Genomic DNA, 144,179 nt, shown 5'->3' with positions numbered 1-144,179 from the left:
AGCCAAGACTTCTCTTGCCACTCTGTCAATGGCACATTTATAGCCTTCACTCAGTTGTGCTCCACTGGGACAGAAAGGCAGGTGGAAGACAGGCACCAAATAAATGCATGATGTTGATTATCTTATGGTGTTAACTACGTTGATGAATTCCAATATGAAAGCATTGGGCTCATTTTTTTTTTTTTAAATTAAATTTTATTTTTTTAATCTTTAATTTTTTAAAGCATATGTACAAATAATAATAAACGACAAACTGGTTATAGAATTCTTACATAGCTTCAATTTTTAAATTTTTAAAGAAAAAATAAATAAGCATTGGGCTCATTGATGGATCTCATGGTCTGCCTGCTGTACCTGGTTCTAGGGAACATGACCAAGTCATTAAACATTTTATGCAGCAAATTTCCCTCAGCGCGTCGGTTCAGAGCAAAGTGGCTGGAATCAAATTTCAAAAGTGCAGAGCAACTTGGTGTTAGATATTATCATGAATCATTTGGTGAAAAAAAGCTTGAGAGCCAGTTCAATTTATCAGTGTAACACAACTAAAACAAAGCAGAGTCTGATCAAATGGCTTGCAGCTTTGTATCCATTAATCTTCCCAAACGTCTGATTGCCCCAATCCTTCAAAAAACAGTTCTGTACTCGGAAAGTCCGCCACATTAAACAAAGTCACAATCTTAGTGTGAAATATTTATATCTTTGATGCTACAGTTCTTTAGTACATAGTACTTCGGATATATTGGTTTCTTGCCTTTTAATTTTGCAACTACACTATTCAATATTTAAAAATGTATACATGGGTGAATTTAAAGTTGTTATCAATTCTTCCTGCCTTTCGCACCTACTTTCTTTTTATTACAACTTGTATTGTAATATTGCTTGACACTCGTCTTGTGAACAGAATGTCTTGAGAATAAGTAAACAAAGCCTTCTCATGTTTTTTTTAACAGTCTCCTCTTTATAAACTCTTAATTTTTCTTATGGGTCACATATTCCATATTTGGTTCAACTTCCTGTCTCTTATAATTCTCTTCCATTGGTTTCCAGTGGATTTATTTACCCTTTCAATTCTGCATGCATAATTACGTTATGGAAGGGGAAAAACGTACAACTTTTACATTTTACTTTCTTCTATGAATAACACATTGTTTTCCTTCTCTCCCTGGGTTGTGATGAAATGTAAAAACCTCTTGGAAATAGCTTAAAAGCCTGTAGCTGTGTGTTCGGTATTTAAAAAGCAATTTTGAATATCGTCATCATCATTTCAATCATTGTTGTTTTGGCATTTGCTTTCATAATGTGACCTAAATTCATATTCACACTTTGTGTTTTACCACACTACTTTGCAAGCAATCTATTGCTACCTTTACTCAGTTAAGCATTCTCCAACAATATAGTGCCAGGTGTTGATCAAATGAATTAAATATAAACTTAATCCCTAATTAACCAACCTGTGGCTGGTATTTTATTACCAATAAGGTTATCCAAAAAAGGTGCATCCTAATGTTGTAACCACTATTATATTTTACAGTTAGTGCAAGTGCTAAGGACAAACATTAAAAGATCTAGATTTTAAACCAGAATGGCTTTTCCTCTCATTTCTCATTCCTCATTCCTCTCATACCAAGATGTTTTGTGACTTGGAAAATAACACTAAGGTGATGGTATTTCATTGTATCTGCTTCCCTTGTCATTGTAGTTTAGTTTAGAGATTCAGCACGGAAACAGGCCCTTCGACCCACCAAGTATGCGCTGACCAGCCATCCCCACACACTAACACTATCCTACACACTAGGGACAATTTACAATTTTACCAAGCCAATTACCTTACAAACCTGCACGTCTTTGGAGTGTGGGAGGAAATCAGAGCAGGTCATGGGGAGAATGTACAAACTCCACACAGACATCATCCACAGTCAGTCTCGAACCAGGTCTCTAGCCCTGTAAGGCAGCAACTCTACTGCTACATCACTGTGCTGCCCATGTTAGAGTTGGTGGAGATCTTGAGTTTGGGAGATGATGTTTAAATGTCCTTGGCAAGTTGCTGCCATGCACCTGCGATTGAGTACACATTGAAAGGAAGGAGACTTTTAGCAGAGAGAGTGATGTTTATAATGTTGGTTGCGATACCAGCCAAGCAACCTGCTTTGTTATGAATGACATTGAGTGTCTCCAGTTATGTGGAAACTGCAGTCATTCAAGCACATCTAATAATTAAGCATAAGAAATACAGCCAAGATATATATTGCTCTCAATTATTTTTATCTGTATTGCATTCATCTGTTAAGAATAGGTGATGCATGCAGCAGTTTTTCTTTTAAAAAACATTTTTCCCATCTGGTTTTCATGTGTTACAAATTGTTGTTAAACATCATAACATTTGATTCAAATGAGGAAAGTAACTTGATGCATATGTGCAGGATGCTTGGCAGCCAAATATTTACCAGTATTTGGCAACAAGACGACTGGATTTATTTCCTTAGCTTGCTCATAGATGAGTAAAAAGTATCTCAATATTTTTATCAGGGTGTTGCTCAGTGCCTGGAAGAGTAGTGCAATCTTTTGATGCCACATCTCACTAATCTGCCTCATGACAGCACAGAACATTATTAATCTTCTTCAGCACAGGAGGAGAAACCCCCGATTAGAACCTGGGAGACTCGTGGAAGAGAGGGAAAATTATAATTCAAGCTGTTTCATGTTGCTCATGTTACACATTTTGCTGAATTACATTGTCAAAGTGCTTAGAATACATTTTATTCTCTTGTTTATGATGAGCATATTGGCAGATGAACATGGCTTTACTGTATATTCATACAAATAACATCAGAATAACATTATATAAACTTCAGTAAATCACATGCAGCTGTAGTTTTGATCCTTTATTTAAAGACTGCATGGTGAAACAGATGCTTAGAAGAATCCTCTGGCATAAAAACTGATGACCCTGATTAAATTTGTTCTCTTTGGCACAGCAGTACAGCTTCTTGTCTTTGTGAACCAAGCTTCATTATGCATCATGCACTGTACATGGGTATTATGTGTACTCAATGGTTTACACATTTTTGTGAGTCATTCACCAGCTTCCCTTTCTACTGTTGCACAGAAAAACCAATAATGACTTGTACTGTCATGCTGGAGAATTGCAAATTGCTCTTCCATTATTAATTTCTATCAGACAGTTGTGTCGATATTTCAAATAGTTCTTTGGACACAAATGCCTCAGGGAACCTTTTCTTTGCATACCTTTTATTGCCCCTCAAGATTTCTCATGACTAGCCTTTAACAAACAAGATCATAACTTTAATGAATTACCTGTGACCTTAGGAGTGAAGATTAATAAAAGCCAGTGACAGTTGATATTTCAGTTTGACTTGGAGTACATGTTTTAAGACTAACTTTTCATTATAATTGGCCAGAAAGTTTAGTGCTGCAAAAAAACACCTGAAAATTATACTGCAAGTGTTTGATTAAGGCTGCCAAATCACTATTCTTATGAATTCACTTAGTGCAAGGCTTTGTACAGTTCCAAATATTAATAGCGCATAACATTGGGACCTGCTCATGAATTGCAAATGACAAATTAAGACACAGAGTGCTGGAGTAACTCAGCAGGTCAGGGAGCATTGCTGGATAACATGGATATGTGATGTTTCGGATCAGGACTCTTGATTGATTGAGGGAAAAGTGGAATAGAAGAGGGGCAGGGAAAAGCCTGGCAGGTAATAGTTAAACACACAAGAAGGTTTTTTTAATGGTTTTTTGATATACCTGCTACGTTTTGTCCTGCCTCTCCTCTTTTCCAGGTTTGTTCCCCCTCCCCCTTACAATCAGTCTGAAGTAGGGTCCCAACTCAGAAAGTCACTTATCTATGTTCTCATGGCATGCTAACTGACCCGGTGAGTTACTCCAGCACTTTGTGTCTTTTTTTCGTAAACAAGCGTCTGCAGTTCCTTGTTTTGCATGTTAATTTTCAGTGATTTGTTTGCAAAGCCACCCAGATCAACACCTTTCAGTCTCTCAGCATTTTAAAGTACTCTGTTTTTTAGTTCTTTTGTTGTATCCCTGGATGCTTTTGGATTAAGAATCACTAAAAGTTTGATCAAAGAGACGTTTCAACAAAAGTCTTAATATGAAATACCCGTTCTGAATGGGCTTCAGGAGAGAATTTGAACTTGGTGAACTGTAAAGTAGTATGCAAATATTGGAGCAATGTTGAGGGGCAGAGTTCGAGGAGCAGATGAGCAAGGGTAAGGAAGTGTGCAAAGTGTGCACGGAACTTACGCAGAGGCCAGAGGAAGCGGCGTGGGAAGCAATAGGTTTGGAGGATGGTACTGGGATAGAGAAAGTGGAAAGCCTGTAATGGAATTTTTACTTTAAGGCATTAGGAATCAGCTAGATGCCCAAGCATTTATTGTGTATTCTTGCAGCTGTAGTATCATTGATAAGCAGTAGCTTAAGAACCAAAAGAATCATCCTATTGATGACTATTTTTTGTTTGCACTACTTCAGATTGCACCACAATAGACAATAGACAATAGACTATTGTTTATAGGAGGAGGACATTCGGCCCTTCGAGCCAGCACCGCCATTCAATGTGATCATGGCTGATTATTCTCAATCAGTACCCCGTTCCTGCCTTCTCCCCATACCCCCTGACTCCGCTATCCTTACGAGCTCTATCTAGCTCTCTCTTGAATGCATTCAGAGAATTGGCCTCCACTGCCTTCTGAGGCAGAGAATTCCACAGGTTCACAACTCTCTGACTGAAAAAGGTTTTCCTCATCTCAGTTCTAAATGGCCTACCCCTTATTCTTAAACTGTGGCCTATTTTTGCACCTATTTCTCAGACAGATAATACAATTTGTTAAGGAGAAAAACTGCAGATGCTGGTTTAAATCGAAGGTAGACACAAAATGCTGGAGTAACTCAACGGGTCAGAAAGCACATCAGGAGAGAAGGAATGCATGACTTTTCAGGTTGAGACCCTTCTTCAGACTGAATTTGTTAATATGGATTGATCTTTTTGGGGGAGAGTTTTTTTTAATACCATTTGTGTTTCTCTGGCATCCAGCCTGCTCAAATAAGTGCAATGCCCAAACTTTGCCTGTATATAGCGATCTGGAAATGAATGAATGAATGAATGAATGAATGAATGAATGAATGAATGAATGAATGAATGTTTATTGGCCAAGTATGCAGATACAAGGAATGTGCTGTGGTGCTCCGCTCACAAATGACAACACAAACATACAGTTAACAATTAAGAATAAAGCATAAACACATCAAAACAATAAGGATACACCATTACGGTCTAAACATGTGGGTGAAAATAAACCAGAGCAAAAAAGAGACTACAGACTTTGGTTATTGAGTAGAACTATCACTCGTGGAAAAAAAGCTGTTTTTATGTCTGGCTGTGGCTGCTTTGACAGTCCGGAGTCGCCTTCCAGAGGGAAGTGTTTTGAAGAGTTTGTGGCCAGGGTGAGAGGGGTCAGAGATGATCTTGCCCGCTCGCTTCCTGGCTCTTGCAGTATACAGGTCGTCAATGGGGGGAAGGTTGCAGCCAACAACCTTCTCAGCTGTGCGAGCGATCCATTGGAGTAAAGGAGAGAGAAATTATTTTTGCCTCCAATGCAATCCAATGCATTGAGCCAAACCAGACCATGATGGAGAAGGTGAGGACGGACTCAATGATAGCAGTATAGAATTGGACCATCATTGCCTGTGGCAGATTGTGTTTCTTCAGTTGCCGCAGGAAGTACATCCTCAGTTGGGCCTTTTTGACTGTGGAGTCGATAGTGGCCCCCCATTTAAGGTCCCTGGAGATGATGGTTCCAAGGAACTTAAATGACTTCACAGATGTGACTATGGTGTTGTTGATGGTGAGTGGGGGGAGGGGAGGGGGATCACTTCGAAAGTCTACAATTAGTTCCACTGTCTTGAGAGCATTGAGCTCCAGGTTGTTACAATGGCACCAGGACGCCAGCTGTGTCACTTCCCATCTGTAGGCAGATTCCTCCCCATACTGGATCAGCCCAATCAGGGTAATGTTATCCGCAAACTTGAGGAGCTTGACAGAGGAGTCTGTGGAGGTGCAGTCATTGGTGTAGAGAGAGTAAAGGAGAGAGAAATGATTTTTGCCTCCAATGCAATCCAATGCCACGTTGGCCTTGATAATGACTCACAGAGAAGTATTTTTCACTAATGCTGCAAGTTCCTCGATTGAGTTATTTAAAGGGTCAGATACATTTGAGCTACATTCTTGGGCACAATTCTCTGAAAACTAACTTCTTGTAAAGTGTTTACAAACTGAAGTCTTGTCACCATGTCAGCATGTGATTTTAGCAGGAGTCCCCTCAACGTTTAAAGGCTAGAAACACCAAGAGTAAAGAGAAGATAAGTGATTACCTGTTCATAGGATGAAAAATTATGGTTGTCTTACCACATTGAGGTTCCTGGCCAGGCACTTGAATTGCCCAGGCTTAGAAGACAGTGCACGATGTGCTGATAACTGAGATTAGCATAAATGGATAATTGATGGAAAGCATAGACATGGGCCAAAGGCCTGCTTCTGGGTTGCATGGTTAAATAACCCCTTACAATAGAAAAATCCTTCCAAGGGCTTGAGCTCTGCAGTAGCCAGTGCAGGTTTTCTGTCCCTAGGGAGGCCAATGCCATCCGCATTCCAACTTGTGATCATGCATTCAATATTTGTCCGTGTTCCCAGAAGCAGCGATCTTCCAGCTTCCCACCTTTAAGGGCTGCTTCCCAGGTCAGAGCTGTGAGGATACAGGCAAGTAGCATGAACATTTCAAATGGTAATGTCTGCTGTCCCTGAAGCAAAATAATGTTCAATGAAAGATCCTGATAGTCAAGAGAGTTTTATTATCACATGTCTCAAAACGGAACAATGAATTTCTTACTTGCAGCAGCGCAACAAATATCCAAATATAGTACTCTGTAAACATCATAATAAACAACAAAAATAAGTTCAGTATATGCAAACACAAACAATAATAATGCAAAGTGCAATAGTGTTATTTTTTGCCCATGTGCTATTAAACTGGAGGGGGAGGATTGCCACTTGGAAATGTTTAAACTAATCTGGAGGGGTTGGGACCCAAAATAGTAATGCATCATATGAGAAAGCTGAAGCAAATATAGAGATTAAAACAAGCAACTTCATTTGGCAGTCCAGGCAGAGGTGAGACAGGGAGTGTGGAAAATCGTATAGGCTAAACTACATTTACTTTAATGCAAGAAGCCTCACTGGTGAGCAGATGAACTGAGAGCATGGATCAGAACATGGAATTGTGATGGTTGTGGTATGGGCAGGAACGGCAGCACAAAGTTCTGCGGTACCAGTGCTTCTGATATGAGAATGGTGGAGGTAAGAGACGAGGGGGAGTTGTATTATTGATTAGGGAGAATGTCAGGGAGGATATACAGGTGAATCAGCCAGCAAGGCCATATAAGTAGAACTTAGAAATTAAAAAAAACAGGTGATTAATTTGATGGGATTATACTATAAAGCCCTTAAATAGTCAGCAGAGGCTTAGAGGAGTATATACGTATATATATATATGTATATATATATATATATATATATATGGGGAAATCACAGATTTAGTAGTAATCTAGTACAGATCACAGTAGGAATAATAGGGTTGTACTAGTAGGCGTTTAACCGTTCCCTAATATTGACTGGATAGCAATGACTGCCCCATTGCTAAGGGATTAGATGGGGCAGAATTTGCCACCTGTGTCTAGGAAGGTTTTCTAAAACTATATGCAGATGGCCTTACTGGAGAATGGGCTACACTTGATCTTCTCTTAGGAACTGAGGCGAGGCAAAAAGATGACGTAACAGCATGGCAGCACTGTGCAACCAGTGACCATAATTCTGTTAGTTTCAAGATAGAGGAGGTAGTTGAGGCACGTACTACACTACAACATTTAAAAGACATTTGGATGGATGCATGGGTAGGAAAGGTTTAGAGGATATGGAGCAAATGTGGGCTGGTGGTACTAGTATAGATGTAGCATCTTGATTGGCATTAGCAAGTTGGGCCGATAGGGCCTGTTTCTGTGCTATATGACTCTATAGTCATATGCATCCAATTCTTACTCTCCACTAAATTAAACATAGAAAACTATACATGATTGTGTGTGGAACAATTTTGCTATGAACCCCATTGTGTTTTAAGCCTTTAATAGACGTGCTATTAAGGAGAAAGATGGTCATGTGTTGCTGCGTTTCCACCTAAATTAACCATCATAAACAGATTAGTAAATGTCATTGCTATCATGTACCACTCTCTTTTGAAACTGACCTACTTTTCATTGTTGCCAACAGCAAAATAATCTGTTTGGAACTGGCAGAGGCGGTTGCATTCCCAAGAGCTTTCAGAAACTTAAAGAGAGCCATTCCTACTGACAAATATTGTGAAGTGTAGCTTCTGTATGGCAGTTACTTTCTTAATATGATGAACTCATTGTTGAATGTTATTTTGAAGTGATTTTATTTTTAATGAAAATACCATTCGGGGCATTGGAAGATACGTATTCCAGTTTCTATGGAAACTTAATTAATTCATGTATATATTTAGGATTTTTCAATTATATTTCTATGTAATTTGTATTTAGTTAATAGTATTGAGTTTGTAAATAATAATATTAAAAACAGTTAGCTATATTTCTACAAGACAAACAGAGAAGAAAATAAATATTTCCATGTTGCTAAATGGATATACGTTACGTATTCATTTGGAAGTTTATGAGGAAGGTTGAGATTTGCACTTTTAAATGGATCAAGGAGCTGTGAGTTTCTGCATTAATAAGATGAATTTTACAGCAAAGTCAATCATAATGTTGCTGACTGAATGCAAAACCTCCTGTCAGTTGCATTAGTATTAAATGGAATTTAGAATCTGTCAAAACATGCTCAATTTAATCCAAACAATTCTATCCTAAGAAAGACGCATATTTTATGCCACAATCCTTTTATAATTCTTTTTTTAATGAAAATTAAAATGTAAAAGTATAACATTGAGTATAGCATGTTAGAGCATGTACAATCATGACAGATCCAGTGCCCTCCATAATGTTTAGGACAAAGACCCATCATTTATTTATTTGCCTCTGAAGTCCACTATTTAAGATTTGTAATAGAAAAAAATCACATGTGGTTAAAGTGCACATTGTCAGATTTTAATAAAGGCCATTTTTATACATTTTGGTTTCACCATGTAGAAATTACAGCGGTGTTTATACATAGTCCCCCCATTTTAGGGCACCATAATGTTTGGGACACAGCAATGTCAAGTAAATAAAGGTAGTCATGTATTTTGTTGCATGTCCTTTGCATGCAATGACTGCCTGAAGTCTGCCATTCATGGATATCACCAGTCGCTGGGTGTCTTCTCTGATGATGCTCTGCTAGGTCTGTATTGCAGCCATCTTTAGCTTATGCTTGTTGTTACGGCAGCTTCCGTCTTCCTTATAAAGCCCCAAAGCTTACCGTATGACGAAGGAACGGGAGCGACACCTCCTCACGCAAATAACAGAGATCTTCACAACGTTTCAGTTAGTTAGTCATTTATTTGAAGTTGCTTAAAACATATTGACATATCTCTTGTCATTAACTCGGTAAGAATCTGATATCTTATCGTCGTTCCTACGTGACCTATACTGACTTGCCAGACCTTTTATCCATCAGGCACTTCTCGTATTTTTAGATTTAGATTTAGATTCTACAGCACGGAAACAGGCCCTTTCGGCCCACCAAGTCCGTGCCGCCCAGCGATCCCCGCACATTAACACTATCCTACACACACCAGGGACAATTTTTACATTTACCCAGTCAATTAACCTACAAACCTGCACGTCTTTGGAGTGTGGGAGGAAACCGAAGATCTCGGAGAAAACCCACGCAGGTCACGGGGAGAACGTACAAACTCCATACAGACGGCGCCCGTAGTCAGCATCGAACCTGAGTCTCCGGCGCTGCATTCGCTGTAAGGCAGCAACTCTACCGCTGCGCCACCGTGCCGCCCATATATATCCACTGAACCTTGTATTCAGTAGATTCTTCGTTGACACACACTAAATCATTACGTCAGTGCTGGAAGAATTTATACTCATAACCCTCGCCATACCTCTGGGTCCTCCCAGTCCTATACGTAAGCTTAATATTAACCTCTCGGTGTCCAAATAATAATACAGCAGGATGCAAAGTAATACAATATGCTAAAATAGCTAATAAACGCAAAATGGCTCCTACACTTGTTTTGGGGGCTAGTCCCCTTCAGTTTTCTCTTCAGCATTTAAAAGGCATGCTCAATTGGGTTCTGATCGGGTGATTGACTTGGCCACTCAAGAATTGACCATTTTTTAGCTTTATAAAACTCCTTTGTTGCTTTAGCTGTATGTTTGAGATCATTGTCTTGCTGTAGAATGAACTGCCGGCCAATGAGTTTTGAGGCATTTGTTTGAACTTGAGCAGATAGGATGTGCCTATACACTTCAGAATTTATTACTCTACAACCATCAGCAGTTGTAATATCAATGAATACAAGTGAGCCAGTACCTTCAGCAGCCATACATGTCCAGGCCATAACACCCCCACCACTGTGTTTCACAGATGAGGTGGTATGCTTTGGATCTTGGGCAGTCCCTTCTCTCCTCCATGCTTTGCTCTTGCCATCACTTTGACATAAGTTAATCTTCATCTCACCTTTTTCCAGAACTGTGGTTGCTCTTTGGCAAACTTGGCAAACTGTAACTTGGCCATCCTATTTTTGCCGCTAACCAGTGGTTTGCATCTTGCAGTGTAGCCTCTGTACTTCTGTCCATGAAGTCTTCTGCGGACAGTGGTCATTGACAAATCCACACCTGACTCCTGAAGCGTGTTTCTGATCTGTCGGACAGGTGTTTGGGGATTTTTCTTTATTATAGAGAGAATTCTTCTGTTATCAACTGTGGAGGTCTTCCTTGGCCTGCCAGTCCCTTTGCAATTAGTAAGCTCACTAGTGCTCTTTCTTCTTAATGATGTTCCAAACAGTTGAATTTGGTAAGCCTAAGGTTTGGCTGATGTCTCTAACAGTTTTAGACTTGTTTCTCAATCTCATAATGGCTTCTTTGACTTTCATTGGCACAACTTTGGTCCTCATGTTGATAAACAGCAATAAAAGTTTCCAAAGGTGATGGAAAGGCTGGGTGCTGAGAGCTCTCTTATACCTGCATCAAGGAGGCAATTAAACACACCTGAGCAATTACAAATGCCTGTGAAGCCATGTGTCCCAAACATTATGGTGCCCTGAAATGGGGGAACTATGTATAAACATGGCTGTAATTTCTACATGGTGAAATCAAAATGTATGAAAATACCCTTTAATAAAATCTGACAATGTATACTTTAACCACATGTGATTTTTTTCTTTTACAAATCTCAAATTGTGGAGTACAGAGGCAAATAAATAAATGATGGGTCTTTGTCCCAAATAATAGGGAGGGCAATGTATTCAATATATATTACAACACTTAATGATGCGATATTATCAGTGAATATCCCCGCTCGGACATTATGACAGATAGAAAAAACTGATGAAGCAGCCGCAGATACTAGGTCCTGGGACATTATTCTAAGAAGTCCTGAGTTGGGATGACTAACAACATTCAGAAAGATAACAAGGGCAGTACAGTTTGCAGTAATTTGTTTTTTTGGTAAATTTCGCTGAAACATATTGTAAAACACTGTAAATTGTGGCATTTGTTCCTGCTTTGCCTTGAAACTTTAAGGTTAAAATAACACCTAAAAATCATAAATACATGAAATCTGTTTAAATTGCTCCTCTGAACTGGAGCTGATTGAATGAAATGCAGAGAACTGACAGAAATTTATTTGCATCGAAGCTCAGACATCCCTTAATTATTCTAACAATTATCCTGTGCTCCAACCCAATCTTATTATTAATCATCCAATCAATCTAATTCAATCAAACGCAAAGTGATGGAAAACGTCACTGACAGTGCTATCATGCATCAACAAACCATTCATGCCTACATACTGATGCCCAGTTTGAGTTTTATGGACAACTTCGCTCCAGACTACATTGCAGCCTTGGTTCATGAGCAAAGGATGTGAATTCTGGAGGTGACTGTCCTAGACATTATGGTAACGTTTGACAGAGTGTGGTAAAAGGACCACTGGTAAAATTGAAGTCCACTGGTGTCAAGGGAAAGCACTCCTAACGATTAGAAATATATTACAAACAATTCAGGATGATTTTTGCTGTAGGTGGCATCTAGACCTCTAGTGCAGTGTTGTGAAACTGTGGAGTCTGGAGTCTGTGAAGTTTGCATTACTCTTAAATGTCTCTCAGATCATCGTGGATTGCACCCATAATGTAACCCATCTAACCAGCTATAACCGGAGCTAATAGCCCACTAAACCTAGTCCACCACAGATGTTATGCGCCATTTAATAAGGCAGTTAACCCTGGCTGTGGTCTGAAATCACTATACAATGCATTGGCAAAACTGCTGATTGTCCATCTTTGGACATTATGCTTTTCAGCCTCCACTGTTGCTTCTGTTCGGGATGTTGCTAATCTCTGTAGGATATTCAGCACCAAAATGATTTTCATTTATAAATAGCTTTTTAAGCATTTTCAAATGCGCGTCATTGGTGAGGGACTTCAATTAATAAACCAATGAATTGAAAACAAAATAAACTTTTGTTTATTGATAAAATGGCACAGCAGTTGTACCTGATATTTTGAAAGGTGTCAATAATCTGCCAACATTCCTTCAAATATATCTTTATTTTATCTTAAAAAAATAATCTGCATTAATAAAAAAAGGATAATTAAAATATATTCATTTCATAGGGACTATTTTGTAGAAGAGCTAATGGATGAAGATGACAAAGACAAGGCAAAGAGGTGAGACTTTATGTGACATTTAACAGAATAAAATGAAAATAAGCATGATATTTGAATTATTTATTTGAATGGATGACCGAAACAGAAAATATAGTGACAGTGTCAAAATAGAAACAGGCATATTGAAATGAAGTGCTGGATCTTAAATTAATTGTAAAACTGTTTTTCTGAACTTTCTTAATAAGGAATGAAGTAGCACTAAAAAAAGAGATGGCTGGGTGGTGGCTTGTTAGAGATATTTAAAATTGTAATTTGTTTCTATAGTTTAATCATTCAAGCCATTTTCTTCTTATGGGAGTATTGCAGAGCGCAGATGTATTAAAATATGGGTCTGACCCAATCAATATCTTCAAGCAAATTGTTTAATTACAAAATTAATGACAGAAACATTTTACACTGTTCAACAGTCCCAGTCATATTCTGCTGTTCCTGACCACAGCAATAGCTCTTGATACAATTCAACCATTACTACAATTTGATGTAAGGTCCAGGCAATCAATCCAGGAAGCAAACAGTTCTGAAGAGAAAAATCAAGCTGTGCCCTCACATCCCTTCTCCTGTTCCATAGCCCTGGCAAAAGCAAATGGAGGTGCATCTTCTCCAGTTTGGTCCTTGGCACCATTTCCAAGTCCATTCCAAAGTTCTCTCCATCAATGAAAAAAGAATTACTTTTATACCCATGATCAAACACACTATCACATGATAAGTATTTCCTGACACATGACATGTCACCACAGCAAGCGATTTAAGCTGTTTAACATATTAACCATGGATGTCACCAATGGTTTTTAACAATGTTAGTTCCACAAATCACAAAACTTGATACATTAAGTAGATTCATAATATCACTATTCTAAACTGATTACAAAGTTCTTGCTGTCTTCTGTATTATACTACAGAAAGGATGAAAACAATCAAGGGACTTAAACATAATATAGTTCCTTAGGAATTCATAAAGAGTTCAAGAAAACTTTCTTTACTCAGAGACTGGTCACAAAGCAGAATGTGCTAGGAAAAGGAACAGATCAGGCAAATAACATACAAGCACACACGTGAGGGAGGAATGGAAAGACAGAACATCGGGGCAAGATGAAGAAATGTCCCTCTGCTATATATTCTATAATAATCTAATAGGTACTGTCCATGTTCTTCAGAGATGTTCCCTGATCCGCTGTTACCCCAGTTCTTTGTGTCTTTTTTTGTAAACCAGCTTCTTCAGTTCCTTGCTTCTTCAATGTAAATCAAACCTACAGGTAATTCTATGTCAATGCAAGTTTCATGATATAAGTGCAAAGTTTTATCCAACTGAATTCGCTGATGGGAGCAAGGTGAAACAAGGCTGGATGTTAGGACAGTGGAATAGGCACAGTGTCATTTCCCTGCATTTATTATGTGAATTAGCAATTTACCGTGAGTAAAGTTTCAAGCCTATTGCTTCGAATCACTCGACTCGCTCCTCAGAGAGGACTTTTTTTTGAATAACAGCAAAATTCACTATCTGATTATTTAAAATTTGCATCCTTGCCAATACTTTTGACACAATGGTAACATTTCTCCCAAGTGCACTATATTCCTAATTAGTACCTTTAATCACCACAAAAAGATTGACTAGAAAGGAGGCAAAAGAGAGAATATCGTATCATTCTGTTTTCTTTTTATATTAATTAATGGTTTGACCCAACTAATTTAATCCTCAGTCAAAACACTTGACTAATTCTCATGGTTACGCTGAACACTTAATTAGCGATTGCACATTTGTTAACCAGAATTATTCTGCACTCAAAAACTCTTTTGCTGATATCTTCCAGAGAGCACGTTTGATGGAATATATCATAAGATACAAATAAGAAATAAAGACAGTAAATGCTGCAAACATCCAGCAAATACGACAGCCAGGCAGCATTAGTGGAGAGACAGAAATAGTTAATATATCTTGTAAATTAACTTTCATCAGCAGCCTGTCGTTTTGAGCGTTCCCAGCTTTTCTTTCTGTTGGAGAAATGGCAACCCATTGGATGTAGTTCAAAGTAATAAGATTGAAGTCATTTGTTACCTAATTTAACATATTTTATTAAAATGTAAACAATTATAGACATCAACATCCATGACTACACCAAAAGGAAAGTATTGCTATATCAGGTACATACATGCATGAATGCCACAAACTGTTTTAGACTGAACAAACTCTCTTCCTTAAAGATTCAAGATTCAAGATTAAAGATGCAAGATAGCTTTATTTGACATCCAAATTGGACGAAATTCAGTCACCCACAAGGATGAAACAATATGTGTAGCTTTATCGGGAAGCATTGTGGTCGGCTGTTAAAGGATCTCTGAAATGGTCAGTTTAAGAGCAATGAATGATAGGTAAAAGAATCTGACCTTGCGTCAGCATCCACATCTGTGCAAGAATAAAAATACAGAGGCTGAACCATAATATTTGCTGAAAACTTACACAAAATCCAAAGGCAGGCATATACAACCTTATGTAGAAATGTAACCTTAATTCTAACCTTAATTTGGCAGTTGCACATTTGTTTCAAGAATGAGTGTATGAATACAAAGGTGCAGCTTACCTGTGCAACACATCTTAAAAGGCACAGTATAAATTTGATACCAGGGACTGCAATTTTACAGTTTTCTAATGTCACATGTGAGATAGTGAATAAATATGAGCTATCTCTGGATAATGGAAATCTCAAGAGTATCTTTGGAGCAGCTCATGTTTTCTAGTGTGCGATGATCTTAAAAGTTTAGTAATTTCACTCAATGAGAACGTGCATTCAATGGAAGGGAGAGCAGGCCAAAGAAAGGTTTAAACTTGGATTGTTTTCCCTACAACACTGTAGGCTGATGGGAGACAGTTTATAAAATTATGAGGCATTTCTAGGATAAACAGTCAGAACTTTTTTTCCCAGTATGGAAAGGTCAAAGACTAAAGGTCATAGCTTTAAGACGAGTGGGCAAAGTTTAAAGGAGATGTGCAGGACGTTTTTACACAGAGATGGTGGGGGCCTGGAACGTGCTGCCGGTGGTGGTGCTGGAGGCTGATATGATATTTGATGTTTTCAATCGTTACATGGATATGCAGGGAATGAAGAATGTGCAGGCAGATGAGATTTGTTCAGCTTGGAATCATGGCATTTTAGACAATAGACAATAGACAATAGGTGCAGGAGGAGGCCATTCGGCCCTTTGAGCCAGCACCACCATTCAATGTGATCATAGCTGATCATTCTCAATCAGTACCCCATTCCTGCCTTCTCCACATACCCCCTGACTCCGTTATCCTTAAGAGCTTTATCTAGGGCTGAAAGGTCTGTTCTTCTGTTATACTGTTTTATTTTCTATTTCACTGTAGCATTGCTTCTCCGGCCCAGTCATTTTGAGCACATTGCTCTCTGACACTACAGGCTTACTGAATTTACCCTCAAATACCTTAATGTTCTGTAAAAGAAAATGATGTACATATTTATTCATTTATATACATTTTTTGGATTTGGTGGGACTGTAACATTGCTTCTCTGGCCCACAGTCATTTTGAGCACATTGCTCTCTGGCATTACAGACTTACTGAATTTACCCTCAAATACTTTAATGTTCTGGAAAAGAAAATATGTACATATTTATTCATTTATGTACACTTTTTTGGATTTGGTGGGAGAATATCATTCCTATAAGTGCATGTAACTTATTTTTAATTATCTGGTTCTGTTATTTTATTTTTTAAGTGACCTATCTTGACTTGTACTATAGTACAGAATTCTAATTTAATTAAATTATTTAAAATATATATTCTGCATGTGATCACTGCAAACATTTTGGGGGAAGACAACATCCTGCAGCGACATGCTTGATACAATCTTAGTGTAGATGTTTTGCGGGGGTCCCTGGAAGCCTGTATTGAACAAGAAATTGTCAAAACTGGAAATTTATTCAACTAAGTGCACTAGGTATAATCTTCAGGATTTACATGATTTGAGAAAGCAGGGACTGTTTCTGTTCACATATGGACTATTTTATTGATCCTGTATACTATCAGATGCCAAATTCTACTTTTGCATTTTAATTTAGGGCTTCACGTAACAAATCTGAGAAAAAGAGACGTGATCAGTTCAATGTCCTCATTAAAGAACTCAGTTTCATGCTCCCAGGCAGTGTCCGGAAACTGGATAAATCTTCAGTGCTCCAGAAAACAATTAACTTTTTACAAAAACACAATGGTAAGTTCTTACTGATGTATTCAAAGTTGAAGTTTGACCAGTGTTCAAAACTTTTGAAGCTGCCTCTCTTTTCATCTTCTCTTAGCTAAGTAGGTAATAGCACCATGTGCATGGTCCCCAGTCATGCAGACTAAAGAAGTTCAGGATTCAATTCCTGGCCTGAACTGAATGCAACTTTAAACAGTGGCTGAAGAGGAAGAGATTCTCATTTCTTCAGCTTCGATTGGCTTCCGCTATATGCTACCATTGTTAATACTCGAGCAAGGTCTCATGGTCAATTGAGGAAAACCAAATGCAAGGAGAAAGAATGGCCTGGAATTTCCTATGAATGGTGAACCAGTCCCCGTGACCACTCCATTTAACAGTATTACTAAAATGCCAATACTAATTTGTCAGAGTTTAGAAGTTTATGAAAGGGCTGGATTGAGATGGTTGTGCCTGTTAAGTTCTAAGAGAAACTGCAAACATTCAGCTGTTTCATCAGGGACAGTGAAGCTGAAAGGGGAAGGAGTGGCAGAGATTGGAGAAGCAGCTATTAGTCTCTGGGTCTGAAAGCCCGAGTGGTGTATGAAAGGAAGGCAGGCACAAGCAGGGCGGCCATATTGGAACCATTTCGGTTCTACTGGTTTAAACACAGTTATGGAAAAAGACAGAACAGGTCCACTGGAATTTAAAGTTCTAATTGGGGCAAGATGAATTTTGATAATAATAGAAAGAAGCTTGCAAAAGTTGATTGGAGTACATTGTTTGCAGACAAAGGAATATTTGGCTAGTGGGAGGCTTTTAAAAGTGAGACGGTGAGAGTTCAAGGTCTGCATGTTCCAGTTCAAGTGAAGGGTAAGTAAGGCAGGCAGGAGTAGGAAACCTTGGATGACAAGATGTATTGAGGCTTTGGTCAGAAGAAAGGAGACATGGGTTAGGTACAGACAGCTGGGATCAAATGAATCCCTGGAGGAGAATGGACAAGGCAAGGTACAAGGTAAGTTTGAAGATGACACTAAAGTTGGTGGTTGGTGGTATGATAGTGAAGATGGGTATCAAAAATTACAGCAAGATCTTGATTAGTTCAGCAAGTGGACTGAGGAATGGCTAATGGAGATTAATGCATTTAAGTGCAAGATGTTGCATTTTGGGAAGCCAAACCTGGGCAGAACCCTTGCAGTGAATGGTACGGTCCTAAGGAATATTGTAGAGCAGAGGGATCTAGGAGTACAGGTACATAGTTTCCTGAAAATGGGGTCATAAATATACAGGATGGTAAAGAAGGCTTTTGGCATGCTGGCCTTCATCAGTCAAGGCAATATGTATAGAATTTGAGATGTTATGTTGCAGTTATGCAAGATTTTGATCAGGTCACAATAAGAATATTGTTTGATCACCTTGCTATAGGAAATATGCCATTACGCTGGAAAGAATGCAGAAAATATTTACGAGAAAGTTGCCAGAACTTGAAGGATTGTGTGATCAGGGAGAATGTACAAACTCTGTACAGATAGCACCTATAATCAGGATCAAAACCGGGTCTCTGGTGCCGTAAGGCAACAACTCTACTGTTACGCCACTGTGCCATCCCTTGATGTAGGAGTGGTGACTCCAATGAATACTGGGGATACTAGCTTCTATAGGTTAGATGGAAAATGCAAAGTTCCTCTGCCTTGGGAAAAAGATTTTGAGATTTACACAGGAGTAAAGAACTAACTGACAGCTAGTGAAGAATTTGTGAGGAAATGTCATCAGTTCCTTTTCATTCAATTATAAGCTTTCTGATTACATTCTTTTGACAATATACAAGCATTGTGCTGAACAGTAGAACAAAACACTTCAAATCATTGTCCTGTCTACTGGTTCATGGCATATCTTGCATTTGCCAACATAAATTTATGGTGAAACTTGGAATAAAATATATGTTCAAATCAATTTGTATTTACATGAGTAAAAATAGACAATATGCTCTTTGAATATTTTTAATTATAATCTACATAAAACTACACCATAATTTATGTGGAAAGGATTATGTACACTTATGTCTTTCACATGATAGATGTGGCATATAACAGAATGTTTTAAAAACATTTAGTCATTCAAAGGCAGGGTGAACATGTAAAACTTTTAACTAAGTAAAAAAGATACCGTGGTTGTGTTAATATAAATGTTACATAAAATACTAAAGTCAAACATTTTCCTTTTTAGAGACTTCAGTGCAGACAGAAACAAGTATTATCCAACATAACTGGAAGCCTTCTTTTCTGAGCAATGAGGAATTCACACAACTGATGTTAGAGGTACCTCATGTAAATGTATTTCCAGACCGGCAACTAGTTGACTTGGTTCACATGTTTTAACTTATTAATGGTGTTGACCTGAAACATTCTCAGGGTTGCTCGGACATGCAGTGTGAATCAAGTTTTAAGGCCAGTACTGAATCCAATTATTTCCCTCTGGTCAGGCCAGACGCAAGATTCAGGCTGGATTCAAATAATAATTATAATATCCTTCTAGTGAGTAGTATGATGCAGGTTTGTACTCTAATACACTGAGCCGTCACTTAAGATGAACTGGGAGAAACAAAATATATAATTTGGGGCAAAAGGCTATCAATTTATAACATATCCATATGTAGCAGTACATAAAATATGTTTATGTTTTAAAATTCACTCAGATAAATGTATTTTTGAAAAATTGATGTCTACTAAATGGTATGTTTACAATTTTTAAACTCTAAAGGAGATTTATTGCTGTAATTTCAAAATACACTCACACAGTTTGTTGGAAAATATTAGTATCCAGTGTTTTGTTTTCCATACTGCAGGCTTTAGATGGATTCTTCGTAGCTCTAACAACAGATGGAAATATAATTTATGTTTCTGATAGCATCACACCTCTACTTGGGCACTTACCTGTGAGTATAATAAAGTTACAAAGTGAGTATTTTCTGTTGAACAAAAATTGCATTTCATATTGGTATGAAAGTTTCCAACTCTAACTCAAAGATAAAATAAACTAGTTTCAAAATTATATATTTTTAAAATAATGTCCATTTTAAACAGAGGTATCTGAGAAAGCCTCATGATTGTAGAGTGATGTATTTCAGATGCAGAAGTGGATACAACAATGTTAATTAACTAATCTGACCAAATTTTAAAAGTAGGTCAGAAACAAAAATATTGCTGATGCTGGAAATATGAAATAAAACAGAAATTGCCAGAAATATTTGGCAAATCAAGCAAAATCATTAGAGACAAAAAAAAATTAAAATATTGACCCAAAAATTGAACAGTTTATCTCTCCTTGTTGCAACCTAACCTGTTTAATATTTCCAGTATTTCCTGTTTTTTTATTTAAAAGTAGTTCAGTTTATTAAAATTCCCAACTAATTTTCAGAATGTAGATGTATTTCCTATCCTTCACCATGAGATAAAAGCATTTTCTATTGAGAAGTTTTATGAAATAAATCACTTTCAGAGACGGCGTCGGTCAAAAAAGAGCCCACTCCCTAATCTCACCTGTGGCCACTTGGTCTACTGCTCTACAAGTCATAGCTTGTCAAGGTTACATCCAAATATTGTTTACGTGTGATGACAGTTTTTGGCTCTGTAAACCTTCCACGCATTATTAGCCCAAAATCACAATATTCTTTTTTTTTTTAAAGGATATAAGTGCTATTATTCTCATATTTGGTTTAGTTTAGTTTAACTATTTAGTCCACGCCAACCAACAATCATACATTCACATTAGTTCTATGCTATCCCACTTTCTCACCCATTCACTACACACTAGGGGCAATTTACAGAGGCCAATTAACCTTTAAACCCACATGTCCTTGGTGTGGAAGGAAACCAGAGCACCTGGAAGAAACCCATATGGTTACAGGGAGAACGTGTGAACTCCACACAGACAGCACCCAAGGTCAAGCTCCAACTGGGTCTCATGAGCTGTGAGGCAGCAGCTCTCCCAGCTGTGCCATTGTGTTGCCTTGATTCTGTAACCAACTGTAAAAGACATACCCGTGATTTCCAAATCCCTTGTCAAATGAAGTATGCATTAGTCTGAGAGTTGCAATTTCCTTTATAATTTGAATGTTAGCTTTTTGACATATGTATACATATGCCATCTATATACTAAAACTTTTCTTTGGTCGCTTGTTCCTGAACTACAGCCAAAACGGTACACGACAATTTTGGGCCCATCTTACTCACCATCGTCCCGTGGTCCTATGGGAGATGTTTAATTGAAATCGGTGTTATATTTTAAAAGTTATTCACATTTTAAAGTTTAAAAAACCGTGCATGTGCAGTTGGGGCCCGTTGAGCAGGGCTCAGCCGCCTGTCTCTTGGGGTCGGGTTTGCTGGCTCCATAGTGGCGGGAAAGCCAGGCCTGGTGCCAGTGGAAGCAGCCGGAGCCTGGGCCTGGGCCTGGGCCTGGACATGATCGGGTAACCGCGAGCCTGAGGTGGGCCAAGGAGAAAGGTGGCAGCAGCAGCAGCAGCGGTGAGGCTGGCCACTGGTGGAGGTAGAGGCCGAGGCCTGGGCCTGGCGCTGGGCCTGCCCTCGGCTCCCCCGACCCACCTCCTCGCCCCGGCCGGCTCAGCACCTTCCCCACACCACCTAGAGTCCAGCAACTCAGAAACAGCGGGAGAGCCGCTGCCGTCGGCCACTGAACATCCCCACACAAGGACTGGACAAGACCCTCCCCCCCCCCCACCCCCGGTCCACCAATGGCGGCCGCAAGGGTCAGGAGGCGGGTTGCTACGGCAAACGCGGGTTGCTCCAGGGAGGGGGGTGGAGAGGGAGGTGGGGGGAGGGAGGAGGGAGCGAGGGTGGGGGGCAGGGGATGAGGGAGAGGGGGGAAGGGGAAGGAGGGAGGGGGAGGGGATGGGGGTGGGGCAGTGGGGGAGGGAGGGGGTGGAGGAGGGGAGGGGATGGGGGATGGTGGAGGTGGGGCAGAGGGGGAGGAAGGGGTGGAGGAGGGGAGGGGGTAGGGAGGGGGGATGAAGGGAGGGAGGAGGTGGAGGGAGTGGGGGAGGAGAGGTTGCAGCACCAATGCAGGAGAGGCAACTCTAGGGAGGAGGGAGAGTGGGGGAGAGAGGGGGGAGAGGGAGAGGGGGGTGGGGAGGGGGAGGGGGAGAGGGGAGGGAGGGAGAGGGAGAGGGGGTGGAAGGGGGAGGGAGGCGAGGGGGGGAGGGAGAGGGGCGAAGTGGGGGGGGGAGGGGGGAGTGGGGGAGGAGAGGGTGCTGCACCAATGTAGGAGTGCTTTGGGCCCAACGAGTCCACAGTCTAGTACTGTTATAAAATATCTCACATTCTGCCCCTCTAGAATTCAAGTACTTTTGGAAAGACAGCCCTTTACAATTTATTTCATCCCGCATTCAATAAACAGGAACCCAGGCTATAAGAACAGTTTTCACGTAATGGTATTATTTTATCAAAACTGATTATGCATGTTTTTTTCTTTCTTCTAGTCTGATGTTATCGATCAGAATTTATTAAACTTCCTCCCAGAGCAGGAGCACAGAGAAATATATAAATTGTTGTCTTCTCATACTTTGGCAACAGACACTATTTTGCCAGACTACTTAAACAGTGAGTTTCTTTGTACGTAACGTTTACATAACCCATGCTTTTCACAGAGAGCCCTTTGATGATGACTTGTATTTGTATAGCATTCACTATATTAACCCTTCCTATGTAAGTGGTTGCAGCAGAAAAAAATTAACTGTGAAAGAAAAGGGACTAATGTACAGATGGGTATTTTGTGTATTTTGATAACACAAAGCTTAAGTGATTTCTGTTTAGAGGGGTGGGTAATTCCAGAAAGCAACAATGGGATTAATAGATCATCTTTGGTGGTGGTTCAAGTAATGGAATGAACAATGTTTGCAAAGTCATAGAAGTGGAAGATGCAGCATGGAGCATGTTACTGAAGAGGTAGGCTGGGGATAATCATATTCATCTCAGAAAAGGTTAATTTAATGAATGTTATTCAAATACAAGTCATCATCAAAGGTCTACAGTGACATGTTAATAATGTGCAGCAAGAAAATTTCATCTCAGCCAACATTCAATTTACTAATAGCTCTGGGGTTGATGCTGTCTTTAGGATTGAAGAATCAATAAATAGATAACATTGAGAATTACAGATATATCTGTAAAAGCTGACCTTGATATTGAAAATAATACAGACATATTACAAAAAACAGTGAACTTTAACAAGGAACCAATTGGCCTATCTAAGATTCAATAAGAGTACATGAAGGCCTGATGGCCTGATTTTGGGCTTCCTGATGCCTGGGGAGCAGTCATTTTCCAGTTTCTGCCAAGAGGAAGAGAAAGTTCTGGACCAATGAAAGTCGTTCCTCCATCTGTAAAGAGATTCAGATTCTCCACGAAGAAGTGAACTTGGACCTGTAACTGGAATGGCAATGATGCAAGATTCGATATTTGCGCTTTCTTGCATCATCTTAGATATGCTGGTTTGGACATCTATGTTCACACCAGAGGAAACTCAGAGTGAACCGTTCTCCAGGCCAATATCCCTCTCTACCTGCTCCCCCCCCCCCCCTCCTTTTGATGACTCCTGTTTGAAGAGAACAGATAGCGAGGTGAATAGGGACAAACCAGATTGGTAGCCAAGTGTTTTCTTAAACATTGAATGTCCAGGCTTGGGATTTTCTGCCTATGATTCTTAAAGGTTTCAATCATGTTCTAATGGTTACATTTCGATTAGTCAGTCAGATTGGAGCAATCAACCTCAATTAAAATTTCAATATGCAACCAAAGGTGTGCTACTTTTCCTGTTATATATTGAAATGACTGAAAGATATTATTGATCACTGAATTGTAATATATTTTACTATTTCCTTGTTTGGTTAGAATTTTTTTCTGGAAGTCAGTACTTAACCCACACTTGTTACTAAAAGATTTTTCATCCATGATGGCTTTCAGAGGAGCCATTTATGAATGTTGTCTTATAGTGAATTTCAAATTATATTAAGTCCCTAGAATATCCTTTAACTTTCCATGGTTCATCTCCTGCCAAGCTCAGCTTTTCTTGCTGATGCAACATCTGTATAGTATTACCCTGAGAAGCACCTCATGATGTCTCTTGTTGGATCGGGGAATGGGATTGGTGGGAATGCTCTAAGAGCCAGGAAATACCCAATGGCTGAGTGGCATTTTCCTGTATTATAAGGGTATCAGAATATATAGAATATGAAAATTAAGGTCAAATCATGAAGAAGAGGTTGTTTAAAAGATCAGCAGAGATGTTCCTGGGTTAAATGTTGCAAAGTTAGCCTTTCCTTTCGACGAGTGGGGATTAGAAACCAAAGGTAACTTAAAACATTGACCCCTTTCAGTGAGGCGAAAATAGAACCCGGTCCACAGCTATTCCAGGCAGAATGGCAGGGATAGCTTGGGACATGACCTGAAGGCCATAACTTAAAGAAGGCGGTGTCGCACTTGGCTGGAGCTGAGTGTATGTGATACATTGGGTGGATACCTTGTGAAAGCAAATGCTATTGGAAATTGCCATTCCAGCCCAGGTACTCCCTCCACCAGAAATGATTGGCTCACACTGTTGTCAGGCTACTAAACAATAATTTAGGACCTAGAAAATACATTTGTGTAATTTGGATTTGATTATAATTTTTCTTTACTTTAAAGCTGAGAACTACTTTGAGTTTTCTTGTCATCTTCTACGAGGAACATTAGACCCAAAGGAATCTCCAACCTATGAATATTTAAGATTTGTGGGAAACTTTCAGTCATATGACAACGGTAAGTGTTGGGAGTTGCCCACAATTTTCATGGATCAGAATGAAATCTCATCCAAAAAAAAGCACAGAAATTGTACACAAAAAAAGCATAGACATTGTACACAAAAACGGAGAAGTGGTTTAATCATTAGCGCTAAAAATAAAATTAATTAGCAATAATTAACCCATTAAACTAAATAATTTATATTTGTGACATTCTGCTCTTGGAAGTTTTGTAATGAACAAAATCAAAATTTCCTTGACATGTCTTACTGTGAGCTAAGGCTGAATGTAGACACTAATACACTAATACAGTGTACAAGTGTACACAGATAATTAAAGTAGAATATTAGCATGCAGAAAAGCATTTACTTTATTTTCTTTCAACAAATATTAGATGTTGGAAAATCAAAATATTTGAGATTATGTGTATAATAAGACCAGTTCTTATGAATGTAAACTGTATAATCGTGATATGAAGATGGGAATTTTAAAACAAAATGTGCATCACAAACAGATGGATTTCATGGGAATGAGCAGAAAAACTAGCTCAATGCAAATGCACATCACCATATATTTCAAGCTGCAGTGAAAGCAACCATCAAAAATCTTTAATCAACCATGTACCATTTTCAAAACAAATACTTCAGATTCGATTCAATACAGGTAGGAGAGAGAAATGTAAAAGAAAACTTTTGAAATGTTCAAAAGGCTGGAACTTTTGTGGAGAGGCTTGTATTTTCTTTCTTTCTTGCCCCTTATAGCGAATGATTCATGTTTGGAACCCATCTATAGATTTTGGGATATTTTGGATATGGCTCTTTTTTTAGGTGTGAGCTCATACATTAGCTCTGGGAGGCATCACTGCATTTACTTAATTCGGCCCACATCCACATGTATCTGTTTTTCTAGAATGTTCACAATATAATGATCAGGATCCTTTATCCTTTTTGATCCTTTATTTTCTGCCTCCATAGCCTAGAGAATGTCTAAGCCTTTTGCCCTAAGCTCTAGCAGAAACCAGACATTGTTCATGCGGCTAGGTATCCTATTCTGCACAGAAGAATTTGCAAACGTTTCTTTCCTAATAAATATTCTTCTCTGTCTAATAAACTGCATTGAGGATTACAGGTTAGCAATTAATCCAATTTTTCCACCAAGTTAAAACTACTGTAACTTTAAAGATATTGAAACGCTATAAAAATCTATCCAATCAATGTTCCTTAGAGATGCATATATTTTGATGCACATTATTGTCTAATGTTTCATAGTAAAGTCGCTGAATGGATCATGTTGAGAAATGGTTCATGTCATTATGATATAATCCATAGGTGGAAATGGTCACTTTTCTATTTTTCATTTTAGTGCCTAGCTCATCTCGTAAGGGTTTTGATGGTGGTGCACAAAGGACATTTCAACCAACACCTGCTATACAAATGTGTTTTGTAGCAACCGTTCGTTTAGCAACACCTCAGTTCATAAAGGTGAGTCCACCTAGGGAATGAAATTGGACAGCACCAGCCTGCCAAGGATTATTCTCCGAACTGGAACTGATGTGTTTGAAGGATCAGGGAAGAACCAGGACCATGTGTATGTGTATGTATATAGATGGGAGAGTGGAATATAGTGTAGGGTAGGATGCTTTTAGCATTTTGTATTTCATGGAGAATTATCAAAGGGAATCAGTGATTTAAGTAATAGAATAATAAAGTCTTAACCATGACAAAAGCTTTAAGGGCCTGTTCCACAGGCGATTTTAAGGCGACTGCCGGCGACTAGGCTGTCGCCGAACATTCGCCGGGTTGTCGCGGGCATGATCGTGAGGAGTCTTCAATGAATCGTAGTGGATCTCGGTGCGTCGCGGAAAAAAATTCCAGATAGAAATTTTTCGGCGACAGCTGGCTTGTCGCCAGATATCGTAGCTTATTGCAGGCGCTGTCGCATGTTGTCCCCAGGTTTGCTAGGTTGCCGCAGATGCATTTAGAAGCACGTAATATTAAATTAAGAAAAGGCATTTGAAGATACCAGAAGATAGTTTTGTTTAACCAATTTATTTACCGTCAGGACATTTGACAGGTAGATTGGAGGCGACAGTTTGACGGTCAGGTAAGCGTGGGAATTTCGAGATGTTTCCGAAGACGGTGTAATCTCTTAGCCAGGTGTTAGTTTCACAAAAAAAGTAACTTGTATCGACCTGACTCGGCATTGTCATGGTCATTGTTGTAGGGTAAAAGAAAATTTCAGCGATCTGCTATGACTTTGACAGTCACCGGCAGTCGCCTTAAAAATCGTGTAACTGGGACAGGCCCTTTAGTAATGTTAGTTTAAAAGTGAATTGAACCACGTGGAAATGGAACCATGCTCATGTGCTATATTATTTCTGCAAGACAGTTAAGTAGTCAGTTTCTCCTCTGAATGTCTTCTGTTGAGCATTTTTTTCTTATAAGTCTAAGTAGTGTCATAAAACAGATGCAAAGCAGTAATACTCGTCCTTATATATCATTGTATCATTTCTGGGTTATTCTGAAAATTGGAAAGGATATGAAAATGGGCAACTTTTAACTATATTTACTATACTTTATTCGTATAACAGGAGATGTGCATTATTGAAGAACCTTCAGAAGAATTTTCTTCTCGGCATAGCTTCGAGTGGAAATTTTTATTTCTCGACCACAGGTTAGTAAGAATTATTTTATATTTATGATGACTGAGGTGGGATTAATCTATTTTATTACAGTGGGATTAATCTATTTTATTACAGCCCAAAAAATAGACCTGGAAACAATTTGTTTGTTTTGTATTCCTGGAAGGAAAAGTAACATTATTAATATCCTTGCTGAGGAAATTTTATTTCCTTTGCATGTTTACATATCACTGAATACCTAAGTGGAATATTAATTACAATGTTGTTACAGAATGATAAATGTTAAAAGGTTTGCAAGCACAAAGAGACTAGGGCTGTTGAACACAAGTCTTTGAAGGCAGGATGTTGATGTTATCCTTGGCTTTTAAAGGAAAGGCGTAGTGTGCATAATTTTGGAAAGTATGCTGAATCTTCATTAGTCTATGGTTAGGCCTAGGCTGGTGTATTGTTTCTTTGGTTTTGGTTCTTCATTTTAGGAAGAATGTTAAGGCCAGAGGAAGAATGTATAGGAAATTCTCGAAAATGGTACCAGAAATGATGGACTAGGAAAGTTAGGACTATTAATTTGTGTTGTAAAGGGTGATTTAGTAAGGAACTCAAAATTATGAAGAAATTTGATAAGACTAAGTTGGGAGAAACAGCTTCAAGTGGTTAAAAGATTGTCTTCCTCTGGGGTGAAGAATTTTCTACTCATTCTTTTCCATTCAGGTTGACTTCTCATTTTGAAACACTGACATGTATCTAGTCTCTCAAGTCCCATAAAAATGTTGTCATTTTCAATGTGGTAACCTCATTCTTGAAAATATACGATGCTAGAAAAATTCAGTAGATAGGGCAGCACCTGTGGAGAGAAAAAATCAATTAAGAAGTAAACAACTAACAATTTAAAAATGAATGTAGTGTGGCTGGAAATCTAGACCATTGAATTCACCATTGAACAGCATTTCAAAACTGTTTATGTACATTTAAAAGCCACGATTATGTGATCAATAAAAGATATTGTAGGTAATTCTAGCTAATTCCTGGGTGAATGTAATAGATAAAAAATGATAATTTCTGCTTAATTACGGTTTGTTTTTACAAAAAAAGCATTTTGAGGAGCTAAAGACCTCATTAAATATGTTTGTTTTCCGCTGCATGAAAAAATTCACAAACAGATTATTAAACTTTTAAAAAATATTGGATAGCCTACTTATATGCAATCCTCACACAAATCCAAATAGTGTTCTGATATAATGGAATGTGTAACAAATTCCTAGTCCTAGTTGCCTCATGATCAGATGTATTATGTTGAAATCTGGTTTAAGTAATAGTTAGTCTGCTTCATTGCTGGGGTCTTGGGCATTCTGCCCGGACTTGCTGGCAATGCTATTTATGTCTTGTGACCAAATTCTCTTTATGATCACAGGGCTGCACCCATCATAGGTTATTTGCCATTTGAAGTCCTGGGTACTTCAGGTTACGATTACTACCATGCAGATGACCTGGAACAGTTAGCAAAGTGCCATCAACATCGTAGGTATCATACCGAAAAAATCCAAATAATAAGTTGTTGTTAGACTTGATATTTAGAGCAACAAAATAATGCCAAGATTTCAAATCTAAAAAAAGGGGGAAAGGGCTTGACACAGCCAAAACGGTACACGATAGTGCGACAATTTTAGGCCCACCCCATTCCCCCCCATTTCTCTGTTCTCTCAATAAACCCACTTTTGTTACTTTTACAAAACAATTTACCTTATAAACTTTAATAAATGCACTCCCTCCCCCACCCCTCCCACCCCTCCCACCCCCCCCCCCCCGGGAGGACCAGCGGGAGGACCGGTGCCCGTCCCGGCAAGCCCCGCACCTGACCCTCCCGTGGTGCAGCATGCGGCAGAGGCTGCGGCAGAGGATCCACAAGATGGCCGACCCCGCCGCTCCCCACCGATCGCAGCCGAGCTGCAGGAGAGGCTTTGGATCCACACCCAGCCCGCAGTAGAAATGGGGCCGAGGTCAGTGCCTTCTCCCTGTCCACTCTCGCCCACCCACGCCCCCGGGAGACACTCCCCGCCCGACAACGGGTCCATGCAGTTAGGAGATGCTTCAGCTCCACGCCTGGCCCACAGGAGAGGCCCGCAGGAGAAATGGGGCAGAGGTCAGTGCTTTTTCCCTGTCCCCCCATTGCCCCCACAGCCAAGGGGCACTCCTCATCCGGCAACGGCTCCACGGTTGGGCCGAGGGGGGAGCGAGGGGAGGGGTGGAGGGGGAGGGGAGGAGTGGGGGAGGGGGGGGAGGGGAGGGAGGGGGGAAGAGGGGAGGGGGAAGGGGAGGGCGGGGGATGGGGGAGGGGTGAAGGGGATAGGGAGGGGTGAGGGGGGTAGGGGGAGAGGAAGGGGGAGGGGAGGGGGAAGCGGGGAGGAGAGGGTGCTGCACCAATGCAGGAGAGCTTTGGGCCCACTTGGTCTAGTCCTTATTAAACCAGAGGCGGAACATACACCTGGAAGTTAATTAACCCTAAATTTACCACTCAAAAAATTAACTTAATGAATTGTGAACAACAGTAGATGATTCATTATTTTCTTCATTTATTATTTTAAAAGTAATAAGAGTAGCTCTTCAACTCTGAATGCAATACTATCAATACTCTAGCACTAATTAAGTCAATTAATTTAATATTGATGTAAAATCTGATCTGTTAAAGGGAAAGGGAAATCACGTATTTCTGCCATCTCCAAAAGCAAAATGCTGCCGAACATGGAAATCTGAAATAAAAATATGATATGTTGGAAATGACCAGCGGGCCAGGCTAGATCTGTGGGGGGAGAATCCATTAATGTAGCAGGTCAGCGATTGTTCATCAGCACTAGGAAAAGTAGAGAGTAAACACATTTGAAATTGAAATAAAAGGGAGAAAGGGCAGAAAAGTAAAACAGGAAAGTTGGAGCAGGAGGAACGGAATAAAACAAGTGGAAGTGATGTTAGCTGAACGAGGGCAAGAAAGATGTGGAAGTAGGATTTGACTGATGAAATCTGAGGTTCTAGAACATGAATGAAAAATGGATGAATGCTGGAAATATGAGAAACAAGACTGCTGTTTATGTGAAATTGTTGAATTTAGTGTCATCCTATTGTATCACCAGAAGAGTTCATGTTCATAAGTGATAGGAGTAGAATTAGGCCATTCGGCCCATCAATTCTACTCCACCATTCATTCATGGCTGATCTATCTATCCCTCTGAACCCCATTCTTCTGCCTTCTCCCCATAACCCCTGACACCCATACTAATCAAGAATCTATCAATCTCTGCTTTAAAAATATCCATTGACGGCCTCCACAGCCTTCTTTGGCAATTAATTCCACAGATTCACCACCCTCTGACTAAATAAATCCCTCCTCATCTCATTTGTGTCTCCATACACTTTGAACTTTGTGGCTCCATGCACTTCCAATGAATTAAAAGTCAGAGGGGAAGGAAAATTGCAGTGAAGGCCATTTGGAAATTGAGATTAAACTTGCAGACTGAACCGAGATTTTCTGCAAAAGTGGTCATCAATTCAACAATTTCAGATACCCAGTCTTGTAGCTCACATTTCCAGCAGTCGGGTTATTTCAGGTACTTCAGATTTAATTCATCCTACATATCCTTCCTCAAAATATACATTTTCCATCTTCTTTCAGTTGAAATCACCATCACTTGCACCACATCATTCCTCCTGATCTTGAGTCGATCAGACCGTCCTTTTCATTCTCGCTGCCACACCTGGTTTCTCTGCAACTTGTTCCATTTCTGATGTTTTCCCATCGTGATTAAAGACCATCAGCCTGAAACATTAACCCTGTTTCTTTCTCCACTGATGCTGCCTTCTGAGTGAACCTTCTGAGTGGTTCCAGTTTTTTTTTGTCTCTTTGGTCTCTATTGAAATAAAATGTATATCATAATTGCAAACTGTTAAATTACATTTCTTTCACTTAGTAAATGCCCAGCTGTTGTGCTGCTGAACCATTCCAATAATATCACCCATTGGATTCACTGAAAGATGCAATTTAACAATCATCTGAGAGCTATTGCTGACTTATCCAGAATCACTAGATCCTAGATAATGTGCAATACCAGTTGGTAATATAGAGGATTTCCGTAGCATCTTGTTTTGTAGATTGCACAACTTTGCAATAGTTTCCAGCCATACCTGAATTTGCTATGCTTTTTTTTTAATGTGACATTGTCCTAGATGACTTCCTTTGGTGATACATCCTTTAATCCAGAGCCTCAACAAATACTTAATAACCTGGTGAATATGACTCAAATTCCCAATAGAACAGTTTCAAACGTGGATCTTGATTGTAAAAACATTTAATTAAAAATAATGGAAGTTTTAAAAATTAAGTGCAATTATAAGACTCTTACAAAAACCCCATCCAGCACAAATGTTGTAACAATGGAAACATTTTAGTGAAGGAGATTTAAATTGGTAGGGTTATATGCATATTAGAAAATTATAGTTTTATGTAAAACTTAGTAGAGTTTTTTGACAATATCTTTTACATTTCTAAATTAAAAAAAGCAAGAAAGTACCCTCACTAGACTTACATGGCCTTTGAAATACAGTGTAAAGATACATCTGTTTCAAGGAATGTTGAGTTGGCTGTGTATAATAATATTTTTTATTTTACAACTTGAGGACAATGCTTTTTATTCTCTACAGTGATGCAGTATGGTAAAGGAAAATCTTGCTGCTATCGATTCCTAACGAAAGGGCAACAGTGGATTTGGCTCCAAACTCACTACTACATTACCTATCATCAGTGGAACTCCAAACCAGAGTTCATTGTTTGCAAACACACACTTGTGAGGTATGATAACAGTATGGATTGGATTGTGTAATAACTGTATGATGTGTTAGCAAAATCATAAAGTAGACACATTTTGTTAAATAGATCTAGCCACTAAAATCACAAGCAATTCTTATACAATGCTTAAGAATTTCCCAGAAATACTACAAAGTAACCTCATATTCTATTATTAAAACAAAGAGACTAGCAGAAAACCATATCTTTGTTGGTTCAATATTATTCATTATTAATTATTTCCCTATTTTAAAGAAAACTAAAATGTGGTCCAAATAACCAAAATCTATATTTCCAGTTGAAATTGCAACATTGTTTAAGATAAAGGTGTACAAAATCATGAGGAATAGATTGGGTAAATGCAAAGTAGGGAAATCTAGGACCAGAGGACAAGAGGTTCAAGGTGAGGGGGGTGTGGGAGGGATTAATAGGAATCTGAGGGGTAGCTTTTTTACACAAAGGGTGGTTGGAATATGGAACGAGCTGCTGGAGGAGGTAGTTGAGGCAGGTACTACTGTAGGATCTACTGAATCCAACGACCGAAAGCAAAGAACATATGACAATTAGCTGAGCCAGATACCTGTGTCACGTTTATTCCAGAAGCATCTTTTACATACATTCTCACCAATCATCACTCGAGTGCAGATAAGGCCAATTAGTGCGTCTGACCTTGGAGTTGTTATTGAGCTCTTGTGGCTGGACCTTCTCGTGAGGCTGCTGGCAAGTCGCCAGCGGTGACAGGCTGTATGCAAAAGCAACGTGGGCGTGAAGGCACCACACTATCATTACTTTTAAGAGACATTTAGACAAGTACATGGATAGGATAGGTTTGGAGGCATTTAGGCCAAATGCAGGCAGGTGGGACTCATATAGATGGGCATGTTAGTCACCATGGGCAAATTGGGCAGAATGGCCTATTTCCACACTGTATCACTCTGTGACTTTATAAGCGGATGATAACAACAATAAAGAAGCATGACACCATCCAGGACCACAGAAGCCATTCGAACAACACTCACTGTTCACTTCAAACATTCATTACATTTAACCTTGATGCACCGTGGCAGTACTGTATACAATCTACAAAAGTACTGCAACTCTTCACCAACTCCTCTTTGAGATCTTTCCTCAGCACTAAGCCTCTGTCACCCAAAAGGACAACGGTTGGAGACACGTGAGAAAATGGCATTTGCATGTTCCAATCTAAGTCGCACAAATCCTGTCTTCATCACATTTTGATGTTCTTTTGTCATCCCAGGGCTGAGTGCTGTAACTTTCCACCCAATAGTATCACGGCAGTACGTTCTCCACAGCTGTTCGAGAAAGTACCATACCACTAATTTCTCCATAATAATAAAAGGTGGAGCATAAATGCTGACTCTGCCAGCGACACTCACTTCTCATAAATGAATAAAACATTGTCCAAATGGAATTATTAGTTTAAATGAAAGATAACCCTGAAATAAAAAAGCATGGCTTCTTAAAGAAAAGAAAACAATATGCTTTGTATACAATTACACAATACTCTACAAGATAAATTTATATTACAAATACATTGTTTTATTTTTCTATTACCATTTTATTCACCTTAAAATGCAACAGTTATGCTGAGGTTCGAGCACAGCGCCGACACGATATCGGTATGGACGACACCTGTGCCGAGGTTGATGCTTCTGCAACACTAAAGGTAATAACAATGCTGACACATTTCACAATTCTACCAACCTGCTTTATATATTTGCTATTCTGTAAAAATTCTTCTGCATAAATGTTGGACATTTAATTTTATTTGTCAATCAATTGCAAGAAGCTCCCACATTGTAGATTAGTGTAATGGTGTCACTCATGTTATGTGTCATGCTTTTGTAGTTACGCCCCTTTAGCTTTTGAGTGACCACTGCTCGTGTGATTCGGGTTAGTGTAAGTGGGACGTGCAGGCGTGAGGTCGTGCTTGCTATGTAGTTAATAAAGTCTTTGGATCATTATCCAGGTGTAAGGCTTCTGTTATTATACGGTCACCACAACACACACCCACAATGTATATCTAAGGAAACAAGCACAGGGGGAATGCTGCCACCAGCAAGTTTCCTCCAAATTGCACAACTTCCTGATTTGGAATGATATCATCATGTCTTCAATGCCACCAAGTCAGAACTCCATACCGTGGTGAACAGTACCACATGTACTTTGGCAGTTCGTGAAGGCTGTTCACTACCACTATCTGTTCAATGGCGATGTAGCAATGAGTGCCTCACCAGCAAGATCAGCATTGCACGTATTAATGAAGAAAAGCTTCTGTCATTGCACTTGTCATCATCATCCAAGAACGCAAGAAATTGCTGAGTTGTGGATGTAGCCCAGACCATCATACAAACCAGTCTCTCATCCATCGACTCCATCTACACCACGCTGCCATGGCAAGGCCGCCAGCATATTCAAGGAACAGTCTCAACACGGTCTCTCCCTATTCTCTCCTCTCCCATCAGCAGGAGATACAGAAATTTGAAAGCACATACCTACAGATTCAGGGACAGTTTCTTCCCAGCTGTTATCAGGAAACTGAACGGTGCTCTTATCACCTAGAGTGTGGTCCTGACCTCCCATCTGCATTATTGGAGACCTTTGAACTTTTGTTAATCGGACTTAATCAACCTCAATGTCCTATCCTTGCACTAAATGTTGTACCCATTATCCTTTATCTTTGCGCTTTGGACAGCTTGATTGTATTCATGTATAGTCTTTTTTATGACTGAACAGCAGGCTTTTCACTGCGTTTCAGTACACATGACAAAAATAAACAAACAGTAACTTCTCCACATTTGTATTATTCATTATTCTGTGCAGGCACCTGACTCAAGACTTGACCCGCAGCAAAGCCTTAAAGCATTTGAAGTGCTCACTGGCAGCCGATCGCCTTCTTCTTCATCTCAGACCTCACGCAAATCATCTCGTACCTCGATGTCAGAATCTGCATGTACGTGTAATTTTTCTTCTGTTATTTGGAAAGCTTTGGGGGTAACTGTAATCAAATCTATAATATGCTTCAAAACAATTGATTTTAATATTTTTCATTAATTATTAAAGTGTCATATTAATATAATCCTCTTTAGAAACTTGCTACAAAACCAGATCACAAAGCAGTGTTTATTTCAGTGGCACCTGCTTCAAATTTGACTTATAACAGAGTGAAGTGTGATGCAACCATTTCCAGCTTATTTTCCATCACTCTAGAAAGTGGACTGGTTGATTGCTGTTGTGTGTTGTTTTGGTGTATTAAACATATACCAAAATAGCTCAGTCCCCATGTTACACTTGTAAAGTAGTGCATGAGAAATTTGATCGTGGTGCTTGGTCGTGACAATTCTTGATTAGTACGGGTGGTAGAGGTCATGGGGAGAAGGCAGGGGAATGGGGTTAGGAGGGAGAGATAGATCAGCCATGATTGAATGGCAGGGTAGACTTGATGGGCCAAATGGCCTAATTCTACTCCTATCACCTATGAATTGTTGGGCACTTCTGGGTAATCATAAGGTGGTACCAGGTTTGGATCCCACTACATTAAGCCCAGTATAAATTCCATTCCCCCTCTACATTTGATCTCCCAACACCTGGTCTGACACTTCCCGTAATTGTCCATGATCTCCCAACACTCTGACCAATGTCCCAGGTAGTGCCTCTCTCTGGACCCAATACCCGATCGGTTCTGGACCTGACTTCCCCTGGCATGGGCCTGGATATCCCCAGCTGCATCAGTCCCGTCCACAACCCCTTAGTTCCTACACACGGATCTACCCCTCTCAACAGTGGTCCTAATCGCAGCAACCAATGCTGCCTTCTGCCCTGAGTCTTAGACTACAAATGCTGCCAAAACCTGTGGCAGCAGGCAAATGTTCAAGACAATGATTGGTGTGCTGCAGTTAACACCATCCAGCACATCCTTTAGAATGCACCTGAACCACTGGGCTCTGTGTGTATTGCGATTGCTCACTGTTTAACTGTGATGTCCTGTCTCAGCAACACAGAGCAAAGGGCTGCCAGAGCCTAGTGCAATGTCTGCAATTCTGCAGACGCCGCCAACAGTGCAACACGATCCAGGAATACTGCAACACTCGACCAACATTGACCAGGTAGGTTTTGCCATTATTTTGCAGCATGGCATTTGATGCTTTAGTGCTATTACAAAACAAAAAATGTTAACAAAAACAAACATACAAAATGCTGAAATCACTCAGCTGAAATCAATCAGCATCAGTGGGGAGAGAGTTGATGCTTTAGTCAAGGACTTCATAATAAATAATTTAGCTTGATGTGCTGAGTGTTTCCATCATTTAATTTCCTCTTTCTGCAGCTTTAACTCTCTCATTTCTTCTCTCAATCTCACCTTTTATTTTTTAAATGATTGTACATGGAAATAAATATTCTATTTCGTTTCTTGGTTTAGCTCTGCGTGCTTCAGTGAGGATTCTCCAATCTAGTTGGTTGACAGAGGTTTCCAATATCCAGTGGAAGGCACCAAACTAGACATTGGATGACACCCTGGTTAGTCAGATGGGTTGCAGCAGATATACTGACTTGCTTGTGGACCAGCCACGTAAGAATGGGGCCTGACCATCTTCAATTGTGCAATCAATAATCTTCATTCTGTCATGGTGTCAGAAATGGGAATGATTACTGATTGCATAATATTCAATTCCATTCATGATTTGTCATCAATTGAAGCAGCCATGATTGCAGCAAGACCTAGGCAATAATCAGGAATGGAATGGGCCGATAAGTGAAGTCTCACACCTTGTGTGTTACTTTCTGGCCTTTGTTCCAACCCTCCCCCTCCACCTCCCACCCATGTACACCTACCCAGCTTTCTTCCCCCCCCCCCCTACAATCAGTCTGAAGAAGGGTCCCAAACTGAAACATCACTTATCCATGTTCTCCGGAGATGCTGCCTGACCCGCTGATTTACTACAGCACTCTGTGTCGTTTTGTGTAATTCAGCATCTGTAGTTTCTTGTTTCTACAAGTAATATTTGTTCAAAATGAGTACCAGACAGTGGCCATATCCAATAGGAAATATTATATGACAATACAGTGACTGAGTCACCCTTATTAACATCCTTGGCGGCCACTATTGCTGTGTCTACAAAAACAGATCAGAGGCTGGGTAGCCAGCCAAGTGACATACCTCCTAATATCCCAAAGCTTCCCACCATCTGCAAGTGGCTCGTCAGGAGTATGATGAAATACTCTCTATTTACCAGCTTTATTATGTGTGTTTGGGTAGCCAGAAATGTCTTATTTACCATCCAATAATCTGGCCACAGTATTGTGCCATAAAAATGCAAATAATTTCTTGTTTTATTGTTATGTGCTCTGGGCTGAGAATTGTGCAGGTTTATTCCAGATTGCATTCATTATGTTGACATGCTTATTATCTATGGCACAATTCACTTACAAAATGGGGAAGAGATTATTTACATTGTGAAATATTGAGATTACAAATCCAAACAACCATTGTTTTTTTTGTTTTGTTTTAGCTCTTGCATTTTATTTTATTTTCTACATAATTACTAGGTTTATTTCTGACAATTATGTTTCCCTGCTCTTCCTGCAAAATATTGATATCTTGTGACATAAATTATCTTTACAGAAAATACAACACTGTTTTTGATTAAACTGGTAGCTACCACTAAGCCATCTCTTGCTTTGTATTAAAAATCAGAATTATTTTAATCTAGAGCGTTTTTAACATTGGATCGATCCACCTCTTGATTTACTTTTGCAGCCATTATTGCCCCAGGCGACAGCAGTCTCTCAGCCTTCATCAATGACACAGGTTAGTAAGTGAATACACTTCATTTAATTGTATGAATGTATTTTCATTTCAGTGTACTTTTGTCCATTGCGTTCAACCACATTGATACACATGTCAAACAAGAATGAAATCATATATGTACACATGGCTTTAAATTAATTTTTGAACATTTCTTATTCTTTTTTATTTGAATCCTCACCTTGATCATGTTCCCTACTTGAGTGAGTAATTCCAAAGGCCCTTTAGCCCACGAGACCTGTGGTAATACCAAGTTAAACTAATCTCATTTTCCTGCACATGATCCATATCCCTCCATATCACCTGGTGTCCTCTAATGCAGAACCATAAAAGTATTTTTTTGAGATCCTGTCTTGACATTAAGCAAATGGCTTGCCAGAGTAAATGGTAGTTATGAGTGTGTATTTTCAACTTATTTCTGACTCGATTGAGAATTGTACTTGTTGACATGGCTGCCTAACATAAAATGTATCAGATTTAATAATGAACATTTTCAAACAATATATATTGTTCAATGTCCCAGTTCTCAGCACAGTTTGATGTGATTCAATCGCTTAAGGGCCAGTTAGAGCAACGGACTCGTATTCTCCAAGCTAACATCACGTGGCAGCAAGAAGAACTCCAAAAAATTCAGGAACAACTGTGCATGGTGGATAGCTCAAGTTTACAGGTGAAAATACACAACTTTTCTTTATTTATGTAGTGAAATAAATGGTGCATTATTGGACCAGTGGTTTATTTTATATCTGCTTTACCTGCTTCAAGATCAAGTTTTTTGTTTGCATATTAGGAAAGAAAATAATTACAGTTTAAATAATACATCAGAACAGGTTAGATTCAGTACGAAGGTTGGGTAAGAAGTTTCCTTTGTGCTTTGCAATCCTGCAGCTGTTAGAAAGGAGAATGGTGAATGAATGGAAACTCCAAATGAAACATCCGGGAAGCTTATCCATGAGTTTCAGAGTTAGACCCTATCTGTGGAATTCTCTGCCTCAGAAGGCAGTGGAGGCCAATTCTCTGAATGCATTCAAGAGAGAGTTAGATAGAGCTCTTAAGGATAGCGGAGTCAGGGGGTATGGGGAGAAGGCAGGAACGGGGTACTGATTGAGAATGATCAGCCATGATCACATTGAATGGTGGTGTTGGCTCGAAGGGCCGAATGGCCTACTCCTGCACCTATTGTCTATTGTCTATTGTCACCCTTTGTTCAGGAGTAACAATTTACCATTTGCCTGCTTTTGGCCCATATCCCTCACTAGGACTATCACTCTGCTTTTTTTCAAACTAGTATCATGATTTTTTTACTTGTGAACACTGATGGGGATATAATTTAACCTCTCAAATGAAAGGCAGTCATGAGTATCTCTAACAGTGCAGCAACCTCAGTATAGGACTGGAGTATAGACATGGATGATGTGTTGAAACAAAAGCCCACAAACAGAGGCAAAGAAGCTTCTACTGATCGAGACTAAAAATTAATAAAATATGCATAATCCTTGAATTGGTAATTTCTCTTCCAGTTCTAGTTATTTTGAAGTTCATATGTTATTTCATCCTGTGGGCAGTCACACTTTTGTCTGGAAACTAGACCCATTTCTGACAGTTTATTTATTACAGATCACACAGAGTCTGTGATCGTAGTTGACGCTTTGCTGCAAATGTTGCCAGTTCTGTAGAACTACCCAGGGTGGACGACGAGGACGTAAAGCAGCTCCCACCCCAATGGTGTCGCTCAGGGTTCGGTCCTTGCACCGACCCTGTATAACATCTACACTTCTGACTTTCCAGCCACCTCAGCCAAATGGTACATGTACGGCCGATGACGTCGCCCTCACAATATCGTTCACGCATGTTAAGGAGGTGGAAGAAAAGCTCTCTGCTGACATGGGTGCCATATGTAGGTACCTGGAAACCTGGAGGCTGAAGCTATCTACCACGAAGACAGTGTCATCAATATTTCACCTTAGAAATAAACTGGCGAACTACCGTCTTAAGGTGCAGCTAGACTCAGTCAACTTTCTCAACTTTGACCCAAACCCCTCATACCTTGGCGTCAAACTAGATTGCAGCCCCACCTACAAAAGCCATCTGATGAAGCTGAAGAGCAAAGTTTGTGCTAGAGTATCCTTAGTCAGGCGCCTTGCTAGCACAAACTGGGGTGCATCCTTCAGCATCCTGAAAACTTTGGTAATGGCCCTAGCACATGCACCTGCAGAATACTGTGCACCGACCGATATGGACACAGAGCACTCACACTCGCAGACTGGATGTGCCCCTACATGAAACAATGAGGATCATCCCAGGCTGCATCCACTGCACCCCACTGAGTCACTTACCATTTCTTTCTGGGATTCAACCACCCCAAGCCCGTCGTGATAACATCTGTGGACGACTGCATCAGAAGGTTGCTCAGCCTAACCACCTGCATGACATCCTCTATGAGAAGGAGGCCCCATGTTGGTTGCGCTCACGGAAGCCTCTGCGCCCATACATGGAGAGTCTGGATGCAGTGAGCAATGCAGCACTAGCTGTCCCAGAAGGACTCTAGTCATACTTTGAGACCTGGTCAACACACCCTCCAGGCAACAACCTCCGCAGGAAGGCCTGGGTTCAACTGAACAGGCTACGAACTGGTGCTGGTCGTTTTACAGCCAACATGAAAAGATGGGGCAGACACTGACCTCTGCCCTTGTGGTCAAGTACAGACCAACAAACATGTCCTAAAGGAATGGGCTGTGACAGGACCTTCCTGCCCACTATATAATTGATGACCCCCAATTAGAGACTTACCTCACCAATTGCCACTTTTGATTGTTGTAGTTGACATACGAAAGAGAGAGAGAGAGACACAGAGTCTGTTTGGCACATATTACATCTGCTCAGCACCATGTCCTATTGAAAACCCTCCCATTGTGAGTTTGGACTGTGCATTTCTGGATATGTTATATCTAAGCACTGCTGATACTTTTCTAGTCATTCATGCACTATCGTCTCTGCTTTATCACTCGCAACTGCTGCCACAATGTACAACTTACTCTATTATTAGTTCCAGTAAAATACAGTAGGAGCAAGTCCTGCAGCAAGTTGCATATTAAAGGATCCATACTGTGACACTGTTACCTGCAATGGTCTGCCTGAGATCTTAATGCTTTGTGGATTGTAGATACCATATTGGGTTTCACTGTGTTCATTGTCACTATGCATAACAGAAATACGTGCTACAATCTCTGCAGGGATAAATTTTGTGTTTCACAGTGGCTTGGAGCAACTTGTGGCATTAGACTCTATCTGCCCTGATGATTGTAAGGTGAGAACAGTATGACGGGTTCATGATCCACACCTCACCCTACCCCGCCCATCTCTTGCTTTCCCTCTCCTCAGTGGCAGTTTTTTATGCCACTATATTGTGCCTGCCTTGGAGATGCTTCTTTTGAGGCTGTGTCTTATTCCCCCTGATTCCTACCACAAGAAGCAGCAGCTGAGATCACTGTAAGCAACTGGAACTGAATGTTTGATCAGGCAATATTTTTAAGGATAGACACAAAATGCTAGAGTAACTCAGCGGGACAGGCATCATCTCTGGAAAGAAGAAATGAAGAAGGGTCTTGCCCAAAACATCATGCATTCCTTCTTTCCAGAGATGCTGCCTGTCCCACTGAGTTACTCCAGCATTTTGTGTCTATCTTCGGTTTAAACCAGCAATTGCAGTTCCTTCTTACACAATATTTTTAAGGTACAGTTTCCCAGATTGTCAGAGATTTTGTGAAGTGTAAGATCACAGAATTATCCTTGCCCCTCAAATTCAGCAGCTAAGATTCAAACATGTCACTAAAGGTTGAAAATACTATGTTTTATCTTGCTTTTATTCCTTTCAGTTATTCCTGCAACAGCCAGTTTCAATCAATTTTGGTTCATTGCAACACCAAGAGTCACAACAGCAAAAACAGCAACAAATGGATGTAATGGTGCAAAACCAGGATACTCATGATAAACAGATACAGGTACCAGTAATTAGATGTATTTGTAACAGATTCATAGGGAAACAAGTAAACATTCATAAACAAGCTGAACTCATAGCTTATCACCATAAAGTGGTTTTTATTCACAAAATGCTGGAGTAACTCAGCAGGTCAGGCAGCATCTCGGGAGATGCTCCTGAGAAAATTACTACCACTTTACAAATGATTTATGTTGATTTATGTTGATGCTTCTCCAGCGGAGCTTACTACCCAATGGATTGACTGGGGTAAAAAGTGCAAATTGATTTATTAGAATACATAAGTACAAGATGGAAAAAAATAGGAAAGGTAGGACAAAATGGGAAGAATCCTGTGTAGAGAATATGACTGAGTAATCTGTTTTCAAGATGTAAATTTGAATGGAATGACGAGGCAAATGAGCAGACCCAACAATCTGGTAAACGTGCAGTGGTGAGCATGAATGAATAAAAATATGGCATAGCAAGCTATGTAATTTCAGGAGATGCACAGTAATAATGGTATAACATTTTTAAAGTTTTACATTAAATCGAGATTGTTCATTAAATAAATCATTTAGATTTTTAATTTTCTTATGGAATGAAGTTATACATGCTTTTAAAACTTCAATGTGGTCGGCTGGAGGCCAGATTGTGCTGATGGCTACTCAGGCAGGTCGGCCGAGAATTGTTGGCTGGTTACAGTGTACATACCAGAGTGGATTATGGACTTCTATCACTGCATTGCGGAAGTATGGAACGTCCTGGATTCACCACTTAACGTTATGCTTGTCACAGTTGGTATACGAAAAGTGACACCATTCAATGGAGTTGCCAATTTTCATTGTTAAGGGGGTTTTTTAAAACTTCATAGCTGTTAATATTATGTTTTCAATTAATTGACATGATATAATTGTGCTTTCAAATAAGTTTTTCAAAGGTATTTTTTTTATTTTTATAATTTGAAAGCATTTTCATTGTCTCTAGATTGTCAGAAAAGTCTTTCTGACATCATGAATCCTTATTGTTTTGATGTGTTTATGCTTTATTCTTAATTGTTCACTGTATGTTTGTGTTGTCATTTGTGAGCGGAGCACTAAGGCACATTCCTTGTATATGCACATGGCCAATAAACTTATTCATTCATTCATTCATTCATGAACTGCCACTAAGTTATCTGGGAAGTCCAATGGTGGGGCATCAGTTTATGCTGTCTGACGATAGACACAAAATGCTGGAGTAACTCAGTGGGTCAGGCAGCTTCTCTGGAGAAAAAGAATAGGTGCTGTCTGTCTCCTTCTCATGTGCTCTATATCATGGGGAGTGAGCCCAAAGGTGTTTGGGATCCAGATGTGTGACCACGGGAATCTGATCCATTGGGTTTGGAATTAAATGATCTCTTTTGGCAAGAAAACCAATGCTTCCAAATGTTTTTACAGGATGTTAAAAGCATGCTTGGTGGACAGATCATACGTACTCCCCTCTCCAACCAGTCATCTGGTAACCTGGCATTACACTTGAGCAGCCCTATGATGATCTCTCAGACTCCCACAATGACGCTCCAGAGAGAAGGCACTGTTGGTCAATCAAGTTCCAACTTCAATCAAGATGGGCACTTAAGGTAAAAGCAATTGTTATTTTCTAGAATTACAATCAATGAACCACAGATTTATAGAGATTTACAGCACACAGTGAGAACTTTTGTCCTTTCATTGCTAAAGGAATCTTTGGCAAAGGTAAAATGGTCACTGCTGCCGATGATCAGCCACAATTGTGTTGAATGGTGGAGCAGGCCAATTGGCCATCTCCTGCCCCTACAGTCCATGATTCTATTTCCAAGCTGACCAAAATTGAAGCAATCTAGATTATTTTAACTCTTTGACCTTAGCCAGTTACAGACTAGGTCTAAAATTTGTATGGGGTTTCAAGTACAAAAGCCCATTTTCAGGCTATTATTTTTCATCCTTTTCTAGCTTATATTTTTCAATAACAGCATTTACCCCTTGCAAAATATTTTCTGCCAGCGGTGTGTTGTCTTTTACAGGTCAGGTATAGACTTAATAGATGAGAGCAGAATAAATTAGTTATTTCCACACATTTAGCTGCATTGGCCTCCTGTCTTTTTTTTTCACTGCTCCCCTTTTTCTCAGTCATTTTGTAGTCCATGTTTGGGTCTGTGTGAATAATGTAGTGGCCAAAGTAGAGTTATCTTGTTTTTCCCATCATCAGATAATTAATTAGGGTTTTCAAAGGAAATCATAGATGAAGTCTCATTAAAAGAGGCTTTGCAACGTAACGCCAACCTAAATAAAGCAAACCTAAATTATGCATATAATTAAGAGCGAATAAATAATAATATATAAAAACAAGGTGTGGTTAAAGTGGCGAAATAAAAATATTTTGACATTGATTACATTACAATATCATTTTTTCCCCCAAAAAACTAGCATGTTTGGCCCCTATTTATAGTCTTGCAAGTTATAGCTTTTCAAGTACTCATCCAGATATCATAGAGTCAGGCAGCATAGAAACAGGCCCTTTGGTCTAACTTGCCTATGCAAACCAAGATGTCCCGTCTGCACCGGTCTCACCTGCTCGCATTTCACCCATCTCCCTCTAAACCTTTCTTATCTATATACATTTCCAAAGGTATTTTATATGTTGTGATAGTACCTGCCTCAACTACCTCATCTAACGGCTCTTTCCATATACCCACCATCCTATGTGTGAAAAGGTTGCCCCTCAGGTTCCTATTAAATCTTTCCCCTCTCACCTTAAACCTATGTCCTTTGGTTCTTGGTTCCCCTTCTCTGGGTAAAAGACTCAAACGCGAGAAGGATCTCTGCTACCCATTCACGCAGTAAGTTCCATATCCCCACGACTCTTCGAGCCAGGACCCCTTGGCTCCAGACTCAGAAATTCAAACCTTTAGCCAGTATTTGGACTACTGTTTTATCTAAACAGAGGTTAAAAAGCTGAGTTTCAGAGATGCTTGGGGGATAAGGGATTGTCCATGTCATCCTGTATTTTTGATATTGTTACAAACCCCAGAAGGAGGGACCTTAAAGAGGGAAATGGACCTGATGGAAGAAGGTGAAGTAGGCCTCAGTAGTAATGGCCAAAATCATCCCATTTACCAGCATTACCACCTCATTCTTAGGTCAATGGTATAATGCACACAGGAATAGTATAGAATGAGCATACTCCTCCCTGCAATTTCAAGGAATGGGTTAGGCAGAAGCGGCCTGTAGGACTGGAGGAAGGGAAATACGGACTCTATGGAGAGGAGTCTTGGTTTAGGTTTATTATTGTCACATGTCCAGGTTCAGTGAAAGCTTTATTTTGCATGCTATCCAAGCAGCTCAGATATACTATACTTAGATACAATCTGTTGAAACATGTAAATAGATAGAGCATAGGGGAACGCACAGAGTGCAGAATATAGTTCTCAGCATTGTAGCGCACTGTAATGCAGCAGTTCCTTAGACAAAGTCCAACGGCGTCAGAGGTGAATCGAACAATACCCTAACTAATAGAAAGGCTGTTCAGAAGCCTGATAGCAGAGGGGAAGAAACTATTCCTGAGTCTGGTAGTGCAAGCTTTCAAGTTTCTGGGCCTCCTGGCAGACGGAAGCAGGGAAGGAAGGAATGACCAGGGTAGGACAAGACTTTATGTCAGCTGCTTTTCCACGGCAACATGAAGTGTAGATGGTGTCAAGTCTGGTTTATGTAATGGACTGGGGTACATCTACAACTCTCTGCAATACCTTGTTGTCTTGGGCAGAGTTGTTCCCAAACCAAGCTGTGATGCAACCTGACAGTATGCTTTCTATGGTGCAGAAGTTTGCAAGAATTACTGGATTGTTAGAGATTCCGAAAACACCTAGTTTAATCTTTTTAATAACTTTCCCATGTCTTTATCTGAATTAAATCTTTCGTTCCTTCTCTTTATCTTCCTGCACTTGAATCCATTAAATTCAGCCACGCTAACTTTCACTTACATCTTAGACCTTCATTTCTATTAAGATGATGCAGTTATTTTTCCAGTTCATTTAGACCACTGATGCCCACTTTCTCTCAGTGCACTATGACCAGCTGTAACTTTCAGCAATTTACAGTACATAACCGTGAAACCCTAAGATAAGCCTGTCTATAGGCAGATGTGATTCAATGATTTGCTACTCAAAATCAGTGTTACTAGGTACATAGAGTCAGACAACAAAACAGGCCCTTTGGCCCAGCTTCGCCATGCCAACCAAGATGTCCCATCTACGCTGGTCCACCTGCTGCTTTTGGTCCATACCCCTAAATCTTTCCTATCTATGCACCTGTCTGCGTGTCTTTTAAATGTTGATATAGTACCTACCTCAACTACCATCGCTGGCAGCTTGATCCATGTATCCACCACCCTCTGTGTCAAATGCTTTATAAATGTTTCCCATTTCTCTCCACTTTGTTAAACCTATTGAAGAGGTATTTTTTCAACTTGTTGATTTAGTTGCACAAGTTCAAGAAAATAGCTGAAACAGATTTTTTTCTGCAATCCATGGTTCAGATTTAATTGCAGGATTAGATTTCGGCAAAAAGCATCAAGAGAGTTTTTTGAGAATCATGATTAAGTGCAAGCCCAAGATATTTTCTGCTGCCTGTCCATTAATATTTGCTAACCAATGTGCTTTTTGCAAAATAAATTTAAACTGATTTGTTCAAATTCATGATATTGTAGCGACCATAGAGAATGGTCCAGGTCGTCGAACCCTCGGATTGGCCAGCGAGGTCACGTGGGAACGCGACCATGGGGATTGGTCCAGGGAGCGACATCGCTGATTGGCCAGCGATGTCATGTGCGCGTTTGGCGCCCGATTTAGTCAGTTCGGCGAAGTCTTCGAAGAAGACAGTAAGTTTGTGATGGTTGTCCTTTACCTTGTTGTTTAACTCTGTATTCGAATATTGCGGCTGCAATAAACTTCTTCTACAACCAACAAGTTTCGGACTCGCCATATTGGTGACCCCGACGTGATCTGGACGATCACCGAATAAGCAGGAACCCGACGCCTCGTTGACGATGACCGCGCCGGGCACACCGGAGTCAAGCGCGGCAAGCGTTCATCTTCCGTTGTTTTGGACGCACGCACCGCAAGCTTGGTTTATCCACACCGAAGCTCAATTTCATATAAAGAAGGTGTCGGACGAATCCACGATGTACTACTACCTCGTCAGCGCCCTATCGCCGGACACAACCAAGCGCGTGATGCGGTTCATCGTGGATCCACCTGCGGAAAACAAGTACGAGGCCATGAAGAAAGTATTACTGCGAATCTTCGGGTTTAATAAGCATGGTGGTGCGGCAAGACTTCTGCACCTACCGGATCTTGGAGATCAACTGCCTTCCGTCCTCATGTCCGAAATGATGATGCTAGCCGGTGAGCATATGGACTGCCCTATGTTCGAACAGGCATTCCGCGAGAAACTTCCCGAGGATGTCCGACTGCTGCTCACGGATTGGTCTTTTAAGGACCCCGAAGCATATGCAGCGAAAGCGGACGCGCTCATAGCGGCAAAAAACAAGGCAAGTGGTTCGATCAACAAGGTCTCGACATCAGTGACCACGCCACAGCGACGGCAAGATGGCGCCACATCTCCCGCCAATTCTCCGAAAGCCCGCCAAAAAGATCCGCACAAGCGCGGCTGGTGCTATTATCACCTACGATGGGGTAACGAATCCCGCAACTGCCGTTTGCCTTGTACCTTCGCGGGAAATGCCTAGGCCGATCGTACATAGGGGCAGTTACGATTGGCCAGAACCGGCGCCTCTATGTCCATGATCGATTCACGGACACCGAATTTTTGGTAGACACGGGAGCCATCGTCAGCATAGTGCCGCCGACCGACCTCGAAACCAGATCGGGTAAGACAGGTCCCACCCTCATCCCGGTTAATGGCAGCCCAATTCGCACTTTCGGTACACGGAAGATGTCCCTTGTGTTAGGCCTCCGCACGTACGAATGGCCATTCATCATAGCCGACGTCAAACAAGCGATCCTGGGCGCAGATTTTCTCTGGGCTTTTTCACTGGTTCCTGATGTCCGCGGTAACGACCTCCGACCCTCCGCCGAAGATGAGCACGTCGCTCCGACAATCGCCTCCTCGCCCAGCCCTACTGTCCAGGCCGTCGTCGCGGCCCCCGACTCGTATGCTGCGATTCTGGCAGAGTTTCCAGAGCTGCTCATCCAACGTTTTGACACGCCTTCGGCCAAGCACGGCGTGGTCCATCACATCCGCACCGAAGGCCCTCCCGTTTTCGCTCGGGCCAGGAGACTACCGCCAGACAAACTGGTGGTGGCACGGGCGGAGTTCAGGAAAATGGAGGAAATGGGAATTGTCCGTCAGTCTGACAGCCCGTGGGCCTCGCCGTTACATATGGTCTCCAAGGCATCTGGGGGGTGGAGACCATGTGGCGATTATCGGCGTCTCAATGCTGTCACCACGGCTGATCGCTACCCCATACCGCACCTACAGGATTTTTCATCTGGGCTGGAAGGAGCGGTGGTGTTTTCCAAAATCGATTTGGTGCGAGGATACCATCAGATTCCGGTGCGACCGGAGGACATACAGAAAACTGCAACAATTACTCCGTTCGGGTTGTTTGAATGGTTGCGTATGCCCTTCGGTTTAAAGAACGCGGCACAGGCTTTCCAGCGACTGATGGACCGCGTGGGCCGGGGTTTACCCTTTGTGTTTATTTATTTAGACGACATCCTGGTCGCCAGCCCCTCAGTGCAGGAACACCAGGCCCATTTGCGGACCGTGTTCCAGCGGCTCCAAGACCACGGGCTCATTATCCAACCCTCCAAATGTCAATTCGGCTTTCCTGCTCTTGATTTCCTAGGGCACAGAATTACCCCTGCCGGCGCCTCCCCTTTGCCCGAGAAGGTGGAGGCTATCCGGGCATTTCCCAGGCCCACCACAGTAAAAGGGCTACAGGAGTTCGTAGGCATGGTTAATTTCTACCATAGGTTCGTTCCGGCAGCTGCGCGAGTCATGCGCCCACTTTTCCAATGCCTGGCAGGGAATCCGGTAGAGTTGATATGGTCCCCGACCGCAGAGTCGGCTTTTACAGCAGCTAAGGCAGCCTTGGCAGACACCACCATGTTGGTCCATCCGAGCCCCTCCGCCCCCACGGCCCTGACGGTTGACGCCTCTGACGTGGCGGTGGGCGGGGTTCTGGAGCAGCAGGTCGGTGGCCGTTGGCAGCCTTTAGCGTTTTTCAGCCGGCAACTAAATTCGGCCGAGCTGAAGTATAGCGCATTTGACCGAGAGCTTCTGGCTCTCTATTTAGCTGTTCGTCATTTCAGGTACTTCCTCGAGGGCCGCCCATTTGTGGCCTTTACGGACCACAAACCATTAACATTTGCTTTTTTGAAATTGTCTGACCCATGGTCGGCCCGCCAGCAGCGGCACCTGACTGCTATCTCCGAATTTACCACCGATGTCCGTCATGTCGCGGGTAAGCTTAATGCCGTTGCTGACGCCCTGTCTAGACCCCCTATTTCGGCGGTGGACTGCGAAGTGGATCCCCAGGAGCTTGCGGAGGCACAGCTTCTGGCGGATACCGTTTCGGCTTACCGGTCCACCACTTCGGGATTGAAGTTCGCCCAGGTAGCTTGTGGGTCGGCGGGCACAAAAGTCTGGTGCGATGTTTCTCTTCCCCGTCCCAGGCCGGTAGTACCGCCCTCCCTTCAGCGCCGGGTTTTCGATGCCATTCATGGGCTGGCGCACCCGTCCATCCGTTCCACCTCTGCCTTGGTAGCAGCGAGGTTTGTCTGGCATGGCCTACGGAAACAGGTAGCGGGGTGGGCACGTTCCTGCGTGCCCTGTCAGACCGCTAAAGTCCAGCGCCACGTCCAGCCCCCCGCACAGGATTTCGAGGTCCCGGCTGTTCGTTTTTTCCACATCCACGTGGATTTGGTCGGGCCCTTGCCTTCCTCCCGGGGCTACACCCACCTCCTCACGGTGGTGGATCGGTTCACCCGGTGGCCAGAGGCTTTCCCATTGTTTGATATTTCGTCAGCGTCTTGTGCTAGGACTTTGGCCCTTCATTGGGTAGCTCGTTTCGGGGTCCCGGCAGTTATTACCACTGACAGAGGGCCACAGTTCACTTCGTCCCTCTGGGCCGCGCTTGCAGAACTGTACGGGTCCAAGTTACAACCCACGACTGCATATCACCCCCAGGCAAATGGACTCGTAGAAAGGTTCCACCGCCAACTTAAGGCGTCCCTCAGTGCAAGGCTTGAAGGCCCGGACTGGGTAGACCAGCTCCCTTGGGTTCTGTTGGGCATCCAGACTGCTCCCAAGCTAGATCTCGGTGCGTCGTCCGCAGAGCTAGTATATGGCTCGACACTTCGAGTACCCGGAGATCTGTTTCCGGACCCTTCAGACCAGCTGCCTACAGTCCCATCAGTGTTAGCGTCTCTCCGGGAACGGGTGGGCTCCCTGGCTCCAGTTCCGACTTCACGTCATGGGTGTCCCATGGTACATGAACCGCCTTCCCTGAAGGACTGTGAGTTCGTTTTTCTGCGAAAAGATTCCCATCGCGCCCCGTTGCAGAGGGTCTATCAAGGGCCGTTCCGGGTTTTGCGTAAGGGAACGGCTACCTTCACCTTAGACATGGGCGGCAAGAGTGAGCTCGTCTCGGTGTCCCGGCTTAAACCTGCCCATTTGGATCCGGATCAACCAGTCCTGGTCGGTCAAACCCCTAGGAGAGGCCGACCTCCGTTAGTTCCGCTCAGTCCAGGACCCCCCGTTCCGACAGTCCCTCCAGGACCCCCCGTTCCGGCAGCTCCTCCAGGACCCCCCGTTCCGGCAGCTCCTCCAGGACCCCCCGTTCCGGTAGTTCCTCCAGGACCTCCCGTTCCGGCTGTTCCGCCAAGTCCGGAACCCCCGGCTCCTGTGGTTCAGGCTGTCCCTCTCCGTACTCGTTATGGTCGCGAAATCCGGCTCCTTGCTAGGTTCCGCACCTCGGGTTCTGGGGGGGGTCATGTAGCGACCATAGAGAATGGTCCAGGTCGTCGAACCCTCGGATTGGCCAGCGAGGTCACGTGGGAACGCGACCATGGGGATTGGTCCAGGGAGCGACATCGCTGATTGGCCAGCGATGTCATGTGCGCGTTTGGCGCCCGATTTAGTCAGTTCGGCGAAGTCTTCGAAGAAGACAGTAAGTTTGTGATGGTTGTCCTTTACCTTGTTGTTTAACTCTGGATTCGAATATTGCGGCTGCAATAAACTTCTTCTACAACCAACAAGTTTCGGACTCGCCATAATATGATGCCATTTTCAGAGGCAGTTGTCATAGCAGAAGTCAATGGGATTTGTGTTGTTGCCTTTCAGTGTGTTCATTACGTCAGTTGACCTTCATCATTGAAGAATTAGTTGGTGCAGATATCAATGCTGGACAAGAATGTTTAAATATACTCACAGCACGTTATTTTTATTTAATTTTATCCTTGACATGGCAGTATTAAGCCCAGTTCACATTTTCTGCTAATTATTTTCACAATGTGACTGCAATGCAACTGCAATGGTAATTGCAACATTTATCACAGACTCTTAACCAAAAAAAACCATGCAAGAATAAACAATTGAAAATAAGATCTAAAAAGTTAATTTTGGAGTTGCATTCAGAAGCTTAGCCCTGCACAGCAAGTATTGTGATTTTTCTATTTCTGACATAAAATCTAGGAAATATTGTCTCTCCATTACTGCTCTGTTTGAGTTGTGTTAATATATTGATATTAAAACTCCAGACATCCTTGGCAGGGACTTTCTGAGCCAGATGTGAATGTGATTTTCACCCATGCATCCAGTTTTACATATTAATGGGATATAACTATGGTGAAAATTTATTAAATTCTGACAAAGGGTCACAGATGTTAAGTGTTTTTCTTTCCATAAAGGCTGCCTGACCTGCTGAGCTTTTTCTCAGCATTTTCTGTTATTGTTGAAAATCTGCTCTGTGGTTTATCTTCGGCAATACAATTATACATAGCATTTAAAAATATAACGGCAGCATGAGTGGACTAGCATCTAATCTCAGTTTCATCAAACCTATTTTAGCTTGATTGATCTCATAATTAATCAATTAGAGTTTCTATATGTGGAGAGAATATTTGAGAACATGATGTATGTTTGCAACTATCAATCTATTCATCTGGTGTATTTGAAGTAGCACCTAGCTGGAAAAAAACATACTTAGGAAATGACCATGTGAGCTATTAACTAATTTTATTTCTGTTTAAAGAATGCTACTGAGTCAACCTATTCAACCAATGATGCCCATTACCTGTCACACAAGACAACCCATGGAGTTCAATACCACAGGACAACAAGCTAAGTATGTCAAATCTAAGTGTCGGTTCCCATTGTGGCTAAACCTTGTGTTGTCGCTCTGTGACCGTTCATTTTCTGACATTGTCATCTGGAAAAATAGACATTTATCTAAGGCAAATGTGAATTCCAATATTTATAGAAACCTAATTCGATCTTGATTGATCATATCCGTACAAAGGAGAAATAAATAGCTAATAATTTGGGCTTTGTAAAATCAAGATATATTGTTCAAGAAATGTTTGAAACAAGTAAGAAATTGTTGAAAGGGGTGGAGGAACGGGAAAAAAAGGTCTTGAAAAGAATGAAAGACAGGAGTGTACATAAATGATGAATGATGATAATGCAAGGCACAGATAGATAGGTATTGCACAGGAAAACAAAGAATAGCTGGTGGATCAGACTCATTATCAAGTATTTATTATCCAGAAATGGCTATGATCTAATGACTCAGTAACAGCCATCGTTTTACCAATGAGTTCAACGAATTGTGATTCATGACTGGCAAAATTTCATCTTTAAATACTTAAAGTGATCTAGTCCATTACCTTACAATCTATTGATGTTGATATTTTTTCCACAAATGTATCTAACAGGTACACACAAGGACAGGAGGTCCCCCAAATTTTGGCAACACAGCCAGTGAGAAATAGTGTGCCAATAGTCTCCAATACTGTGCTTATGAGTCAAATAATAACAGCTCCAGGATTTTCTTTCCCGCATTCATCCCTCTCTCAGCAAACTATGCAACTTCAACACCAGCAGCCGCAACACTACTTACAGGTAAATTATTAATGGGGATCTTGCTACTGAAACAAACCAAACTGTATCTGGGTTTAGAGGTTTGATGATCACAATGGTCTTACAGTGTCCATAATAAGTTTGAATGCCTCTTTTCACCATACATAAGCTGTTATTTACCTCTGAAGAAGGAGACTGAATTCACAATCAATTTGAAGATGTGAGCACATAATATTTCAGTGACATTTTGTATCAGAAATGTATCAGTTTCAGATGAGATGTTTGGCAAAGACTGTAAGCCCTGCTAAGATTATCATAATATTTTAATGCTGTACTTGTTTCCTTTCAATTGATTTCAACCAGCTTTTATTACCATTTTTCTCTTTTACACTTTAAAGATTTTTAAATTATTATTTACTATTTTATATCAGCTATTTCTGAAGTGCTGTTCATTGCAACACATTCTGTTTTAAAAGGCAGTTTCATGTGCTTGTACAGTTGTACAATTATAAATTGGGTTAATTACACATCTGGTAATCAGGAATTTGTTTTACAACAGACACAAACATCTGGCTCCCTGCAAGATGAACAATCAGAACTGCTCTCACTCCCTTCCTATTCACAGCAACAGGATATTATGGGATACCATTCACAACCTCAGCAAAGACCACATGTTCAGCACCTCTCTGAGTCATCAAACATTTAACTCACCTACCAGTCTTTCAATGATGAAAAAAGATATACTTCAAACCCTGAATAAACACAATATTTATTCTTTTGGTTTAACGAATCAGCAGCTAATGTGCTGAATTGTCATTGTCTTAGTGGTAAGGAAAGGTCCACCATGGATTTTAAGGCAACTGGTGGTCCAGCACCTCCTTTAATCCAGACAAAATTACAAAAGCACACTTGAAATTCCCCCCACCCCCCCAGAAATCCCCCCGAAAATGTGGCCAGGTGAGGTGGCCAATCTCAACCTCATTGGGACTTCTGCGCCGATTGGCGGGTTGAATTTGCCCCCTGTAGCCGGGGCTCTGGAACTCCAGCCTGACCAAAGCTGGCAGATCCGTTCCCTTAGCAGACTTCCGCGGCCGATTTTGAAGGCCAGTATCTTGGCACCTCAGCGGCCTAAGCAGACTGTTCCAGTACCATTGGATTCCTCTTGGAGGCCGTGACCTCTGTTGGTCTGGCAAAATGGGTAATCCAGAAAGGCTCTGGAACCAAGGAGGCTGGAAAATCGGTGGTGGACCTGTATAATAAAATATGTTAAAATATAAAGTTTCAAAACAGATCATAAGAACATACTTTAACTACATTTCTATCCCTTGAAAGCGGAATTAGAATGAAACATTTGAAAGGTTCTTTCAGTTTTGAATTATGAGTCACAATGATATGTTTGATTGTTATCATTCAGTTTTAAGTTTTGATCATTTGAATACAAAGTGACTGCATCTGCTGCATCTAATGTATTAAAATACAAGTGGCATTTTGAATTTGTGGAAATGATTATTGAGCTTGTTCCTCAGCTCACACGCATGGTCCAAGCATAAATAGTACAGTTGTTGCATTTTTCTACATATTGATGGTAATTTTATAACTGCAGCTGGAAAAGACTTTGCTTCTCATCAACACATTTCAGAAATTCAGGTCTCATCATTTGACTATTCAACAATGGGTAAAGTGTACCAGCATTTCCAATATACAATCTTACTGGAATTTTGCAATCAAAATTGCAATAGCAGGAATTTGCTACAAATATAGTTAGCTAGCCAGTAATTCCCCATGCCTTTTCTAAATTTTGTTAATGCATTGCAAATTTTAGTACGGGAGAATTCAAGCCTTGTGAGAAAAATATACCCTGTGCACAAACTTAGCTTTTATGTTTGCAATGTAACCCTGTTCGTGTTATGTATTGAACATATATTTTACAATTTCCTGTGGTAAATAACAAAATTAGTACATTTAAGGAACATACTTTGGCCAAATCCTTTCAGCCCTGTGGGATGTTTTCATTTTAACTTTAATGTAACAACTAATAATTAAAAAGCATCAATTCTACAACAATGGACATTTTTTTTAAAATTGTTTACTTTGTGCTGTATGATTTTCAGAAACATGCACTTTTTCTGATTTGTATGTTTTGTTAATGCTGTATTTGTTAAATAAAATTCTCTAAGTAAAATGTGAGAAAGGAATTGTCTACAGACAGATAATGTAATATATGAGTTATTTCTGTATAAATGATTCTTTGAAAAAAGTGGATTTTAGTCTAATTTTGTATAAAATGCATAAAATCATTTCATTTTTGTCTGTGATCATTTTGTAATAAATAGTAATAATTTATAAAGACACAAAAAGACAGCTGTATATATCTATGCATATTTGTAACAATATTGTATAAATATTGTATACAGTGAGCTTGCATTTCCTGTACATTTGTTATTCTTTAAAATGCACAAAATCCATAAAACATGACCCAAAAGGGCTTTGTGATTTGTCCATGTTATGAATACAATTACAATATAATCGTATCCTCCCCTCCCTCCCACTCTCCAAGTTACAAATATATGCAACCAAGCCTGATCCCTCTACGGCATTGATGTGCTGAGGGATCTTGGGATCCAGGTCTGTAGCCCCCTGAAAATAGCAACGTAAGTGGATAAAGTGGTAAAGAGGGTGTATAATATGTTTTCCTTCATTGGTTGGGGCACTGAGCATAAAAGTCAAGAAGTCATGATGCTGTTATTTCCGGCTTTGGTTCTGCTGCATTTGGAATATTAAATGCAGTTCTGGTCTCCCATTACAGGAGGGATATGGAAGTTTGAGAGAGGCTGCAGAAGAGGTTTATGAGAATGCTGCCTGTATTAGAGGGTATTTACAAGAAAAGGTTGGACAAACTTGGATTGTTTTCTTTGGAACACTGGAGGTTGAGGGGAGATATGATAGTATATAAAATTATTAGAAACATAGATAGGATAGACAGTCAATTTTTTTTTCTATGGTGGAAATGCCAAAGACTAGTGTGCACAGCTTTAAAGTAAGAGAGACATTTAAAGTAAATGGTGTTTTTTTTACACAGAAGGTGGTGGGATTCTGAAACACACTGCTGGGGGTAGTGGTGGAGGCAGATATAATGGTGGTGTTTATGAGGCTTTTAGATAGGCACATGCAAGGAATGGAGGGATACAAGACACTCCATGAGCATTGGTGGAGGGTGAAAGAGAAGGCCTATCTGAAGACCCGAAATGCCGCCTGTCCATTCCCTCCATTAATGTTGCCAGACCTGTGCTCCTTCAGCACTTTGCCTTCTATGCAGGATTTGTGTCTGCACTTCACTGGTCCACTGAGAAATCTCCTCCAGTTAAGCCTGCTATGAAGGTACTCTTCCTCTCTCCAATGGGTGTTCTGTGAGACCATCTCTCACTGCTTTGCTTCTTGACCCGAAACATCACCCATTCCTTCTCTCAAGAGATGCTGCCTGTCCCGCTGAGTTACTCCAGCAGTTTGTATCTATTTTCAGTTTAAACCAGCATCTGCATTTCTTTCCTACACAAAACTCTCACCTGTATCCACTCAGGGACCCCACCCAAACATTGCCTATCCATGTTCTCCAGAGATGCTGCCTGACCCACTGAGTTATTTTCAGCAATAATAGACATAAAGAGTTACTCCAGCCCTTTGTGTCTTCTTTTATAAATCAGCATCTGCAGTTCCTTGTTGTTTTCCACCCATCACTCATTGGGCTTTGTCCCGTCCCCACCGGTTTCCAGTTTTCTCGCCCCTTACGACAAACAGTTAGAAGAAGGGTCCCGACCCGATGCATAAAGTGCTGGAGTAACTCAGCAGGTTAGGTGTTAGCTCTCGAGAAAATTAAGTGTTGCTGTTATTGTACTTAGTAGTGTCATCTTTTTGTACATCGCACCATTGCCACTCATAGAAACAGAAAATAGGTGCAGGAGTAGGCCATTCGGCCCTTCGAGCCAGCACCACCATTTAAAATGATCATGGCTGATCATCCAAAATCAGTACCACGTTCCTATTTCCCCATATTCCTTGATTGCTTTAACCCTAAGAACTAAATCTAACTCTCTCATGCGGTCCTTTCCAGTGTTTGAGAGATTTCAAGTCAGGTCAAGAGGGTTTATTGTCATATATCCAGAAATTATGAAATTCTTACATCAGCATCACAAAATGCTGGAGCAACTCAGCAGGTCAGGCAGCATCTCAGGAGAGAAGGAATGGGCGATGTTTCGGGTCGAGTCCCTTCTTCAGACATACATACTGAGATCGCGAGATGCTGCCTGACCTACTGTTACTCCAGGGGGGGGGGGGGAGGGGAGGAGAGGGGGGGAGAGGGGGGGAGAGGAAGAAAGAGAGAAAGAAAGAGAGAAAGAAAGAGAGAGAGAAAGAAAGAAAGCGAAGATGGGTCAGGTAGCATTTCTGGAGAAAAGGAATAGGTGATGTTTCGGGCCGAGACCTCTCTACAGAATGAGAGTCAGTGGGGTATGAGGTATGAAATGGCACGACGAACAAATGAATCAGTATATCTACAGTTCAGTTTTAATTTATATATTAATATATTTATTAATTTATCTGTAATTCAGTATATATATGTGTGTGTGTGTATCTATACACACATATATATATATATATATATATATATATACACACTGAACTATAGATATAAATACATATATTAATATATAAATTAATATACATTTAACAACTAAACATAGCACAAAAAGTAAGGAAATTTGTGTTTGGTAGATTATTTCTTTGTTGTAACAATGCTTCTTGGCAATAAATCTTATACCATTGGAAAGCCTGTTTATTTCCCTTTTAAATGGTGCCACATTTGTAAGGAACATGCATTTGTGGGATGAGCAGCAGAGCTGAGTATGTGGGTTGCGCCCATGAAAAATCTGCCAAATCTTCTCTGCCAATGCCAAACAGCTTATTCTGCCATTGACTCTTGTTCGGTGTTGTTTGGTGGATTGGATGATTGAAGTCTGAAGAAACAAGACATATTGGCAATTTAACAATTTATTAATTTAATAAACAGGAGCCTCAGTAGTGTGTGGAAGAACCATACACAGCCACAACAGCCTGGCACCTCCTCCTCATGCTGGTCACCAGCCTGGTCACACACTGTTGTGGGATGGCATCCCATTCTTCAACCAGCATTTGTCGCAAGTCAGCCAACGTGGTTGTGTTGGTCACTCTGGCACAAACAGCACGCCCAAGCTGATCCCACAAGTGTTCAATGGGGTTGAGGTCAGGACTGCTGGCAGGCCATTCCATCCTCTCCACTCCCAAATTCTGGAGGTAGTCTGAGAAACCCTGCTCTGTGGGGGCGAGCATTGTCATCTTGGAGGATAGAGTTCGGTCCCAGGCACCTGATTGTCAGCACCTGGGGGTACCAGAAGCTCAAAACAAGAGTGAATAGCAACAGCAGAATAAGCTGTTTGGCATTGGCAGAGAAGATTTGGCAAATTTTTCATGGGCGCAACCCATATACTCAGCTCTGCTGCTCATGGATTCTTAGAACAGCTTGTACTGGAGCCTACCAGGGAGAAGGCAATTCTGGATTTAGTGTTGTGTAATGATCCTGATCTGATAAGGGGACTAGAGGTAAAAGAGCCATTAGGAGGCAGTGATCACAACATGATAAGTTTTACTCTGCAAATGGAAAGGCAGAAGGGAAAATCGGAAGTGTCGGTATTACAGTATAGCAAAGGGGATTACAGAGGCATGAGGCGGGAGCTGGCCAAAATTGATTGGAAGGAGGCCCTAGCAGGGAAGACGGTAGAACAGCAATGGCAGGTATTCCTGGGAATAATGCAGAGGTTGCAGGATCAATTTATTCCAAAGAGGTGGAAAGACTCTAAGGGGAGTAAGAGACACCTGTGGCTGACAAGGGAAGTCAGGGACAGCATAAAAATTAAGGAGAGGAAGTATAACATAGCAAAGAAGAGTGGGAAGACAGAGGATTGGGACTCTTTTAAAGAGCAACAAAAGTTAACTAAAAAGGCAATACGAGGAGAAAAGATGAGGTACGAGGGTAAACTAGCCAATAATATAAAGGAGGATAGCAAAAGTTTTTTTAGGTACGTGAAGAGGAAAAAAATAGTCAAGGCAAATGTGGGTCCCTTGAAGACAGAAGCAGGGGAATTTATTATGGGGAACAAAGAAATGGCAGACGAGTTAAACCGTTACTTTGGATCTGTCTTCACTGAGGAAGATACACACAATCTCCCAAATGTTCTAGGGGCTGGAGAACCTAGGGTGATGGAGGAACTGAAGGAAATCCACATTAGGCAGGAAATGGTTTTGGGTAGACTGATGGGACTGAAGGCTGATAAATCCCCAGGGCCTGATGGTCTGCATCCCAGAGTACTTAAGGAGGTGGCTCTAGAAATAGTGGAAGCATTGGAGATCATTTTTCAATGTTCTATAGATTCAGGATCAGTTCCTGTGGATTGGAGGATAGCAAATGTTATCCCACTTTTTAAGAAAGGAGGGAGAGAGAAAACGGGTAATTATAGACCAGTTAGTCTGACATCAGTGGTGGGGAAAATGCTGGAGTCAATTATAAAAGACGAAATTGCTGAGCATTTGGATAGCAGTAACGGGATCGTTCCGAGTCAGCATGGATTTACGAAGGGGAAATCATGCTTGACAAATCTACTGGAATTTTTTGAGGATGTAACTAGGAAAATTGACGAGGGAGAGTCAGTGGATGTGGTGTACCTCGACTTTCAGAAAGCCTTCGACAAGGTCCCACATAGGAGATTAGTGGGCAAAATTAGGGCACATGGTATTGGGGGCAGGGTACTGACATGGATAGAAAATTGGTTAACAGACAGAAAGCAAAGAGTGGGGATAAATAGGTCCCTTTCGGAATGGCAGGTAGTGACCAGTGGGGTACCGCAAGGTTCGGTGCTGGGACCCCAGCTATTTACGATATACATTAATGACTTAGACGGAGGGATTAAAAGTACCATTAGCAAATTTGCAGATGATACTAAGTTGGGGGGTAGTGTGAATTGTGAGGAAGATGCAATAAGGCTGCAGGGTGACCTGGACAGGTTGTGTGAGTGGGCGGATACATGGCAGATGCAGTTTAATGTAGATAAGTGTGAGGTTATTCACTTTGGAAGTAAGAATAGAAAGGCAGATTATTATCTGAATGGTGTCAAGTTAGGAGGAGGGGGAGTTCAACGAGATCTGGGTGTCCTAGTGCATCAGTCAATGAAAGGAAGCATGCAGGTTCAGCAGGCAGTGAAGAAAGCCAATGGAATGTTGGCCTTCGTAACAAGAGGAGTTGAGTATAGGAGCAAAGAGGTCCTTCTACAGTTGTACCGGGCCCTGGTGAGACCGCACCTGGAGTACTGTGTGCAGTTTTGGTCTCCAAATTTGAGGAAGGATATTCTTGCTATGGAGGGCGTGCAGCGTAGGTTCACTAGATTAATTCCCGGAATGGCGGGACTGTCGTATGTTGAAAGGCTGGAGCGATTGGGCTTGTATACACTGGAATTTAGAAGGATGAGGGGGGATCTTATTGAAACATATAAGATAATTAGGGGATTGGACACATTAGAGGCAGATAACATGTTCCCAATGTTGGGGGAGTCCAGAACAAGGGGCCACAGTTTGAGAATAAGGGGTAGGCCATTTAGAACGGAGATGAGGAAGAACTTTTTCAGTCAGAGGGTGGTGAAGGTGTGGAATTCTCTGCCTCAGAAGGCAGTGGAGGCCAGTTCGTTGGATGCTTTCAAGAGAGAGCTGGATAGAGCTCTTAAGGATAGCGGAGTGAGGGGGTATGGGGAGAAGGCAGGAACGGGGTACTGATTGATAGTGATCAGCCATGATCGCATTGAATGGCGGTGCTGGCTCGAAGGGCTGAATGGCCTACTCCTGCACCTATTGTCTATTGTCTATTGTCATCCCACAAATGCATGTTCCTTACAAATGTGGCACCATTTAAAAGGGAAATAAACAGGCTTTCCAACGGTATAAGATTTATTGCCAAGAAGCATTGTTACAACAAAGAAATAATCTACCAAACACAAATTTCCTTACTTTTTGTGCTATGTTTATATATCCACAAGGTTCAGTGTGCGTTCTCCAGAGAGGTCCCGCTGTCCCTCCATCACTCTGACACCGGACGTCCCTCCTCCCCCCAGCATTGGCGCCGCCTCCGACCCTCGCTCCTTCCTTTCCGACATTTCCCCGGCAGAGTAAGTAGGAACGGCTGAACAGGGCCGCCGCCATCCGCGTCAATCCGGCCGGCCCAGCGCCCACAGGCCACGGTCGTGTGGAGATGAGGGATCCGTGCACCGAGCGGCGTTGTCCCCAGCGCCCGGTGCCGCCCCTCGGGTGAGGAATTAAGGGCGGATGGACGTGGCAGGCTTGGGCCTAGCGACGGCTGGACCCAGCAGCGCTCAGCGACGGCCGGGCATGGGCCTAGCGACGGCCGGACCCAGCAGCGCCTTGCGACGGCCGGCCCCCTAGTGACAGCAGCGCCCAGCGACGGCCGAGCCTGGGCCCCTAGCGACGGCCGAGCCCCTAGTGACTGCCAGGCCCAGCGACGGCCGAGCCCCTAGTGACTGCCAGGCCCAGCAGCGCCCAGCGACGGCCGGCCCCCTAGTGACAGCAGCGCCCAGTGACGGCCGAGCCTGGGCCCCTAGCGACTGCCAGGCCCAGCAGCGCCCAGCGACGGCCGAGCCTGGGCCCCTAGCGACTGCCAGGCCCAGCAGCGCCCAGCGACGGCCGAGCCCCTAGTGACTGCCGAGCCCGGCGACGGCCGGGCTTGGGCCTAGTGACTGCCGGGCCCCTAGTGACTGCCGGGCCCAGCAGCACCAAGTGATGGCCGGCCCTGCGTCCGCCAGGCAGCAGCCCTCGGCTCCACCTGTCTACAAGGACGTCTCTGGGCTGGTCCCGGGTTGTAACGCTGGGCATTTTAACCCCATGTGGCGGAGCGTGTGTTAAATCGGCTCTGATCGCTGCCCCAATTCTCCGTCTCTCCACAGATGGCCCCAGCAAAGAAAGGAGGAGAGAAAAAGAAAGGTCGTTCTGCCATCAACGAGGTGGTGACCAGGGAATACACCATAAATGTGCACAAACGCATCCACGGCATGTAAGTAAAGAGAATAAAACAACAGTAAGAAAATCTTGGAAACGCTCAACGTCTGGTAGCATCTGTAGAAAGAGGAACATTGTTGTCGTTTCAGTTCGGACCCTTGGTCAGAACTAGGTAAGAGTGAAAAACTGAAGAGATACTATTCCTACACTCTAAGGCAGAGATAGATTCTTGATTAGTACGAGTGTAGGGTAGAGTACGGGAAGGCAGGAGAGGGGTTGGGAGGGGGAGATGGATCAGCCATGATTGAATGGCCTAATTCTGCTCCTGTCACTGATGAACTTATGAACTCTTCTACTGACACTCCCCGACTTTTGCATGGGTTGTATTCACTAAACCCCTGCGCATGTCAGATTTTACGCAGGTTGGAATCACCTTAAAACTAGCTAGAAACAAAGATATGAAGATTAATGTACAAAATGACAAAGTGTTGGAGTAACTTAGCGGGGCAGGCAGCCTCTGGAGACCATAGATAGGTGACTTCAGGTCGGGGGTCTTCTTCAGACTGATTCTGTTACCTGCTGAGTTACTCCAGCATTTTCTGTCATTTCACCATAAAACATGGCGCCGATGCTGCAGGTCTGCACCAGTGAGTCCTTCTTCACCAGCTGCTGCGCCGTCCGGTTGATGCTGCGGTCAAGGTGGCTCACGTTGTAGCCCCCGGCCAACTGTACTTTCATCAGGGTACCGTCACTGACAGGCCATGCTCCATTACCGTGGGGCTACCTCCTCTCTCACCAGCTGCCAGTTCTTCCCGTTGGTTGTCACTTTGTTCATTCCATTGCTCCCCCCCTCACCCTCCCCTGAAATCGTCGACATCTTTCACCTTGTGCTTCTGACTTTTATTAAACCCTCTGAGCAGGTCAAAACCACTGAGTTATTCCAGCATTTTGTATTCTGCACCCAATTTGTTTGGACTCTGGGGGTGCTTGGATGTATTTTCACTTTTCCGCCATGATCTTTCTCCATCCCCGATTCCCCATATCAATATTTTGACTTTAAATATTTAGAGACTATTTATTTTGAGTTGCAAAGACCCTCAAGTAACTCAGCTTATCCATCCGTAAGTAGATAACCTATTATTTGTAAATGGTGTTCCAAGGTAAAAAACATTTTCTTCACTTTCCTCCTATCAAGACCTCTCGGGATTTTTCGCTCGTCCCCTCTCACACTTCAAAATTTCAGTGGTCCCATCCCAGCCGAACAAATCTTTTAAAACTCTGAATATTCTAATCTTTGCCACTATATTTAATATTTGTACACATTTTCAATGTCCCAAAATGCCCCAAAGCTGCACAAGAGCATGTTTGGTTAGATTGATACAGAAGCAGTCATGAACTGTTAGGACAATTACTGAAAACTTAGCCAAAACAGTAAACTTACAACAAACCAGGTGGTGAGATTTTGAGTAATTTCCAGAGCTTGGGACTTCAATGACCAATTGCATATGTGTCACTGGTGGAGTGAAATAATTGCATAATTCATGAGCGGCCTGCATTGGTTTTGTGCAGAGTGAGACCGTGGGAGCTGTTCAAACAAGACCCACATTTTTAAAATGAGTTTTGATGGGCTGAGAAACAAGTGTGGTTAGTGAGAGTTGGGCAAGTGGGTTATGGTGTTCGGTTGGACATGTGCAGTAATTTTGAATTACCTTAAGCTTGCAGATCAGGCAGGAAGGCACTAGCTATCCAGAAGGGTACATAGGCTGGAGCAATGTTATTATGAAGTTTAATGTCAAGTAAGTTTATGAAAGCTGCCAAGAGAGAGTTTGGGGAGTGGGGGTTGGCAATGGCTGTGATGTCTGTCAATTTGCCCACCCCCATTGATTTAATATTTAATTTTCCTGCTGTCTTTCACAATGTAGTGCATAATTGTGCTGTGGATTTACTGTTCTCAAATTACCGTGTATATACACAATGAAATTGGGTTTCTTTGCTGGTATCTTAAATATGGGTTAGTAATTCTGCAAATTCAGTTTCTTTTTTTGATGCATAATTCAGAGCAAGTCAGTTGTCATTCTTCTGACACTTTCTTTTATCCTCGAATTCTAAAATTTGTCAAATAGAACATGGGCAGTGAATAGTTTCAATAGGTTGGAGGCTGCAGTGGTTGTAATGTGTATTTAGTTTTAATATTAATAATGTGGACTCTGTAGTTGGTGAACTAATAATTTAGAACATTTTTTTAAAGCGGCTTTAAACGACGTGCTCCACGCGCCATTAAGGAGATCCGAAAATTTGCTGTGAAGGAAATGGGGACCCCTGATGTCCGCATTGATACTCGTCTAAACAAGGCTGTTTGGGCTAAAGGTGTAAGGTATGTGAGTGGTTGCAAATAATTCTTTGAGTTAGCTCGATTATTCAGTAATAATTCAGAGCAAGTCAGTTGTCATTCTTCTGACATTTTCTTTTATCCTCGAATTTGGTCATGTTCCTCTTGAAAATTACTATTGAATTTACTTCCATCTTTTAATGTAGTGCATTCTGGTTTGTAACAACTTAAGGGCGGCACAGTGGTGCGGCAGTATAGTTGCTGCCTTACAGTGCTGGAGGCCCAGGTTCATTCCGTCTGGGTGCTGTCTGTACAGAGATGGTATGCTCTCACTGTGACCATGTGGGTTTTCTATGAGTGCTCCAGTTTCCTCCCACATTCCAAAGATGTACAGGTTTGTAGGTTTATTGGCTTTGGTGAAATTGTAAATTGGCCCTAGTGTGAAGGATAGTGCTTGTGAAAGGAGTGATTGCTAGTTGGCTAGGACTTGGTGGACCAAATTGCCGGTTTCTGCACTGTATCTCTAGAGTCTTAATGTTACTTCGCAATATCTTTATGTTTTGGGTTTTTTGATTGGTGTCCTTGTATATAGCAAATTTTGAGATTTCTGCATTGTATCAGCTAAATATAAGGGCCAATAAAGTTTCCCCGACTATCCATCTATATCTGACTAACAAATTATCTTTATTTTTGTCGAGTCATTTGAAAACAAAATCAATATTAATGCACTCTAAGTATTAGTATCCTACAGTCCAAAAAATCTTATCCAGTACCATAATTCGGATTGTGCTGGAGTAACAGTATTCATTTTAATTTATATACCCTTGCATTTTGGGTGAGACATTAAACACCGCCTTTGAATAGAGAGTCATACCGCTCAGAAACAGGTCCTTTGGCCCAACTTGCTCATGCTGACCAAACTCTCATCTACACTAGTCCCACCTGCCCACATTTGGCCCATATCCCTCTAAACCTTTCCTATCCACGTACCTGTCCAAATGTCTTGTAAATGTTATTATACTACCTGCCTCAACTGCCTCCTCTGGCAGCTCGTTCCATATTATCACCATCCTCTGTATGAAAAAGTTGCTCCTCAAGTTCCTATTTAAACTTTTCCCCTCTCATTTTAAATCGATGTCCTCTGGTTCTTGATTTCTTTTGTCTGCGTAAAAGACTGCACTCACCCTATTTCCTTCATGATCCTATACACCTCAAAAAGATCACACTTCATCTGCCTGCACTCCAAGGAATAAAGTCCTTATAGACCCAGCCCTTCCAAGTCCAGGCAACGTGAGGACGCCACTATGAATGGTGTAGTTGTCCCTCAGTTAACCAAACAGACGCAACAACCCAACTCTGTTGACCAATTTAGTCCCATTTGTCTGCATTTGGACCTCTTAACCATTCTTATCTGTATGTGCATCAAATGTCTTTTAATTGTTGTGATTGTGCCTGTCTGGATCACTTTCTCTGGCAGCTTGTGCCATGTATGCAATGACCTCTGCATGAAGAAGTTGCCCCTCAGCTCCCATTTTTATATTTCCCCTCTTACATTAAACTCGTGTCCTGTAGTTTTTGTGGAGCATCCTGGACAATTCAGCTCACCCCCTCCATGACACACTGGTCAACCTGAGGAGTACCTTCAGCAACAGACTAGTTCCATCAAGGTGCAGGACAGAACGCCACAGGAAATCCTTCTTCCCTGTGGCTATCAAACTCTATAACTCTCCCCCTTCTGTCATGAGGTAGACTGACCCCCCCCCCCCCCCCCCCCAATCTTTCCACATCCCAATCCTTTCCACTCCTCACTTTAATTTCATGTGTTTTATGATTGTTGCAGATCAATTTCCCTCATGGGATAAATACAGTTCTATTCTTTTACTTTTCCCTGGGAAAAAGACTGAGCATTTACCTTGTCTGTGCCCTCATGATTTTATACACTTGTACGAAGTACATCAGTCTCTTATGCTCCTAGCAATAAATTCCTTGCCTACCCAACCTCCCTACAACAGGTACTGACAACATTCTTATACATTTTTTTGGTAATAAATATATTTATTATATGTCCAGCTTTAATATATTTTCTATAGTAGCACATACCTCCCAACCCTTCCGAATTTGGCGGAAAGTTTCCGCTTTCTTATTTCATTTCTGCCATTCTGATTTTGCCTCTCATTTTTCCGCAAAACACATGCCTCGCCGCGTAGCGTAGCGTGAGTACCGTTGCTGTTGAGAGGGGGTTGGGGGGAGGGGAATGGGGGTACAAAACAATTTTTTCTTTGTGTTGTAAAAAGTATTTCTGTTCAATAAACTTTCCCTAAATAGCAGAATATACTCGTGATAGGCCTGACATTGTACATGTAGTCAAAGAACTACAGACTGTTGGAAATAATAGTCGTTTTCACACATGAATGTAGCGCAATGAGCATGCACATTTGGCGTGCATACTTTTTTTACTGAAAAGTTGCACTATGTGTCATATGAATTTTGATGTAAAATTCTGAATTTTGGACATCAAAATTATGAATTTGGACAATCAAATGTTGGGAGGTCTGGAAGTATAATTGTAGATGTTTGCTGTATGAAAATTGGCTTCCACGTTTCATAATCTCAGCATTGAATTAAAAGGCTATAAACTGATGTGGTCTGACTGGAAAATAGACAAAGCACTAAGCAAATGTATGTGCTTGGACGTGGGCACTATTGGTTGGTGTAAATGTTAAAATGAAATTTGAATCATACCATTTAGAACATAGCTGTTCAAGCGAGGAATCGGAGGAAAACACTTCTAACTTCAAGTACCCTTGCTTCCCCTCCCTTACTTACCTAAGTCGTACCAGCTTCAGTCATCTTGTTGAGTCTCATTGTCTACTCGTTTTCACCTAGCACACAGCTAACAAAGGACAGTTTCCTTTAACATCGTTGCTTTTTTTTTGCATATCTTTCATTCATTTGTTCTAAATCACCTTCTATATCTTTTGTTTCTCTTTCCCGACTGTCTGAAGAAGGGTTTTGATCTGAAACATCACCTATTTCTTTAGTTTAGAGATGCTGTCTGACTCGCCGAGTTACTCCAGCTTTTTGTGTCTGTCTATAGCGGTTCAACTTATTGTTTCTCAGCTCTTTGCTGCATGTACTCAAATTGAGTGGGAGAGGAATTGTTCTATAACTGTTTCCAATTAATTATTTGCTCTCAAATGCAATTTAAGATTTGAGACCAACCACCTTTCAGAATATCAGACTGGTAACTGGATCTCCACAGGTTGTGTGGTCCCTAAATTACATTTACATCTTGTGCCAGTTTTGTGTCGCCAATTGTGATGAAAATACCTAATTCTGGTTCTACACACTTGGAAGTGTTTGTAATTTTGAGTTTTAGTACTTTGCTCACTTTTGTGTTTGTGGCTGATTTTATATTATTGGTTAGAATTAGAATCCAGGTCAAACAAACAAATGCAGTATGTATTTGTGTAGGGGTGGAGATTTAACATGCAGTGTTACAAGTGGTGCCATCAGTACTCTGCCTGGACTCGGAATGTCAACTGTAAATTGTTCTTTAGGTCATTAGGGTGGCAAACTGACATTGAATTTTTTTTAAATCAACCAACTATAGTAATAATACAGGTGGTGCAAACAAAATGCTGGAAAGACTTGGAGAGAAAGTTAATTTCAAGTCTTTCTCCATGGGTGCTGCTTAACCAGCAGTTTATGATTTTAGATCTTTTCACTCCCACCAATTAAAAAGTAAGCAACCTTAATCCATTTACAGTTTAGATCAAAATTACAATACAATAATATCTGCAGCCTCAAATGGTCCAGTTTTTTAAACTGCTTCATCTTTCCTAAGCCTGATTTAGACTTTGCAATAAAAAAATGCTGATATAAATTGTTTTTTTCCCAGGAATGTTCCATATCGCATTAGAGTGCGTTTGTCTAGAAAACGTAATGAGGACGAGGACTCTCCTAACAAACTCTACACATTGGTAACCTATGTTCCTGTTACATCATACAAAGGTGAGATGTTTGTTCGCAATGTAGAGATATTTGATTGCCATGTATTTTTCCCCTTTTAATCATTTATGGATGGACTGTATGTAAAACATGTCCCCACCCCTTTCAAACCTAAAAAACACACTCAAGAGTGATTGACAGACCACTTTCCTGCAAAGTTGATGAGTAACTTTGCTTATATGAAGGGTAGCGTTGAATTGGTTATCATTCTGGTCATGGATGTTTAAAGTAAAATAATCAATTCAATGAGTCTTGTCACAAAATAATCTCTAGGTTAGTTAGTTCAGAATCAGGTTATGAACTAATCTTGCTTCAGAATTATTAAAGTCCCTGCAAATGAATCCCTTGTTCCAGCAGATTGGGTTACTTCCCTGGTAGTAACAAGACAAATGACCATAATTTCTTTTGAACGAAAGGGCATTGACATCATTGGGTACTGTTTGAACCAGTATTGTGCTATTTTTCCATCAGTTGCCCAATGCAGGCAAAATTTTGTTAAATGGCATACCACTCTTGGTAAAGTCATTGGTGCTTAAATAATGTGCTGCCACTTAAGAGAATTATGGACTACCTCAGTTATAGCACTGCTACAGATTTAGTAATTAAGATAGCCTGGATTTTCAATCAACCATCCCTATTTTAACATAAGTCCTGCAGTGACAATAGTCTAAATGCAAATTTGGTGATTCACGTGTTTCTATTACTACCAGTCTTAAATCATTCTGTTTCTATGAAAGAAAATGTTTGGAAGTGTTATGGTGGTTGAGGATTTTAAAGAATACTTTTGAAACATTAGCTGGCAACAGGAAATAAGATCTAGTATTATTAGACATAAACATTGATGGGTTAGTTAGTAAGTTTGTAGATGAGCCCAAGATTGCTGGGGGTGTGGATTTTTTTAACATATATTTTTTATTTATTGCGCTTTTATTATCATCTATTGTACTGTATTTACAAAACTCATGCTGCCATAAGAGAATTTCATTGTTCTGATTTGGTTCCTATGACAATAAAACCCGCTTGACACTAAGGAAGACAGTCAAAGTAGGATATAGATTGGCCACTGACAGGAGCAGATAAATGTTAGGTGAAATTTAATCTGAACTAGTGGGATGTGTTAGACTTTGGGAGGTTGAAAGTAACTGAAGAGTATATAGTTAATGGCAAGACCCTTAACAGCATTGATGTCAAGAGGGATCGTGGAGTCCAAGTCCTTTTCTCCCTGAAAGTAGCAACAAGTAGAAAGTGGTATGGTAGTGTACAGTTATGCTTGTCTTCATTGGTCAGGACGTTAAGTATAAGAGTCAGAGGGCATGGGTTTAAGAGAAGGGCAAAATTTAAAGGTGATGCACGGGGAATGATTTTAAAGAGGGTGCCGAGGGTCTGGAATGTGCTGCTGTAGGTGGTGGTGGTGGAAGCAGATACAATAGCAGAATGATACATGGATTGGTACAAACCGGCAGATAAGAGTTGGTCTTGGCTTCACTTTCGCTGCAGATCTGGGCCACAGGGCTTGTTCCTGTGCTATACTTATTTTATGTTCTATGTTTATTAGATAAGCTACCATTGACAGTGACGTAAAAGGTCGATGTAACATTTTGGATATCTGAAATGCATGCATTTTGTTTTGCAGGTTTACAGACAGTCAATGTTGATGAAAACTGAACTCCCGATTGTTTAAAAAAATAAACAGTAACTTGATTTTCTGCCTGGTTGATGTTTAATACATTTATGACTTGTACATCTATAAAATTGAAATCACATGCAGACACAAAGCATACAAAAATGAATTTATTCAAAAGTGCACAAACTATCAGTAAATTGGACATTAGCCCCAACATTCAGGACAACAGAAGTTTATACTAAAACTAAGTTTCAACTGCCAGCGCTGAAACAAATCCCCTCTGTTAGTGGATAGTCAGATTAATTCTCTGTTGGTATTGATTTGCTTTAGCATGGAGAAGTTTACTTTTTATAGCCACTGATTTCTCAAAAAAGTTCACAATGCTTTGCTCAGTCAGTAGGGAAGCTAAAATTTGCTCAAAAGACACACTCCAGTCATCTTCAGGTTGTGACAGTGGATTATTATTCATGTGTACATCCTCTTCAAATACAGAGTCTGCTGCATCAGTGGGCGTTAGCAGCTCCGATTCTTTAGAACTAGTCAGTTCAGACAAGCTGCATGAACTGCGTGTTCTTTGACCTTCTTCGCCAATCTGAAGTAGAAGAGTAGTGACAGTTGCAATTGCTTGGTAAAGATTGTTCTCCTCTGGGTCTTCTTGAAACATATTGTACAATGACTTGCAAAACTGGATGAAATCTCTCTGCAGGAAATCAAATGCAAAATATAATACCAAATCCAAAACTAATGTCCATCTACTAGAATATGGGTGCTTGAGTGGTCATTTTCCCCCCTTAAAAGTCCATTGATTTGCAACTTTTGCATGCACATTACAATATGCTACCATGAAAGAATGGAGTTTGCCATTTTGCTCCTGCTCAAATTATGGAAATTAAATTAATTCACAGTAACATATACTCATAAGTCCCCCCCAAAAAACTGCACTGATCAAAATGTTGTTTCAATTAACATTCATTTAGCAGCAGGTAAGCTGCCAGATGACATTTTCAGTTTTGCAAATAAATATACTTTTGTCGTATTCCAACAGTAAAGATAGGGAGGTCAAGTACGCCATTTCCTCCAGACCTCGGTAATTCATGTCTGTTTCAGATATGATTGTAGGGCTGCTTGTGCAAGGTAAAACTCAGATCAGAGAACACAAGAATTTGCCCTGCCCAAGACATACATTGTATTTGGCATTTATGTGGGCATTCATGGGAGAGAAACACTACATTGGAGATCACTGCTCCTGTTTACTGGGAGTTAAATTAAGAATGTGGACTTCATTTATATTCTAGTTTATTGTGCATCCTGCTATAGTGAAAGCACGTTGGAAGATATAGATAGGTGAAGGAGCAGCGTGAGAATTTATTAGATCACCAGCGGTAGGACGAGTACAATATTGGGACTGATCTGAAAGTTGATCAAGTCGCATCAAGTAAGATAAGTTAAATGTGGAGAGAGAGTCTGGTGGGGGGGGGGGGGAAAGGAGATTGATGTTTGTATTTAGTTCAGTATTATTTCTACAAGAGAATAAACAAATTGCATTTTAGGATTAAAAGGACACATTTGGTGATTAAACTAGAGATGAAAACTAAAAGTGGGTTAAAAACAAATACAGATTTGGATCCCCGAATAGGTTCTTTTCACAAAGCACCAAGCAACTATTTTTAAAACAGGATTTTCAACTTTTCATTATTGCCCTATTTTCTGTCCACACTAGTAATCTTGAGATTTTTAGATAAAAATAAACATACCTGGTTCATCAGAGAAAGATCTTTTGAGGCTTCTTTACTCTTAACTAAGTCTTCAAGCATTTTTTTCAATTGGCGTCGGTGATCAATTGCTTCACCTTTTGGAGGAGAGACCCATAATTAAAGGAGGCAAAAACTCAAAATTTAGCAGCACAACAGCGATTCTCATCGATTTGCTTCACCTAACCTGGCCGTATTAAAGGATACCATGTGTCTAGCACCTTGGACTGGTGGATGCGACTGCTTTATACCAGCACCAAACATCCTGAGCAAACTAAGTGAATTAGAGACAGTCTCACCAAATGTATGCACATAAAATAACCAATGGGGCAAATAATGATACTGAATATAAGCCTTTGATAAGATGCCACATGGGAGGCTGCTAAGGAAGATGAGAGCCCATGGTATCAAAGGGCAGATTTTAACATGGATTTCTGGTTGGCTGCCAGTGACAAGTGGAGTTCCGCAGAGCTCGGTGCTGGAGCCACTACTCTTTCGCGTATATTAATGATTTGGACAAGGGGATTGAAGGCTTTGTGGCCAAGTTTGCAGACGAGACGAAAACAGGTGGAGGGGCAGATAGTGTAGAGAAAGCAGAGACTGCAGAAGGACTTGCATAGGTTGGGAGAGTGGGCAGAGAAGTGGCAGATGGAATATAGTGTAGCAAAGTGTGGAGTCATGCATTTTGGTAGTACAAATAAAGATGTAGATTATTTTCTAAATGGGGAGAGAATCCAGAAATTGGAGGGGCATAGGGACTTGGGAGTGCTGGTGTAGAATTCCCAAAAAGTTAATCTGCAAGTTGAATCGGTAAAGAAAGCAACTGCAATGCTAGCATTCTTTTTCACGAGGGCTTGTACACAAAAAGGGATGTAATGTTGAGGCTCTCTAGGGAACTGGTCAGGCCCCATTTGGAATATTGTGAGCAATTCTGGGCACCATATCTGAGGAAGGATGTGCTGGCTCTGCAGAGGGTCCAGAGGAGGTTTACAAGAATGATCCCAGGAATGAGTAGGTTAACATTTGATAAGCATTTGACGACACTGGGCCTGTACTCGCTGGAGTTTAGAAGAATGAGGGGGGGGGGGCTCATTGAAACGTACAGAATAGTGAAAGGCTTGGATAGAGTGGATGTGGAGAGGATGTTTCCACTAATGGGAGTGTCTAGGACGAGGGGTCAGCCTCAGAATTAAAGGAGGTTATTTTAGGAAGGATACGAGGAATTTTGTTAGAGGGTGGTGAAACTGGAATTCTTCGCCACAGAAGGCTGTGGAGGCAAAGTCAGTGGATATATTAAAGGCCGAGATAGATATTCTTGATTAGTGCAGGTGTCAGAGATTATGGGGAGAAGGCAGAAGAATGGGGTTTGGAGGGAGAGATGGATCAGCAATGATTGAATGGCAGAGTAGACTTGATGGGCCGAATGGCCTAATTCTGCTAGTATCACCTGTAATCTTATATTTTATGATTGGAGTAAGTCACCTTGAGATTTAAAGGCCAGGTTGCATTTAATGCACCCAACAACTAAGTTTAAGAGCCGATAACGAAAAGACAGGGAAGTGTCTTTAAACATGTTCATGAGCCAACTGAAAGCATCATATGGGATTTAGCACAAAATATTAAAAGTAGCTTATAAAAATGAAGATTAAACTAGCAACAGGAATGAGCAAAGATAATATGTAGACCTGGACTGACATGTTGCAAGTGGCATGCTTCACAAGTCCCAGAAATGATATTCAACAAGAGAAAAAACAGCTATTCCTTGATATAGGACAAGGATCACTGGTCTTAATGACTACAGGTCTGTCGCACTTACCTCTGTAGTCATGAAGACCTTTGAAAGACTTGTGCTGGCCCAGTTGAAAAACATCACAACCCCCCTGCAGTTTGCATATAGGACCAATAGATCAGTGGACGTCGCAGTCAATCTAGGCCTGCACTTCATCCTCCAGCACCTAGACCACAAGGGGACCGATGCCAGGATTCTGTTTGTGGACTTTAGCTCTGCTTTTAACGCCATTGTGCCAGAGCTACTACACTACAAACTCCCAGCTGACTGTGCCTGACGGACAGGAAGCAGCATGTGAGGCTGGGAAAGCACATCTTGGACCCACAGACCCTCAGTATAGGAGCTCCGCAAGGCTGCGTACTCTCCCCTCTCCTTTACTCTCTCTACACCAACGACTGCACCTCCACAGACTCCTCTGTCAAGCTCAAGTCTGCGGATGACACTACCCTGATTGGACTGATCCAGGATGGGGAGGAATCTGCCTACAGAGGGGAAGTGACACCGCTGGCGTCCTGGTGCCATCGCAACAACCTGGAGCTCAATGCTCTCAAGACAGTGGAACTAATTGTAGACTTTCGAAGAGATCCCCCTCCCCCACTCACCATCAACAACACCAGAGTCACATCTGTGGAGTCATTTAAGTTCCTTGGAACCATCATCTCCAGGGACCTTAAATGGGGGGCCACCATCGACTCCACAATCAAAAAGGCCCAACAGAGGATGTACTTCCTGCGGCAACTGAAGAAACAATCTGCCACAGGCAATGATGGTCCAATTCTATACTGCTATCATTGAGTCCGTTCTCACCTCCATCGTGGTCTGGTTTGGCTCAGCCACCAAGCACGACATCCGGAGGCTGCAACGGATCGTTCGCATAGCTGAGAAGGTTGTTGGCTGCAACCTTCCCCCCATTGACGAACTGTACACTGCAAGGGCCAGGAAGCGAGCGGGCAAGATCATCTCTGACCCCTCTCATCCTGGCCACAAACTCTTCGAAGCACTTCACTCTGGAAGGTGACTCCGGACTGTCACACAGCCAGACATAAAAACAGATTTTTGTCCACGAGTGGTAGTTCTACTCAAAGTCTGTGGTCTCTTTTTTGCTCTGGTTTATTTTCACCCACATGTTTAGACTGTAATGATGTATCCTTATTGTTTTGATGTGGTTATGCCTTATTCTTAATTGTTAACTGTGTGTTTGTGTTGTCATTTGTGAGCGGAACACCAAGGCACATTCCTTGTATATGCATACTTGGCGAATAAACTTATTAATTCATTCATTTGTTCATATGCAATGGCATTACCATCACTGAACCCCCCCCATTATCAACATCTTGGTATTACCATTGACTGGAAACTGAACTGGAATAGCCGTGTGCAAATATGGCTACAACAGTTGGTCAGAGGTGAGGAATCCTGTGCAAATAACCCAGCCCCCAACTCCCTAAAAGTGTCCACCATCGACAAGGCTCAATTCGGAGCTTGATGGAATACTCTCCACTTGGCTGGTGAGCAGCTTCACAAGAAGCTTGACATCATACAGGGTATATAGCAGCCCACTTGATAAGCACCCCATTTGCACACTTCATCATTGACACACAGTAGCAGCTGTTTGTACAGGATGCACTGCAGTATTTCACAACGAGTTCTTGGACAGCACTTTCCAAAACTACATCTACCAGTTGGAAGGACAAGGGCAACAAAAGAATAAGAGTACCACTGCTTGGAAGATACCCTCAAAGCCGTACGGCATGCCTGATTGGAAATATACACTGCTGTTCCTTCACCACAGCTGAGTTTGCAGAATTAATTGTTGAGATATCTCAGAAATTTTAGGAATAAATGTATACTTGCTATTTGGTTTGCTAAAGTAATCCGATTGAATACTTGAAATGAAGGTTGTTCTCAGAGGAGAAAAGCTGGCTGCATCATCATCACTGCAAGCTGGAAAAATGAGACATTTCAATGATCAAATCATGCAAAAAAATTGGAAACAGAATGTAACACCTTAATAAACTAGAAACAAGTCTGTTGAAAACCCAAGCTGTTGATGCAAGTTTTCATCACTCAGAGAGAATTGTGCCTAGAGATTTTTGCAAGTTGAATACCCTGCTTTGACTTTTAATCATCTCCTTGAGTAGATAGTATTGTAGAATCCATGGGTAATACCCAGCATAATTTATTTCCATGGATTTATTTTTGCCCCTTCATTATGGACCATGGGGAATTCACCAAATAAATAAAAAAAATTCTCATTGCAATTTCCTGAAGTTTTCTTGTAGATGACATGGACTCGCGTTTTTCAGTTTTGAATGTGCTGGAGTAGCCAAGGAGCTGGCACTGTTTCATCACTGGTGTAGAAAGAACTACAAGCCAAACTGAAAGACAAATTATGAAGTTGGATGCAAGGCAGCAGCCACATCACTGTTAGGCCACCTTTCCACAACTTCAAAAATATGTTTCCTCGTACAAGCCAGACCAGTTCAAATGGATTGCAGAGATGTAACAATTTGATGATTCATTTCCCCCATTGCATAAATAATACATGCCATCCAACAAATAAAGCACATTTGTCAATATTGTATCAGTATTATTGTAGGATTTTACAATAATAAGCACATTTTTTAGCCCTGGCTCGGGTTATAATAATGTATTGGATTTATATAGCACAAGGTCCTAACATCAATAAGATGTGGCTGCCTTCTTGCATCCAACATTCCTAATTTGTCTTGGAGTTCGGCTTGTAGTTCTAATTGCACCAGTGATGGACCAGTGCCAAGTCACTCCTTGACTACCCTCGCACAAACTGAAGTCCATGTCATCTGCAAGAATACTTAAGGAAATTGCAATGTGACTATTTTTTGTTACTTTGGTGAATTCTCCATGATTCATATAACAAAAAGGAACAAATAAATCTGAAGGCAGGGTTGGTGCCCAGAGCTTGGTCAAGTTTAAAAGCTTGTGCATATTTGAGGAACAGAATTCCAGAGCACAGACAAGTTGCAGAAAGCCTAAATGCTGGTGGTTGAGTGGGAATTGGATTGCGATTGAGGTGGAGTGGGTTTCACAGCAAGCCCAACAAAAGAACAGAACGATTGACAGGGATGGGAAATACATTGTATGAATGGATAAGGATATCAAGTTAGGTTTTGTGGAGCCTGTGAATGGAGAAGAATTGGACTAAAGTTCATGTTGGTCAGCAAGGGCAGAGGTGACAAGCTGATGGAATGGTACAGGTTAAGATGCCAGCACAAAGATATTACAAGAGTTACATTTTACAGAGAGTCAAACATGGGATACCAACCACCATCTGGTACATATACAAACAATAAATATTTTACGTGTAAAGGAACTAAAAACCCAGGTACTATGAATTAGTGCTATTCATGCAGCACAGGCTCAGTATAACAATCCGATCCCAAACAGAAAGTTTGGGACTAACCAAGATTGAGTCAACATTTTCAATTACACGATTCATGATCTTTACGCAAGGATTGCTTTACCTGGTGGAATGTGGAGTCTGTACAACAGTCTGAGTTTTTCACTGAAATCACCGTAGTACATTAAATCTACATAGAAAATTAGAACAATTATTCATACAAATCCCACTATTGTCCACACTCATTCAGTAGATTTAAAATATTTAATTTGAAGCTTACTTTGGAATCAAGGTATCCTGGAATAATTTGAGCCAGATAGTGTATACACATCTACATTAATAAGTTTACATGAATGAAAAACATTTACCTAAACAGCTGACCATTTCTTTGAAGTCAATGAGAGAATCAGCATTTTCATCTAAAAGTCGAAATATCCTCAGGGCGAGAACACGAGTGTGGCTTCCCCAGGCCCAGGGACTCAGAAGACAGAAGAGGCTGCTGAACTGGAGACTATTTATTCTGTACTGTTCCAAGTATGGGAGGCTGGGATCATGGTGCAGAATCGCTGAATCGTTTCCACCCCAGTAACAACTTAAAAGATGCTCCCTCTAAATTATTTTTAAGAAAAAGGTAAATATTATTCTCAGTGTTGTGTTTGCATTTAAATTGCTTTAAGTTGCACATAGAAAAATGACAAAACCATTCTTAGCATTATTTTATCCAATGACATTTTGCAATGAGCTTCCTTTTTCTTACTTCTTCGTATCCAGACAATTACATATCAATTGCCCACCCTCCTCAACAGTTGTTTCCCAAGTGAAACCACTGAGTTCTGGTTTGCTCACAGGAATCAAATATCGGTCAGTAAATTCAATCCAACCATTTCCCCTGTAATGGGCGTAGTGAATGGACCACAGCTGATTCTCTTCATCATTAGAGGAATTGAGAGGTTAAATACCTGCAAGGGCAATAACAGCATCTAGGATTGGAACATTTTTTGGCTGGTAACCAGTGCTGTTTTTGTAGACCAAAAGGTACCGGTTTGCATATGTTCCTTGCTGTTGATGTCGAGAGCAAATTATTGTCTTACAAGCTGCTGAAAACGATTAAGGGCCTGATCGCTTAGTTTAATTAAAAAACTAATAATCTTTAGCAACATTTTGTAATAGAACTGATCTTTTAAAATTCTAAATATTTGAACATTTAGTTTAAACAAAAAAATCTAAAGGTGCCAGTAAGTAGTTTTGGTGCATACTGTCACAAAAACATTGACAGTACAAAGTATCATAGTAGCACATGTTTCATGTCCTGGTAACACTGCCAGATTCAGCAATAAATGAAAATCTAAAAAAAACTCAAATGTCCAAGACATCCACAGACAATATTTGAAACTGAGCAGTTCAGAGAGGACCTGTGGAATGATCAACAGGACAATATTTCTGGGTGAAAACCAGGCTAGAAGAGCCTATGACTGGAAATGTTAAGTTGGTTTCTTTTTTCACAGTAGTTTCATTCAGAAATACAGCATGGAAACAGGACCTTTAGCCTATCGAGTCCATGCCAACCATTGTGATAACCCGTTCACATCAGTTTTATACCTTCACATCCACTCACTGTACATTGGGGGATTTTTTTTTTTTTTTAAACTTACAACCCCACACATCATTGGGATGTGGGAGGAACCAGGAGCATCTGGAGGAAACCCACATGGTCACATGGAGAAAGCACAAACTCAACACGGACAGCTGCAGAGGTCAGGATTAAACCTGGGTCTCTGGCGAGGTGAGGCAGCAGCCCTCCCAGCTACTCCACCTGGCTAGCTGTGTTTATCCAACATTGTCCATTTTTGTTACCAGATTGCATTAGATACTGGTATCAGTTTGCAATTTAAAGGCGCCAACACATAACTACTTCAGATTCCCCTGCCACCCACTTGCACTTGGGGTAGTTTACAGGATTTAACTAACCTGGTGCAAGCCTTGGGGGGGGGGGGGGGGGAGGGGAAACTGGAGCAGCCATGAAGACCCAAGGTCTCAGGGAGAATGTGCAAACCACACACACAAACTTTCATGGTCAGCACCAAATCCCGGTAGATTGAGATATAAGGCACCACCAGTACCACACACATCTAAAACTTTAAAAACCCACTAACCCCTGTGCTGTTCAAAGGGCAAAGTGTTAAATTATTTTGCAAGTCAATTGATTACACACAAGAAATGTATTAAACATCTTTCTAAAAAATAACAATTGCTTTGCCTCCTATGTTTTAATTTTAGAAGATAGGAAAATTACCCCAAATACAAAATTAGAGTGCATTAACAAACTCACCTTAAATAGATCATAGAGTTCTCCAAGATCTTTAGTACCAAATGAAACATCTGGCGCCACAACTCTGAGCTACAAAGTAATATATATATATATATTAATATTAAAACTCTCTGGGCCTGCCTTTAGCTGCAAAACTAATAGCTTGAAAAATCAATGACACTTTAGGAGAGCAGAATTCGAAAGGTTCAATCACTCCAACTGTTTTAAGTGCCCATACATGAAGCCCCAATCTGCCTGACCAATAAAAGGAAAGACTTATAATTAACAAAAGATTTGTTTAATTCATATACATGTGACACTTCTCCAATTCACTAACTTCTTTCACTTCAAGTTCCTGCTGCCAATAAGTCATTTTGCCCATATATTAGCAGATCTCGTTGATCCCATTAATACTTCACTTATATAGCATCTCAATTATCAGAATGATCAGAGTTCCTTATTATATTATATGACACATGTGCATTTCAATGTTCGGTGCCATCTTTGCCTTTATATCAGTAATGCAGCTCAAACTCCATCATCAAGTTTGCTGATGACACTGTGGTGGTGGGCCGGATCTCCAACAACGATGAGAAGGCCTACCGGGAGGAGGTGGCTGATCTGGCACTCTGGTATCAGGACAATAGCCTCCTCTTGAATGTCACTAAAACAAAGGAGCTGATTGTGGACTTCAGAAGAGCTAAACATCCAAGGACGTACACGCCACTGGAGATAAATGGGTCGATTGTGGATATGGTGAGCAGTTTTAAATACTTGGGAGTCCGCATCGCAGAGGATCTGACGTGGGCAACGCACATTGCTGCACTGGTGGGTAAGGCTAAGCAGTGCCTTTACCACCTTAGACAACTGAGGAAATTCAGAGTGTCTCTGAAGATCCTTCATTGCTTCTACTCTGGGGCTGTAGAGAGCATCCTGTCCGGCAACATTACAGTCTGGTTTGGGAACAGCTCTGCCCAGGACAGGATGGCCCTGCAGAGAGTAGTGCGTTCGGCAGAACGCACCATGGGAACTACACTCATCCCCCTGCAGGACCTATACATCAGGAGGTGCAGATCCAGAGCAAGTAAGATCATGAGGGACCCCTGCCACCCCAGTAACGGACTGTTCCAAATGCTACGATCAGGCAAACGCCTCCGCTGTCACGCTGTGAAAACGGAGAGGATGAGACGGAGCTTCTTCCCACAGGCCATCAGGACTGTCAACTTTTATAACCCCAGAGACTAAATTTTTGTCTACACTAATAGTAACTTATTAACTTTATTTATATGCTGTAACTGTAATTCTTTTTGTGCACAACCCGCAGGCATTGCCACTTTCATTTCACTGCACATCGTGTATGTGTATGTGACAAATAAATTTGACTTGACTTGACTTGAGGTGAATGACAAAAAAGCTTGGTGCCAAACATGCAAATTTTAAGTAAATTCAATATTTAGGACTATTGTTAATATTAATAATTATGAGTTATAAAGTCATAGAGTCACAGTGTGGAAACAGGCCGTTCGGCCCAATTTGCCCCCTTCGGCCCAACATGTTCCATCTACACTAGTCCCACCTGTCTGTGTTTGGCTCATATCCCCTCTAAACTTGTCCTATCCATGTACCTGTTCAAATGTTTCTTAAACGTTGTGATACTACCTGCCTCAACTACCTCTTCTGGCAGCTCATTCCATTCTCCCACCACCCTGTGTGTGAAAACGTTGTCCCTCAGGTTCCTATTAAATCTATCCCCCCCTCACCTTAAACTGGGCAAGAGACTCTACCTGATCTATTCCTCTCATGATTTTGGACACCTGTATAAGATCACCCCTCATCCTCCTGCGCTCCAAGGAAGAGTTATAGCTTGCTTAACCTCTCCCTATAGTTCAGGCCCCTGAGTCCTGGCAACATCCTTGTAAATCTTCTCTGCACCCTTTCTAGCTTGACAAAATCTTTTCTATAACCTGGTGCCCAGAACAGAACACAAATGCAGCCTCACCAACGTCTTATATAACTGCAACATGACCTCCCGATTTCCGCACGCAATACTCTGACCGATGAAGGCTAATGTTCCAAAAACATATTTGACCACCCTATTTACCTGTGGTGCCCTTTCAACAAACTATGTACTGAGATCCCTCTGCTGCACATCCCACCCCCCCCCCCCCCCGGCCCAGAGCCTTACTATTCAGTGTACGTCCTGTCCATGTTAGTCTTCCCAAAATGCAACACCTCACCTTTCTCTGGTTTAAATTCCATCAACTATTCCTCGGCCCACCTGGCAAACCGATCAAGATCCTGCTGCAATTCTGAGATCCCTCTGCTGCACATCCCCCCCCTCCCCCCCCGGCCCAGAGCCCTACTATTCAATGTACGTCCTGTCCATGTTAGTCTTCCCAAAATGCAACACCTCACATTTCTCTGGTTTAAATTCCATCAACCATTCCTCAGCCCACCTGGCAAACCGATCAAGATCCTGCTGCAATTCTTGATAAACATCTTCACTATCTACAATACCACCCATGTTAATGTCATCTGCAAACTCGCTAATCATGTCATGTACATTCTCATCCAAACCATTGATGTAGATGACAAACAGCTATGGGCCCAACAAAGAACCCTGAGACACACCACTAGTCATAGGCCTCGAGGCCTAAAAGCAACCTTCCACCATCACCATCTGGTTCCTTCCACAAAGCCAATTTTCTATCTAACTAAAAGAAACATTGCTGGCTTCTGTAGTTTCGAATACATTTGAAAGGGATAAATATTTTGCATTCAGTGAGGTGCACAATACTACCAAATTCAAACGATTCTCCAATATATGCAAGATTTCTCTCAAACAAATTAATTCTACACAAAATTAGTTGAATAGTTTTATATGATAAAACAGTACTTTAATCAAAAATCAAATGAATTGCAAACCTATGCAAGTTTTACTAAGGCACAGTTACAAATTAATTTACAGTATGGAAATTGCACTCTAGAATGATTTATACGAATGATAAACAGTTGTCACAGATGCAATCCTTAAAAGAAATCCTCCCATACGTTAAATGGCAATATGATAATGAAAACCTACCACATTTTCTTTCGTGGTGTCCTCCAAATTCTGCAAAACTCTTATTCTGTGTTTGCAGCGCATTTGTTCAATTTGCCTCACATGAATATCTCCAAATTTCTGAATATTTAATAAAAACAAATTGAAAATAACTTAATATGGTCAATCACAAAGGCGCTGGAGAGATACCAGCAGTATTGTCTCTGCCAGTCCACAACAAAGATAGATAAACCAACATCAGAATCCTCTCACGGCATCCTCCCCCAGCACCAAGGCATCATTTAAACTCTAAGCTCTGTCATTGCAAAAGATAGAGGAAAATCAAAATCAAGAATATTCTCAAAACCTCCTCCAAAAACTGCACCATCCCCACTGACTCGGGGATACCAACAGAGTGAAGGGGCATCAGGATGACACCAAGAACATTGCATCCATCCATGGAAGGCACCTGCAGAAGGAGTGCACCCCCTCCAGGCTACCCACCCACCCAAGCAGTCAGATCCCTTCTACTCCATCTGTGGACGAGTTTGCAAACCCCACACAAGCCTCACCAATTAATTTAATAGACAATAGGTGCAGGAGTAGGCCATTCGGCCCTTCGAGCCAGCACCGCCATTCAATGTGATCATGGCTGATTCTGGAGATTAGATCTGGAGTGGAACCAAGACATCCAAAATCCCAAAGAACAAAGATATCGATGACCTTATCATGACTGAGATTTAATTCAGTTTAGTTTATTATTGTCACATGTACCAAAATTGAATGAAAAACATTTTGTTGCTGGCTATCCAGTCAAAGACTATGCATGATGACAATCAAGCTGTCCAGATAGAGGATAAAGGGGACAACTGTTAGTGCAGGAAGACGTCTAATTAAAGATAGTTCAAAGGTCTCCAACGAGGTTGATGGGAGATCAGGATGACACTCTGGCGGGTGTGAGAACAGTTCAGTTGCCAGCTAAGCGTCAAGTTAGCAAAAGTTCCAAAAGAAAAATTGGAGAAGTCAAATAGACACACTACTTTTTATTTGTAGTCTGCATTTATCAAAGTTTGCAAGCTACCAATTGAATTAACTGAAGTCAACATAAAAATCAGGAAATACCACCAAATATTGAGGCCGAAGAGAATGCAATTTTAGTGCTCAGCTGCTGTTTGCATACCAATAATATTTATAGAACGATGAGGATAATTAATAAAATATAACCAAAACAAAGTAAAAACTAAATATTAAATTATTAGAATCCCCCAAGTTTCATTGCAGCTAAACACCGAGGTTAGGAAGAATATTGTACATCATCAACTGATACAAGATTGCCCTTATTGCTAGTCAAAGGTGGGCACTCTTGGAACTGCTAAGAGTAAATATATTATTCCTTGGTCTGTGTTTTCCATCCCTTCAATGCATTTAGCTGTAGCATTCAAATAAACAGCTTCCAATCAGAATTTGATGTTGCATTCAGACAGTTGTGAAATACATAAAAGTATATAAAAACAATTATCAATTCCTAAAGAATACACGTAGTGACTCAATCACCACCAAGTAGCAAGCTAACGATAACATCACAAATTACATTTATGCTACCTACCTGCTGTAGTAGGTCCACTTTATAAACTATCAGCACATACTGCCATATGCTTGCATTATTATTCCATCACAGTACATCCAGCTGTTACCATGAAACATCATTAGCACTCTGATGACAATACTGTATTTCCATGCTCTAATTAATTGCATGTAGACACATTTACATGATTGTGAAACCAACCTGACAAACTGGATGGCACATCGCAGGCTTCTCACATCCGGAACACGTGTCGCAAGAGTAAAATCTGTTGGCTGTCCATTGGGAAAACTGCACAGGGAATCCCAAGTTCAGACACTGGTTGCTGTTAATTGGCAAACTGACTTAAAAGACCAGAGGACAGTCTTTATAGAAAATTGGTAGTGCAAGCTGGTGCAAAATGTATTTTTTACGTTGGACCTTCAGCATATTGGGGCAGGAAAATTTGTGAAGGGTCCCTACCCGAAACATTGCCGATCCATGTTCTCCAGAGATACTGCCTGACCCACTGAGTCACTCCAACATCCAGGGATGTTTACTTTGCATGTGAATACCTTATATCTAATTTTCTAGGTGATAACTGTTGAGATTCTGAAAACAGGGAGGGCTCCATTCCCCAACATTACCTGGTTTAGTACAGAACATATGCTACAAGCAATAGAGCTACAGATGTGAATAAATATTGTTTTGCCTCGAGTACTATCCATTCCCTGTACCACACTCTCCACTAATTATTAAATACAAGAGGCATGGGGGAAAAAGCACTTGGCCTGCTGGCAGTAAGCAGCTCTGCCATTTGTCCTCTTATCATCACCTTGGTGCATTAAATACTTTGACCCAATAACTATAAAGCAAACAACTCACCTCGTACGAATCCCTTATGAGATCTGTTATTTCCATTTGCTGAACAGGCTCTTTATCGTCACTTGAAAGATGTTGCTGAGCAATTTGAGACAAAGGACTCTCTGCATTTGTGATATGATCAAGAAAGCTGCAAGAATGATTTAATATACTGATTAATTTTTTTGAAGTTAATTTGTAATGGTGTGTTGTAATTTTAAGAACAAGTGCACCAAACCTGCTGAGGATTAGCAAGGCTTGTCCATCATCTTCACAGCGACACAACTGCTGAGTGTTGGCATCCAGAATAGCCAAGCCCACCTGGAAGATCACCTTAATTCCATCATAGAAGAAGCAGTCAACAACATTGAGTGAACTGTCCAGGGGTATAATACTGAGAAACAGTGTGAGGAACCAGGAGAGGGAAATGGAGGCCAAACCAGACAAGGCTGTCACATGTTCAGCTAGTTCCGGTAAATGGTCTTTGATAAGTTCTTCAAATACAGCTTGATCAACCTGTGCACCTGGAAAAGACAGCACGATTCTAGGTCAGCGACAAAGCAGTCAAACACGGCTGAAAAATAAACTATTTACATTTGGAAATCGAGTAACAAAAGGACCAATGGACTCTTGAAATTATGTTCTTCAACATTAATGTCAAAAGCACCATGAATTAAACAACCCAAGTGAGTCATTAATTTCAATCAGCAGACCATATGCCCCATCATAACAAATGATAACAAGAATTTAGATCTATATTTTTGGATGCCAGGCACCGGAGGGAGATTAGTGCTACTTCATAGATAACTAGCAAGAGGAAAGAGGCTTGAGCACTTAACTTCTCACCGTGTAACAGTTCAACTGTGTTAATAAACAACTACATCCACCAAACCTACTCAAAAAATACAAAAATCATTTCTCTTCCAGGAATGCCAACCTTGAGGAAGTTTTGCATCCCTGACAGGATTTTGCTTCGTTTTTTTAAATCTTGACTTTTGATGAAAGACCTTTAACAATAAACATTCACTTTTTTCTTCATCAATGCAGCCCAAGTATTGGCAGCAATTTCTGCTTTTTATCACAAAATTAACCAGCTAACTAGCACAGCTGAAAACAAGCCTTTTTGGCTCCGATTTTATTTCTCAAATTGAGAGACAAGATTATAATAACTATCTGATATTCAAATGTTGTACACATGATTTTCAATGGAAGGTTGCTTACAAATAGCAGATACATGAATAAATCATGACCTTGTCTCCATTAATAAAAGTAAATTTCCTGTATTAAACAATCCTTAATCTACTACCCATAGAACAAAGTTGAAAGCTCAATACGAATTAAAAATTCTGTATTTAAATAACACGATATCAATTGGTCTGAATCAGTCTGAAGGGCCTCAACCCGAAACGTCACCCATTCCTTCTCTCCAGAGATGCTGCCTGTCCCGCTGAGTTACTCCAGCATTTTGTCTACCTTCGATTTAAACCAGCATCTGCAGTTCTTTCCTATACAATATCAATTGTTACATTAAGAGGAATGAATTTTGATGGGCTCAGACATATCACTGAAAATTGATGAGCATCTTTAATGGTGAAGAGGGTTAGAAGGTCTGAGATATCTAGAGTCTGCAGTCACAATTTAATTATAATTTCAAGATTGGATTTTGCCCTCAGATTTATGCAATATTTTAGTCAGAGTACAAAAGCAAATTAATTTGGAATTCAGAAAAGATAGTTGGCAGAAACGGGGATTTCTCTATAAGCAGTCTGATAAAGTAGAGGGCCTCACTAAGAAGGTGGTGCAATTATATAGTATACATGCAAATATGGCAATTTATAATATGAAAGATTGCTCAGAAGCATGCACAAGGGTAAAAATTGTTTAGTCATAGATTGACCTGATTTCAATGGATTTGACTACCTTTCCAGATTTGGAAATAAATGCGTTTTTTTAAACAAAACAAGATGTTATTTTATTTTGTCAAATGCAGTACAATCTTTAACAAGACATGACTTGCAATAGCCCAATTTAAATACAATAAGAGAGTGACAAAACAACAAGCTAAAATAAGAACCTTTCTTTCAGCAGGGTCATGGTTGGATTGTAGGATTCCTATGTAAAACTGGGGGCCAGACCTGAACTGCATTGGGATGCTCTTCAAGTCATTAGTCTGTGGCACAGCTTGATAGAACAGGCAGTCAGATCATAAGATCATAAGTGTTAGGAGCAGAATTATGCCATTTGGCCCATCGAGTCTACTCCAACATTCAATCATGATTGATCTATCTCTCCCTCCGAACCCCATTCTCCTGCCACCTCCCCATAACCTCTGACACCTGTACAAATCAAGAATCTATCTATCTCTGCCTTAAATATACCCACTGACGGCCTCCACAGCCTTCTGTAGCAAAGAATCCCACAGAGTCACCATCCTCTGACTAAAGAAATTCCTCCTCATCTCATTCCTAAAAGAACATCCTTTAATTCTGAGGCTATGACCTCTAGTCCTAGACTCTCCCACTAGTGGAACCATCCCCTCCACATCCACACTATCCAAACCTTTCACTATTCTATACGTTTCAAAGAGGTCCCCCTCATTCTTCCAAGCAGATAAGCGAGCACCTGATCTCCAGGACATCTTGGACTTTCACTCTACCTGCACATGCATGTTTGACAGTGGGAGGTTTTAAAAGGGAATCATCACCTTGCAGCCATTTGTACCACAGGCAGTCTTGGACTTTCATGTAAGTGCAGGCAAAGTTAAAGTCCCAGACGTCCTGGAGATCAGGTGCTCACTCATCAACTCACTTAAGACCACAAGAAATAGTTGTTATTGCAGAGTAGTCCAGTCCATCACACAGACCAGATTCCCCACCATTGATTCCATCTACACTTCAAGCTGCGTCAGAAAAGTAGCCAACATAATCAAAAACTGGTCCCATCCTGGTCATTCCACCTTCTCTCTGCTTCCATCTAGCAGAAGGTACAGAAGCTCAATAGCTCTCACCACCATACTCAGGAACAGCATCTTCCCCCTCTGTTATTGGGCTTGGCCTTCCACAAGCTAAGGTACTGAGCAATTCACTTCTAACTCATTGCGGACATTGGACCTTGTCTATGGAACTGATCGCTACCATGCTGAGAACTATATTCTGCACTCTGTATCTTCCTTTTTGCTCCATTTACTCTACTGGAGCTTGGTTAGATTGTATTTATGTACGGTGTAACTGATCTGTTGGGATAGCATGCAAAACAAAGCTTTTCACTGTACCTCACTATATGTGACAATATTAAATCTAATCCTAAACCGCCCATTCTGTCAAGCTGCACTGCAGACCAGTGACTCGCTGAAGAGAATCCCGATGCATTTCACACCTGGCTTTACACAGGAAGAACAAGTATAGGATTCACAACCCAGATCCTGCAGGAAAAAAAGGATCTATACTTAATTTACTTTATTGCTTTTAATTATTTGTTCATGTTTTACAATATTTAACTTTAATTTTCAAACTGAATTAAAGAGTTTTTACATTTCTCTACCATTGGAGACATTTAGAAGGCCTTTTACAGCCAACACACTGGGGCAGGGTTTTACACGTGCATTCTGAGCCACACTACTTTGAGACTACTCCACATTGCCAGACTCCTTTCAGGTGTGGAGCCTCAAGCTGCTTCAGTCTGCCACATCAATAAAAATCTTGAGCAGCTGGCCAGATTCACAATGATTTGGCGAATCAAGCTTATCAAATAATTGTGATTCCCAACTTAAGCAAAACACAAAGTGCTGGAGGAACTCAGCAGGTCAGGCGGCATCTAGGGAGGGAATGGACTGGTGATGCGACCTAAAACAACATTGTGTTTTGCTCAAGACTCCATTTTTTGCAATTTCTTGCGTCTACGTGATTCCCAGCGTTCTGGATTCACGTTATTTCTTAACTTAATTTAGAGTTCTACTAATTCAATCCACAAAGCTCCAAAAGTAAATCCAAACACCCATATTCAAATTTTTGTCCTGGGACCAATACGAATGCTACTGTAAACTATTTAAAATAAAAGACTGCCCCCGCAAATCTCTCCTCAACACAAGTAAAGAGGAACTTTAACCATTTAGTACCTTGGGGCAAACACAATTGTGGCCTGCATTTGTCCACAAGTCCAAAAGACAATAATAGACATTTGAATAATGTTCTCATATTTGAAGTTGATCTTTGAGAAACAAAGATTTACCAATAACTCTACGGTTGAAGTAATCTGGGAGCATTCTCTCACAGACAGCTACCAGTAGCCAAAAAGCTTCTTCTTCCTTGGCATATAGTAATAGGACAGAGGTCAGAATATTCATGGACTGTGGGTAAAGGTAAAAGTAAATGTAGTTTAGAGGCACAGGTGTGATCTGATAGGCAAGTATAAAGTGACAAATTGGGAGGCATTTCTTCTAAAGATATTAAACATTCAGCAAAATTAAGCAGCCGTGCCAAACCAAGTCAAACGCTTCTGCGCTAAACACAGCATTTCTCCAGATATCACATCTTAAATACTATGCTTATTGAAAATTCTACGCTTACTTTACACACACATTAAAGTATGCCGAGTAATTATGTCTTGTTAATCATAATTTTATCTAAAAGAAAACAAGATCCATCTTAAAGATACAAGTGTTAAAGAAGTTTGAAGTAATTTGCTGAAGTAATGAATTTTTTAAAAGATTGAGTTTCTGTATTGAAAAAAAATAACTTGTTTCAAATCTATTTTGCATTTGGATGGTTAATTCCTATCATATTTCAAACAACTTCCCAAGATAATAGTTGGTATATAGTATTCTTTCTATTTTCATGTATTAACTATGAACTGCATCTACCTGGCAATAACCTATTTTAGGGTTTCTGTATGCGTATGCTGTCAGTACTCTTCTTAATGCTGCTATACCAGCATCACTCTGAAATGCTGGGTGTTCAGGCAGAGAACGATGCAGATCACGTTCAATTTCCTCAGTTGCCATGCAACATTTGCCCATAGATTCATCCACCAGATTGGCATAGTAATCAGGATGTGTAGCTAAATCAGTCGCAGCATCTGTGGACAAAAGCTCAACATTATATTTACACGTAAAAAACATTTGACTTTACTAGTTACATTACACGTGAACAAATCTAAAGAAATAATGTTTATCTATGTAATCAATGTGAAAGCAAATGAGCAACTTGTACCCTGGCACAAATTGTGTGGATTTTATATAATGAGCTTGCATGCTTTAAAATGGAAGTCAAGCAAAATAGATGGACATGCTGACAATATTGGATAATGACATTTTTCTAAATTAATTCAACAAACGCACCAATTTAGTTTGCTTGGAAATTAGTTAGTTACAGCAATTTCCAGCTTGAAATAAACTAAATAAATCAGAATAAAAAATCTATGTAATTATAATTGGAGATTATTTTTAGTTCGAATCAAAGGCATTTTTCAAGATCATACTTTCAATCTGACTTGGACAAAAGCATTATTCCTCTAGTTATAGGAAGGGAGTGTGGTTTAAATAATTGATACAAATGGGAGCGATGGCAAACACAGCAGTAATGTACTTATAATTTTTTACTTTAACAATGAAATCTCAGGTAAAAGCATCATTTTGATAGCAGCAAGCTTCAGCATAAGAAAGGATTGACACAGAAATGTCGATCAACAGGACGTCAGATCAATGTTAGGAAATTGTCATACACATCTCCATAGGGTGAAAAGCATGCGTGTTATACAGTGAAGATCCATTGGAGAGGAAATGCAGACAGATTAGTCGAAAATACAGATCAACTGAAAGGTGCAATTTAACTGAGATTCAAATACAGAATATTGTTTTGGGGAATAAAACAAGGTAAATAATCAAATACAAACATGCTAATGAGTGTATGTTAAATCAATGTAATCCACGACTTTAAAAGTGAAAGAGGCTGTAAATAAAGCAACAAAAACAAAACAGTATTTTTGGTTTTCTGATTAAGGGTATGAGGTACAAGAGCTAAATTGGTTTAGAGTTAGATTTAGAGACACAGCGCAGAAACAGGCCCTTCGGCCCACCGGGTCCGCGCCGCCCAGCGATCCCCGCACACTAAAACTATCCTACACCCACTAGGGACAAATTTACCATTTGCCCAGCCAACTAACCTACAAACCTGTACGTCTTTGGAGTGTGGGAGGAAACCGAAGATCTCGGAGAAAACCCACGCAGGTCACGGGGAGAACGTACAAATTCCGTACAGTAGAGCAGCCGTAGTCAGGATCGAACCCGAGTCTCCGGTGCTGCATTCGCTGTAAGGCAGCAACTCTACCGCTGCGCCACCGTGCCGTTCGGTAATTTTATTGAAAGCATAGAATGAGGTCTGGATCTCTAATGATTATGTGTAGTAGGAAACTGCACTTTCATTGTAAGAAATTAATACTTGCACAATTTAATGTGTACCTGGCAGACAAGATTAAAAGCTTAGACAAAAAAAAGTACCAAAGCAGGCAATTATGATTTTACAAAACTTCCAAATGTAATCAGATTGATCGGTGAAACTGCCGGAGACACAACAGCGCATTTTGTAGAATTAAAGTATTGTCAGTAATGAAAAGATGGATATGTTAGATGTTATAGGATCAAAAAGGATTGAAATTTCCCCAGGCCCAGATGAGATCAATCCAAGGTTGTTATGTGAAGTAAAGAGGAGACGGTTGGGTACCCAACAGATTTTTGCATCTTCGTTAGCCATAGATGAGGTGCCAGAAGACTGAAAGATCGTTAATAGAGTCGCAAAATCATACAGCACGGAAATCATACAGACCCATCGTCCAAATTTTCCCTGCCAACCGAGATGCCTCATCTAAGTTAGTCCCATTGGCCATCATCCCTCTAAACCTTTCATATCCACATGTCCAAATGACTTGTAAATATTGTTCTTGTGCCTGCCTGAACTCCTTGCTCTGGCAACTCATTCCATATACTCTGTGTAGAAAAAGTTGCCTCACAGGTTCCTTTTCAATCTTTCGCCTCTCATCTTAAACCCATGTCCTCTTGTTCTTGATTCCCCTACCCTGGGAACAAGACTTTGTGCATTCACCCTTTCTATGCATTTATAAAGGACATTCCTCAGTCTCCTGCTCTCTGAAGAATAAAATCAAAGTCTGCCCAATCTCTCCTTATAGCTCAGGTCCTCGAATCCTGGCAAAAAAAAAAATTGAAATCTTCCCTGCACTCTTTCCAGCATAATGGCACATTTCCTATAGCAGGATAACTAAAACTAAACACAATACTCGTGTGGCCTCACCAACCTCTTGTACAACTGTAACAGAATGTCTCAACTTCTATACTAATTTCTCTGACTGATAAAGACCAGTACCCCAAAAGCCTTCTTCACCACGCTGGCTACCTGTGAGGCCATGCGTTAGCCTTGTGCTTTTAAGGGCAGTGGGATAATGCAGATAGTAACGTGCTGGTTTGTCATTGATCAGCTGTAGGGAAATTTTTGGATAAAACTCTAAGTGCATATTTTGAAAGAACATGACTCATTAAGACTTTATACAGCAAAATTAGTCTTACTAATTTGATCACGTTTTTTGAGAAGGTAACTGAGATTGATGGCGGCAGAATTAAAGGTGGCGGGCACTAGACTTCACTAGGATATTGCAGGGGCATGCAGTCTTGAGTTATATGGAAAGGCTGGACTGTCTTCTTTGGAATGTAGTGAACTTATTGAAGTATACAAAAACATGAGGGGCATGAATAAAGTGAATGCTTACAGTCATTTCTCAGGAGAGAGGATTCTAAACCTCGAGGGTATAGACTTGAGGTGAGAGGAGAAAGATTTAATTTATTCAAGACTTTAATTTTCCACAAAATATTGATGAGGCACGTTATCAATTGCTCCCTGAAAGTAAAGTACATCCACAATTTCCTTTCATAGACAGCACATTACTTCTTCGAAGGAGATAAATACCCATTTAACCTGATGTTGATGGATAGATACATACTCCAGCTGAGCACACCTGCATCTTTTGGAATTGTCACAGGACTTTTCCTGAAGGTGAACAGTCAAGATTGTTGTTCACCTTCAGGCCAGCATTGGCCACAATGCAACTTAATGCTCAATTTCTTGCATAAACCTTCAATTTTGAGGCAGCTAAAAAAAAATATTTCTGAGTCAAGCTGGATTCTTCCAGAGCAGATCATTATTAGTCAAAACATGCCAAACGCTCACCTGAAAAGAGGAGCCAGAGTTCTCCTCGAAGACACTCAGGAAGTCCCATTGCAACCAGTTTCCTGATCTTCTCAGTACGGAACATACTGACGGTGCGGCCATATTCCACAAAATGGTCATCCCATAATTGTTTTTTCACTTCTTCCATTCCCTAAAAATACAAATCTACCATTAATTAGAAATATTAGAAAAGTCATTGGGCAGGAATGCAAACCTGCGCAACCAAGCAGAAATAAAGATTAAAGCCTTTCTGTTGCCTTGTTGAGAAAGCATCTGCTCACAAGTGATCGGAACATGTCAGAATATTGCAGTTGCAATCTCTGGGAATATAGGCAGATGATAATCAACTAATTCCCCTACCATCCACTGACATCAACCACTGTTTAAACTATGGTTAAATGAAACCGTGACAAGGCAACTTTTTCATAATATTGCACTTAAAAGTCCCACAAGCAAGATATTCATAAATTACATGCACGAACCATGGATATGCTGGAATAAAATAAACACAAGATGATCATACCATCTCACCGAGGTCACACCATCCCAGAAGCCAAGTTCATATTTGAAAAATCTTAAGAAACATCCAAAGTCAGGTAGAAAGTGATGCACACAAATACCAAATGATGCGCTGAATCTCTTGATGTACATACCAGAGTGGCATTTGCCCCCTCACTTCCAGTCAGATGGAAAAATGCCATAAGAGCTTCTGAATTCAATGAATGTCTTGGTTCTTTTTTGATATTTGTATCGTCTGAAAGGGAATTGATGGCTGTACTACTCGGACAGTGCTCCTTGGGACATCCTAAAGAATCGGAGGAAACCTAAAATAGATTGGATCCAATTAGCATTGAGCTTTTATAAAAGTACACTGTTCATGTCACACAATCCATTTCAAATCTCACACCTACACTGGTCATGGTTCACTTGCAGAGACACATTAATGGCACAAATTTTGCAGCGCAAACAATGACACGAACGTTGTAGCACAGGGAGAGGTTAGACGGACTTGGATTGTATGTGTGGAATGCTGGAGATTGCGGGGAGACCCGATAGAAGTATATACAATTACGAGAGCCACAGATAGGGCAGACAGTCAAAGACTTTTTCCTTGGATGGAAAAATCAAATACGAGAAGGTACCAGCTTTAAGGCGAGAGGAGCAATGTTTAAAGGGATGCGCAGGGCAAGTTTTATAAAATTATTATTTACACAGAGTGGTGAGTGCCTGGAGCGCCAGAGTTGGTAATTGAGGCAGATACGATGGTGCCATTTAAGAAATTTTTCAATGGTTTATGAATATTTAGGAAATGGAGGGATATGGGTTGTGTGCAGGTAGACAAGTGATGGTCTTGGCATTATGTCCGGCACAGACATTGAGGGCCGAAGGGCCTGTTCTTGTGTTGTTATGTTCTAAGTGCTATGTTGAAAACATTTCTATGCAATACGTTTTTCTTGAAGATCACTTTCCAGAAAATATAGCTGGCGCAGACTTAAACAATTTTGAATTTTTTTTTAAAGTGTTCAAAATTGGCACTGCAGTGGATTATGTTCCAATTCTTTCAAGGGGAAAATTAAAAATCTACATTAATGTAAAACCAAAAGTCACAAGACTAGCAGGTTTGATCCATTTCATTAGCACTTAGATTACAGGAATCAGATCAACCAATATTCCGAAACGAATCGTTTCCAATAGAGGATCCGTGTGTTACGGGGCTGGGAGGGAATGCGTTACTGGAAAAAGGTCAGCATTGTGCTTTTCTGTAACATGAAGCCTTGCCAACTGTGCATGTAGCAGGAAATGGTTTTGGGTAGACTGATGGGACTGAAGGCTGATAAATCCCCAGGGCCTGATGGTCTGCATCCCAGAGTACTTAAGGAGGTGGCTCTAGAAATAGTGGAAGCATTGGAGATCATTTTTCAATGTTCTATAGATTCAGGATCAGTTCCTGTAGATTGGAGGATAGCAAATGTTATCCCACTTTTTAAGAAAGGAGGGAGAGAGAAAACGGGTAATTATAGACCAGTTAGTCTGACATCAGTGGTGGGGAAGATGCTGGAGTCAATTATAAAAGACGAAATTGCTGAGCATTTGGATAGCAGTAACGGGATCATTCCGAGTCAGCATGGATTTACGAAGGGGAAATCATGCTTGACAAATCTACTGGAATTTTTTGAGGATGTAACTAGGAAAATTGACAAGGGAGAGTCAGTGGATGTGGTGTACCTCGACTTTCAGAAAGCCTTCGACAAGGTCCCACATAGGAGATTAGTGGGCAAAATTAGGGCACATGGTATTGGGGGTAGGGTACTGACATGGATAGAAAATTGGTTGAGAGACAGAAAGCAAAGAGTGGGGATAAATGGGTCCCTTTCGGAATGGCAGGCAGTGACCAGTGGGGTACCGCAAGGTTCGGTGCTGGGACCCCAGCTATTTACGATATACATTAATGACTTAGACGAAGGGATTAAAAGTACCATTAGCAAATTTGCAGATGATACTAAGTTGGGGGGTAGTGTGAATTGTGAGGAAGATGCAATAAGGCTGCAGGGTGACTTGGACAGGTTGTGTGAGTGGGCGGATACATGGCAGATGCAGTTTAATGTAGATAAGTGTGAGGTTATTCACTTTGGAAGTAAGAATAGAAAGGCAGATTATTATCTGAATGGTGTCAAGTTAGGAGGAGGGGGAGTTCAACGAGATCTGGGTGTCCTAGTGCATCAGTCAATGAAAGGAAGCATGCAGGTACAGCAGGCAGTGAAGAAAGCCAATGGAATGTTGGCCTTCGTAACAAGAGGAGTTGAGTATAGGAGCAAAGAGGTCCTTCTACAGTTGTACCGGGCCCTGGTGAGACCGCACCTGGAGTACTGTGTGCAGTTTTGGTCTCCAAATTTGAGGAAGGATATTCTTGCTATGGAGGGCGTGCAGCGTAGGTTCACTAGGTTAATTCCCGGAATGGCGGGACTGTCGTATGTTGAAAGGCTGGAGCGATTGGGCTTGTATACACTGGAATTTAGAAGGATGAGGGGGGATCTTATTGAAACATATAAGATAATTAGGGGATTGGACACATTAGAGGCAGATAACATGTTCCCAATGTTGGGGGAGTCCAGAACAAGGGGCCACAGTTTAAGAATAAGGGGTAGGCCATTTAGAACGGAGATGAGGAAGAACTTTTTCAGTCAGAGGGTGGTGAAGGTGTGGAATTCTCTGCCTCAGAAGGCAGTGGAGGCCAGTTCGTTGGATGCTTTCAAGAGAGAGCTGGATAGAGCTCTTAAGGATAGCGGAGTGAGGGGGTATGGGGAGAAGGCAGGAACGGGGTACTGATTGAGAGTGATCAGCCATGATCGCATTGAATGGCAGTGCTGGCTCGAAGGGCTGAATGGCCTACTCCTGCACCTATTGTAAATAAAAAAAATAAAAAAAAAATAGAAATGCAAACTGAAAAAATAAATGGTGTTTATTTACATGGTTTTACATAAATTGCATGAGAGCAAATTTTACTCTGCATTTCATTTTGAGTAGCGGTTTGTGAATCCTGCAAGTGCAAATTTCCTCTATCGAAAAGCCGTAACAGGGCGGTAGCCTGTATACAATTTAAATTGTGAAATGTACTAATAATAACTTAATAAACTAAAACCAAATTATAGTAAATTTTTTCTTTGCTTGATCTCTATGCCCAAGAAAAAGAAAACAAAATAAAAGCTGGTTACATAAGTGCCATATCACAAGCATCTAGAAAGAATTAAGAGTGCATTACACATCTGATTATTGGAAGGAGCAGTGGAGTTGAAGAGCAACAGTTCACGTCCGAGAGTTTGTCTTGTCTAATAAAATCACATACCCCTATGGTGTAAGAAAAATATTAGGATGGGCTTGGTGCGATTATGCTCTTGGTGTACATGCTTCAGGTTTCTGGGCTGTGCAGCAAACAGCACATCACACCATTCTAATCTCTGCACTGCTGGCAGAATAGGAATGGCTGGCTCCTCCCGGAATGACAGAGAGACTGACATACCAATTCCAGAAGACCACTGAAGGACATGAAGTGCTGGAGTAACTCAGAGGATCAGGCAGCATCTTTGGAGAACACGGATACGTGACGTTTCGGGTCAGAACTGTTATTCAGTCTGATAAAGGCTCCTGACCTAAAACGTGAAGAGAGCCAATGGAATGTTGGCCTTCATAACACGAGGAGTTGAGTATAGGAGCAAAGAGGTCCTTCTGCAGTTGTACAGGGCCCTAGTGAGACCGCACCTGGAGTACTGTGTGCAGTTTTGGTCTCCAAATTTGAAGGAGGATATTCTTGCTATTGAGGGCGTGCAGCGTAGGTTCACTAGATTAATTCCGGGAATGGCGGGGCTGTCGTATGTTGAAAGACTGGAGCGACTAGGCTTGTATATACTGGAATTTAGAAGGATGAGAGTGGATCTTATCGAAACGTATAAGATTATTAAGGGGTTGGACACGTTAGAGGCAGAAACATGTTCCCAATGTTGGGGGAGTCCAGAACCAGGGGCCACAGTTTAAGAATAAGGGGTAGGCCATTTAGAACGGAGATGAGGAAAAACTTTTCCAGTCAGAGAGTTGTAAATCTGTGGAATTCTCTGCCTCAGAAGGCAGTGGAGGCCAATTCTCTGAATGCATTCAAGAGAGAGCTAGATAGAGCTCTTAAGGATAGCGGAGTCAGGGGGTATGGGGCGAAGGCAGGAACGGGGTACTGATTGAAAATGATCAGCCATGATCACATTGAATGTCGGTGCTGGCTCGAACGGCGAATGGCCTCCTCCTGCACCTATTGTCTATTGTCACTTATCCACGTACTCCAGATATGCTGCCTCACCTGTTGAGTTATTCCAGCACTTTGTGCATTCTTGTGTAAACCAGCATCTGCAGTTTCTTGTTTTTCCAGAAACCCCACTGTTGTTCTATTACTAGAGAGCTGCTTGATGGATTATTCGATTCATTATCAAATAAGATCTTCAGGTGTGGCAGAAATGTAAAATCAGCTACAATTAGTTCAAGTAAACAGTAAAAATGCAAACTGAGCAGCTGGATGGGTGCAGGGGAAGAGGAATGGGGTAGAGATTGTGCAAAGTATCATCACCAGCATTATACTAGTGAACTCAATGAGCAAAACAGGAAGCAACATGCAGATTCTGGAAAGATGATGTAGAAACAAAATTCTCGAAATATTCAGCAAGTTTATTTGCAAATGTGAACAAAGGAACAGAGCAAATGTGCTGGTCAATGATCTCTCTGAATTGAATTCCTTATTTTTTAAATATGCCACATTGCCAGGGTGTGCCAAGTGGAATTAATTGCCCAAAGTTTTAATTAAAAGTTGTTAGCTATGCTGATCTCATCTGCTGAATTGCTTGGGAGTTAAGAACTAGATTATTTTGCCATGCAGACATCTCCAACAGCCTACAAAAGAGAATGGTGCTACGAGAAAGGGTGATTTGTTTCAAGCGCCTTAAACTACAACCTGACCATAAAACTATTTTTGCTTCCCAAAATTGCTTCTGAAAGAAGAGCAGCAATTGTTCCTGCAGGAATTGAGTCCCTACTCGTGGTGTGTATGACAATAGACAATAGGTGCAGGAGTAGGCCATTCAGCCCTTCGAGCCAGCACCGCCATTCAATGCGATCATGGCTGATCACTCTCAATCAGTACCCCGTTCCTGCCTTCTCCCCATACCCAAGTGCTTCTAGGAAATGAACTGGCAATGGGGGGTTTAGGACAACTGCTGCAAATTGTTCATCACTGATCATTCAGGAATAGAGCACAAATGGAAATGGATAAACTAATTCTGTGAATGACAGAACAAATGACATAACATTTTTACATGCAGTTTCTGCTGAATCAAGGATCCTACACTATTTGCAATCTCATTTCAAAAGGCAAATGGAAATTCATGTCTCCTTTCAATCTCTTCTGAAATATACTACAATTCAAGGTTCAGAGAACCCCCACTACGATCATTGCATCACCCACCCACTGGCAACAGTTTAAATATTTTGATGGCAGGCCAAGTATTATGTAGCTAGTTGGATTTCCATCTAGATACAGACACAAGAGATATTTTGACAAGATAACATGCATCTCAACACAACAGAAATGATTTGCCAACTGTTAAGTTCATCTTTAAATGGAGCATTGTTAAAATAGTCACCCAACTAACCTGCCGAATTACTCCAGCACTCTGCTTTTATTTGTAAAGCATCTGCAGTTATTAGTGTTTCTATCCAAATCAGTTGTTGGCTCTAATCGCACTCCTTTTAGCTCAATGGGTTAAACAATTAATTTTGATCTATTCCAATCCATTTGATGGGGCAAAGAAAAGCTTGCAAACGATTTTACATTTCAGACAATTAATGAATCTTTGATTGATCAAGCCTCAATGCCTTTTCCACAGACACATTTGATTTTGCCTTTGGCCTATCCCAAATGAAGTTGCTATATCTCCAGTTGTTGCAAGCTATTCCAGAGACTCTTTTTATGCCCAGACAATAGAACTTTATTTATCCCTGGAGGGAAACTGTCATAAAACATTTGACTGTGGGCATTTACTGAACCCTGATTTGCTTAAATAAACAAAAAAACTCAAAACAAGGAACCAAGTAAATGCAACGGAAAGGTTTGAAGTTACAAACTTTGAGGAAAATCTATTTTAAATGCAGAAACCAGTTTTGAGATGAAGTTGATGAGAACAGAACACAAGATCATTTTTCCACTGATGGCACATGTAATTTTGTAATGGATATCTGTTTCTGACTTGGCAAATGCACCGAACAACATAAATCAACCCAAAACGTTAGGTAAATGTTTTATTTCAAAATCTCGTAGACGATTTCACTGCACTTTGTTCAATGCATCTTGGATTATTATTGTAAACTAAACACACATTTAGACCATGTGCATAATTTACAAAATAAACATAGGAATAGTTGCAAGAGTCTGCCACATGCAAGAACCTCAATCACATCAGCCCTTACACAAGCTGACATTTGGAGCAGTGAATGATGATCAAATCTAGATAGCAGGGTAATTGATTAACTGGAGTCAACCTGTCCTGACAGCAGCATCCATACAATCTAATGCTACGGTGCACCTGGACAATTTATTATTTCATGCACGAGCTGCTCTGTTCTAATGAATGTATTCTTTCCCTGTGAACCATTTGTTCACTGTGTTGAGGCTCCTTCACATATAGTGAACACAGCACAAAATGTGAAGATTTCTTGTGCAGTGGGAACATCTCAAATTCCTCTTCAGGCAGAGAGAAAGCATCTCCTCCCACTTTATTCATGTTATCCAAAACTTGAGTATGGATCAGTGGGCTGAACAGTCTGTTTCCATGCTGTATCTCTAAACTAAAAAAAAAATCCTGCTTTGACTACACATATATCATCAAATTGCAAAATGTACATATCTTTGTAATGAATTGCTTACTTTTAGAGGATTTATAAATATTATAATATTAGTGCATTAAAATAATCACCAGTAAAGTGTAGTTTGCAGAGATACCGGCTCTCTCTCTCACACACACACACACACACACAGCAATGTTTTCCAGCCATAGCCATGCATGTCTACATAATCTATGAAAGGTTTTCCAGTTTTCTGTATGTTGACATGATTTTCACTAATGCTACCAGATTTTCACTGCTTTTTGTTGTAAGCATCAATTTTGTTGCCATAAAAGACACCATTTTCTCATTAAGTACATGACTTCAGTAAAATGATTCACCAACAAATAAAACCTCCAGCTGCTGCATGGATTCAATGGACAGCTTTTGTATTCTTGGCTTCCAAGTTGTCCTCAAGTAAACCAACAAACTTCATCGGTCATTTCAAGCATTGCAATTTAATTTTAAATAATTCCCATTAATCATTTACTGATTGTAAGGAGCATGCTAAAATTGCACTGCATTGAATTATTCTGTCTGATTTTCACACGTGACAAATGAGAGAGTTTTTAAGTTAAAGTACTAGTAGCAAATGGCTCTTTTTCACTACGTGATATTTCAAGGTTATACATTGTGCGAAGCTAAATCCAACAAATGGCCATAAATTTCACTGAAGCCAAATGTGGTCACTCTTTATTTGGAGCCTGATAAAACTGTTTCCTCTTTTACTTTCCCCTATACCTTCATTCAAAGCAATCAAAAGTTGTGAGAGTGCTAGAGAATACAAGCCATTCGTATAACAAGAGCCAAAAGTTGCAACAAACCCCGGTCTTGTGCACAAATACACTGCCAGACATCCTGTTAGTTCCAATAACTTTGTGCATCTCATTAGACCTGGGAGTCGAGTGTTTTATTGTCATATGTCTCGAAATGGAACGATGAAATACTTGCAGCAGCACAACAAATGTGTAAATATAGGATTCTATAAGAACCATAATAAACAACAAAAAAAGTCAGTACAAAGAAAAACTGACAAATAAACAAACAATAATAGTGCTAAGTCAAAATTAATGCCCCCAAGACTATATAGTTAGTTCAGAGCCTATTTGGAGGTTGTATGGTTTAATAGCTTGATGGTTGTAGGGAAGAAGCTGTTCCTGAACCTGGACGTTACATTTTTCAGGCTCCTATAACTTCTTCCTGATGGCAGGAATGAAATGAGTGTGGCCGAGATGGTTTGGGTCTCTGATGATGCTGGCTGCCTTTGAGGTAGCGACTCATGTAGATCCCTCGATGTTGGAGAGGTTAGTACCTGTGATGGACTGGGCAGTGGACAGTGCTCTTTGGCATCTTATAATTGGGATTAGCTAAAATCACCTCTGATCTTAATTGCTACCACACTCCATTGTCATATTGCACTTATGCAATACATCACAGCCAGTCTTGTATTGGGCATTTTGTTTGTTTGCAAAGACACGTGCTATTACATTTTTCTTTTACTTGGTGGATTTTGGTGGAAGAAAAGTTACTTAATTAGCTGCTATACAAAACCATAAATGCAAAGCAATAAATATAAAAGGTCAACTGTACCATTTCCTCAACTCCAGATGTTTCAAGACCACTGGGCTTTACCCCTCTTAAAAGTTGAAGCCGTTTGCTTAGCTGTTCCGCCAAGTGATCTCTATTTTCAATCTCTGTAAACTGAAACACCCTCTTACTTTTAACACCTACAATTATTGGATTGGGGAGGAGACTAGTGTCCTCTATTTTCTCCACTGTAACCACCTGCCAATGAAAAACAAACATGTGCCAGAACTGTTGTGAACCACAGAAACAAGAATAAACTAAGATTAAACTGTTCTTATCAAGATGATCAGTGCGAATCTACAGTCAAGAAACTCAACCAATATGTTTCCACCTCAAACATTCTTTGCATCCTCTTTATCAGCAAATCAGATACTGGTAGAGGAAGTGAAGGAATAAATTTATAAAGATCATTGTAATAAAGCAACAAAAATAGTTCAGAAGAGTGTCAAGATTATTTTTCTCTTAAAACGTAACAAAATACATCAATGCATAGACCTTGAGTGGAGCATCACACCTGTGTATTTATGTAAAAATCAAATTTGTTAAACAAATTTACTTCTGATATTACAAGATTTCAGTTTCAGAATGCACAGAACTATGGAAAAATTAACTGGGCTATAAATGCAAAGCAATAATGCAAAGGAATGCAATGATTTTGTAAACAGGTCCCATTTCAGGAAGGCTCACCTCAACCTTCAGTACTTCAGCTTAGATTATTTATTTGTTCCTTCTCTTCCAGCATTCAAACTTGCTAGTTAAGAAGTGATGCAAAAGATGTTTGAGGTGGAAAGATATTGGTTGATTTTCCAGAATTAATTTCTTAACTGTAGATACAGTTTGCAGAACAAAAAGATAGGATTTACCTTCCAAACAATTTTTTTTGCAATGAGCAAGCATATTGATGCGTGCTCAGGAATTAAATATTGTAAATTAAATAATACTTCTTTGAGAGATCTACCAAAAGAATCACATGGTTATACAATTTTAAATTCAAAGCAAAGGTGACCAAGACATTGAGGTCTTGAGTGGACAATGTTCACAATACCTCTTGGAGTGGAACGATTACATTGCAGCTACCTTCCTCCTTGCTGGCAAAGCAGATGTAATTTTCAGATGTATACAATTTCCCAGCAGTATGGCACTGGCTATAAGGTGTCCACAGGAAGCAGTCCACTACCTTGTCCAAATTTTCCACCCGTGGAAGTCTGAAACAAGCCCGGAAATATTCTGTCTGGATCCTAGCTTCAAGATCCCTAGAGTAAAATAAACACGTTACAAATCAGTTCAAATGTACAAAATCAGGAAGTGTTGGAAACACGCAGCTTGTCAGACCTCAGGAGAGTTAACGTTTCTGGTTGCAGCAGCTTCATCTAAATTGGGAAAGAGAGAAAGCAAGTTAGACAATAGACAATAGGTGCAGGAGTAGGCCATTCAGCCCTTCGAGCCAGCACCGCCATTCAATGCGATCATGGCTGATCACTCTCAATCAGTACCCCGTTCCTGCCTTCTCCCCATACCCCCTCACTCCGCTATCCTTAAGAGCTCTATCCAGCTCTCTTGAAAGCATCCAACGAACTGGCCTCCACTGCCTTCTGAGGCAGAGAATTCCACACCTTCACCACTCTCTGACTGAAAAAGTTCTTCCTCATCTCCGTTCTAAATGGCCTACCCCTTATTCTTAAACTGTGGCCCCTTGTTCTGGACTCCCCCAACATTGGGAACATGTTTCCTGCCTCTAATGTGTCCAATCCCCTAATTATCTTATATGTTTCAATAAGATCCCCCCTCATCCTTCTAAATTCCAGTGTATACAAGCCTTAAAAGTTAGTTTTAAGTTGCAGAGAGATGGAGAGGATTTTTTTCATTTATAATTTGAATGTACAGTTTAGAATGCTATAAATTTAGACCGTGACCTTACATTTACAGAAATCACATCAATTTTGTGGCAAGACAATGAACTACTACTACTCAGTCTCATCAATACAATTCTCAGAACATTAACTTTATATCAGTCGACTGGACATTTTATCAGTAAGCTAACAGTAGAGTTCACCAACGATGGGCAAAATGTAAAGTGCTGAAGGAGCGTGGCAGGTCGGCCAGGCAGCATCTGTGGAGTGAAATGAACAGACCGTTTTGGGTCAGGACCCTTCTCCACTTTGTATTTTGCTGAAGATTCCAGCATCAGTTGTCTCTTGTGTCTCCATGCCATTGTAGCCATGATCTATTAATAAGTTGGTATATATAAACTTTTCCAGGAGAGGGCACAGTATTGCCATCAAGAGCAGAAATCCTTGTTAAAAATATTTTGCTTCCTGAGAAACACCAGAGGCACTGTCCCAACTCAGACCAATCAACATAAAGGGGGGAGGGGATCGAAAAGCAAGGTGGCTTAAAAACAAAATGACTATTCGAACCCTCATGAACTTGGTCTTTATTACATTTGTGCCTATTTAAAAAAAGATACAAATGCAGACATCAGAAGACCTAACTGGGCTGGTTGAACATCTTTCAAAGTTCAGAGTGTGCTTACGCCTCTTGCACAATACGGACTGCATCAATGCTAGCAGCTGCCACATTAAATGTCAACACTCCTCATTTCAACAGTGCCCATGTGCTCAGAATCATTTATAATTGGAAAGAAGGAATCAGCCTCAACTTGCACACCAGATGACTGTTGTCTAGGATTCAATGATATGCTGACTCAGTCCAGTCCCCATTGATTCACCTTCCAGGTGTCTCATCCTTCCCGCCTTCTCTCTGCAGTCAGCTCACTGCACAAACAGAGGAGTCAGCCCACGTTGAAGACATGTTGGTCAAGATGCATAATTCTTGCTCCTTGAGGAAAGAACCAAGTTACTGCCTGCTACGTTTCTCTTCCAATAGAAGAATGACCTGCTCAAGTTCTCTATCAACAGCTGCAGGAGAAAAAAACTGCTCACAAAGCATTCCCACTGTGAATCGTGAGATGCTCAATTGTTGCATTTTTTTAAAATTATCCTTTCCCACGAGTACAAACTCTGTATCTGCTGAAAGCAGCGATGGGTGTACAAATTTCAACTCAGCTCCACGATGAGATCAAGCTGCTCCCCGATGCTGCAGCTGTCCTTTCACAGCCATGGGCTGGTTCTGAAAGGCAGAGAGCAGAGCTGCAGCTGGAAACAGTCAGATCACATGGTCTTCATCTGTGTCTCCACAGCAGCTATTAGTCGCACAACTGTGTGCTGTGCGACGGGATTGTCATTAATACTCAGCAAAGAAGTGGACACATCGCCTGGGGTAGAGGTCATGGCTCGATGGCCCCACGCAAACCCCTGGCAAGGCTGGGGTAGAGGAACCCTCCTGATTTACCCATCACCAATTGCATTTGCAGAGGCAGGCCGACACCTAGTCAACCATCAGGTGCACCCACATCATCCTGAACCCCAAGAGAAAAGTCCTTATTCTTGACTTCTCAGGTGGCATCAATGCACAGACTCTTCCTGTAGCAAGTAGTGAATACTTTCTTGAACTTCCTCAGCTATGCTTCAGAGAGCAATACTGACTGGTTGCATCACGACCTGGTTCAGTAACTCGAATATCCAGGAATAAAAGTCCTTTCACCGTCTACAAGGCCCAGGTCAGGAGGGTGATGGAGTACATTCAGACTTAGCATAGCTTCATTTAACACACAAAGCCCGACAGTGCAGAACAAAGCCACCTGCTTGAATGGCACCCTATCTACTTAAGCATTCAATCCCCTCGACAACTGCCAGTGTTGAGAGTGTGTACCATCTAGAAAATGCACTGCAGTTACTTATTTATGCAACATAGGCAATCATCAAAACTTGCAACCTCTACCTCGCAGAAGGATAGGGCATGGGTACACACTTGTGGAATTCTTTGCCACAGAAGGCTGTGGAGGCAAAGTCAGTGGATATATTTAAGGTAGAGATGGATAGATTCTTGATTAGTACAGGTGTCAGAGGTTACGGGGAGAAGGCACGAGATGGGGTTCGGAGGGAGAGATAGATCATCCATGATTGAATGGTGGAGTAGACTTGATGGACCAAATGGCCCAATTCAATTCCTATCACTTATGATCTAAACAAACACATTCCCCTTCCACTATAAGGCACACACGTCTATTTGGAAACATAGACGTTTCTTCATTGTCACCAATTCCAAATCCTAGAACTTCCAACTGAACAACACAAGTGTTTTTTCAACAGGAGTGGTTCAAGGTGGCAACTCACCACCAGCTTCAAGTACAATTAGGGATGGGCAGTAAATGCTGTCCCGCCAGTCATGCCCAGATCCCGGAAAATGACTAGGTTACAAGGCAAATCCACACAAGATTCATTTAGAGCTTCCAGGACTGCCGCGCTGGCACAACACAAAGCAAAACTTAAAATTTTTATTCAAAGAACATGCAAATTAATGCAAACATGAATATGATCTTAAGTTCACAAAATGTCTCAGTAGATGATGGTTCACCTATCAAGTAAAGTGATGATCATTCAATAACTATATATACAGGTTGTTCATAGTTAAAATGAAGTAACATTTCTTACCTTTTTGTAATTTGTGTAGGTTCTTGTAGAGATGGATCTAATTCAAATGCCTCATTGTCCAGCAGCCTTCGAATAGTCACGTCGGCCAGCAGCTCCATAAGTCTGAAAGTTTCACCGATGTTAAGGAACATGGAGAAATCACGCTCTTTACTTTGAGTGGTCACTCTGATTATTTCTGTGATGAGAGTGTTTGAAGTCCTTTCTAGCTTCTTCACATCAGCCCAGGGCACAACAAGTTTCACTGAAATAACAAAGTGTAAAATTCAGGACTGCTGCTTTCAAACTACCTCGAAAAAAAACCCTGGTAAAACTAATCTACCAACATCTACCATACTTGAATTAAAAACACTGAAGTATTTAAGGAGATACATTTACCCAACAATACAACATAAAGGAAGCCCTAACCATCGCCAAATGATTAAATGGAAAGGAAGCATTTCTAGCAGTGGAGATAAATGCAGAGTTATCTTATTTGTGCATTTACTTGACCACTGCATCAGTTACTATTACGTAGAGTTCTACTTCAAAACAGGAGACACAAGAAACTGCAGATGCCGGAATCTTGACAAAAACACAAAGTGCTGGAAAAACTCAGAGGGTCAGGCAGCAGCTGTGCAGGGAAATGGACAGATGTTTGGTTTGAAACCCTGCAGCAGACTGAAGGACGAACAGGCCAGTTCAGGAAAACCTAGGTGATTCATTTAAACAACACAAGGACATTTTCTGTCAAAATTCCAATCACCTCAGAAGAAAATACAGCATTTACAAGGAACTAGCATGGCCAAACTCCTAGCCAGTTCAGACACAAAAAGTGAAACAAGCGGTTTAAAACAAAATCATCCATTCTCTTCTCTCAGAAACAAAGGGCTATTCAAACAAAATATAGTCATAGAACCAAAGGGTGGAGGTGGGGCTACAGTTATTCAACGGAAATGATCCGAATACGTAACTGCACTGTTTGTGAAAATTTTCTGACAATGTATATGGAATAAGACAAATACTTTACCTCCCAGCTACAAACCACACACTTATTATGATGGTGATACATGGATTTGTAATTATTCAACAATAATTTTAAGCATATCAAAAAGAGACTTGACCAATTTCTTTGCATACTATGGGAAGAAAATATCCATTGGACATGGGCTTCAGGCAGAATCTTTGTAATTTGTATTTAAACATCTCACATCCTTGGATGTCCTAGTGCCAACTATACTTTCCAGCAACTGCTCCTGCATCTAATTGATCAAATATAAAGACGGGAAATATTATTAGTTTTGCACGCGTAACCTGGAATTTGCACACAGAACCTGGAATTTAAACTTCTGTGCATGTTAACAACATACTTAACCATATTCCCACAATTATCTTGGCTCTGATCAGTATTCCCCAGACTCTTATAATATAAACTCCCCTGTGACACTTTGTCAGCCTTTCCCCAATCCATCATTGCAAGCCTTTTCCTGCCAGATTAACAATAGGATGCTAAAAACATTTTGAACTTGCTATGTAAATATGCCATTAAAGTAGGTGGACAGTTGGACGGAATACATTATTTCATCTTGCACTTTTCCTCCCCCACAAATGCAGTGACCTTCCAAATGTAAAAAATCAAATTCTTTCCCAGTTAACCCCAGTTTCCCTCCGTCATCACACCCATCTTTTGATGTCTCTATCATTTCCCTTTCTATATTATAGGGCCTGGTGTGTCGTGTGTGTGTGTTCTCAATCTCTAGCATAATTTTGTCTAGTGCTCGTGAAGCTTTATCAATGTTGGGGGAGTCCAGAACAAGGGGCCACAGTTTAAGAATAAGGGGTAGGCCATTTAGAACTGAGATGAGGAAAAAAAATTTCAATCAGAGAGTTGTGAATCTGTGGAATTCTCTGCCTCAGAAGGCAGTGGAGGCCAATTCTCTGAATGCATTCAAGAGAGAGCTGGATAGAGCTCTTAAGGATAGCGGAGTCAGGGGGTATGGGGAGAAGGCAGGAACGGGGTACTGATTGAGAATGATCAGCCATGATCACATTGAATGGTGGTGCTGGCTCGAAGGGCCGAATGGCCTCCTCCTGCACCTATTGTCTAACTCAGGAAGCTAAAGTCTAGAGTCCCCTTCTCAAGTCCCAGCAAAGCCATTGCAATGGTCTCGTGCGGAAGCACCACAGAATAATGACTCTGCTGCCACTGGTCACCAAGGGGCTGGATCCTGTGTAGCAGCCTCTCATTTCATTGATGCTTATTGTTTAAAGAGGAAACACGAGAAGCATTGGTGCATTGTAAACAGGCTCTACCGGTTTGATTGTACAAGTATATTGATGCACTGATTGTATTGTATTCATAAAAATATACATTGGAAGCAAAGAAAATGCCACAGCTCCAAACACCGCTCACCCCAGACAACTTAATCCACTCACCAATCTGTCAAGGAGACCAAATTGCACCTCCCTTAAATACTAATCAAACCCTTGAACCACTGATGATACCCCTTCTCCCCAAGCCCCATCATTCCCAGCAGCTAACCTTCACACTGAACCCTTCCTAATTGAACTGCCCTGAATGTTTCCTCCTTCCCAGCTTCCAGCCTCTTCCTCCACAGCTCCTCAGAAATGGTTCAGGTTCCAACCCAATTTCCTCTGTGCGTGCCATTGTATGCATTGTAGCACAGAACATCCATCACCCACACATCTTATTGTCTGCAACCTGACACAAAATGGCAGGGTTTTGGTAAATGTTGCTATTTCACAAATTGTTGCAATTTTAATTGCATCTCCTTAAAGTGCCTTTAAAGGTGTGGACCAAATCGTCCATCTATCCCAAATTTCTACACAAGACTGTAACAGAGGCAGAGCAATGATAATCAGAACTGGAATAGTAAAATCTCCACAAAATATATTAGACAAACTTTGGCAGCCCAAGATTGACGTCCAGCAGCATTATTACTGAAATTCATTTTTGTAAATGGAATATGAACAATTTTCAATTGCTGTGACTTCATTTTCTCAACAATCACTTTTATAATTAAACTGGGTTTTAAGCAGGGATAACATTTTTGATTAACAAGATTCTTTTTGGAATTTAGGCAAATTAATCAAAACACCAATCATCTAAGTTTCCTTGGTCTCAATGAATGGAAAAAGTTTGGTTCTTCCCCCCGCCAAGGTGATTTCTTCACAAGACAACTGGTCAAACAATATTCCCAATATTCCCATGTTTTACTTTCCTCTACAACGAGTGGAGAAAGTGTTTGGTGATGTATGCAAGATCACAAGGCTAATATTTGCTCCAAATTGCAGTGGGGAGAAGTATTTGAAGTCTGAAGAAGGGTCTCGACCTGAAATGTCACCCGTTCCATCACTCAAGAGATGCTGCCTGACCCGCTGATTTACTCCAGCTTTTTGTGTCTACCTTTAGTATTTAATAAATATTAAATTTTAATACATAATTGGATGATGAAACATTTTAATCTCATATCCGTGTGCCCGTCATCTGAAGCATCACACGCCAAACCACTAAAGTCAGAAAAAAAGTTTCCCTTACAGTCAACTTACTTGCATTCATCATCTATTCTTACCTTCTTTACCGAGCAGAAACGAATAGAAACAGAGATGGTTGATGCTGAGATAAATCCAACCTTGTCGAGGAACCCGCCCTTTCCAGCAACAACATGAATAATAAGTCACCAGCTTTTCCAAGTCTGGGAAATTAAACCTCGTCTCAAATTTTACCAAAGCCTCCCGGAATTTTTCGGGGTCTTCCTCTTGTTCTGCTAACTTGCTCCTGGTTTCTTCTGCTATAAGCCCCTGATCAAACAGATTTATAAAATTGTAAGGAAACATCAATGCAAAAGGAAGCTACATTTTCTACTTCACTGTTATTCTGGTACTCAAACTTGGGATACTGCACTGGCCATATTTTAATTACAATGAAAAAGTGTCTTTTTATTTATTGAAGAACAAAGTGCAGGAAATACTCGGGACAGGCAAGAGAGAAAGAGAGAGAGAGAAAGAGAGAGAAAGAGAGAGAAAGAGAGAGAAAGAGAGAGAAGGAGAGAGAAGGAGAGAGAAGGAGAGAGAAGGAGAGAGAAGGAGAGAGAAGGAGAGAGAAGGAGAGAGAAGGAGAGAGAAGGAGAGAGAAGGAGAGAGAAGGAGAGAGAAGGAGAGAGAAGGAGAGAGAAGGAGAGAGAAGGAGAGAGAAGGAGAGAGAAGGAGAGAGAAGGAGAGAGAAGGAGAGAGAAGGAGAGAGAAGGAGAGAGAAGGAGAGAGAAGGAGAGAGAAGGAGAGAGAAGGAGAGAGAAGGAGAGAGAAGGAGAGAGAAGGAGAGAGAAGGAGAGAGGAGGAGAGAGGAGGAGAGAGGAGGAGAGAGGAGGAGAGAGGAGGAGAGAGGAGGAGAGAGGAGGAGAGAGGAGGAGAGAGGAGGAGAGAGGAGGAGAGAGGAGGAGAGAGGAGGAGAGAGGAGGAGAGAGGAGGAGAGAGGAGGAGAGAGGAGGAGAGAGGAGGAGAGAGGAGGAGAGAGGAGGAGAGAGGAGGAGAGAGGAGGAGAGAGGAGGAGAGAGGAGGAGAGAGGAGGAGAGAGGAGGAGAGAGGAGGAGAGAGGAGGAGAGAAGGAGAGAGAAGGAGAGAGAAGGAGAGAGAGAGAGAGAGAGAGAGAAAACCCCAGCATTATTCTCCGGAGATATTGCCAGGCCTGTTGAGCCTTCCCGGTACTTTGTTTCTCAAATTTACAGCAGCTTTATTTTTTTTAAATTTTTCATTGGTTATTGAATACTTCAGTGTCGCACTAATTAAAGTTCTCCAAGTTGTACTTGTTGATCAAGTTAGTAGTTAGCCCCACCACAAAACATATAGACAATTAAATAAACATGATTACAGCACAAAATATTTCACACGTGCTGAAAATCTATACATGAAAGTCAAGGGTCAAAATCTTTTTAGTAAATGTTGTTATTTCATAAGCAATTGCCAAATGCAATAACAGCTCGTGAAATAATTAGGGTTTTTTTTTTGCTTGGTTGCAATTGGCAAATTGAAGTCAAGATTTGCTAGATGTGTGAGTTTTGCCGAGATTTCCACTCATTTCTACTCAACACCATGGATGTACAAAGCATAAAACTGGTTCCCCAAAATCAGTGCAACCAAACAGCCCAATGAAAGAGTGTTTGAAACAAAACAATCTTCATGATCAGAATGGATGGGGGAAAAAACTGTATAAATAAATTTGGATGAATGGACTTTATAAAAATCATGCAAAATCATCACAAAAGCTTGAGTATATAAACATAGCACAAAAAGTAAGGAAATTTGTGTTTGGTAGATTATTTCTTTGTTGTAACAATGCTTCTTGGCAATAAATCTTATACCGTTGGAAAGCCTGTTTATTTCCCTTTTAAATGGTGCCACATTTGTAAGGAACATGCATTTGTGGGATGAGCAGCAGAGTTGAGTATATGGGTTGCGCCCATGAAAAATTTGCCAAATCTCTGCCAATGCCAAACAGCTTATTCTGCCATTGACTCTTGTTCGGTGTTGTTTGGTGGATTGGATGATTGAAGTCTGAAGAAACAAGACATATTGGCAATTTAACAATTTATTCATTTAATAAACAGGAGCCACAGTAGCGTGTGGAAGAACCATACACAGCCATAACAGCCTGGCACCTCCTCCTCATGCTGGTCACCAGCCTGGTCACACACTGTTGTGGGATGGCATCCCATTCTTGTCAGCACCTGGGGGTACCAGAAGCTCAAAACAAGAGTCAATAGCAACAGCAGAATAAGCTGTTTGGCATTGGCAGAGAAGATTTGGCAAATTTTTCATGGGCGCAACCCATATACTCAGCTCTGCTGCTCATCCCACAAATGCATGTTCCTTACAAATGTGGCACCATTTAAAAGGGAAATAAACAGGCTTTCCAACGGTATAAGATTTATTGCCAAGAAGCATTGTTACAACAAAGAAATAATCTACCAAACACAAATTTCCTTACTTTTTGTGCTATGTTTAGTTCTGGGTAAAATTCTGTAATCTTTTAGCACAATTAATTTAGTTTCAAGTAATTAGATTGACATCCAAGTACAAACTCTAGGTCTATGCTTTAGTTGCAAACCTTAACCTCGATAAAACAACACAAAGTTGGCATGGTGCTAACTTCATCCAAATCGAGTCACAGAATGGATCAGGTTGCAAACTCAACAGTTGGCATTTGAATGAATTAGAGATGTTAGCTCCCAGAGAGAAAGGCAAGTACAGTAGCTGTGTTTTTAATACTCATTATTAATTATCTCAATTGATTTTTTGCTTTAAAATTTTTAAAAGGAAAAAGATCACAGGGGAAACGTACAAATGTTGTACGGTCAGCATCCATAATCGGGATCAAACCAGAGTCTCTGGCGCTGTAAGGCAACAACTCTTCCGCTGCACCACTGTGCCCCCATGTTTCAAGATTAATTTTTATTAACATCCAAGGTCTTAACAACCCTGGCAGTCCTCAACTTGGGGCAGGCTCTCACCAGCTCTGGAAGAGATCCTGAAATACAACAGGCTGCCTGAGCCAAAAAGGTTTTATTGCTCTTAATGCATTATTAAAGTTTTATTGTTCTTAAAGCTTTATTACACACTCTGCCAGTATAGCGCTGCAGGAAGCGATGTGACCCAGGGGCATGCCACCTGCAATTTCAGGCCTATAGAAGATCTGCTCCATTATTCTCAATGATTCCATGCTTCACGTAGTAGCACTTAACAGTAAGGGCACAATGTGAATATGAACCTTTACTATGGTGCATGTTCATTTTCACAAAATCCTGCAGTTGCTTTTACACAAGTGCAATGCAACATGTAACATTGTGCATTACCAGAATTTTATTGCTGAGAACCTACTTAAAGTAAAAAGAATTCAACCAAGGCAACTTCACATTTCTGCACACACACTGTTTGTGTGGAGGAACAAATTGACCATTTCACTGAAGTTGGGGAAACTGACCCTCCTGCACGACGTAAAATGGTAGTGATGTGAAAATGCTGATTATGTAAGTGATTTTCAACAGTTGTTCCAATATAATTCAATTTTTGCTTCTACCTTTACAGTGAATAAAGTATGCTTCCTTGTCCTTAAAGGTCCTGCACAATTGTTGCAGAATAATATCAGTACAGTTTAAAAAAATTGTATATAGCATAATCTTTAAAAATGTGATTGATACACTCCCATCCCAGCTCCCAGAGCATATCCAATATTGTTCTCAATATTGCTGGATTATTCTTACCTTTACTTTACCATGAACAAAGTTGATAACATCATCTTTATTGTCAAATACTGAAAGAGTGTGCAGAAGGTTCTGTTCTAACCATTCCCAGTGTTGCTGGATTTCTTCCACAGTGGCCCCTTGTAGAGAAAGATGTGCAAAAATGTTAGGGCATAAATTACATTTTGATATTTTGTGTTCAACAGTGAAAGTACCATTCAACATTATGACCAAATTCTGACACCGAAATGTGAAAATAGAAAATTAAGCATAATTCTTTAAGCAGCTTTTTCTCCAATGAGCTTCCTTGCATCAGCAAGTAGACATGTGATGTTAATTATCTCACTGTATCTGGCAAAGCTGATCTTCAACACCTGCCCCAAGGAATCACAGGAAGTAAAATGACAAATAAAAGCAGTTGCCAGAGATTTTATGTCCTTGTTTCTCTTGGAAGCAGCTATCCAATCAGCGTGCAATTTCTCATCAACACACTTTGAATATCCATTAGAAGGTTATTGCTTAATTGGATAGATAACATTAGGTCTTTCATAAATTTGCTCTTACAACGAGATAAGACATTACATGGTGCAGAAGAGGTTTAATGAATGCTGCCTGGATTAGAGGGTCATGTGGTCATAAGGAATAGGAAAAGATTAGGCCATTCGGCCCATCAATACTCTGCCATTCAATCATGGCCGCTCTACCTCCCCCTCCTAACCCCATTCTCCTGCCTTCTCCCCATAAACTCTGACAGAAGGACATTAGCTACAAGGTTGGATAACCAGATTTTTTTCTCAGGAAGGGTGGAGGTTGAAGAGAGACCTGATCGAAGTTTATAGAGTTATGGAAGACATGGATGGTTTACATGATCAGAATTTTTCCACCAGATTGAAAATGAAGATTAGAGGGCATAGCCTTAAAGTGAGAAGAGCAAAATGTAAAAGGAGATGTGTGGGGCAAGCTTTAAGTGCATTCACGATAGTTGTATTTAAGCAGCTTTTAGATAGAACATGGATATGCAGGGGATGGAGAGGTATTGGACATGTGCAGGCCGGGAGATTGGTTTAATTTAATGTCATTAAGCTGGAAAGAGTGCTGAGAATATTTATGGATGTTGCCAAGACTTGAGGGCCTGAGCTATAGGGAGAGGTTGGGCAGGCTAGAACATTATTCCTTGGAGTACAAGACATCGTTGGGCGATCTCATAGTGGTGTAGAAAATCATGAGGGGGAATAGATAAGATGAATGCACAGTCTTTTGCTCAGGGTAGGGGAATCTAAAGTCAGAGAATGTAGTTTTAAAGTGAGGGCAAGATTTAATAGGAATATGAGATGCAACTTTTTCCACTCAGAGGGTGGTGGGTATATGGAACGAGCTGCCTGAGAATGTTGAGGCAGGTACTATAACTGCATTTAACGGACACAAACAGCTACATGGATAGGAAAGGTTTGGAGGAATGTGGGCCAAATGGGACGAGCTTAGATGGGGCATCTAGGTTGGCATGGTCGAGTTGAGTCAAAGGGCCCGTTTCCGGGCTGTATGACTCGATGACTATGTTTGGCATGCATATTGTGAGTCGAAGGACCCGTTCCTGTGCTGCACTGTTCCATGTTTATTTCAAGTGGCAGTAATTGCTTGCATAAATCAACTTTCAACAATTTATATTCCAAAAATAGTCACAAACTTTAAGCGAATATAACAGAGGATATTTTCAATGGCCTAAATGGGAACTTCTCGTGTAAAGAATAATTGTAAAAGGATATCAGTATGAAAGGAAGTTTTGGTTCAGTTTCAGTCAATGTTCCCACAGTCCGGGAGATTATAGCAGGAAAGGCATCCCTTGAGAACGAACCAAAATCATATCAGATTCTGCAGAAATTCAGAGATGGTATTCAACAAATAAACTCCAGGATCTTTTCCAAAAATGGACACTACTCTTATGTACTTTCATATTGTAACATGATCCGTTCCACACAATTTGCTAGCACTGTAAGCTTCACACAGGTTTACATACCACAGGCAATGACCCAGTTCACTTGTGATCCTGGCATCTGATGCAAAATTCGGAAAGGTGCAACACGTGCATTGGAGTCGAGCACAGCATCTAAAGCACCCACCAGCAGACCTTCGAACATACAGAAGTGTGGTAATATTAATAATCTCAGCATGCAGCATCCAAAACAACAAACTTTGCCTCTCCACTCTTGCAGCAAGGAAGATCAGGAGAAAACACACTGAGGCTCTTATCATTTTGAGAATATTCTCATTTTGTTTTTTTGGCACTGCACACCAACAAGATAAATATATAACATGTGCCGTCACAAACTAAAATTCACTGAAGAAACCTACCTTTGAGTTATGTTAGACACTTTATATTTGTAAAGTCAGGATTTCAGTATTCTGCATAGTCACAATTTCATGGAAACAATAAACACCAAAATCATTTCAAAATACCGAGAGAATGAAATGAAAAGTAAAATGGTTTCGGCTATAACTCAGAACAGTCCATGTAACGTATCATCAAATGTTGCCCTGTCTCAATTCTCACGTTTTCATAAATACATTAAAAACAGTATCTGCGCAAAAATAAAAGGGGTAATGGTTTCATTGTGCTAAAACTCCAGCAGCCTGTTATCTTATTGTTTAGAGGTGCTGATTTGGCAACTGGCTCACCTGGTTTGTTCCTTACACTCCATTTAAAGCCACCAGGAAGCCATTCCCCAAACTCCATTTAAATGCACTGGATTTCTGAGAAAACTGATTATACTACTCGATAACCTAAAAATAGTGAATTAAAAAGCATGTTGATATATTAATGAGCACATCATCCCATCTGGGAAAGGTGCAGGTCCAGGGGGTGCTAGATTATCAGAGTTTTACTGTATTTCGACTGACCCAGGATTATTTAATTCCTGACAACTATCCTTAGGCCGATTTCTCTGCAAGCTAAAAGCATCCATTTTCCGGGGCTACCCATATCATGTAGCTCTACCTACACATGCTTATAATTCTTTCATTTCTTTGAATAATCAGCCCAAGACTCCCAACAATGAAACTAATGGGATATTTATTGTATCCAGTCATGAGTGATTTGATAAAGCACATCACTATTAGTACTAACTTTTAAAATATTTTTAAGATGTAGAGGGGAACTTGCAATAATAATACTATTTTTGTAAGTCAGGTCAATTGCATCCCAGGGAGCCCCTGTATAGGTTACATTTTCAGGCTCCACTTACAGACCTAAAAAGGTGTTGACGTAAAGAGCGAGACAGGCAGCATCTCTGGAAAACGTGAATAGGCAACGTTTTGGGTCATGATCCTTTTTTAAACATCCCTACCCGAAACGTCGCCTATCTACATTCTCCAGTCACTGCCTGATCCACTAAGTTACTTTAATTCCTTGCCTTTTTTGGAAACCAGCATCTGCATGCAGTTCCTTGCATTTACATTGTTACAAGCCAGATACACCAACCATGACCAGTGGGAGTGTATGTCCACACAATGTTTTTGTTCTCCCAAAGGCCTGCCACTCCTGAAGCTATTTTAGTATTTCATTCAATTGTACCTTGTTACTGCCAACCAGGAAGGAAATTACACCAAAAAGATATTTTTTAAAAGAAAGAGCATGCACAAGAAAGAGCCAGCAAATATCAATATTGCAAGAGCATAATAAATGAGTTGAGTGAACAAATGGAGCTGAAACTAAGATCACAAGATCAGGAATTCTTCAAGCTTCTAATGTACTCAAACTCAACCAAGCCATTGATAAAAAGAAATCCCAAAGGTCCTGGCATGAAGCCTTCTTTGTATTTCCTTTAATAGTTAGCTCAAGCACAAGCACTAGGTCTGATGAGGGAATGCTTTAATTAATGCTTGCATTGAACTTTGAGGTGGGAGACGTAATTAAATCAAACAAACCAAAAAGGTTCAGGGCCAAACAGGAGCTCTTGCCCATGGGCTTCCGCCAAATATGGCATTCATAAAGTAGAAAAACTGGATACAATCAAAAATATTTGGCCAAAAATATTTGAATACTTAGAAATATCAAAAGAGACGAGGCAGATTCAGCAGATTAATCTCATCACATGTAAAGAAACATGCATGCATTTTAAATATTTTGTGTTATCATGGTCACAAGAAAAGCGTACATGGGAATTGGAATCTGAAGGGTTTGTTGGGAGGATTTCAACCCAGAGGTTTCTCCTGTGTGAAATGATACCCCAATTCCACTGTCGAAGGGTGCTCATGGACATGGGTGATTCTGCATCATCTCTATCTCATTCAGACTCGTCTGAGCTGTTTCTCAGCGTTCCGATTACTGCATTCAAACAAATCCAAAGAGTTAAAAAGTGTTTAATTGTCATATGCATCAGGACCTGAACAATGAAATTCTTACTTGTTGCAGATTTAATTGTAATTGTAATTAATTTATTAGCCAAGTATGTAAAAACATACAAATAATTTGATTTGCAATACAGTCATACCAAAAAAGCAACAAGACACAATTACATAAAAATTAACATAAACATCCACCACAGTGCACTGTGATGGAAGGCAAATAACGTATTATCTTCTTCACTCCTTTTCAAAGGGATCGCAAGCTCCATGATGTTAGGCCGCAGTGCGGACGGAGATACGATATGGAAAAAGTCCCATCTCTATCGAGGAAAAAGTTTCCCCCAACTTCCACATAATACAAAACTAAAGGTACACTAAAACATACATTTAACAACAAACATCAAAAAAGGACGAGACAGACTGTTGGTGGGGCTGCCATTGTACAGCGCTACCCGGTGAACAATGTACAGGCCCATTAATGCAACCCATAAATGTACAACAATTAATAAACAGTAATAGTATGGACCCAATGCAAAACTATAGATCGAGTCTTTTCCATAAAATTAATCCAGATTCTGAAGTGTATCAGAATTAAAGGTAGACACAAAATGCTGGACACAACAGGCTGTCCTGCTGAGTTACTCCAGCATTTTGTGTCTACCTTCGATTTAAACCAGCATTTGCAGTTCTAACACACACACACACGTGTGTATCAGAATTAGATTCTCAAGCTGACCTGGAGCTGGGAGATACATGTAATATTACTTCAATCTCTTAAATCAAACACTTGAATTCTTGACCCCCATTAAAAAATGTTAAGGGTTTGTCAAATTCCCTCTGCAGGCAATAAAAGCTGAACCAATAATTACAATATCAATACAGAGCATGTTGCTGACATTAACTGGGAAATGTCAGCACTTGGTAAAAGCTACAAACTGAAGTTGAAAATAAAACAAGACTGAAGATAATCTAAAGAAATCCCCCCCAAAAAATCATAGTTTGTGGCTGATGAAGAGCAGATCTGACATATTAGGGTTTTTAAAAATTTAATACAGATTACTTTATTTATTGAATTGGTGTGTGTGTGTGTGTGTGTGTGTTATATATATATATATATATATAGATATATATATATAAATAAAGGAACATGTCAACATTCTCAGTAACGCTGCAACATTTATATTACACAAGAAGGACATCAGTTTTTCTTTATATTCATTTTTGAATTAAATGTTCAGATTCCAGCACTTTAATCTATAATGGCAGAAGATTCTTATACGCAGTTATCAACCCAAAACACTCAGTCACGGACAGCTCATTTCATGGCAAGACTAACTCTCCTGTCAAGGAGACCAAAGGGCACCTTTCACCAGCTTGATAAGCTTCCAGCAGCAGTTGTTCATTTCAGTGCATGTCCCTGGGAACCGCCCATAGAGCAGTCTCGTGTTAATGCATCTGTTTGGAATTAATCTCAAAGACCATTAAATCTTCTTCCAGACCTTCTCAGCAAGTACTTGGATGACTATGCCACCTCAAGAGCAGTCAGTTTGCATGCTCTGGCAAATGACCGTGACAATTTGCTTGGATAACCATCACACAGGATGCACGGTTTACTTTCCTCCACAGCCTCCTCTCCACAGGCCTCGAGAACATTGCGTGCAGACCGTTCCCTAATTAAGTCATAGCCAAGGTTGTTCAACTTCATAACATTCGCTAGAAAGAACAATGATATTGAACCAACCAATAGAAAGGTACATAGTTAAACTTCAACAGGGTTAGTTAGACCAGTTCTCAGAAACAGAGACAGGTTGAACAAAAACACCCACCTCTCTACCATCTTTTTCTGGAGATTTGCAAATTTAGTCTCTGCACACAATTCATTTGCAATCTCCAATTAAAATGAAATTGTCTCAGGTGACTAGTGCAGCACAGATGTGGGATATGGAAACACCTGTGCTATATCCAGCAACAGATCGACTTGAGAAGAAAGGTATCACAAAATGCTGGAGTAACTCAGCAGGTCAGGCAGCATCTTGGAGAGAAGGAATGGGTGACGTTTCGGGTCAAAATCCTTCTTCAGACTGACCCGAAACGTCACCCATTCCTTCTCTCCAAAATGCTGCCTGACCTGCTGAGTTACTCCTGTATTTTGTGATACCTTCGATTTGTACCAGCATCTGCAGTTATTTTCCTACATGTCTTGAGAAGAAACATCATTCCCACAATCCCAGCATCCACTTCCAGTCCATCATCTTAATCCATGTCCTGACTTCACTAACCATTTTCTGAGCCATTTTGGGGACATTCTGCAAAAATCTACATTAATCTATGGAATGAATTAATTTGGCTTACTTCCCCTTTTCAATAGAGTATAGGGAAATCGATCCTCATGGATTCAGACTACCAGCTGGATGCATTACACACACTTCCAGCAGGTCTGGGCCAATCTGGTCCCACAACTTGTTCATTAAGTCTCCACTCCCAAAAGGTTTAGTTGCTTCGAAGGAATGATGAACCTGTCAGCACAACCACAGATAATGGTTTGTTCACATTTTCCCCACATAACTTGAAGATAGGAAGTTCAAGGAGGTTGAGCTATCTATAGTCTTCAAAAATAGACTAGAACGAGCAGAATCTGTGCACTTTTCATAACATTTCCTCACTTTCTGAACAACTTTGGAGAGTGAACCATATCTTAATGTTCTTCACAACAATGCATTATGGAATCACAGGGGGACTTCACAGGTTTTCAACTTGCATAATGCTGTTCAGGTTCCTTACCGTTCTCTGGAGACTGCTTCATCTGCAGGTCCACATTTCTACCCATCATTCTAAATTTGTCAAGAAAATAGAAAAGTCTGCAGCTCCAAAAATGTACCTTCCATTTCAGTTTCAGCACAGAAACAAGCGTTTGTATCAAGTCTGCATTAGTATTTCATCTGCATCAGGCAACGAGAGATATCCTGTTCATTTTCTATAACCTTTAATATTCCTCACTTATATTGTTCAGTGATTATAAAAAGCTTTGGGAAGATGTTAAACTCGGAAGGACACTTAGATGAATACAAGTTTTCTTTCATGTAGCGACTCCAATATCCTCCAATTAACTGTTTCAACAAATGGCCCATTGTTTTTCTTCTGACCTCCAATTTAATACCGTGCCACCACGTTCCATTTACCCTGTTACCAAGTTCAAACAATTGAAATAAACCGCTCCTAAATCACCATAACCTTGAATGTTTTTTAAAATCAAGCCACTCCTTAAATCTTTTTCTAGCAGGAAAGGCCCTTAAATATCTGTAACTCTTAATTACCTGGTAAATTCTAAAATTAATCAACCTTGCATTTTCAAGTTTTTATAATCCTTCCTATAAATGGTTAAAAAAAATGAAATGTGACATATCTAATCTGAGACTCTTTTAACTAGTATGGCATGCTTCCATTTCGATTTAGTATACACAAACTCATATGAAAATAAAATGTGCATCTTACACAAGTACAACACTTCAACAAGACAGTCAGTCACCCACACTCGAGGCATTTATTGAGTCAGGGTACTCAGTTTCAATGAAAATTCCTCACCTCAAAACACTCGCTATAAAGATTGCTGCTTCCAAAACCCGATACCTTCAAATTATTTATTTTGAAATAGAGACTGCAAACTAAGCAGAGCATTGTAACCTAATGAAGTTCACTTTGTTGCTCTGGTTTAATTTCTACTATATAAATTTTTATAGATGAAATCTCCAGTTGTTAGCTGGAGTGTATTATTTTAGAGTCAGTAGGAGAGGTGAAGTGCATTGGTAACTCCTCCAACCACTGCGAGAACTGGATTTTAATTAGTGCTTGAGATTGTTGTGTGCAATTTAGTTGTTGCATTTTCAACAATTTAATGCATTTTCAGATGTTCATCTTTAAGCCAAAAAAGGTCCACAGAAATAGATCAGGCTCTGATACCTTCCAACATGCTCAGCAAAAGATTCAGAGGCTGATTAGTACCAGTGCAAAAAATAATCCAATGTAGACAGTGAAGGGGAAGATAAACAATTTAATGAGTAGATCAATTGATTTGTTTTCTCAAATCATCAATTTAGCCTGCCATTTTATGACCCTGCTTACCAGAAAACTGATTGAATTTTGCAGCCAGGCACAAGGATTGGATAGTCTCTTATTTAATAAAACTGTTTAATGGCAGCGTAACAAACAGAAATAATTGTCCTCTCAAATCCCTGGAAAACCTCTCGTGTCTCGAGTATTAAATATAGAGATTTTTTTTAAATTGTGCCTCAGGAAGCAATGTACACTGCAATAAATCCAAATCACTAAAACTATGTGGAACTGGTCACCAGAACTATCATTAGAAAACAATTCGGACATTTTTAAAAATGCATAAATGTATCACATACTCAGGTTCCAAAATAAGTTATTAAACATGATTTTACATCTGTAGTGACCAGTAGAAAATGCAGTGACAGAAAATTATTTGGGAAGACATGAAAAAAATTCAGCGATGCAATGTAAAATAAATCGGGCCTAGATCTCAAAGCAGTACTATATAAAATTAGGCATTGATAAATCCTTTTTCCCAGGGTGGAAAAGTCAAAGATTAAAAGGCATAGCTTTAAAATTTAAAGGAGATATGCGAGCAAATTCTTTTTGTTACACAGAGGACGGCGAATGCCTGGAACGGCTTTTAGATAAGCACATGGATATGCAGGAAGTGGAGGGATATGGATCATATGCAGGCAGACAAGATTAATTTATCTTGGCATCATGTTTGATGCACATATTGTGGGCCAAAAGGTCTGTTCCTATCGCATCCCATGTTCTAAAAGGCACATAAACACTTTGAGGCCATTTTAAGTTTAATAACTCCTTCAAAACGTAAAAATAAGTTGTGCAATTATATGGAAGACGACAAATGAATTGGCAAAACTGATACTTTAAGAATTTACGACACAGACACAGACACAAAAGAAAGTAATATGGGTGGGCGAAAGGAATAAAATTCTCTTTTTCAAGCCAATCTTGAATCAAAATGTAATTGCTTTGCCACAGAATGAACTTAAAATATAGTTATTGAGAACTGCCACAGCACAAGTGAAACTACAGGCACCAAATTTTTGAACAATCTAGACTTGGAAAAATGAAAGAATCTACAGTACTTACTATGGCACAGGAAACTGCCATTCAGCCCATCCGGATCATGTTGGCTAACAGCAGAAAAACCCTATTCCAAGCCGCCCTGGGTCAAAGAACTGACTCTCTGCAAATTCAGAACTCAAAATACATGCAAATAGCATATTGGAATTCCAATTTTTTTTAATGGGAAAGATTTGGGTGACAGTGGCACAGCTGGTAGAGCACCAGAGACCTGGGTTCGATGCCGTCCTCTGTATAGAGTTTGCACATTCCCCCTCCGACTGCGTAGATTTCCTCCAGTTGTTCAGATTTTCTCCCACACCATAAAGACATGCGAGTTGTTGATTAATTGGTATCTATACATTGCCAATATTGTGCACGAGTGGATAAGACTGGTCGGCATGGACGGTGAGCCAAAGGGCCTGTTTCCATGCTGTATTTTTAAACTAAACTAAGATTAATTTCAAGGGAAAGCTCTGATTTGAATAGCACAGAAGTCTCCAATTCACAATTCAAATAAAGAGTCCATGCTGACCATTGGTCACCCGTTCACACTAGTTCCATGTTATGCCACTTTCTCATCCACTCCCTGCACACTAGGTGCAATTTACTGAAGCCAATTAACCTACAGACCCACACGTCTTTGGGACGCATGGGCCTTTATTAGAAACACGGGATCAGGAATAGACCATTTCATTCTCTAAGCTTGCGTGAAAGGACTCCATGGATCAATTCACCCTTGCCAGTTTACATTCAGCAACTTCTACCTGCACTTCATTTAAAAGATAGCTACAGACATTTAAAAGATTGCTACAGAAAACCATGTTTATTGTCTTGCTCACTTTAAAGAACAGAACCCGGGGCGGCGCGGCGACAGAGTTGCTGACTTGCAGCGCTTACAGCGCCAGAGACCCGGGTTCGATCCCGACTACAGGTGCTGTCTGCACGGAGTTTGTACGTTCACCCAGTGACCATGTGGGCTTTCTCCCAGATCTTCAATTTCCTCCCACACTCCAAAGACTTGCGGGTTTGTAGATTAATTGGTTTGGTATAAATGTAGATTGTCCCTAGGGTAGTGTCAAAGTGTGGGGATCGCTGGTCAGTTCAGACTCGATGGGCAGAAGGGCCTGTTTCCGCACTGTATCTCTAAAATAAACTAGATCCCACACCTCTGACGTGTCATGCAGCAGACATACGTAATGATGGTAGAAAATGGCTGGCTGTGAGAATGAAATATGAAAGCCTCATTGGGTCTCAACATTACACTTTGCAAACAAAATACAAGTCTCACTGCTTCTCCTGACATCAAATATAAACAGAATTGCTGAATACTTGGGCAAACTTTCAGAGTCTTTATAGGGTTGTGTCCCGCTATTAATAGAGCAAAGTGCTCTAACTGCCTGCATTCTGAAAAACATCTTAATTAAAAGTATTTCAGTGACTTTATTGTCACAATTCTAATGATTTGACTGAAAAACAGCAATAAACTCTCAAATAAGAGATTGTATTTGGTTGACTGTTTTTTTAATACCAAAAGGGACAAAAGAACAGCGAGCTGTTTTAAGCAACTGCTATATCAATCAACGAGTACCAACCAAATCCACAAACTTCAGAAAAGGTGTTAACTTGAAACAAGAGCCACACCTACATAACAGTAACTTGCTGAAGACTCACCACAAAGACAGATTTTGAGCCCCATCTCTCCTTTTCCCTGCAAAAGATATATTATAACTTTTGCAAATTGAAGGTAAGTTTAGATTTTTTTTTTTTTAAAGTATAATAAAGTATAATATTTTACATTGGTCCTTAATCTCCCATCATCACAGAGTGAAGATAGCAAAAATGTACTGGGTGGCAGATTGGAAGGCAAAGAGTCAGAGGGACCATCAGAACATCTATTAGAGGAAGGGGAAAAAAACATGGCGACTCAGGACGAGAATTTGGTCTGGCGTTGAAAATGATCAATGCCTGAGAGACCCAAATGGTGGCTGGTCCTTCAATTAACATCAGAACAGGCTGCGACCTTCTGATGAAGACTTGCTTCACACCCGCATCAACACTTCGAATGATAAGCAGCAGATGTTTCTTGAAAGTCAGCCATTTCAGAGAACAAAACAAAACAGTTAATCTATCACTCTCAATGTCATTAAAATATAACCACAGTTCCACATTCACAAATTGCCAGCTGACTTTGTGGAGCTTGTGTCACATTACTAGTAGGCCAGATATACAGGTTTCCATACGAAATACCACATTTTTAAAGATATTACCCTTTCCCCTATGCAAGTTGCAAGCTTGGCTAGAATGAGATTGAAAATATCAGAAAGAATGGTGAAGATTAGTAAAAGGAAACATAGTGGTCATTCAAAATATACTGAGGAGTAAGCTGAGGAGTGCCTGTAGTTAAACGCCTGGATAGAGTGAATGCGGAGAGGATGTTTCCACGTGGCAGAATCCAGGACTAAAGGCCATAGCCTCAGAATAAAAGGACATACCTTTTGAAAGGAGATGAGGAGGAATTTCTTTAGTCAGAGGGGGGTGAATCTGTGGAATTCATTGTCATGGACATCGGTGGAGGCCAAGTCAATCGATGTTTTTAAGGCAGAAATGGACAGATTCTTGATTGGTACGGATGTCAGGGTTTATGGGAAGAAGGCAGGAGAATGGGGTTGAGAGGGATAGACAGATCAGCCAAGATTGAATGGTGGAGTAGAATTGATGGGCAAAATGGCCTAATTCTGCTCCTAGAATATATGAACATGAGACCTTTCTTCAGACCGATGCAATATCGTCAATACTGATTTACCAAGTCATGTCCCTGAATGGTCTATTGCTGTTCCTATCTTCATGTGGCACAGTTAAACAGAAGTCAAATACAAAGCCTTCTCCAAATACATCTTTTTGTCAGGTTACAACATGGGCAAATCAGCAGTATTAAAATGTTTATCTTGAAACTCTGCCCGGTTCCTATTTTCCTTCACGTGAATGTGTCAAGGCTAAAAAGAATCAGAACAGAAAAAGTATATTCTATTCAACATTTAATTTATTTATAGAGCACTTTATTTAGTTACTAGACCAAGTGGACCCGTTGGGCCCAAACTTCTCCTGCATTGGTGCAGCACCCTGTCTTCCCCCCCTCCCCTCTCTCTTCAACCCCCCCCCTCTCCTTTCTCCCCCACTCCCCCCTTCCCCACTCCTTTTAAACTTAAAAATGAGAATAACTTTAAAAATATAACACCAATTTCAATAAAACTACTTGCATTATCACTAAAGTGACAATGGTGAGTAAGGTGGGCCTAAAATTGTCACGCTATCTTGTACCGTTTTGGCTGAAGTTCAGTCACAAACAAGAGTTTTAGTATATAGATATAAACTGCAAAACATAATAAACAACAGTCAGAGTGGAATCACACATGAAGTCGCCCCTTCCAATAGTGGTTTTAGCCAGTGTTAGACTTGGATCAGATTATTATTTCATCTTTTTGGTTGAAATTACCAATGTGCAGGATAGCGAAAATCAATTCAGAATAGAAATTTTCCAAGTTGATAGATGTCTTCAAATTATCTTTCAAACCCGTAGGCCCATGATTGTAACAAGTTAATCATTAATTCTTCAAGAAAGTAAACTGTAATTTTAGAAAATGCTGGCCGGGGAAAATAAACTTGTCTTCAACCCATGAATAATAGTCCATAAACATCACATCACATTTTACAAAAATGCAGAGGCTAGGTCAAAAATGCAAGCTTAATCGTTTATCACCATTTTTTCAGGAAAATATTACTTTGTCATAAAGCAAGCACTTTCATGCAGAGCTGTTTATTCACAAAATGCTGGAGTAACTCAGCAGGTCAGGCAGCATCTCGGGAGAGAAGGAATGGGTGACGTTTCGGGTCGAGACCCTTCTTCAGACAATTAAGTCTTGCATTTTATGTATCTTTCATGCAGAGCTGGTTCAGTACACAATACAAATGTCAGTTGGATGAACAAGTAATTGTTCCAAAAAACAGCCTAGACAAAGGAGGTCAAACAAAGTGACAATTCCACGTTGGCATCACTTCTACACCAATTCTCAAAATAAACTTCTCTCTCATTGCGAAAGTGAATAAAGAAAACACAGTCCAGCAAATAAAACACATTGGGGAAGATTTTAAGGTATATGCAATTCAGTTTAGAGATACAACATGGAAACTGACCCTTCAGCCCACGTCGACCATTGATCACCATACACTGGTTCTATGTTAGACACTTTCGACATCTTACACACAAGGAGCAATTTACAGAAGCCAATTAACCTGCACGTCTTTGGAATGTGGGAGGAAACCAGAGCACCCGGGAAAACCCACGTGGTCACAGGGAGAACTTGCAAGCTTCATTGGGGGGGGGGGGGGGGGGGGGGGTGGTGGGTGTAACAAAAGAACTGCAACGCATGCGGCCATGTGACTCTCCAAACAAGTGACAATTTATTTCAAAAGAAATTAAGTCTTGCATTTTATGCATCTTTCGTGTTCCTTTCAGGGCACCCTGAACCACTTTACAGCCAAATTAAGTTCTGTTGAATTCAAGTCACCGTTAAGATATTGCTACCAATTTGCACATGCAAACAGCAGTGAAATAGAAACCAGACAACTCGTTTCTTTTGGGGAAAAAAAGGATGTGACACCAGTTAAGAGAAATAATTATCTTATCCCAAGAGAACCCAAGGGGTCACAGAGAGAACATGTAAACTCCACAGACAGCACCAGAGGTCAGGATCGAACCCGGGTCTCTGATCCTTTATGGCAGCAACTTTACAGCTGCACTACCGTGCCATTCTTCAATGAACTATATTAATACACAGGCTTTCCTTATGCTTGGATATTGCAAGTCCCATTTGAACTACTGTACCTCAAGTTCAATGACCTGCACAGCGTATATGTATTCCCACACAAGAAGAGCAGGCTTTAACAAAATTAGATGAAGAAAAAAAATCAGTGAGCAGTGCTCAGTTCGAACCACGAAGTATCAGTTGTCATAATGAATGTCGAATCAGGAACAGAAAGCAGAACAAACCCAGGAAGGTTTGTATTCGAAGAGAAAGAAAAACTGAAATATTTAATGTTTTAAATCACCAACAATAAGTAACGAGACACCGCACTAAAAATGTTTCCAGGGCATGAACAAGCCTCAACGTTTTTCCGACACTCTGGTATCTTTGGAGATAAGTGTAGGATCTAGAAGTGGAATGCCATTCTGGAACATTTTGCAAGCACAAATTTGTAAACCGAAAAGGCTGGGCAAAATGCATTATAGTAATGCATTCTTTGGAATAGAATAGGCTACCAGGGCAAAATAAATTCACAGACACGCCTCAAAGATTTTAAAAGTGTTACTTAATGCAATAAACTCAGCTAAGATAGCTTTACACAGATTTGTAGAGCGAAGCATTCAAGGTACTGAAAGATGCTGCTCAAACCCCATGCAAATAACAGTGAGTGACATTAACCCCACCTTTTCATCTCAAAATTTAGCCCTTAGTACTACAGAGATCCTTCCAGTACACACTCAAACATCCAGGAAATCCAGAAGTGAGCCTGTCCTTTTGTATCCATTTGTCATTTATGGACTGAAATCGTTGATTTCAGAAAGTAGATGCTGGGAGATCACGTGCCTGTTTTTATTGGTGGGTCAGTGGTGGAGTTAGCAGCTTCAAATTCCTGGGTACGAACATCTCAGATAACCTGGTCAGAACCCAGCACATAGATGTAACCATGAAGAAGGCATGCTGGTGTCTCTACTTTCCTACAAGTTTATTTAGAGGGATATGGGCCAAATGCAGGCAGGTGAGACTAGTATCGATGGGACATGCTGGTTGATGTGGGCAAGTTGGGCCAAAGGTCCACACTTTATCCTCCCTGACTGGATGCATCATGGCATAGTTTATCAAATCCAACGCACAGGAATGCAAGATGCTGCAGAGAGTGGTGGACACAGCCATGACAGGCACAGTCCTCCTCATCATCCAAACTAACTGCAAAATGTGTATCTCAAGAAGGTGGTATCTATCATCAAGGAAACCCATCATCTGGTCATACCACTTTCAAGCTGCTACCATTAGGTAGGTGGTGTAAAAGCCTGAAGTTGTACATCACCAGGTTCAGGAACAATTACCTTCCTACAACCATCAGGTTTTTGAATTGACCTGCACAACCGTAAACCTACCTTGGCAATGGAACACTGTGGACCACCTCTTGAACTACCACAGAATTGTGTGTTGTGTATAATTTAGGTACCGTATGAGTCTATGTGCCTGTGGTGCTGCTGCAAGCAAGACTTTGACTTTACCTGTACCTCACCGTACTCATGAATATGACAATAACCCCAATGTGACTCCACCAAACAATCACTTTACTTACAACTCAAACCTGTGGACACCAAAACGTAACGTAGCCCAATGTAACAAACCCTTCCACTCATCTCCCATTGCCTGTTGAAAGCCAGATCATGCAGCTTCTGCCTAAAATCCCCCCCCCCCCCCAACACTCCCCCTCCAACCAGCATCTCCAGTTCTTTTCTACACACTCCTCTGGCAGCTGGTTCCAGATATTTAACATCCTTTCTGTGAAATACTTGCCCCTCAGATCTCCTTTAAAAAAAAATCCTTCACCTTAAACTGGTGCACTCAAGTTCTAAACTCCCCTGCCCTAGGAAATAAAGGGCAGAAGGTGGGACTCGTGCAGATGGGGCATGCTGGTTGGCATGAGCAAGTTCCCACGCTGTATGACTCCAAAATCTATCACACAGTCTTCTGGTACCATGGTAAATAAAGATAAAATTTTAAAAATCTATCAATACCCCAGCAATTGCTTCCCTTTGCATCCTTGGATAGATCCAATAAGGCCCTGGAGATTTATCCACCCTAATGCGTCCCAACATTTCTAACACTTCCTCCTTCGTGATGCAGACTGGCACCAGAATATCTGCATACTCCTCCCTTAACTCGCCAGCCTCCACGTCCTTCTCCTTGGTGAATTTCTCCTTGGTGAGAAGTTTCATTTAGGACCTTGCTCTTATCCCATGGCTCCACAAATAGTTACTTCCTAGGTCCTTGAAGGGACCTATTCCTTCATTAATTACCCTCTTGCTTTTACTATATTTAGGATTCTCCTTAATCCTACTTGTTAAGGTCATTTCACAATCATTTTTGCCCTCCGAATTTTTAAAATTCTGTCCTGAACCTCAAGTAATCCATTTGTTACCGACTTCCTAAACCCGACATACTTTTTTTCCTACGATTGAACCTTCAATATATTTTATTATTCAATGTTCCATGATTTTACTATAGTTGCATCTCTGCACTAAACTAAATTGAATGGCACAGACCTTAACTTCAGAGAATTGCTGACTCAGAATTCTTACCGTTTCACTTTTAAACAGTCTCCCACTTATCAGATGTTATTTTGCTGTCAAGCAGCTCGCTTTTCCTTATCTATCTCTCCCAGGTCCTGTTTTACTCTATCAAAATCCACCTCCACCTAATGAGAACCCGTTATCTTTTTTCCATGACCTTGTCGATTACAAACAATTGTCACTGTTCCTAAAGGGTTTTTCAAGAATCAAGAGTATTTAATTGTCATATGTACCAAGCTGTAATAATAAATTCAGACACTTCATCATTTGCCGGTTCGCTCAGATAAAGTCAAGTACAGCCCCATCCCAAGTACAAACCTACAGTCTGCTTCAAAGAATCCTCAAACAAATTTTATAAATTACTCCCCATCTAAGCTGCTTGTACTAATGCAATCCTAATCAATATTGGGAAAGTTAAAATCTCACACTACTACAACCCTACTGTTTTTGAAATTCTTCTCCAATCTGCCTCATATGTTTTATTGATATGGTTCACAACAACCACTTTGATTTGGGTGTTGGGAGCCAGACAATAAAAAAGTAAATACTCATTGCAAAAATATTTCAGATGATAGAGGCACACAAATGTTTGGTTCAAATGGCCCTGCATTTGCTGACAATATTCTTTTGAACACCTTTATTGGGGGATGGGTCTAACAAGAGAACTGCAAAACAGGTTATTCTCCAAACAAGCAAAAAACAATTTATCTCAAAAGAAATTAGGACTTGCATTTTATGCATCTTTCATGTCCCTTTCAGGGCACCCAGAACCACTTTACAGCCAAATGAAATTCTGTTGAATTATAGCCATTAAGCTGTCATAAACACAGTCACCAATTTGCACACACAAACAGGAGTAAAATAAAAACCAAACAACCTGTTTCTCAGGCTTTTCTTTGGGAAAAAAATAGATATGGTCCAGGATAAGAGGAATAATTATCTTATCCTAAACCCAACCCAAAATCAAAATTTTAAGAGTGACATAGTTTCTTTAACTTCCACTTGAGTGAGCAGAGCTAACCTCGTATCCCATCCAACAGTGCAAGAAATCATTCAGGGCTGCACAATTCACATCTGGCCATCAACTAAATGATTTAAATTATTTTGTAGCAAGGACTAGAATGACAAATTAATAGTGTGAACTAAGAGACAAAAATCAGCTGCAATTGTCCTCTAGCCACTGTTAAAATTCCTTCCTGATTTTAGATTCATGTGATAAATAGTCTTCAAGGAAACACAACCTTCAAAATGAAAAACAATTTCTCCGAGTTGGATGGAATGCATTTCCAGTCGTTCAGTTTAAGAGACCACAAAAAAAATAAGTAACAAATAAAAGTGTACTATGTGTCTGTCAAGAACACATTTAAGGACACTTAATTCATCCATAGTAGTAGCCAAATTCATCCAGTCCCCTACCTTTTTGTAGGACTTTTTAATTGTACAACATGTACCATGCGAAGTAAGCCAGGGGCAAGAGGGAGAAAAAGACATTTACAAATTAAAATAAGACACAAAGCTCATGATGTAAAAAAATAATGGTACATGGCTGAAAGCCTGGACAAAATGATGAGGAAAAAGGGTTTTTTAAGTTGAGGAATGGAGTTCAACGCAAAGTCAATGAGATTTGGGGGGGGGGGGGGGAGGTGTGTTTGGTTGATGGCAGCATAAGTGGGAGGAAGAGAGCAAGAATACAGATCAAAGCAAAACTGCCAAAGAATCTTGGTATAGAAAATGGCTTTTCAATGTCTCATCCAGTGACAACACCTGGAACAACATAGCACTCAAGATATTGTCCTGAAATATCTCCCTACAGTACATGCTCAAGTGCTGCAGATGGATTTGTAAAAAGGTCAGTGTACAGTCATGTGATGTAAACAATCCTCGTTTTTTTTTAAACTGCGCAAAGTATACAAGACTAACATATAAATGTAAATAAAAAGTGGGCCTTGAAAAGAGAGTTCAGGCATATCCATCTAGAATACTACCCAAGCATCTAAAAAGGGTGATTGATGAAAAGGCCTTCGCATGCTTGTTTTCAGAACCTTCTATATTTATGGCAAATGACCGAGACAAGAAGATCAACTCATAACTACTTTCAATCCAATGTCACTGTGTTCAAATGTAAAAATGGGGCAGGGAAATGAAGCTTTTAACTTTCTGATAAAGTATCCAGATTACATATGCAAAGAACGGAGACATTTTATGCTTATTTTTTCTATATCTGTTCATTCTAGGTTGTGATTATTGCCTTAAAAATATGGTGCAACACTTCCTTAACTACCATGTAATATGAAAAAAAAGTAGACTTAAACATGAGAAATTGTCTGTCAAATCAAACCAATCATGAAATTCTACACAAATTGGAGGAACAGCACTTCGCATTTCGCTTGGGCAGCTTACACCCCAGCAGTATGAACATTGACTTCTTTAACTTCAAGTAACCCTTGCTTTCCCTCTCTCTCCATCCCCTCCCCCTTCCCAGTTCGCCAATCAGTCTTACTGTCTCTGACATTTTATCTCTTTGCTTTGTAACCTTCTCCCAACTAACAATGATTTGTTCTCCCAACTACATTTTCCTTGATTTTCATTTCCTTTCTCCTGTTTTCACACCTTACATTTCCTGATCTATACACTTCTTATCTATGTGACTCCCACTCCCTTGACATCAGTCTGAAGGGTCTCGACCCGAAACATCACCCATTCCTTCTCTCCAGAGATGTTACCTGTCCCGCTGAGTAACTCCATTTTGTGTCTATCTTCATTAAATTCTACCAGATAGCCATGATCCATCCTTATATCTACCAGATTCACCCTTATACCTCAGATGCCATGTGTCTGAATGCAAAAATGAAACCAATTTAAAAAATACCCTCAACTTTAAATTTAGTTCCAAATTGTGTCAGCAATAGAATGAAGACAATTTAGCTATTTAATGTTGATTACTGATAACCTTTTGGTTTATGAATTATTGTGCATCATGATCTTAACAAATACTTTAGAAAAATGCTTGCAATTTAAAAAGAGGAAATTAACACCATTTTAAAAAACAGAATTTGGTATTGAGATGAAAATTTCAAGAGGCCACGGCTCAGAATCAGAAGACTTCAAGGGCCTTGTATGACAATTTACCAGGAAGAGAAATAAGGAGAGATGACCAAGCAAGAAACAGGCAGTTGCACCTAAAGGCATTAGTGAACAAATGTATTCCCATGAGCAGCGTAAATTTGACAGAAGTAACAACAACAACAAAAAAAACAGCTCTTTATAGGGTCCTTATGGAGACAGCTTGTCTTTTTTTACCAATATAGTTTGTGCAAAGCGATAGCTAGGCACAAGGGAGGATTATAATACATCTCTCAGATGCCAAATGTCAGGTTCCTTACCCTCAAAACCCTATCCAAGAATGATTGGTCATTGCCCTAGGCTTGTTTCATTCAGGACTAGTTCCAATACATATTGCTTCAAAAAGATATCTGATCTCTGAGCACTTTGCTACAAATACACGCAAGGATTCTGAGAAAAGATTCTAATTTATGAGAATTGTGTTTGCAGTAGTTTGCTGGGACTTTCCTGAAAATGGAAATTGATACTGGTGAATGATCATTAGGTAACTTAAAAAACTCCAGTAAAGTTAATTAAGCTTAGCCCATCTGCCATAACATAGTCCTGAATCGTAATTACCACAAACATGGAAAATGACAATACTGTACTCTCAGTAGAAAGACAGAGTTTCTAGTGTATGTAACATGGGCTTCTAAAAACAAACAGTTCAGAAGTTCGCAGAAGGCATTTTAGATGCTCCAACTGCAAGATATTTATTGCACCATATCCAGGTGATTTAGAGTGCAGCTCACAGCAGACATTTTAGCCAAAGAGAGATCCTCCTGTGCAAATACAGCTGCTTAACTGTCTTGTATAGAATTGTACTCTTTTACTAGCATAACTAAACTCAAGAATCAGATGGAGAAAGGCCAGAAACACTTCAACTTGTTTTCATTCAATAAGGTCATGACTGATCTTTTGCCAAAGATCCACTTTCAGCCGATATCATGGCATCCAAACATTCCTTTAATGTCCTAACTTTTATACTCCCTCAGTAAAACCCTACCCATCTTTCTCCAAGAGAGATTTGGCTACAAGCTTGCTGGTAAAAAAAGGACAAGACATTTCTGTACTTTATAGGTTTACACTGCCCTTGAATCTGAAGACAGAAAGAACATGCTAACATTCAAATTACATTTTTTTTAAAACCCTTTAGTACTGCAGTACATTGGGTATGGAGGGATAAGATTCATGTGCAGGCAGAGATTACTTTAATTAGACATCATGTTTGGAACAGACATAGTAAATTGAAGGGCCTGTTTCTGTGCTGTACTACTTAATGTCTATGTTTAAAAGATAGTTCCAAGGGCAAGAGAGGTAACAGTAAATAATTCCAGAAGGTGGCATCTGATTAGGAAAATGCAGTAATGAATTTGAAAGAAAGATGAGCAATGAATAATGGTGTAGAGTGAGATACCCTGCAAGGAGGAGACATAATAATAACAATAATATATTCCTTTATTCGTCCCACACCGGGGAAATTTACAGTGTTACAGCAGCAGTGGATAGCAAGAGAGCAAGAGATCATTCATTATAAATAAAAGATACATAAATTGTCATCAGTTTTCCGTGTGTTCTTAGCTGTTATTGTTGACTCGTCTGCTGGGAGCAGTGCTGGTTGTGCAGTCTCACAGCAGTAGGAAGGAAGGACCTCCTATATCTCTCCTTCGCGCACTTGGGGTGAAGGAATCTGTCACTGAATGAGCTACTCAGTGCAGTGACAGTGTCCTGCATGGGGTGGGAGCCATTGTCCAGCAGCGATGTTAGTTTTGCCATCATCCTCCTCTCTCCCACCACCTGCACTGAGTCGAGGGGGCAACCCAGGACAAAGCTGGCCTTCCTGACCAGCTTGTCGAGTCTCTTCCCTTCCGCTGCTGAGATGCTGCTGCTCCAGCAGACCACTCCATAGAAAATGGCCGATGCAACCACCGTGTTGTAGAAGGTCCTTAGGAGTGCCCCCTGCACTCCAAAGGACCCGAGTCTCCTTAGCAGATGAAGTCTGCTCTGGCCCTTTCTGAAAAGAGCATCGGTGTTTTCAGTCCAGTCTAGTTTATTGTTGAGGTAGACACCCAGGTTCTTATAAGAATCCACCCTCTCAATGTCCATTCCCTATTCAATTGTTGTGACAGATCAACCAGATTAAAAAGTTTTAAATCATGGGGAGAGTGGTATTTTGAAAGAACAGATTCCATTTTATCGGAGTATTATTGTCAGATTTTACTACTGGAGGCAATTGCGAAGACTCTAATAAATTGTAAATGGAAGCAAGATTAGACAAGAGTAGTGGGCAGGCATATCTATTGTGGATTATCACCCAGCCAACCTTTTTCTTTTCCCCACCCAGTGCATAGACAAAACATTGTGCATATTTGCCTCCCTTAGCAAGCATCCATACTGACTTCACTTAAACCTGGAAAATTAAGATGCAGGGTCACAAAAGTTTTTTTTGAATTCACATCTAAACCAGATCAATGATCAAACAAGACCAAGTAATATCAAAACACCATTTTGTATCCTACCCAAGCCTCTACCACTTCTGAAATTCAGAAGGCAATTTCATCCATTTATTTTCATTCAATTTAAACATCTTTAACTTTAAGATAACCCACTACCCAGAGGGCGGAATTGTTTATGAACTGTAACATTCAATCTACTATTAAAAAACCAATTGCACATTTGCAAAATTTTTAATTGTATAATTAAAGTATCCTTTCGTCGTCTAGATGTAGTCACTGCAACCAATTGCACAATGGCAATAATGGTTTAACAGCAGGAAACAGAGGGTAATGTTGGCGTGCTGTTTTTCAGACCAGAGGCCTGTGAGTAGCGGTGTGCCTCAGGTATCAGTGGTGGGACCATTGCTGTTTATCATCCATTTCAATGATTTGAATAGGAATGTACAAGGCATTATTTATAGGTTTGCAGATAATACTGAAATAGATAGTATCATAGACAGTGAAGATAGTTATGAAGAATTAGTGGGATCTTTATATGCTGGACAGAGGAATGCAAATAGAGTTTAATTCAGATAAGAGTGAGGAATTGCAATTTAGGAAGTCAAAGCAGGACAGGACCTTCAGATACCTGTAGGGCCCTGGGGAATATCATGGAAGAGGGATCAAGGAGGACAAGTACATTGTTCCCTGAAAGTGGTGGAACAGGTAGATAGGGTGGCGAAGAAGGTTTTTGGCATGTTGGTCATCAGTCAAGGAACTGAATACAGACGTGGGAATGTTAAGTTATAGTTGTACAAGATGGTGAGGTGACACTTAAAGCATTATGTTCAGTTTTGGTCACCAAGCTATAAAAAAGATGCCATTAGGCTGGAATGAATGCACAGAAGATTTGCAAGGTTGTTGCCAAGATGAGGCTCTGCCTCAGAAGACAGTGGAGGCCAATTCTCTGAATACATTCAAGAGAGAGCTAGATAGAGCTCTTAAGGATAGTGGAGCCAGGGGGTATGGGGAAAAGGCAGGAACGGGGTACTGATTGAGAATGATCAGCCATGATCACATTGAATGGTGGTGCTGGCTTGAAGGGCCGAATGGCCTACTCCTGCACCTATTGTCTATGTGAGGGCCTGTTATAGGGAGAGACTGGGACATTATTTCTTAAATCACAGGATGGGTGATTTTTTAAGCTGTATAAAATCATGTGGGGCATACATAAGGTGCATGCATGGAGCCTTTTTCCCTGGATAAGGGAATCAAAAACTAGAAGGCATAGGAGAGGGGAAAGATTGCATAGGAATCTGACATACAGGTTTCACACAGAGGGTAATGGGAATATAGAATGAGCTGTCAGTAGTAGTAGTTGGGGCAGATACAACATTTAAAATACACGTTCACAGGTACATACACACATAGTAAAGGTTCAGAGGGATATGGACCAGATGCAGAAAAGTGGGACTCGTTTTTAATGTGACATCTTGGTCAGCATCCACAAGTTGGGCTGAATGGCCTGTTGCTGTGCTGCATGACTCTACAGTAAAGCATAAAATGAATTCCATCCAAAATCATAATAACACTAAAGTTTATAGCTGTAATTCAGGAGACCCCAGTGACACGAGTTGTGGGGTTCAATATACATGGAAAATCCACCACATCATACAAATATCAAGACTCTGGTGATCGTCCACAAATAAACTGATGCCCCTTTGCTGGGAGTCATTTAACGCTGCAGATCTTTCTTCGTGACTAGAGGGCGGGTTTAACAGACTAAAAGACGGAATGTAAAACCTACCTGTTCTCCCCCCAGGCACGGTGTAAAACGATACTGCATAGAACATAAAAAGCTGGCGCTTTGATCGGCCAGGTGAACAACGGACCTGGATGGACTCAAGCAGAGCTGTTCGATGCCAGGTGGTGCTGCCATGCCACTCACTCACAAAATGATACTTGCCTCCCCGCTGAAATAACTGTAGTATTAGCAGCTAGCTCTGTGCGCCACTCGAAAATGCTCACGGTCATTTAGTTTCTGTTCAGGAGCCAAATTATGATAAAAAATAAAAAATATATATATTTAGCCCAGATAAGTGACCGGTGAAGTTCAACAAACGAGTGATTGTAACCAAACAAAGCACAATCAGACTGGCTGCCAACCAATTAAGATAAGCACTGCCATTTACCTTCGGCTCAACCTAGACACGAACATCCACACTGTTATGCAGGGAATCAGTTTCATAAGGATGACTGTCCTTGCACCCCCCCCCCCCCCCCTTTCTCTTACCGGAGAGCTTTCCGCCGATGTCTCCCTGTCTCCGTCTGCGCTGTGAAATGAAGTAAGAATTGGATTTCTCCGTCACCCACAGCTTGAGAGCATTTTTCAGCAACACTTCTTCAGGCTTGAGCCACATAATGAACTCTCGCGGACATGAGAAACTTATAGAAACAGCTTTTGTTCTCGACTTTCGCGTGAATGTAGCAGCTCCGATGTCGCCCACACTGACTGAACACGTTCGCGTTTCACCTGAAGCAACGCTCACGTTGCACCTTCGCCGGGGCTCACTCTCAATTTCACCTCCAATTTCCGGATTTCACTTGGTTTCGAGTCTTCCGGCTCGAACGGAGGAAGTCCCACCCCAAAATTTGCAACCATTCAGACCTTCTGACTACTTATTTTCTCTGCTTAGTAAACTCGTAATTTATTCCACTGAATACATGAACATTAAGTAATGCATACATAAATTAACGCATCGCAGCCCGCGATGGGTTGTAAAAGGTCGCGTTTGATATCCTGTTCCTGAAATAGATGTAGAGAAGATTTTCTTTTGAAATTATAAGACAATCTTCCTTTCTTCCTACTCATTATATGATGATGATGTGTGCCCAATAGTTTGATGCACAAGCATGGATTTTCTTTTTAATTCAGGCATCACTGGCAGGGTCAGGTTTTTGTTGTTCATACCTAATCACCCTTAAGAAGCTGGTGGTAAATTGCCTTCGCCAGTTGCTGCAGTCCTTCTTGTGAAAGCGCTTCGATGTGTTGGGGAGAGCATCCCAGAATTTACACCCGCAACAGGGATAAAATCCCGAATTTACACCCGCAACAAAGATAAAATTCAGAATCATGATATGTGCCCCTTGGAGGGGAACCTGTAAATTAGAGGTTCTCTCAAGTCCCCTTCCCCGAAAAAGAACAGCGTGGAAGTCAAGTGAGAGATAGCAGTAACAAAAGAAACATTACGAATATGGTTATCTGTGACGGGTGATGCACTCCAGAGAGCATCTTTGTTTCCCGGTGCGAGTCTATTCTTCTGTGCATCAATATAAATAACATCCATATGACAAGAACGTTACAGATTGTTTGGCAACACTCAATGCACTCATTATTCAAGGTATGCCGTTAAGGTATTGTGACAATCTCTTCATTATTTTGTTTTAGTTTTTGTTCTGCTCACTCCCCTGCTACCACAGATTCCTCAAGCTTTGGTTGCAATTGGTGGCACGGTGGTGCAGCAGTTAGTGTTGTTTCCTCAACGCTCCTGGGACCTGGGTTCGAAACTCCTATGTGTAAGTTTCTGCTGGGTGCTCAGTTTCTTCCCACATTCCACACATATGTTGGTAGGTTAGTTAAGTACTGTAAATTTTCTCCTTGGACACGTTAGTGGTAATACAATCAAAGGACGGTGCACGCAAGTGTAAAGGAAATTAAATTGTTGCAGTACAAAAACAGGATGGGTCTGTTCCACCAAGAGTTGGCATGGACGTGACCGGCAAAATGGTTTCCTTCTGTGCCATTTATTGATTGAAATATACAGTCCCTTCAGCCCGCGGAATCCACGCCGATCATCGATCATCCATTCTCATGTCCTGTTGTCCCATTTTCGCATCCACTCGCCTGCACACAAGGGTCAATTTACAACAGCCAATTAACCTACAAACCTGCACGTCTTTGGGATGTGGGAGAAATCTGGAGCACCCAGCCGAAACCTACATTAATCAGGGAAATCGTGCAAATTCCACAAACAGCACCCGAGGTCAGGATCAAACCTAGGACTCTGCCGTTATGAGGCAGCAGCTTTATCAACTGTGTCACTACGCCATGTTAGGTAAATATACAAGCTTTAGCTCCCATTCATTTTTACGTCAAAGGATTTTCAACAAAAATTCCTCTGTAGCCAAAAGGCAACAGCTGATTCAAAGCAGTTTAGACCATAGAGAGTTGCTCCTTATCCTACTCACAATACCTGCTCTGCGATAAATCCCTCTACTGCTGAAGATGCCTTATGCTGATATGTAATTGGAACCCAATGCACACCCCAATCCTCTTGGCACCAATTTCATGTCTGATAGTTGTCTGAAATGGAACCAATCTGATGCAAATTTGGTGTGATTAATGCTTAATCCTGAAGTGAACCTTGGACTACAAGTCCATGTCTGGGCATAAATCTAACACATAACTAGATTGGACTATTCCAATGCACTCTTGGCTGGCCTCCTATTTACACGATCCATAAACTTGAGATCATCAAAAACAATTTTGCTCCTTTTGCAAATCGTGCCAAATGATAAACAATCATCATCTCTGAGATCTATATCTAGGCTTTACGTACATGGTTCTTAGTGCTTTTAAATTTGGTCTCCTGTTGAACAATGACCATCCTGAGGCATAACTCAGAATCAGTATCAAAGCTGGAGTCAACCCAGATGAGGATGTGTTTGGGCATCCAGCCTATACTCAGAGGCCTACATAAAAAGCACCAGGAAAATTATGCAAATTAGCCTATGAGAGTTACAGAGACACAGCACAGGAACAGATATGTCCCTGGCACTCATCATGTTTAGATTAGTTTAGAGATACAGCGTGGAAATAGGCCCTTTGGCCCACCGACTCCGCACTGTCCAGCGTTCCCTGCACATTAACACTACCATACACACACTAGGGACATTTTTTTACATTTACACCAAGCCAATTAACCTATAATTGGGTGGAAGCCCACCTGGTCACAGAGAGAATGTGCAAACTTCACAGATAGCACTGAAGCTGAGGATTGAACCAGGTCTCTAAAGCTGTTGGGCAGTAACTCTACTAGCTGCTCCCAACATTGTGAAGACTTCACGTGGTTCAGCATCTACGACAGCAATTTAGCCCTTGTGAGATTGTATTGCTTTAAAAAATGACCTAATTTTCTCCCTAAGTGTCAAAGTTTTGTAGATTTCTTTAACCAAATCTACAGCTTTAATTTATTATTATGTCGGCCATTAATTCAAATAATCATAATCATACTTTATTAGTCAAGTATGTTTTGCAACATACGAGGAATTTCATTTGCCATACAGTCATACCAATAAAAAAACAACAGAACACACAAAATACATTTTAACATGAACATCCACCACAGTGACTCCTCCACATTCCTCACTGTGATGGAAGGCGAAAAAAAGTTAAATCTCTCCCATCTTTGTCCTCCAGTGGTCGGGGGCCTCGAAACCTTCTGTTGACCGGACGATCTTGATTCCTGTAGCCGGCGGTTGGGCCTTCCTCATCGGGGCGATCAAGCTCCTGCATTGGGGGTGAATCTCAGCTCCCTCGCACCGGGCGATCTACCCCGGGTCGGGACTGGTCGAACCTCATGCGGCTTTGGAGCTTCCTGACATCGATCTCAACCCGAGACTGCGAGCTCCTTGATGTTAAAGTCTGTGAACCGTTGCTCCTTGATGTTGGAACGTTGATCCCTGGCAATGAATCAGCTCTGATGGTGTCCACGCCCCGCGGTGGGGCTCAAAGTCAGTCCCGAGCAAGGCCTCCAGCTCCACAATGTTAGGCCACAGAGCAACTGGAGATATGATCTGGAAAACAATCGTATCTCAAGCAAGGTAAGAGATTGAAAAAAAGTTTCCCCCGACACCCCCGCCCACCCCCCACATAAAATAAACCAGAGAACATTAACACATACTTTTTAAACACACCAAAAATAACAAAAAAAGATGAAAAAGACAGACAGACTGTAGGCGAGGCTGCCATCGCGACGCAACCCAATCTAACATGGATGTTGAGATCTCTGCTGGACACATTTGTGCATTGAACTATTTCATATTCTATTTGACAACTTTTTGTATGGTTAATATTTTATTTTTCTCTCTTTACCGAGAGCCAGTGACTCTTTACATGGAAATAACTTAATTCAATCCAGTTTTAATTTCCTCTCTCAACCAAGTGCTATTATTCAGAAGAGTGTAAATAGTGATTTTTTTTGGTGGGCTAATTAATAACAAGAAACTTTGGAGCCAAGCATAATGTCATCCATGTCTAACACTACATGTATTCTACTATTGAAAAATTAATAGTGATATAAAACAGAATATAATAGAAATACTCCGCAGATCAGGCAACAGAAGAGTTAACAATTCAGAGCCTTTTATCAGATGATGGTAAAGTTGGAAGTCAAATGTGGCTGAGTGTTGATATGGAATAGTAAAACTAATTTCAAAAACTGTGTCATTGCCATATTTGAGAACTGCTAACCTAGACCAGGGAGTTAGTCATTGAACTATCTGGTTGATACAGGTCAGTTGCTCCTTGAATAAAATTAGCATTTATCTATTGAGTAACTGCAGACAACAATTATTTGCTGTATCCTTCATGTGAGTGGATCACCCCTCTGTCAGTGGATCATTAACTTCCTGACAGACAGGAAGCAGCATGTGAGGCTGGGAAAGCACATCTCAGACCAGCAGACCCTCAGCAGTGGAGCACCGCAAGGCTGCGTACTCTCACCTCTCCTTTACTCTCTCTACACCAATGATTGCACCTCCACAGACTTCTCTGTCAAGCTTCTGAAGTTTGCGGATGACACAACCCTGATTGGACTGATCCAGGATGGGGAGGAATCTGACTACAGACCGGAAGTGACACAGCTGGCATCCTGGTGCCTTCGTAACATCCTGGAGCTCAATGTTCTTAAAACAGTGGAATTGATAGTAGACTTTGGGAGAGCTCCCCCTCCCCTCCCCTCCCCCCACTCACCATCAACAATACCACAGTCACATCTGTGGAGTCATTTAGACAATAGACAATAGGAGCAGGAGTAGGCCATTCGGCCCTTCGAGCCAGCAATGCCATTCACCGTGATCATGGCTGATCATGCACAATCAGTACCCCGTTCCTGCCTTCTCCCCATATCCCCTGACCCCGCTATCATTAAGAGCTCTATTGAACTCTCTCTTGAAAACATCCAGAGAATTGGCCTCCACTGCCTTCTGAGGCAGAGAATTCCACAGCTTCACAACTCTCTGAGTGAAAAAGTTCTTCCTCATCTCCGTTCTAAATGGCCTACCCCTTATTCTTAAACTGTGGCCCCTGGTTCGGGACTCCCCCAACATCGGGAACATGTTTCCTGCCTCCAGCGTGTCCAATCCCTTAATGATCTTATATGTTTCAATAAGATCCCCCCTCATCCTTCTAAATTCCAGAGTATACAAGCCCAGTCGCTCCAGTCTTTCAATGTACGACAGTCCCACCATTCCGGGAATTAACCTCATGAACCTACGCCGCACTGCAAGTTCATTGGAACCATCATCTCCAAGGACCTTAAATGGGGGGGGGGGGGGGCACCATCGACTCCACAGTCAAAAAGTGCCCCGCAGAGGATGTACTTCCTGCAGCAGCTGAGGAAACACAATCTGCCACAG

General features: G+C 40.9%; 3 protein-coding genes across 4 annotated transcripts in view; 2 read left to right on the top strand and 1 right to left on the bottom strand.

Moving 5' to 3' along the window:
- LOC144595293 (neuronal PAS domain-containing protein 2-like) overlaps positions 1-55,577 on the top strand; it is a 64,294-nt gene extending 8,717 nt beyond the window's left edge. The window contains exons 2-21 of the mRNA XM_078402603.1: positions 12,894-12,947; positions 17,022-17,170; positions 19,361-19,452; positions 19,980-20,069; positions 22,629-22,749; positions 24,832-24,945; positions 26,289-26,407; positions 27,517-27,599; positions 28,976-29,082; positions 32,254-32,401; positions 33,998-34,082; positions 35,240-35,369; positions 36,410-36,522; positions 38,175-38,225; positions 38,746-38,892; positions 42,098-42,223; positions 43,638-43,819; positions 52,495-52,587; positions 53,177-53,363; positions 53,881-55,577. Coding sequence (XP_078258729.1) covers positions 12,894-12,947; positions 17,022-17,170; positions 19,361-19,452; positions 19,980-20,069; positions 22,629-22,749; positions 24,832-24,945; positions 26,289-26,407; positions 27,517-27,599; positions 28,976-29,082; positions 32,254-32,401; positions 33,998-34,082; positions 35,240-35,369; positions 36,410-36,522; positions 38,175-38,225; positions 38,746-38,892; positions 42,098-42,223; positions 43,638-43,819; positions 52,495-52,587; positions 53,177-53,363; positions 53,881-54,027 — 2,338 coding nt within the window. The 3' untranslated portion in view covers positions 54,028-55,577. The remainder of the gene's footprint in view (positions 1-12,893; positions 12,948-17,021; positions 17,171-19,360; positions 19,453-19,979; positions 20,070-22,628; positions 22,750-24,831; positions 24,946-26,288; positions 26,408-27,516; positions 27,600-28,975; positions 29,083-32,253; positions 32,402-33,997; positions 34,083-35,239; positions 35,370-36,409; positions 36,523-38,174; positions 38,226-38,745; positions 38,893-42,097; positions 42,224-43,637; positions 43,820-52,494; positions 52,588-53,176; positions 53,364-53,880) is intronic.
- A 5,913-nt stretch (positions 55,578-61,490) lies between these two features.
- rpl31 (ribosomal protein L31) lies at positions 61,491-70,451 on the top strand. Of its 2 annotated transcripts, none has more exons than XM_078402602.1 (5): positions 61,491-61,561; positions 62,354-62,460; positions 64,654-64,779; positions 68,636-68,748; positions 70,379-70,451. In XM_078402602.1, exons 2-5 carry the CDS (start codon positions 62,354-62,356, stop codon positions 70,408-70,410), a joined length of 378 nt encoding a protein of 125 aa, XP_078258728.1. In that variant the 5' UTR covers positions 61,491-61,561; the 3' UTR covers positions 70,411-70,451. The 2 variants fall into 2 exon arrangements, with proteins under 2 accessions (XP_078258728.1, XP_078258727.1); XM_078402601.1 differs by lacking the exon at positions 61,491-61,561 and adding an exon at positions 61,566-61,700.
- A 74-nt stretch (positions 70,452-70,525) lies between these two features.
- Positions 70,526-139,065, bottom strand: tbc1d8 (TBC1 domain family member 8). The gene is made up of 20 exons (XM_078402600.1): positions 138,775-139,065; positions 116,089-116,199; positions 114,096-114,214; positions 110,412-110,640; positions 106,843-107,083; positions 103,335-103,542; positions 102,293-102,487; positions 93,943-94,113; positions 93,290-93,440; positions 89,917-90,131; positions 89,286-89,403; positions 85,297-85,582; positions 85,083-85,209; positions 82,679-82,777; positions 79,618-79,686; positions 77,657-77,897; positions 77,413-77,478; positions 75,764-75,853; positions 72,124-72,218; positions 70,526-71,069 (listed from the first exon to the last, which is right to left on the bottom strand). Exons 1-20 carry the CDS (start codon positions 138,899-138,901, stop codon positions 70,653-70,655), a joined length of 3,375 nt encoding a protein of 1,124 aa, XP_078258726.1. The 5' UTR covers positions 138,902-139,065; the 3' UTR covers positions 70,526-70,652.
- Between the last annotated feature and the right edge of the window lie 5,114 nt (positions 139,066-144,179).

The sequence above is a fragment of the Rhinoraja longicauda genome, chromosome 7 (genome assembly GCF_053455715.1).
Source record: "Rhinoraja longicauda isolate Sanriku21f chromosome 7, sRhiLon1.1, whole genome shotgun sequence".
Taxonomy (NCBI): domain Eukaryota; kingdom Metazoa; phylum Chordata; class Chondrichthyes; order Rajiformes; family Arhynchobatidae; genus Rhinoraja; species Rhinoraja longicauda.
This window is presented reverse-complemented; position numbering and strand designations above follow the sequence as displayed.

Bases quoted from the DNA above. Each gene is read 5' to 3' on its own strand.
- tbc1d8 (XM_078402600.1), bottom strand. From the start codon at position 138,901: ATGTGGCTCAAGCCTGAAGAAGTGTTGCTGAAAAATGCTCTCAAGCTG. The intron at 102,488-103,334 runs GTATTGTGAACA...TTTCATTGGCAG, and splicing joins TAATCGTTCCACTCCAAGAG to GTGGTTACAGTGGAGAAAAT. The intron at 85,210-85,296 runs GTTTGGTGCACT...TCATTCTTGCAG, and splicing joins GCCTTGCTAATCCTCAGCAG to CTTTCTTGATCATATCACAA.
- rpl31 (XM_078402602.1), top strand. From the start codon at position 62,354: ATGGCCCCAGCAAAGAAAGGAGGAGAGAAAAAGAAAGGTCGTTCTGCC. The intron at 62,461-64,653 runs GTAAGTAAAGAG...ATTTTTTTAAAG, and splicing joins CACAAACGCATCCACGGCAT to CGGCTTTAAACGACGTGCTC. The intron at 68,749-70,378 runs GTGAGATGTTTG...TTTGTTTTGCAG, and splicing joins TCCTGTTACATCATACAAAG to GTTTACAGACAGTCAATGTT.